The following is a 111803-nucleotide window of genomic DNA, read 5'->3' as shown; positions in this document are numbered from 1 at the left end:
CCACTGCCACTGCCACTGTCCCATCCACATCCACATCCACTATTTCGGGCCCCGCCAGACAGTGGGACACACAAATACAGAGCCCCAGAAAGGGATACACATTCAATATCGTTTTACTTATCGTTTGGCCATAAAAATTGCCAGCCCAGAAAATTGTTTAGTCCTCTTGGCATGTCTGGCACTTTGAGAGATTGGCCAGCAGCACACCGGGAGGGGGCTCTATCTATACGTAGTAGAGGGGCTAGTGGATTGGTTTGCAGTTGAAGCTGCCAGCCTTATCGCTACCATGGCGGGGAGGGGGTTCCATTTTGGGGCTTGTCTAGTTTTATGGCGGCCAGGCGAAATGTTTCGATTTATTTGCGGCCAAATCTGCACATCGTCGTCGCTTTTCCATGATGATGATGATGATGATGATGATGTTGAATTAAAGTTGTGGCTAGAAGAGTTGCAACAAAAGGCAGAGGAGGGTGTTGGGAGTGAGGTGGTCTAAGCACCATCCGAAGACGAATACGACTGATGTTTTGGGGCCATTTTGTAATTTTAGTTTATTGCCGAACATTTGCAGCCATTGACAGCTCGACATTGAACTTGATCAACGCCAAATGGAGGATTGAAGAGTAAGACTGGAAGAAGGGGATGAATTGGTGTTAAAGGGGCACAGAGAACTAACCCTGACAACTGGCATTGACTTGACTGGCATTTCAAATGCAAAATGCTTCGCTCCACAGAACAATCGGCAAAATATAGCAAAATCGAATCGAATGGAAACTGAGGCTGAGATAGAACGTCCCTTCGATACTCTTTCTGTCCATGATCTGGTGGTAAATTTGTCTCTGAATAATTAAACTTCCCTGACGAAAAGTCGTTGAAAATGTGAACAAATCAAGTCAAAAATAAGCAACAATAAGGGCTAATCAATACCCTAAGCTTGCGATCTGGTTTGCGAAGCCGCAAATGTATCCTATTATTATTGAAATCAAAAGAATCTTAATCACAGAATAATATATACATATGTATGTACTTCAAATCTCGGTTAAGGTTTTTCAATCGGTTCCCATCTCATGTCGGGACTCGTTTTTAGTACAAATTCACATCGATTCGATTCTTGTTTTGAATAAAAATTTAATGAAACCATTCTTAAAGTTTGGTGATTGTGGACAGGCTCCAGTGAACCCCATTGATCTGTTATCCCTCCGAGAAAAGATAAATCGATATTCCCCGATATTCCCCATTTCTCACCTTGAGGGGTATGTATTCAACAAACTTCCTGTTTCCGGTTTCCGTTCCCATTCAAATTCCATTTCCACTTCCACTTCCGCTTCTGTTCCTGCTGCGGTTGTCACTGACAGCGGTTGGCTGGCAATTAAAAACTTTGCAAATTTTGTTGCCTTCAGCTGTTTGTTTTTGCTCTGTCGCTTTTTTTTCATTCGTATTTTCACATGAAATGGCTTCTACGGGCATTTTAATGGGGCCATGTTCGGGGGGCATTTTCGGGGGTCATTTCAATCAGACTCGCTGTAATTCGCATGCAAATTGCAAAACTTAAATTAAATGTCGCCAAATAAACAAAAACGGACCTACAGCAAGTAAGGAATGTCGAACGTAACTTTATATATCCTTCAAAATACATTGTTTATTGTCAAAAGAATGGTCTTAAGGTCGATTGTTCATATGATATTGTCTTGAAATTTCATTCCAGTATTCTATATTTTTTGTAGTTATCTTTAACTATATCTGATTTAACTATATCTATCTATATATAAACAGAAGCACAAGTCCCAAAATGGGTTCAGGTTGTGATACCAGAAGCTTCTCTCTACGTTCTCTACGCTGCAGGGTATGCTCTGGGTACGGTACAGTCATGAAAAGGCAACAAGAGAGGCGAGCGGAAGACAAATACAACTCTGCCGCGTGCCGTTTGGCAGCAGTCAGCTTTTGTCAGGCGGCATAATGAAATAATTAATTGCTCGCAGGCGACGGACATCTGTGCGGACAACGGACAGAGGACAACGGATAGCGGATAGTGGATAACGGACAGCGGACATCGCCCGGGGTCCAGCGGCAAGCCAATTAAATGGGCTGCACTTGATTATTAAGTGATTTATGCTGAGCACCTGGCTTAGCAAGGAACCACCCACATCCCCAGCCGGCCCCCGGTCCTGCACTTTGTCCTCTTCCCTGCAGCTCAATTTGTAATTTGTGCTAATGAGTGCCTTAATTTAACGCCTGATTAACGCTGCGGCCAGCATGGGGGGATGGATCAGGCTGAGACCCAGCCCCTGGTCCAAAGTCAAAAGGTCAGTTCTCTGGGTGTATATGGTTTGGGGTTTTCTGACTTACAAGGAGCTTTACATCCTCCTCCTGTCTGTCTGTTTGTCTGTTTGTCTGTGTCTCTACATGTCTCCTCTCATCCACCATCACATTTGTATCATTTTGTGGCTTAATTATGATTAATTGTTATTGTGTGGCCTGTGTTCCCTTTTCAATGGCTGTTCAATGCTTTCCGCGCAGGCAAATCGCTTTGGTGCAGTACAGTAATGAAATGAATCATGGCAGGAGAATAGACTTACGAAGTGGAGATTAATGTTAAACATTCAGGCCAAGATGAAGAGTTGGAGGCACTACGAAATCATTGGAAATCCTTACATACTTGTTAGTTTATATAAAGATATAGATAGATATGTATATACAAAATAGCTGGGTGTACACTTGGCTGATTCTTATGAGGTAGCTCAAATTGTTTTCTTTCATTGCCATACATCCTTAGTCTCAAGAGATCTGACTACGACAGTTTTGTGAAGGCTAAACAGCTTTTTTATTCAAACAATATAATCGAAATTCATACTACAACAATTCTCAATAAGAAGTCCTTGCCTTTCAACTCAGATCGATTCGAGATTCGGGCTGTCAAGTTCTGGGTTTGGGGCTCAGCCAGAAATGTTTCAGTTACGTCGAGTAGTTCTCCGAGAGAACACGTAGTATACAAATTTTGTGTGTGTAGAACAAAAAAGTAAGAAATTTAGTTTTTGAATAAAAAAAAATAAAATAAACTTCAAAATTAAAACGAAAAATAATTTGGAAATATTATTTTTCTCCGAATAGACCAAATGGATTAGACGCCACGCTGCAACGAGGTTGGATGTGCAATACGGTCAGGTGGAAGGTTGAACTAGACGTCCCGCAGAGCCCTTGCATGTAACCTCCACTTCACAACCACCATCGAAGATATCCCGGCCATCAATTTGCCAAAAGTGCTCAAAGCCAACTCTTCGGGAGTTCTTTAAAGTGAGATCTCTGCCCTTCTCAAGGATCTTGCCACACCAAGTGCAATGCGGGTCGCCTCAGATACTTTACGCCTGCGTTGTAGCATCCTAAAATTTTAGTGAAACTTTTACGTAGACTATATACGGTAAGTGAATCATTCTACACGTAACTTGAGGGATTCGGTCTCTCTTTCTGATTGTGAAAATGAACTTGACTGAGAACCATTACTGTCATTTGCAGGATAGAATCGATGCGGACTCGGAAATGTACTTGGACCATTCTTTGACGCTGATTTAGATTTGGTATGTGGAGTAGGCCTACTAGAACTCTACTTTTATGGTGGTGCGGAAAAGTGTTTATTACACTTCCAAGCATAACCATATAAATAAAGAGATTTTTGTCTACCAAAAAATCTATTAACATGTCTGAAATACACTAGAAGGCACAGGAAGGATGGTCTTATCTGCGCAAAAGAGGGAGACGACGACCCGTTGGAAGCACTACCAATATACAATAATTAACTACACTGTTACACTAAGTGCAGAATAGCTGCGATGCATCCATCCCCTCTCCTATTTTGACGAGTCATATAGGTGCTACGTTAAAATAGACAGCTCTCTGTCAGGTTTCACACCGATAATGTCTTAGCTGAGGGACATCTCGATTCGGCTTTTAATGGTGCCGAATGGCGTCTCTGCGTTAAAGGTAAAGAAACCTACCAAAGAAATCATTGATGACATCAAAAGTCTCTTGAAGAATGAAAGTGAATGAGAGAAAAATCGACAGAAGGAGAAAGTAAACGTAAATGAAAGCATAAAGAAAAGCAAAGTAGAAATGTTGAAAGGCCAAGAGGAAGGTAAAACGTCATATACCATGCTAAAAATAATCAACAACAACCTTGAAAGTGGTAAGGGAAACAAGTAGAAGGTGGGCCAGAAAATTAGTCAAAGGCGAAGCAAAAAGGAAAAAGAAAATCGAATGCAGGACAAAAGCCAATTAACTAATTCAGTTGGAAATAATCAAACATTCTCAACGCAAAGGTAGAGGTATAGGGGGAGAGAGATGCAGACGAGAATATACCCACTCAGATTCTCAGATGCTTAGATACTCAGATAGTCACATGAGAGCCATATCAAAGTGCACTCAAATAGATACATTAGTCGTCACTTCATAATGACATTGATGGCTCCGTTAACAGGCACAAAAGAGGGAAATTCAAGGGAAAGTTTGCCAGCCTCTCCTTCTGCCCTTGAAGCTTATTTTCTGGGTCTGGGTCTGGGTCCTTCTTCTTGCCTGTTGGTTAGCAAAGATTGGCAGGACTGACAGGGCAGGCCAGCGCCGGAAAGGACAGAGCAGAGTGGAGCGGAGCAGGGGAACAAAAACTTTGGCTAGTTACTTTTACAGTTATTATTGAAAGCTGCAAAAACTTTGGCTTATTTCATTACGCCAAAACTTTTCATTACGCAGAGGGAGGCTGAGAGGCTGCGAGAGTGGGCCAGGCGAAGGCACAGCATGTGCGTGGGAATGCTATAATGGTAACACAGATCCATTCCATGCCTCACCATATCTCTCGCCCTCTCTCTCGCTCTCTCTCCCGCTTATCAATGCGAAAGTTTTTGCAAAAGTAACCAAAAACAGTGAGAGGCAAACTTGATCCTAGCTAGACGACATATCATGTGACCCTTCAAACAAAAAGTGCCAAAGTCAAAGCCATTTGAAACGTCAAGCAAATTGAATTGAAAGAGAGAGTGTAGTGTAGAGGACTCCAGATACCAGAGCCCATATCCCAGATCCCTGCTCCGTAATAGCCCTGATAATTGTCCCTGGGTTATGGTTGGGATGGCGGCTGAAGGAGTGGTGGGCGAGCCAGAGCCCCGTCCAATTGAATTGCGTTTGACGTGTGAGGCTTTTAAGGTTTTTTATTACATTTATGAACACACAACGAATCGAACGGCAAAGCCAAGGAAAGGCAACATTATTCGGCCAGGTCTGAACGGCTCGCCGTTGAGTGCTTGAGTGCCTGGTTCTCCCGTCTATGCGATATCCGATATGAAAATTGATTTGTTTGATTAATGTCCCATTGTCCACTGTCCCCGGTCTCCTGACCACTGTCCATTGTCCATTGTCCATTGTCCATTGTGTATTGTCCTTATCCCTGACGAGGACATGTAACCGAGGCCTTATTAATTGCCATCTAATTGCTCACGGTCACGCAACTCTCCAACAAAACCAAAACCAACAAAAACAACAGCAAAAAAGACGAAAAATTCTAGAAAAAGGAAGCATTTTTGCTGCACTAATTGAAAAAGTCGTCGTACAAAAGTTATTTATATATGTATGTCCAACATATACATACATATAGATGTACCAGCGCTATATATATCCCCAGTAAAAATGCAAATTAATTTGCACCACAAACTTCATCAAACTAGGGTTTAAAAAAAGGAACAGGGGCGGAGAGAGAGCCAGAGAGAGAGTGAGAGTGAGAGAGTGTGAAAAAGATGGAGAAAACAAACATTTTCACACCATAACCAAATTAAAAGTTCTGCCAACTAAAAAACAATTTGTAAGCCAAAGTTGCAGTTGCAGTCAACTGCCAACAGCGAGAGAGAGAAAGAGAGATAGATATAGGGATAGGGATAGGGGCCGTTCAGGAGCAGGGGCAGCAGCAGGGGCAGGAGCAGCAAGAGATGGAGCTACTGCTGTTGCATTCCGCTTCTGGCCCCGCGGGGCACTTTGTGTTGTTGCTTATCTAATCAGCGCAGTTGGCGCCACATTTCAAAGCTCTGGGGGCCAAATGCAATTTCTCCCCCAACTCAAATACATTTTCCATTCGCGCATCCCTCTCCACTTTTGTGTTTCGCATTTTATGTTTCACCATTTTGCACACATTTTTTGCACACCCTCTGCCGTCGTTGCCCACTGTTGTTGCCGAGAAAATGAAATCAGTAGAAAAGCCAATTGCATTTTCATATGGCAATCTATAGGCAGCAGCCGTCAAAAGGCCAAAGAAAGGAATCAAATCTTATTGAAAGCAAAAGGCAGAAGCCAGAATGGAACATTAATGAATGAAAGTGCTTCTAAAAGAGGGAAAGTTAAACATTTTCTTGATAAAAAGAAAAGCGCGTTGAAGAGAGAGAGAGGGAGAGGCCGCGCGAGGCCAGGATTTCGTTCAACCGTGAGGTAATCTCATGTCTCTAATAAACGCGAATATGCTCTAGTTGAAGGTCCTCTAGAATGAATAATATGAAATAATTGGTAATGCATTGTTTCAACATGTTTTTATGAGAGCTTGGCTCGTGTGCATGTATTGAATATGCATTTTAATTCATTGAAGTTGCCGACAGCTCTACTTTCTGGACAATTCTTCTAGTGTGTTGGTGCTGTTCATGGTGTTGGTGTTTTCTCTGCTGCTGGCGATTGAGTGTAGTAGTAGTGTAGAGTGTAGTAGTGTGAGAAATGCTCGATCCGAGGTCCAGTCCATAGAGTCCTTAGAATTAATCCTCGGAATATGCACCAGAGGCCCAGGAAGATGGATAAGAACGCTGCGTAGGGGAGTTGCTTAGAAGGAACAAACTCTGAACGGAAAGAGCATCGGCTTCTGCGCTGTTGAACGTGGATCCACCGAAGCACCCCTCCGATCGTTGATCGTATTCACTGTTGTATTCTGAATATGACCGAAAGTCCTGCTGCTCCACGATGGGGCAGTAGCGAGACATCAGGATCGGACCAGTGTCCACATTGCGTGCAGCGTGGCGCCGGCTGCGACCCTTCTTCTTGCGCTTCAACCTCTTGCTTCGGATCAAAAGAGGACGGTTCCTTGCAAGGAGCCTGCCTTTGGGCATGCGGTTCTGCCCAGAATCGTTTTCGGTGACTTCGAGAGCCAAATCAAACGGATGAAAGTCGATTGGGGGTCTGGGGCTCGACATGCGGTCCATTTTGTACACCTTGATCATCTTGCTGGCCTCGTAGTACTCCTCGCTGTAGCCTACGGCTCCCTCGCAGGGTGGCTCGATGCCGGCTGCTTGGTCCCGCGCCGCATTCGTAATATCTTCGATCTCCTCCTTGACGTCGTCGAAGATTCGTCTCTCGCTGGTGAACGCAACGGGCATCAAATTTTTGAAAGGGCTGCAGTGCACCTTCGAGCGTGGCGGCTGAATGTACTCCGGGTAGGGACAGTTCTTAAGCTCCCGCATGATTTCATAGGCCGTCTCCATCGAGGACTTTGCCCCCTCGGGCAGCTTCCATTCGCCATACCTATGGTCGTCGTTGTTCACCTCCACATAGGGTTGGCGATTCTCCGGCAACCCCTTTTCGAGATTTATTCGGGAAAAGGTGTGAATAAGCTCGGTCATCTCCTCGACAGTTATTAGCTCCATTTCGCGTGGCGGTGGGATATGCGGAAAGCGGCTTTTTATTGGCTTAGCACGTCCCATTATGTTTTGACTCACTAAATTTAGTTTTAGAAATGATTGAGTATGACTTTGGTTTTGGGCTGTGTCACAGCTAGCTATATCAAAAACCGAATGACTATGACTTTCTATAGTTCCAATCACAGCTCATCACAATGAAGTATTTGCTGACGTGTGCTAGAACTAGTTCTGGAGCCATAATTGAGATCTTGCTGCAAAGACAGGCACCTGTCTCCAAAGTATTTTGGTAATTTGATAGGACCATATTCAATGTACAGCGCATGTGCAACCCTGTGTGGAGCAGCTGAGCCACGAAAACCAAAGAAATTATATCTAAATTGCATCAAAAGTGTATATATTTTCATCATATTTAATTTTATATTAAATCTCGGGGTCCTTTGCTCTACTGCAGAAGACTCTAAAAGTTTTTTCGTCCTAGCACAGACTCTACAGCCCTTCCATTTGCCATTTGCTTTCCAACCATGCCACGCTATCATTTTGGTGGGGCATTATTACACAACCCATTCAAATCCATAAAACCCTAATAATTGTCTGTGCCATAATGTTTATGTGTATTGTTGTTGGCGTCTCTGTTGTTTCCCCTACTAATTGTTCAATGATAAGAAAGCAAAGGATGGAGGATAGGGAGAAGAGTTGGGGTCGGGTTAAACCCTTTTTTGCGGGCTTTAACCGTTTTCTCCACCCCGTTGAACGTCGTTTACATGACACTTGAGGCTTAACCCTAGGGAGAGCTGGCAAAATGTGTTAAACCATTAAATGAAATTGAAATTCTTGCCGAGTTTACTTGATTATACTGTCACCAATAATTAAATGTCGCAACAAGTTGCCACCCCACCCGGCAGCCGGTACTCGGTACTCGGCACTCGGCACCCAGCAGCCACCAGCGACAACCCACCCACCACACAGGCAACTAGCACCTACAGCCAAGGACGCGGCATGAAGAATGAAGGATGCAGAACGAAGGACAATGCCACTGGGTAATGGGGTCTCTCGCAAACGGTTTAAACCGGTCTGCCAGCCCGCTGGCGCGTGATAAATTGTACTCATTAAAATATTTTAATTTACTTGCCAAAGCGCGACCCACAAATGCCGCGACAGCCCCAAAAATGGGGGGCAGGGACGTGGCAGGGCGGCAGCCACGGTTAAATGTAACATTAAATTAATGCTCGACACATTTTGGGGCAGACGATGGCGGATGGCGGTGTAAAAAGTTATTTTCGCTGGATGTTTTGTTATGTTTTATTTTCGACATAATTGGTTATATTAAGGCGAGTTTGTCAGCCGACACCGCCGGCTCTACCAACTTGAGCACCGCAGAATCTACTCCTCCGTGCATCGTGCATCGTGTGGTGGGAACATGTGCTATGTTAGCGACCCGGAGATGTCATCCAGCCAATTATACACATGTGTCAATAAGCATCGATACGGGACGGTATCGATTCATATCTGCTATTTTTACGAGTAGATATAGTATTCGTACATAGATTGACAGACACATATGTACTTTTAGCTGGCTATATAAACCTATATGACCTTTGGATGGGCTAATGGTAATCGATCTGATGGCTGGTATCGATAATGGTGTACTTTATTATTTATTTTATATAACCATATGTACCGTATCTCTGATAATATGCATGTCTGACAGTTGATCACTTAATGTTATTGATTATACGAGTGCCGGGCATAATATTTATACACTGTTAATATTCCATAAAAAATAACCACACATGTAGATACATTTTATCCATTTTATATGCGTAATTCAACCTCGTTTACTGAAAACTTGATGTGGCATCAATTACGATCCGATTGCCGCTCGGGGATTCCCCGTGCCGGAGGAGGGAAGCTGCTGTTGCAGTTCTGGAATGAACGGATAATCAGAATTGTGTAAATTACCCGAAAATGTCATCAAGTCAATTTGCAAAATGAGAAAAGTAATCAGTAAGAGAAACACTGAGAAGTGGCACAGGGAGTGGTTTGGGTAGGGGAGGAAGAGGGCGTGGGCGAGGGCGACGGCGAAAATACCGAACAAACACACAAATGCAAAAAGTACTTAAAATTTAAATCACTTCACAGCAAATCCTCTTCCACACGGGTCTCTCTATCTGGCCTTCTTCTCTTTTACGATATCCTCTTGCCACTCTGTCACTCAGCATATCTCTTTCTCTGTCTCTCTCTCTCTCTGTCTCTGTCTCTTTCCAGCACACACACACACACACATATCCAGCAACAATATAAATTATATTTTGAGGGTAAATAAAACACTTAACGCCCTTTTAGCGGTTGACACCCTACCTCCCCCTCTGAATCCACCATGATTCCTCCCAAAATCACCCACGGTACCACCCCCCTACCCCTCACCTAATCCCAGCGGAAAGCAGAGCCACGATATGCTCTGTTAACGGCGCGTTCTCGGGAAGGACCGACCCGACTCCCCTATCCCAGTCGAGTAAACACATTGTCGCAGCGGGCGTCCTTTGAGCCATCATTACCAAAATGGCAGGCGGGCAGACGGCAGAAGAACAGCGGGAGGCAGGGCGGAGCTAAGGGCGAGGGCGAGGGCGAGGGCGAGGAAAACGAAGACTGAGACAGAGACTAAGACTAAACAAATTTGCCCCGCTGATGTCTTCGTCAGCTTTACTTTTTCTCATAACTGTCAGTTGACAGCTTCAGAGTTGCTTTTTCCATCCAGCCAGAGCTGTCCTCCGTTTCCGCCTCGTCCTGGCGTTGACGAAAAAACTTTGCCGCTTTGTCGACGTTAGCTGTTGTCGTATCCAGTACCAAGTCGCTTAATGGAAGGGTATACTGTGCTCGAGTAAGTTTTCTGACCGCCCCGATCTGTAAGAGGAACTATATACATATAAAAAAGCCTTCTTATATTTCTACAAAGAAAATATTTATCATACCTTTTGAAATCCTCTCTTGATATTGAGAATTTTGAATTCAGAAATGTATCCGCTTCGGCTTTTAGAAATCTTCCTCTTTCCAAAACTATGATAAGCTGGAACGGCAGGGGTATGCCAGGGGTATTCTATATTCGAAAAAACGACTGTGTATTTTTTGCCATACTCTTCACTCTTCACTCATCATCCAGCCCACCAGCCACCCTTTTGTTTGGGTTTGTTGCTTTGGCTTTTTGGTTTTGGGCTGCGCGATTTGACATTAACCTGTCAGCGCTGTGCCTCCAACTGCCGCTTGGTGGCGTCTTGCATTTTATTTATGGGCGTGTGTCGCAGCCGCCTACATTTCTGATGCCACGGCGTCTGACTCAAGCACATAGACACAGACAAATCGACAGACTGATGTACTGACAAACAGAGTAAATGAAAGTTTTTTCCCAACTCGTTTTATGGTGTGACGATGGAGTGCGATAAGACTGTAAAGGTTTCAACACGAAAGTGTTGCTATCGGTGGCTGCTATCGGACATTGGTGCATACGGAATATCCCTTGGGCTTTCAATGGATACACGTATTCGAATGGATCATCTGTTCATCAAATTACTGCAATACATCACGAATTGGAGTAGCTCTAAATAGTATGATAGGAAATGGTGGTTTGGCCTGATCCAAGACTATTGTGCTTTGACAACTCATTCCTAGCCGCTGGCTTTCGCTAATAGAAGAGGCAATCACTGGCACCTGCAAATAGATATTAATTATAGATTTTTGATGTGATAGATAAGGCCTTGTCGCGCTCAAGAGCATGCTTAAAATTTCGGCATTTAATTCGTGAACCCATGTACCAAGTGCTCCCGCAAACGCACGAACACCATAGGACAATCGGGTACATTTTAAGAGCAAGAGACAGAGAGAGATAGAGAGAGAGAGAGAGAAAGGGGGAGGGGAAATTCTGGCTGCCACAGAAGACCGCAAACACACATGCACACATGGGCACAGGGGCACGCTTATTTGCTGGCTTTGTTCCTCAGCAGCTGCATACCAAGGCGAGTGTCCTGGCAATGTAATTAGTTGCTCGAGGTGCTTTAATTAAAATGTATATCCTTATTGTCCTCCAAGCAGCCCAGCACCCAGTACTCTGCCCAGCCCCATCGTAATTGTTCGTGTCACAATTAATTTTGTCAAATGGACCGACGCACCAACCGCAGCCCCGGCCACGCCTCAACAATTCAGCCTGGAAGCTACATAGATTTTGGTCAATAGCTAAGGACTCGCAGGACTCGCTCCTTCAGTAGCCAGATGCAGCATCAAATTCAATGCCCAACGAGGCAGGCACTCGTGAAAATACAACTCCCTTAGATCGGATGGAGTGCTGGGTGGCCAGTGTTTTGTCAATCAATTTGCATATCGATGTCCTAAACATGAAACCCTACACTCAATCGAACACCGGAGGGCCAATGCTGCGTTTTCAATAAATAAATTTAATAACTGTAAAACTGCTAGCGGCCATCAACTCGATGCAACTGTTGCAAGTTGTGTTGCACAATTGAAATCTATAACAAATGGAATTGAAATCTAAAACCAGAAACCACAATTCTCCACTTGCCCAACGCGACCCAGCCCAAGCCCCACATTGCACCCCCCACCTGAAGTTCGGTAAATAAATAATCAAGTTATGTATTGAATAGTCGTATGAGTACTCCCATTAGCTCCCAGCAGCTCGGTTATTGGTTAAAAACAATTATACTCGTAGTGGTAAATGTCAAAAACTATTTGATAAGTTTTATGATGAATATTAAAGCGGCGTGCTGTCTGCACATGTATCCTGCTGTACCTCTTTTCCGTTACAGTGGGTGTCTGTCTCAGAGATATTGGTTCTTTTTCAACGAAAGCATATGAATCCACATATTTCCTTTCCCAAAATGCTTTCCCTCCGATGTCGGAGTATTATTTGAGGATTCTCCCCGGGCCAGCAGAAGCAGCCGGCAGAGTTGAGGGCCAGCCAGCGAATGCGGGCATTCATTCGAGGGCCGTCACCTTTTATACGACCAAGTACGTATAAGACCGCCTCTTATACTAGCCCGAAAATACTGGGAATGCCTTGTAGCAATGCCTCTCTTTCGCGTATAGTCTGGAAAGCGATCCGGAGGATTTATTCCTAAGACCATCTTTTCCAGTGCCTACTACTATTTCAGATATTTTAACAACACGAAAATGACTATATGTTTTGTCAGACAAATAGTTCTTTAATTATATGGTTATGCTTGGAAGTGTTATAAAGTCTTTTCCACACCACCATAGAGGAAAAGTTCTAAGCGCGTTTTTTTTATTGTGGTATCCCCAGTAGTCCTCCACATCCCAAATCTAAATCAGCGTCAATGAATGGTCCAAGTACATTTTCGAGTCCGCATCGATTCTATCCTGCAAATGACAGTAATGGTTCTCAGTCAAGTTCATCTTCACAATCAGAAAGAGAGACCGAATCCCTCAAGTTACGTGTAGAATGATTCACTTACCGTATATAGTCTACGTAAAAGTTTCACTAAAATTTTAGGATGCTACAACGCAGGCGTAAAGTATCTGAGGCGACCCGCATTGCACTTGGTGTGGCAAGATCCTTGAGAAGGGCAGAGATCTCACTTTAAAGAACTCCCGAAGAGGCTTTGAGCACTTTTGGCAAATTGATGGCCGGGATATCTTCGATGGTGGTTGTGAAGTGGAGGTTACATGCAAGGGCTCTGCGGGACGTCTAGTTCAACCTTCCACCTGACCGTATTGCACATCCAACCTCGTTGCAGCGCGGCGTCTAATCCAATCGGTATATTCGGAGAAGAATAATATTTCCATTATTATATTATATAATATTTTTCGTTTTAATTTTGAAGTTTATTTTATTTTTTTTGATTCAAAAACTAAATTTCTTACTTTTTTGTTCTACACACACAAAATTTGTATACTACGTGTTCTCTCGGAGAACTACTCGACGTAACTGAAACATTTCTGGCTGAGCCCCAAACCCAGAACTTGACAGCCCGAATCTCGAATCGATCTGAGTTGAAAGGCAAGGACTTCTTATTGAGAATTGTTGTAGTATGAATTTCGATTATTTCGTTTGAATAAAATAACCTTTACGAAACTGTCATAGTCAGATCTCTTGAAGCTGGGAAAATACGCCCATGAAGGAAAAGTATTCGAATCAGCCCCGTGTAGACCCTTCTTTGAGATTTCATGATCAGAATAATTTATATCGCTCTATAGGCAATTAAATTCAGCTAATTTAAATCAGGGGAGGGGCCTGTTTCTTTTCTATTAAGGTCTATAAAGTCTAAAATGTAAAAGTGTAGCCGTAGGTCAAGAATAAGTGAAGAGTGGCAGAGCTTTCGGAAAATTAAGTTGGCATTGCCATCAATCTATCAAATCCCAACTTCATATGTTTGAAAAGAATATTCTGAAGTATGCTGCGGCTAATTTCAGAGTACACCTCAATAATTGATGCAATCGATACGAAATACAATAATCATATCCGTTTAAGCTCTTGCCTTGCGAGCCCGTCCGCAGCGTTCCGCTCTCTGTGTTCCGGCCTCGTTCTCCCAATATTTGTGAAACATTTTTAATTTTCCTCGGCTTTGGCGAGGGCCAAAATGCATAATGTGCATGGGACAGGGCGTAAAGGTGGCCTGTGCCGCTCAATCCCTTGGCGGCGTGCACTGTCCTGCCCTGTCTTCGCTTCATTTTGTTGTTTTCCTTTGGTTCTTTTGTGATTTTTTTTGCGGCTGGTGGCTTTGGCGCTTTATTTGAGTTACGTGACCCTGCGCCATTGAGAGCTGGAAAATTTCTTGCGACATGAACATGGTACACACGATGGGCGTATGCCCCCAAAGCAACATACATACGTACTTACCGTCCTCTTCCATTCTTCCACTCTTTCCCTGTCTCTGCCTTTCCCTCTATGTTTGACTTGCTCGTCTGTCTGTCTGTCTGTCTGACTGGCTGCTTGTGTGGAGGTGGGCTTGGTGGTCTATAGGTGGGGGCGGGATTCCTGTGTCCGACTGCTGCCGGCCTGGCAGCATGTCGTCTTCGTCCTCGTAGCCGTCGTCGTCGTCGTCGTCGTTGTGCGAGCTTGTTAAGTTCATTAAGGTTGAATAATAACAACAGTAACTACATTTTAAAGGAGTTGTCAGTTGTCAGGAGCGCTCCCTCGGTCCCTGCCGCTGCTTTCCATGCTCTGTGGCACAGGGCAGAGCCCCTGTAGCGGTTTTGGCATAGGTACAGTGAGTGTGGGCTATTACAAGTTGGCTCTTTTCTATGCTTTCCCTTAAGATGCATGCACACCTTTTTAATCCTCTCAAATTTTCAATACACTTTTCAACATGGGACTTTTTCGTTCCATTAAACTTTCCATTTCGTTCTTAAGATTTACTACGTTCTTAGGGTACTTCTATGCGATGTGTCAACGCAGCTCCTTCTGTCCATTAGAAGGCATCTCCACTGTACACACGTTTGTGCCGTGACGTTCAGGTGTCTTGGCCTCGTCGTGTTCCGCTCGCCTTGGCCTCGCTCATGTTGTTAACTGCTCTTATTACAACCTATTTTACTTACGAGGAACGAGTGTGCTCTCCTTGTTTGTCAAAAACAACAGGAAACAGTCAAAACCAGAGCAACCTGTAACCCCGAACTCTTGTTGCGGGAATGAGAAGTTAAAGTTGCATTTACATTGCTGCGAAACTCCTTATTTTCAACTTCTATCCACAGAATATCGTGCAAGTTTTTTTTTTCGTTTTTTTTTTGTTTGGCTGTCGTGTTTTTCCCTGCCATTTTGTGGGTTTCTGTGGGAGGGCTAATCCCAGACTGCTTCTTTGCTCTCAGCCGCCGCCAGCATCCAAACATCTTCAGCCACATGGAGACCCATTCGCTGGCTCTGAAAAAAACGATGAAAATAATCAAGTTTCCGACAAACATCAACATGACGCCAAGATAAAAAGCTTCCAGGATGCGCTGGCATCGCTCAGCCACTGCAGGACAAGATAAGACACATCATCGGGAGAGAGAACGAAAGCAGCACCAGCAGCAGCAGGACCTACAGCACTTGGAGTTGGTCCATTTCCAGGACTTGCTCTGAAATTGGCTGGCTTGTGCTGCTTTCTCTTTTTATACGCTTCCAGAGGGTATTATGATTTTGCATAGAATTTGCATTTACAAGAACATCAAGTATATATATTCTATATCGGCATCAAGTTTTTCCAGGTAATCTACACCTTCCGATCTGTTATTTATAAATAGTGGTTATCCGCCTGACTCTCCTTTCTGCTGCATATGAATATCATCCAGAAAAGATCGGCATATAAGAAAATCGTTGTGGTCTTTAAACGTGCATAGAAATCGGCTCCCTATTTCATATGGCATATCATCAATCGATCGATCTGCAAGGGTATGTGCATATTCGGGCTTTTGGGGTTCCCTATTTTTCTTGTTTCGCTGCTGTTTGGTGGGAAGGACTGCGAGTGCCCGGACTCAAGTGTCAGCCGCTGCCATCTACAGGCCTGCTGGCGGCCTCAAGTTGTGCTCGTGTTTGCTCTGAAAAGTATATTGGATTGGCCCCGCCACATTCATATGGGTGTGCTCATCAAGCCATCTCTATACGTACGAGTATGTGTACATTTATATAATATATTTTTCTATATCAGTCTGCTGCTGACGTTGAATCTTTACTCCCTTTACTCCTTTATTTGGGCCAATTTTGCTTTAGTTTTAATCTTCCTCTCCCGCCAAAGAGGCAGCGAATCAAATCAATAGTAGCAGCTACACCCGAATCATCCCATAGTTCGAGATCCGACCCAATGACAGGGGGGTAGGGGAGATGGTGAGGTTGGTTTGGGGCTACCCAAATATTTTCCATCGTTTGCGGTGAAATTTTTTGTTGTTAAGTGCACAAACAAAGCCACTTCAAATGTTAAACAAAATTATAACCGAATGCACACATACATCTACTCGTAGAAAAAGGAAAGGTTAAAGGCCCACACGCCCACACATGTCGGGAATAGAGCGGTGCTGGGGGTGGACTGGGGGGGGGGGGGGGTGCTGTTTGAATTTCTGCTGAAGTTAACATTTTTATAATTCCATTAAGCGTACGGCCCCGTCTGTCCCCCCATCCGCCAGTCATGTGTGTCTGTGTGTGTGCGTAACATGAGGATGCCATATCCCCATGTCCCCCGAGCCAACAACAACAGGAGTGCGGCCGTACAAAGTTGGTCCGAAAACTTTTTACATTCATAAATCATTTCTCTCTTTTTTCCAGCCTCACCTTCGGCTCCGGCTCCTGCTCCGGCTCCGACTCCCTGCCTGCCTGCGACCCTCTGGCTCTTCCGTTTTAAAGGTGGAAAAATACTTTTCGCTGAATTTGTAGAATTTTCTCAGCTCACATACTCACAATGAGCAGAGAGCAGAGAGGGGGGGCAGCTGGGTGCTCATGTTTCGAATGCCAAATTGGGGGGGCAGTGGCAAGGTGGTCCGAGGCAAGATGCGGGCAACGTTAAGTTGCAACTTGTTGCCTGCTTGGGTTACACGATTTGCGTCTGTTCATCCGTACATCTGCTGGTCCCCGTCCTGGTCCGGTCATATCCCTGTCATTGTTATACCCCGCACACGTGGCGTACAGGGTGTGTGCAGCAAGAAAAAGCAATCGCTCTCGATTCCATAAGCTATACTCTAGATCGGAACGTAAACCCATGGCCAGGTCCAATATAATTGGAAAAAAACCTTGTATTGGTCGCTAAACTTCACAGACCCGCTTTCCCTTTTGATCTTTAAGCAAACCGACTCAAGACTCTGCAATGGGAATCTGCTCGTCGGAGCACTGGCCCATTGCGCACCCACTTGTTAATTTATGCGCAGACAAAGCTTGAACTTTAGCATAACTTAAGAATCGGATGGGGCGAAATCGAGTGGCTAGGGGCACAGGCAGAGGCAGAGGCAGAGGCAGAGGCAGAGGAAGTGCGCCGTACCATTGGTGCTGCTTGCCGCCAGTGGCAATATAATTGGATCTACCGTGTGGATTGCCGTTTGGTAACAAATTCTGTTGAATCCGACCAAGCCACGGTCAAAGCTGGAAAGTGAATTTCCGGCCAGGCCCTTTAGTTCTGAAAGCGAATTCTCTTCAATTCATTCAGGGAATATCATTGACCTTTATGGAAAATTAACAAGAAATTTTCTAACGAAATTTTATCCCAGTGTTGGAATATGGCAGATATATGAAGAAGAGCATGAATCGGCGGTCAATATAGGGGAATTCCCGATCCCTTTTTTGATCCTGTCGGAATGACAACGCCACTCACTCTCATTATGAGAGTATGGATGAAAGGGAGCTGATTAATGAAGCGGCGGACAATGTGAGGGGAACTCCTGAGTCCTTTTCGATCCTGTCGGTAAGACAACGCCGTACACTCTCAATCCCTCGCTGCCGCTTACCCAGTCCAATGTTTCCCATATCCAAGGGGTAGCTCCTAACAAGCGTCATAATTACGGTTTTCCATACACGAATACGCCTGCACATTTGCAGTTCGTTTGCCGCAGTCGCTTCTCTGTATCCGTATCCATATCCCGCTTCTCCTCCGGTTCTCCATCTGAGTCTGCGACTTTTCCATACTTTCTGGCAGAGCCGCAGCGGAAACTTTTAATTTTCGAACTTTTGTCGCTCGCTCGGCATATGTTTTCGGCTGCACCCCAGTCCCCGCATCGAGTGGATTGTCCCAATACGATGACGTCTTAGTAAGCAAGTGGTAGAAACTTTACCGACTCACGGAATACCAGCGTCTTGGGCAATTGGACTCGAGGACAATGGCGGTACGATTACATGTACATAAATATTCTTCCATTAATATTCTTCGAAGGAGCTTCGAATTCAAAGCATATATTCACCTGATTTAGGGGCAACCTTGTGGATTACGTGAAGAAAAACTCCTTTTGCTGTTTTGAAATCTACCACTCGGATTTGACTATCGTGGCCAGCAATCACAGGAACGATCCGAACCAGTTGCCACTGTAGCGGAGGCAAGTTATACTCATGAACCAGGACGAGCCGATTGGCTTGTACATCTGTTTCTGGCTTAAGTCATTTGGAACGAGGCTGTAGTTCGAGGAAATAGTCGCACCGCCAGAGGTGCGTTGAAATTCAGTTTGTATCGACATCTTTTCCATTGCTACTGTAGAGAATAAAGCTGCTTTCTCACAATCGTTGATCCTTCATTACTGTAAAGGAACAAAATGAAAGAATAGGTACAATAGCTTTTAGACAGATAAAAAAGAAAATCTGCATAGCTGAAGACTACGAACTAACTCATAAGAATCTCTGGAGTTTTCTCTAGTCAACAATGTGGTCCTCTTTTATCGTTTAGGGCTGCGGCTGCCCACTCTGCACTATGCGAGTGCTAGTCACTCGCTAATTGCAAACAAGGTTGGCAGGGCCGCAGCACGGAGCAGGGCCAGTGGGAGGGAGACCGAGATAAGCCAGCGGAATACGAACATATATATATGTATGTACATAAGTACATGTAGTGTCTCTCGCTCTCGCTCTCGCTTACGAGCACAATGTGCATTCATGCATGCTGTTGGAGGAGGACTGGGTGTGGGGTGTGGCAGAACTGGGGCTCGGACATATCGCTTCGTTTTTAACAGCACCGCATTTGCATTTATATGCACATCCTTTGTGCCCAAAGGATATTACATTTTTCCACTTCAAGCATTTTTGTGAATTTAATGAAATTTTTAATTTTTATGCGCGGCAGATGGGGGGCACTCTGGATGCACGTCGCCGCTCCGACTCCCGCACCTACGCCCACTCCTGCTGACATTCCCTATCCCCATCCGTCTGTCTCTCGCTTGGACTAACAGCCACAGATACACATATATGCCGCATTTGCTTTGCATTTTCAGTCCGCCAGTCACTGCCCAGACCCTCGGCTCCCATCTCCAGTGGGCGACTCTCCGCAAAGATAAACAAATACTGGCCACACACTGGGCCATGGTACATATCTCCCATTACACTACTTTCCCCATGGGGGAACGGGAAGGGATTGTGGCAAAAAAGTTGGATTGGCTTTTGGTTTGCACTTGTATTGCAGTTTACAATCTCTTGGATTGCGGCCACTTTCCTGATGAATACCACTAGAAGAATGCTCAGCTTGATTGCTGTTGAGCCTGTTCGGTGAGGGATACGCAGTGTGCGAGCATATACGGATACTGATCCATGCGGGGAAAGCTCCTTCTCATAGCGCAATATTTCTTAAGTTGAGAAAATAGACGGACTGGATAATCGGATGAGGGCTTATTGAAAGCAAAGTCTCGTGGAATTTGACTCCCATACGAAGGATTTGAACTGTGTTGAAGATAGTTTTTTAAAATCAATCAATTCATATACGAATTTTTATCACTTACGACTCTGACGTATCGAAGAACGATCATCTCTTGTTAGTACATAAAATGGTGTAGTGGCCAGTTGTGACTCTAAAACTCCAGAGAACAGCTTGGGAAGTACGGCCCTCGCGTTTAACATTAACTCTGCTCTTTACAAAAACAAGATAAGAGATCAATTACAAAGCTTCCATTGAAGAGCTTAATGTCTAATTTAGAGAAGCAGCGTGGATCTGTGGGAGTTATGTTTTAAAGCTTTACTAGAAATCATACGATTACTCCGTTAGTCGTGGAAGCTATGTGTAAGCTTTGCTTAGCATCGTACGATTACTCCGTTATCTAGGGAAGCAAGGTGTAAGCTTTGTCTAAAATCGTACGATTAGCCCGTTGGTTGTGGAAGGTAAAGTTCCGATCGTAAGGGCTAATGCAAGTAATAGAACTTCTGGCTAGATCATTGCTATAGTGAAGCTGTGCGAATTCCGATGTGTCTTTTTATACAAATATATAGATCCAAGTGAATTTGAAAACGTTGTGCAATCAAACACGTGCCAAGTAAATTGAAGTTCTGGTGGACTACATTATTCCTTTTGGATTAAGAAAAAATAAAAGGTATTTGGACCTTACAATAGTGACACAGCTTTAACAGTCTCGTATCATAGGGCTGGAAATCTTACTACGTTCGACACTGGGAAAGAAAAACCAATTGACCCCCCTCCAAGAACGAGGTCGTCAAAGTCCATCGATTTCTTAGTAGATCTGGGAAAGACCTCGGATTTCCCAGGAACCAGCATCTACATAAACCAACGATAACTACAACCAAATAAACCAGAAAGAGCCGTCCGAAGATATACTAGAGTGAAACCCGAAGTTATGTGGAGGCATACTTGAGCTGAAGTACATTTTGGAGTAAGACGAGAAGAATGGTTTTCTTGCGAATTCGGAGAAACTAATATGCCGCACTCGTCACCCTTCTCGCTTATGAATTAAGCGCGCGGCTAAGGCTTTCGCATGTAGTTCTTCGCAGTGTGTGGAGTGGTTCTCAAACTGTGAAAATAAAACATTATTCTGCGGCGATCCACACTGCCGTTTAATAGTCGTCGTGTGAAAATGTACCAAAGTATTAGTTTTGAGTATCGTCGTGAGATTTTCCATTCCACTAACTATTTTTGTATTGTATAGATTTAAAAAAGAAAAAACCAATAATGTATAAATTCACCCATAATTAGAAATTAGCGCAAATGAAAACCACATATTTTTTTAAGATCAGCCGTTGAGTGGCAAATCGTCGTCGTACGGGTATGGAAATGGAAAGAAAATCGGTGTTTCATCCGAATTAGAAGTGAAGACCTGTATATTCATAATTTTTCTCCCTTCCTCAGAATATGTTCCTACGTCGCCCCTTGAGCTCAACGGACACGAACTTACGAACTTCCTCAAACGGAATTCTCGAGTATTTTCGAAATATATATCTGTCTTATAAAACTTCTATTCCGGTATATAAAACAACTATATCCGTGCCATAATTTAAAGCGGATCGGCTACTAATTTTTCTTTCACGTTTGCCTTCTAGTTATTTAATTATCATATTTTTCTCTTCTTTCCAATTTAATTTCTTTTACGCCATATTCTCTACACATAAGTCCTATATACATATACACATATAACTAGGTATAACTTGCTACTATTTCCTCCTTCTTTATTTAATTACTTTATGCTAAGTTTATACTTATCTGGAAAACCATGAAGTCCAAACCCTTAAATTTTGAATTATTAAATAATAATTAGTAGATAATAATGGAACATTAAACCTTTCGTGTTTGTCCTGAGTAGAGCCTGAGGAAGTCCGATGATCAAATAGAGATGCGCTCGATTAGGGTTATGCTGTCGATTAAACGGCATACAAAGGTAGGGTGGGTAGAGAAGGGGTCAAAGTCATCTGAGTTCCCCAAGAGCGACGGAATATAGCCTGACTATTTGTCGGTAGTCGATTAACCAGTTAGTTAAAATTCACATTCTTTTCTTTTTGATTTCTTTTGTAGAGTTCCTTTTGAACATTAAATCAAGTGTACCTAAAACATCTTTGCGAATGTGTTCGTATAGCAGATAGGAGAGTAGGAAAGATCCCACGACATTCCGGCGAGCTAGTTAGAGTATAGCTAGAGGTACACGTTCCGAACTCCTGCTATACTATTGGTGTCTGACCGTCAAAAAAAGTATGTACAACCTCCATCCGTACATACAATCTCACACTTCTACGAACATGAATTTCTGGCACATTACAATGGGCACAAAAGTCTATACCTCGATTAGTCCAGGAAGCCTCAGCACCATTTTCATAGAGAAAACGCAAATAATAAAGAATACAACTTTTTGAACTCCTTTGGGGGAAAACGTGAAGGATTTCTTTTCTTCTTTATCATTTCCATTCGCAACGAGCGTATGCTTGATACAGGCCTTTAAATACCTACTGTATACATTTTGCATGGATGTTTACTGGATCAGATCCCTTAACAATAGGCCTCAACAGCAGTCATTGGAGATGTTTTTCTAGTTTTCTGTGTGCTTCCTTTAAGAACCTGCAGTGGAAATTAGAAAAAAGGAGTACGGATTCGCCAACGACAAGTGCTACTTACTCCAAATCATAGAATTGTAATTTTTTCCGGTTGAAACATAACACTTACGCCACGAGCTTATGCTTAATGCAGTCCTTTAATTACAAACTGTTTACATTTTGCATGGATGTTTACTGGATCAGATACCTTTACAATAGGCCGTAACAGTAGTAATTGGAGATGTTTTTCTAGTTTTCTGTGTGCTTCCTTTAAGAACCTGCAGTGGAAATTAGAAAATAAGAGTACGGATGTTTACTGGATCAGATACCTTTACAATAGGCCGTAACAGTAGTAATTGGAGATGTTTTTCTAGTTTTCTGTGTGCTTCCTTTAAGAACCTGCAGTGGAAATTAGAAAATAAGAGTACGGATGTTTACTGGATCAGATACCTTTACAATAGGCCGTAACAGTAGTAATTGGAGATGTTTTTCTAGTTTTCTGTGTGCTTCCTTTAAGAACCTGCAGTGGAAATTAGAAAAAAGGAGTACGGATTCGCCAACGACAAGTGCTACTTACTCTAAATCATAGAATTGTAATTTTCTTCCGGTTGAAACATAACACTTACGCCACGAGCGTATGCTTAATGCAGTCCTTTAATCACAAACTGTTTACATTTTGCATGGATGTTTACTGGATCAGATACCTTTACAATAGGCCGTAACAGTAGTAATTGGAGATGTTTTTCTAGTTTTCTGTGTGCTTCCTTTAAGAACCTGCAGTGGAAAATAGAAAATAAGAGTACGGATGTTTACTGGATCAGATACCTTTACAATAGGCCGTAACAGTAGTAATTGGAGCTGTTTTTCTAGTTTTCTGTGTGCTTCCTTTAAGAACCTGCAGTGGAAATTAAAAAATAAGAGTACGGATGTTTACTGGATCAGATACCTTTACAATAGGCCGTAACAGTAGTAATTGGAGATGTTTTTCTAGTTTTCTGTGTGCTTCCTTAAGAACCTGCAGTGGAAATTAGAAAATAAGAGTACGGATGTTTACTGGATCAGATACCTTTACAATAGGCCGTAACAGTAGTAATTGGAGATATTTTTCTAGTTTTCTGTGTGCTTCCTTTAAGAACCTGCAGTGGAAATTAGAAAATAAGAGTACGGATGTTTACTGGATCAGATACCTTTACAATAGGCCGTAACAGTAGTAATTGGAGATGTTTTTCTAGTTTTCTGTGTGCTTCCTTTAAGAACCTGCAGTGGAAATTAGAAAATAAGAGTACGGATGTTTACTGGATCAGATACCTTTACAATAGGCCGTAACAGTAGTAATTGGAGATGTTTTTCTAGTTTTCTGTGTGCTTCCTTTAAGAACCTGCAGTGGAAATTAAAAAATAAGAGTACGGATGTTTACTGGATCAGATACCTTTACAATAGGCCGTAACAGTAGTAATTGGAGATGTTTTTCTAGTTTTCTGTGTGCTTCCTTAAGAACCTGCAGTGGAAATTAGAAAATAAGAGTACGGATGTTTACTGGATCAGATACCTTTACAATAGGCCGTAACAGTAGTAATTGGAGATGTTTTTCTAGTTTTCTGTGTGCTTCCTTTAAGAACCTGCAGTGGAAATTAGAAAATAAGAGTACGGATGTTTACTGGATCAGATACCTTTACAATAGGCCGTAAAAGTAGTAATTGGAGATGTTTTTCTAGTTTTCTGTGTGCTTCCTTTAAGAACCTGCAGTGGAAATTAGAAAATAAGAGTACGGATGTTTACTGGATCAGATACCTTTACAATAGGCCGTAACAGTAGCAATTGGAGATGTTTTTCTAGTTTTCTGTGTGCTTCCTTTAAGAACCTGCAGTGGAAATTAGAAAAAAGGAGTACGGATTCGCCAACGACAAGTGCTACTTACTATAAATCATAGAATTGTAATTTTCTTCCGGTTGAAACATAACACTTACGCCACGAGCGTATGCTTAATGCAGTCCTTTAATCACAAACTGTTTACATTTTGCATGGATGTTTACTGGATCAGATACCTTTACAATAGGCCGTAACAGTAGTAATTGGAGATGTTTTTCTAGTTTTCTGTGTGCTTCCTTAAGAACCTGCAGTGGAAATTAGAAAATAAGAGTACGGATGTTTACTGGATCAGATACCTTTACAATAGGCCGTAACAGTAGTAATTGGAGATGTTTTTCTAGTTTTCTGTGTGCTTCCTTTAAGAACCTGCAGTGGAAATTAGAAAATAAGAGTACGGATGTTTACTGGATCAGATACCTTTACAATAGGCCGTAACAGTAGTAATTGGAGCTGTTTTTCTAGTTTTCTGTGTGCTTCCTTTAAGAACCTGCAGTGGAAATTAGAAAAAAGGAGTACGGATTCGCCAACGACAAGTGCTACTTACTCCAAATCATAGAATTGTAATTTTCTTCCGGTTGAAACATAACACTTACGCCACGAGCGTATGCTTAATGCAGTCCTTTAATCACAAACTGTTTACATTTTGCATGGATGTTTACTGGAACGCTTCGTTTACTGGATCAGATACCTTTACAATAGGCCGTAACAGTAGTAATTGGAGATGTTTTTCTAGTTTTCTGTGTGCTTCCTTTAAGAACCTGCAGTGGAAATTAGAAAATAAGAGTACGGATGTTTACTGGATCAGATACCTTTACAATAGGCCGTAACAGTAGTAATTGGAGATGTTTTTCTAGTTTTCTGTGTGCTTCCTTTAAGAACCTGCAGTGGAAATTAGAAAATAAGAGTACGGATGTTTACTGGATCAAAAACCTTTACAATAGGCCGTAACAGTAGTAATTGGAGATGTTTTTCTAGTTTTCTGTGTGCTTCCTTTAAGAACCTGCAGTGGAAATTAGAAAATAAGAGTACGGATGTTTACTGGATCAGATACCTTTACAATAGGCCGTAACAGTAGTAATTGGAGATGTTTTTCTAGTTTTCTGTGTGCTTCCTTAAGAACCTGCAGTGGAAATTAGAAAATAAGAGTACGGATGTTTACTGGATCAGATACCTTTACAATAGGCCGTAACAGTAGTAATTGGAGATGTTTTTCTAGTTTTCTGTGTGCTTCCTTTAAGAACCTGCAGTGGAAATTAGAAAATAAGAGTACGGATGTTTACTGGATCAGATACCTTTACAATAGGCCGTAACAGTAGTAATTGGAGCTGTTTTTCTAGTTTTCTGTGTGCTTCCTTTAAGAACCTGCAGTGGAAATTAGAAAAAAGGAGTACGGATTCGCCAACGACAAGTGCTACTTACTCCAAATCATAGAATTGTAATTTTCTTCCGGTTGAAACATAACACTTACGCCACGAGCGTATGCTTAATGCAGTCCTTTAATCACAAACTGTTTACATTTTGCATGGATGTTTACTGGAACGCTTCGTTTACTGGATCAGATACCTTTACAATAGGCCGTAACAGTAGTAATTGGAGATGTTTTTCTAGTTTTCTGTGTGCTTCCTTTAAGAACCTGCAGTGGAAATTAGAAAATAAGAGTACGGATGTTTACTGGATCAGATACCTTTACAATAGGCCGTAACAGTAGTAATTGGAGATGTTTTTCTAGTTTTCTGTGTGCTTCCTTTAAGAACCTGCAGTGGAAATTAGAAAATAAGAGTACGGATGTTTACTGGATCAAAAACCTTTACAATAGGCCGTAACAGTAGTAATTGGAGATGTTTTTCTAGTTTTCTGTGTGCTTCCTTTAAGAACCTGCAGTGGAAATTAGAAAATAAGAGTACGGATGTTTACTGGATCAGATACCTTTACAATAGGCCGTAACAGTAGTAATTGGAGATGTTTTTCTAGTTTTCTGTGTGCTTCCTTTAAGAACCTGCAGTGGAAATTAGAAAATAAGAGTACGGATGTTTACTGGATCAGATACCTTTACAATAGGCCGTAACAGTAGTAATTGGAGATGTTTTTCTAGTTTTCTGTGTGCTTCCTTTAAGAACCTGCAGTGGAAATTAGAAAATAAGAGTACGGATGTTTACTGGATCAGATACCTTTACAATAGGCCGTAACAGTAGTAATTGGAGATGTTTTTCTAGTTTTCTGTGTGCTTCCTTTAAGAACCTGCAGTGGAAATTAGAAAATAAGAGTACGGATGTTTACTGGATCAGATACCTTTACAATAGGCCGTAACAGTAGTAATTGGAGATGTTTTTCTAGTTTTCTGTGTGCTTCCTTAAGAACCTGCAGTGGAAATTAGAAAATAAGAGTACGGATGTTTACTGGATCAGATACCTTTACAATAGACCGTAACAGTAGTAATTGGAGATGTTTTTCTAGTTTTCTGTGTGCTTCCTTTAAGAACCTGCAGTGGAAATTAGAAAATAAGAGTACGGATGTTTACTGGATCAGATACCTTTACAATAGGCCGTAACAGTAGTAATTGGAGATGTTTTTCTAGTTTTCTGTGTGCTTCCTTTAAGAACCTGCAGTGGAAATTAGAAAATAAGAGTACGGATGTTTACTGGATCAGATACCTTTACAATAGGCCGTAACAGTAGTAATTGGAGATGTTTTTCTAGTTTTCTGTGTGCTTCCTTTAAGAACCTGCAGTGGAAATTAGAAAAAAGGAGTACGGATTCGCCAACGACAAGTGCTACTTACTCTAAATCATAGAATTGTAATTTTCTTCCGGTTGAAACATAACACTTACGCCACGAGCGTATGCTTAATGCAGTCCTTTAATCACAAACTGTTTACATTTTGCATGGATGTTTACTGGATCAGATACCTTTACAATAGGCCGTAACAGTAGTAATTGGAGATGTTTTTCTAGTTTTCTGTGTGCTTCCTTAAGAACATGCAGTGGAAATTAGAAAATAAGAGTACGGATGTTTACTGGATCAGATACCTTTACAATAGGCCGTAACAGTAGTAATTGGAGATGTTTTTCTAGTTTTCTGTGTGCTTCCTTAAGAACCTGCAGTGGAAATTAGAAAATAAGAGTACGGATGTTTACTGGATCAGATACCTTTACAATAGGCCGTAACAGTAGTAATTGGAGATGTTTTTCTAGTTTTCTGTGTGCTTCCTTTAAGAACCTGCAGTGGAAATTAGAAAATAAGAGTACGGATGTTTACTGGATCAGATACCTTTACAATAGGCCGTAACAGTAGTAATTGGAGATGTTTTTCTAGTTTTCTGTGTGCTTCCTTTAAGAACCTGCAGTGGAAATTAGAAAATAAGAGTACGGATGTTTACTGGATCAGATACCTTTACAATAGGCCGTAACAGTAGTAATTGGAGATGTTTTTCTAGTTTTCTGTGTGCTTCCTTTAAGAACCTGCAGTGGAAATTAGAAAATAAGAGTACGGATGTTTACTGGATCAGATACCTTTACAATAGGCCGTAACAGTAGTAATTGGAGATGTTTTTCTAGTTTTCTGTGTGCTTCCTTTAAGAACCTGCAGTGGAAATTAGAAAATAAGAGTACGGATGTTTACTGGATCAGATACCTTTACAATAGGCCGTAACAGTAGTAATTGGAGATGTTTTTCTAGTTTTCTGTGTGCTTCCTTTAAGAACCTGCAGTGGAAATTAGAAAATAAGAGTACGGATGTTTACTGGATCAGATACCTTTACAATAGGCCGTAACAGTAGTAATTGGAGATGTTTTTCTAGTTTTCTGTGTGCTTCCTTTAAGAACCTGCAGTGGAAATTAGAAAATAAGAGTACGGATGTTTACTGGATCAGATACCTTTACAATAGGCCGTAACAGTAGTAATTGGAGATGTTTTTCTAGTTTTCTGTGTGCTTCCTTTAAGAACCTGCAGTGGAAATTAGAAAATAAGAGTACGGATGTTTACTGGATCAGATACCTTTACAATAGGCCGTAACAGTAGTAATTGGAGATGTTTTTCTAGTTTTCTGTGTGCTTCCTTTAAGAACCTGCAGTGGAAATTAGAAAATAAGAGTACGGATGTTTACTGGATCAGATACCTTTACAATAGACCGTAACAGTAGTAATTGGAGATGTTTTTCTAGTTTTCTGTGTGCTTCCTTTAAGAACCTGCAGTGGAAATTAGAAAATAAGAGTACGGATGTTTACTGGATCAGATACCTTTACAATAGGCCGAAACAGTAGTAATTGGAGATGTTTTCTAGTTTTCTGTGTGCTTCCTTTAAGAACCTGCAGTGGAAATTAGAAAATAAGAGTACGGATGTTTACTGGATCAGATACCTTTACAATAGGCCGTAACAGTAGTAATTGGAGATGTTTTTCTAGTTTTCTGTGTGCTTTCTTTAAAAACCTGCAGTGGAAATTAGAAAATAAGAGTACGGATGTTTACTGGATCAGATACCTTTACAATAGGCCGTAACAGTAGTAATTGGAGATGTTTTTCTAGTTTTCTGTGTGCTTCCTTTAAGAACCTGCAGTGGAAATTAGAAAACAAGAGTACGGATGTTTACTGGATCAGATACCTTTACAATAGGCCGTAACAGTAGTAATTGGAGATGTTTTTCTAGTTTTCTGTGTGCTTCCTTTAAGAACCTGCAGTGGAAATTAGAAAATAAGAGTACGGATGTTTACTGGATCAGATACCTTTACAATAGGCCGTAACAGTAGTAATTGGAGATGTTTTTCTAGTTTTCTGTGTGCTTCCTTTAAGAACCTGCAGTGGAAATTAGAAAATAAGAGTACGGATGTTTACTGGATCAGATACCTTTACAATAGGCCGTAACAGTAGTAATTGGAGATGTTTTTCTAGTTTTCTGTGTGCTTCCTTTAAGAACCTGCAGTGGAAATTAGAAAATAAGAGTACGGATGTTTACTGGATCAGATACCTTTACAATAGACCGTAACAGTAGTAATTGGAGATGTTTTTCTAGTTTTCTGTGTGCTTCCTTTAAGAACCTGCAGTGGAAATTAGAAAATAAGAGTACGGATGTTTACTGGATCAGATACCTTTACAATAGGCCGAAACAGTAGTAATTGGAGATGTTTTCTAGTTTTCTGTGTGCTTCCTTTAAGAACCTGCAGTGGAAATTAGAAAATAAGAGTACGGATGTTTACTGGATCAGATACCTTTACAATAGGCCGTAACAGTAGTAATTGGAGATGTTTTTCTAGTTTTCTGTGTGCTTTCTTTAAAAACCTGCAGTGGAAATTAGAAAATAAGAGTACGGATGTTTACTGGATCAGATACCTTTACAATAGGCCGTAACAGTAGTAATTGGAGATGTTTTTCTAGTTTTCTGTGTGCTTCCTTTAAGAACCTGCAGTGGAAATTAGAAAATAAGAGTACGGATGTTTACTGGATCAGATACCTTTACAATAGGCCGTAACAGTAGTAATTGGAGATGTTTTTCTAGTTTTCTGTGTGCTTTCTTTAAAAACCTGCAGTGGAAATTAGAAAATAAGAGTACGGATGTTTACTGGATCAGATACCTTTACAATAGGCCGTAACAGTAGTAATTGGAGATGTTTTTCTAGTTTTCTGTGTGCTTCCTTTAAGAACATGCAGTGGAAATTAGAAAATAAGAGTACGGATGTTTACTGGATCAGATACCTTTACAATAGACCGTAACAGTAGTAATTGGAGATGTTTTTCTAGTTTTCTGTGTGCTTCCTTTAAGAACCTGCAGTGGAAATTAGAAAATAAGAGTACGGATGTTTACTGGATCAGATACCTTTACAATAGGCCGAAACAGTAGTAATTGGAGATGTTTTCTAGTTTTCTGTGTGCTTCCTTTAAGAACCTACAATGGAAATTAGAAAATAAGAGTACGGATGTTTACTGGATCAGATACCTTTACAATAGGCCGTAACAGTAGTAATTGGAGATGTTTTTCTAGTTTTCTGTGTGCTTTCTTTAAAAACCTGCAGTGGAAATTAGAAAATAAGAGTACGGATGTTTACTGGATCAGATACCTTTACAATAGGCCGTAACAGTAGTAATTGGAGATGTTTTTCTAGTTTTCTGTGTGCTTCCTTTAAGAACCTGCAGTGGAAATTAGAAAATAAGAGTACGGATGTTTACTGGATCAGATACCTTTACAATAGGCCGTAACAGTAGTAATTGGAGATGTTTTTCTAGTTTTCTGTGTGCTTCCTTTAAGAACCTGCAGTGGAAATTAGAAAATAAGAGTACGGATGTTTACTGGATCAGATACCTTTACAATAGGCCGTAACAGTAGTAATTGGAGATGTTTTTCTAGTTTTCTGTGTGCTTCCTTTAAGAACCTGCAGTGGAAATTAGAAAATAAGAGTACGGATGTTTACTGGATCAGATACCTTTACAATAGGCCGTAACAGTAGTAATTGGAGATGTTTTTCTAGCTTTCTGTGTGCTTCCTTTAAGAACCTGCAGTGGAAATTAGAAAATAAGAGTACGGATGTTTACTGGATCAGATACCTTTACAATAGGCCGTAACAGTAGTAATTGGAGATGTTTTTCTAGTTTTCTGTGTGCTTCCTTTAAGAACCTGCAGTGGAAATTAGAAAATAAGAGTACGGATGTTTACTGGATCAGATACCTTTACAATAGGCCGTAACAGTAGTAATTGGAGATGTTTTTCTAGTTTTCTGTGTGCTTCCTTTAAGAACCTGCAGTGGAAATTAGAAAATAAGAGTACGGATGTTTACTGGATCAGATACCTTTACAATAGGCCGTAACAGTAGTAATTGGAGATGTTTTTCTAGTTTTCTGTGTGCTTCCTTTAAGAACCTGCAGTGGAAATTAGAAAATAAGAGTACGGATTCGCCAACGACAAGTGCTACTTACTCCAAATCATTGAATTGTAATTTTCTTTCGGTTGAAACATAGCACATACGCCACGAGCGTATGCTTAATGCAGTCCTTTAATTACAAACTGTTTACATTTTGCATGGATGTTTACTGGATCAGATACATTTACAATAGGCCGTAACAGTAGTAATTGGAGATGTTTTTCTAGTTTTCTGTGTGCTTCCTTTAAGAACCTGCAGTGGAAATTAGAAAATAAGAGTACGGATGTTTACTGGATCAGATACCTTTACAATAGGCCGTAACAGTAGTAATTGGAGATGTTTTTCTAGTTTTCTGTGTGCTTCCTTTAAGAACCTGCAGTGGAAATTAGAAAATAAGAGTACGGATTCGCCAACGACAAGTGCTACTTACTTACTATAAGTCATAGAACTGTAATTTTCTTCCGGTTGAAACATAACACATACGCCACGAGCGTATGCTTAATGCAGTCCTTTAATTACAAACTGTTTACATTTTGCATGGATGTTTACTGGATCAGATACATTTACAATAGGCCGTAACAGTAGTAATTGGAGATGTTTTTCTAGTTTTCTGTGTGCTTCCTTTAAGAACCTGCAGTGGAAATTAGAAAATAAGAGTACGGATGTTTACTGGATCAGATACCTTTACAATAGGCCGTAACAGTAGTAATTGGAGATGTTTTTCTAGTTTTCTGTGTGCTTCCTTTAAGAACCTGCAGTGGAAATTAGAAAATAAGAGTACGGATTCGCCAACGACAAGTGCTACTTACTTACTATAAGTCATAGAACTGTAATTTTCTTCCGGTTGAAACATAACACATACGCCACGAGCGTATGCTTAATGCAGTCCTTTAATTACAAACTGTTTACATTTTGCATGGATGTTTACTAGATCAGATACATTTACAATAGGCCGTAACAGTAGTAATTGGAGATGTTTTTCTAGTTTTCTGTGTGCTTCCTTTAAGAACCTGCAGTGGAAATTAGAAAATAAGAGTACGGATTCGCCAACGACAAGTGCTACTTACTTACTATAAGTCATAGAACTGTAATTTTCTTCCGGTTGAAACATAACACATACGCCACGAGCGTATGCTTAATGCAGTCCTTTAATTACAAACTGTTTACATTTTGCATGGATGTTTACTGGATCAGATACATTTACAATAGGCCGTAACAGTAGTAATTGGAGATGTTTTTCTAGTTTTCTGTGTGCTTCCTTTAAGAACCTGCAGTGGAAATTAGAAAATAAGAGTACGGATGTTTACTGGATCAGATACCTTTACAATAGGCCGTAACAGAAGTAATTGGAGATGTTTTTCTAGTTTTCTGTGTGCTTCCTTTAAGAACCTGCAGTGGAAATTAGAAAATAAGAGTACGGATTCGCCAACGACAAGTGCTACTTACTTACTATAAGTCATAGAACTGTAATTTTCTTCCGGTTGAAACATAACACATACGCCACGAGCGTATGCTTAATGCAGTCCTTTAATTACAAACTGTTTACATTTTGCATGGATGTTTACTGGATCAGATACCTTTACAATAGGCCGTAACAGTTGTAATTGGAGATGTTTTTCTAGTTTTCTGTGTGCTTCCTTTAAGAACCTGCAGTGGAAATTAGAAAATAAGAGTACGGATGTTTACTGGATCAGATACCTTTACAATAGGCCGTAACAGAAGTAATTGGAGATGTTTTTCTAGTTTTCTGTGTGCTTCCTTTAAGAACCTGCAGTGGAAATTAGAAAATAAGAGTACGGATTCGCCAACGACAAGTGCTACTTACTTACTATAAGTCATAGAACTGTAATTTTCTTCCGGTTGAAACATAACACATACGCCACGAGCGTATGCTTAATGCAGTCCTTTAATTACAAACTGTTTACATTTTGCATGGATGTTTACTGGATCAGATACCTTTACAATAGGCCGTAACAGTTGTAATTGGAGATGTTTTTCTAGTTTTCTGTGTGCTTCCTTTAAGAACCTGCAGTGGAAATTAGAAAATAAGAGTACGGATGTTTACTGGATCAGATACCTTTACAATAGGCCGTAACAGTAGTAATTGGAGATGTTTTTCTAGTTTTCTGTGTGCTTCCTTTAAGAACCTGCAGTGGAAATTAGAAAATAAGAGTACGGATTCGCCAACGACAAGTGCTACTTACTCCAAATCATTGAATTGTAATTTTCTTCCGGTTGAAACATAACACATACGCCACGAGCGTATGCTTAATGCAGTCCTTTAATTACAAACTGTTTATATTTTGCATGGATGTTTACTGGATCAGATACCTTTACAATAGGCCGTAACAGTAGTAATTTGAGATGTTTTTCTAGTTTTCTGTGTGCTTCCTTTAAGAACCTGCAGTGGAAATTAGAAAATAAGAGTACGGATTCGCCAACGACAAGTGATACTTACTCCAAGTCATAGAATTGTAATTTTCTTCCGCCCGAATTAGCGCGACCTTCTAGGTTAGCGAGGTTAGGTAAGCATTGCACAATGCGAGATGCGTAAAGGAGATTTCTCTAACTTAATTTTTCAATTTTACGCCAATAATTCGGTTGTCCGGCCCAATGTGCAGTGGGAAGACTCGTATGTATGACACATTTCGTCCAAGATGTTGCCATTCGACCGCAGAAATAAAAGTAAGGAAAGTAAGTAAAAACTTGTGCACTTTGTTTTAGCCGTGGTACTCTGTACCTTGTGTGCAAATTTTGTGGACTGATAAGAACACAATATCTGTGATAAACCTTGTAAAGTCCCCGCATGTTTGGGATTCTTCTATACTTGCCTTCTAGCATGAGTTTCACTAGCCATTTAAATAGCCTCTTCGCTTTATTTTGTACATGTGACACGCATTCACGCATTAATTTGTTCGACTATTAAAAATGGTGCACATTGAGCTGGGAAAAAATCGATAGCACTATCGATATTTTGTAGAAACAAAAGCCACAAAACATTTAAAAATATATGACAATGAAGAAGGGGAAAAAGAAAAATAAGTATTACACGTTTTTTATATATTCTTACGACTTTGAATTCTCTTTAATTTAATCAATTTCCGTTGCTATTTAAACGATATATATGTATGTTGCTATCGATATATATGTATGTATATACTTCTCGAATATACATATGTACATATGTATGTACATACAGTACAACATTAACCTAATAGGATGTCCAGCTAGGATAAGCATGTATGCATCTCAAACGAGCGGCATTGGCCCGCTCGATATGGATCTTCCAATTCATCATTTTGCAATAATAAAGTACAGCTTATCCAGATCTAAAGACAAGCGACTGCCATTAGGAAAATTGGACTGCACCAGAGCTCTGGAGCTGGAGGAGCGTCAGTTGTTGCGCAACGAGCAACAAGGTACGAATGTAGTCGCATCTGTGGCTCCTAGTGGGCCTTCCTGTGGTGGCTTTGGCCGCTCTGCGTCCGGTGCAACTATACCAGATGACACCATTATCGGCGGCTGCTATGGACATACTGGAGAAGCATGTGAGTTCCACCCAAAGCACATTGGGGTGATTGAGCTGATTGCAAAGGAGCATGGCCATGGCCACGTCCATCGAGACCACCGGCAGCAGGAGCTGCTCACCTCGATCCTGCTGCGGACGGGCACCTCGATGGCGCTACGGCTGTACCAGGAGACCCCCAGCCAGCTACCAGCGTCCTATGTCCTCATCCTGGTGAACTCGGCGGAGGCCTTTCGATCGCTCAGAGTTCATTCTACAAAAGCGCCACAGAGGCAGGAGTTCAACTTCCTAATTGTGCTGACGCGGTGCCTTGGCAGGAAGGCGGCGAGACTGGAGGCGATGCGGGACATATTTTTAACCTGTGTGAAGCGGTTTCACACGATGAATGCCATCATTCTGACCCAGCGGAACGACGGAGTGGTGGTCACATATGGCTTTCGACTCTACAGCAGGGACTGCAAGCTCACCCTGAGCTTGGACCTACTCAACCGATTCGAAAACGGATCGTTTCGGCACACGACGAGCCGAATCTTCGACCGGGTCCTAGGCAGCCTCGGCGGATGCCCCGTCAGCGTCAGTTGGTATCCGGTTCCGCCTTTCGTCCACTTCTTGGGTGACATGGATGACCCCGAGGAGCGGAAAGAGGTGTGGCGGTTAACCGGTATCGATGGTGAGATTATCAAGGTCCTGTCCAAGGTCTTCAATTTCAGCATCAAGCTCATGCCGCCGTGTCAGGCAACGCACCTGCAACGGGAGCTGCAGCAGCTGCTTCGACCAGCTAAATAACGGCACCTCCTCGGTGCTGATCGGAGCGATGAGTGGCTCACACGCGAACAGAAGTCAGTTCACTACGACCGTATCCTACCACCAGAGCTCTCTCGTGTTTGTGGTGAACATAAAATCCCAGATAGGGGCCGTAGCACAGCTGCTGGTGCCATTCTCCTCGACTGTCTGGCTGGCTCTGGTCGTAAGCTGCAGCCTCGTTGTGTTTGTTTTTTGGCTGAAGCGTAGGCGCCGAAATGGCGCCGATATTGCTGTCCAGTCACTGCTCGTGCTCACCACCCTGCTGGGAAATCCACTGGAGACGTTCCAGCTGCCTTCGACCAGTAGGCAGCGGATGTTGTACTCCCTCTGGCTGTTCCTGGTGCTGGTGCTAAGAGTACGGATGTTTACTGGATCAGATACCTTTACAATAGGCCGTAACAGTAGTAATTGGAGATGTTTTTCTAGTTTTCTGTGTGCTTCCTTTAAGAACCTGCAGTGGAAATTAGAAAATAAGAGTACGGATGTTTACTGGATCAGATACCTTTACAATAGGCCGTAACAGTAGTAATTGGAGATGTTTTTCTAGTTTTCTGTGTGCTTCCTTTAAGAACCTGCAGTGGAAATTAGAAAATAAGAGTACGGATTCGCCAACGACAAGTGCTACTTACTCCAAATCATTGAATTGTAATTTTCTTTCGGTTGAAACATAGCACATACGCCACGAGCGTATGCTTAATGCAGTCCTTTAATTACAAACTGTTTACATTTTGCATGGATGTTTACTGGATCAGATACCTTTACAATAGGCCGTAACAGTAGTAATTGGAGATGTTTTTCTAGTTTTCTGTGTGCTTCCTTTAAGAACCTGCAGTGGAAATTAGAAAATAAGAGTACGGATGTTTACTGGATCAGATACCTTTACAATAGGCCGTAACAGTAGTAATTGGAGATGTTTTTCTAGTTTTCTGTGTGCTTCCTTTAAGAACCTGCAGTGGAAATTAGAAAATAAGAGTACGGATGTTTACTGGATCAGATACCTTTACAATAGGCCGTAACAGTAGTAATTGGAGATGTTTTTCTAGTTTTCTGTGTGCTTCCTTTAAGAACCTGCAGTGGAAATTAGAAAATAAGAGTACGGATGTTTACTGGATCAGATACCTTTACAATAGGCCGTAACAGTAGTAATTGGAGATGTTTTTCTAGTTTTCTGTGTGCTTCCTTTAAGAACCTGCAGTGGAAATTAGAAAATAAGAGTACGGATTCGCCAACGACAAGTGATACTTACTCCAAGTCATAGAATTGTAATTTTCTTCCGCCCGAATTAGCGCGACCTTCTAGGTTAGCGAGGTTAGGTAAGCATTGCACAATGCGAGATGCGTAAAGGAGATTTCTCTAACTTAATTTTTCAATTTTACGCCAATAATTCGGTTGTCCGGCCCAATGTGCAGTGGGAAGACTCGTATGTATGACACATTTCGTCCAAGATGTTGCCATTCGACCGCAGAAATAAAAGTAAGGAAAGTAAGTAAAAACTTGTGCACTTTGTTTTAGCCGTGGTACTCTGTACCTTGTGTGCAAATTTTGTGGACTGATAAGAACACAATATCTGTGATAAACCTTGTAAAGTCCCCGCATGTTTGGGATTCTTCTATACTTGCCTTCTAGCATGAGTTTCACTAGCCATTTAAATAGCCTCTTCGCTTTATTTTGTACATGTGACACGCATTCACGCATTAATTTGTTCGACTATTAAAAATGGTGCACATTGAGCTGGGAAAAAATCGATAGCACTATCGATATTTTGTAGAAACAAAAGCCACAAAACATTTAAAAATATATGACAATGAAGAAGGGGAAAAAGAAAAATAAGTATTACACGTTTTTTATATATTCTTACGACTTTGAATTCTCTTTAATTTAATCAATTTCCGTTGCTATTTAAACGATATATATGTATGTTGCTATCGATATATATGTATGTATATACTTCTCGAATATACATATGTACATATGTATGTACATACAGTACAACATTAACCTAATAGGATGTCCAGCTAGGATAAGCATGTATGCATCTCAAACGAGCGGCATTGGCCCGCTCGATATGGATCTTCCAATTCATCATTTTGCAATAATAAAGTACAGCTTATCCAGATCTAAAGACAAGCGACTGCCATTAGGAAAATTGGACTGCACCAGAGCTCTGGAGCTGGAGGAGCGTCAGTTGTTGCGCAACGAGCAACAAGGTACGAATGTCGTCGCATCTGTGGCTCCTAGTGGGCCTGCCTGTGGTGGCTTTGGCCGCTCTGCGTCCGGTGCAACTATACCAGATGACACCATTATCGGCGGCTGCTATGGACATACTGGAGAAGCATGTGAGTTCCACCCAAAGCACATTGGGGGTGATTGAGCTGATTGCAAAGGAGCATGGCCATGGCCACGTCCATCGAGACCACCGGCAGCAGGAGCTGCTCACCTCGATCCTGCTGCGGACGGGCACCTCGATGGCGCTACGGCTGTACCAGGAGACCCCCAGCCAGCTACCAGCGTCCTATGTCCTCATCCTGGTGAACTCGGCGGAGGCCTTTCGATCGCTCAGAGTTCATTCTACAAAAGCGCCACAGAGGCAGGAGTTCAACTTCCTAATTGTGCTGACGCGGCGCCTTGGCAGGAAGGCGGCGAGACTGGAGGCGATGCGGGACATATTTTTAACCTGTGTGAAGCGGTTTCACACGATGAATGCCATCATTCTGACCCAGCGGAACGACGGAGTGGTGGTCACATATGGCTTTCGACTCTACAGCAGGGACTGCAAGCTCACCCTGAGCTTGGACCTACTCAACCGATTCGAAAACGGATCGTTTCGGCACACGACGAGCCGAATCTTCGACCGGGTCCTAGGCAGCCTCGGCGGATGCCCCGTCAGCGTCAGTTGGTATCCGGTTCCGCCTTTCGTCCACTTCTTGGGTGACATGGATGACCCCGAGGAGCGGAAAGAGGTGTGGCGGTTAACCGGTATCGATGGTGAGATTATCAAGGTCCTGTCCAAGGTCTTCAATTTCAGCATCAAGCTCATGCCGCCATGTAAAAAGCAACGCACCTGCAACGGGAGCTGCAGCAGCTGCTTCGACCAGCTAAATAACGGCACCTCCTCGGTGCTGATCGGAGCGATGAGTGGCTCACACGCGAACAGAAGTCAGTTCACTACGACCGTATCCTACCACCAGAGCTCTCTCGTGTTTGTGGTGAACATAAAATCCCAGATAGGGGCCGTAGCACAGCTGCTGGTGCCATTCTCCTCGACTGTCTGGCTGGCTCTGGTCGTAAGCTGCAGCCTCGTTGTGTTTGTTTTTTGGCTGAAGCGTAGGCGCCGAAATGGCGCCGATATTGCTGTCCAGTCACTGCTCGTGCTCACCACCCTGCTGGGAAATCCACTGGAGACGTTCCAGCTGCCTACGACCAGTAGGCAGCGGATGTTGTACTCCCTCTGGCTGTTCCTGGTGCTGGTGCTAAGGGTCGTCTACCAGGGCAAGTTGTATGACTCCTTCCGCTCGCCGTACAACCCGCCCTTGCCCTACAAAATATCCCAGCTGATTGCCGAGAACTACACGCTGATTAGCCAGGAGTACTACGACTACTATCCGCACAACCTGACCGTTCTCTTCACGGAAAGCACTCAGGACCGCTTCGACCGCATTCAGAGGGATGGCGAGGACAAACGCCTGACCACCACCGCCCTGATCGCGAACATTGGCTATAACAATAGGATAAACTGGCAAACCAGTCATCTCACCCATGTCCGGGAGCACATCTTCCTCTACCAGCTCGTCATGTATCTGCACGTTCACTCCCTCCTAAAGTTTGGCTTCGATCGGAAGCTCAAGCAGCTGCAGTCCTCTGGAATTATCAGCTACATCGTCCACGACTTTGATCGGCCGCAGTACCGGGTGCCACCAACGGAACCCCACGAGATCTCTCCGCTCCCGCTGGAGGTCTTCTGCGGCCTTTACTTCATCGCCACGATTCTCCTGACTGCCGCTGTCCTGGCCTTTCTCGTGGAGCTGCTCAGTGTGCGCGTGGCCTGGCTGAGGCGATACCTGGTCTAGAGCCAGGCTCATACTTTGTGTCCTTTTCTCATTGTTTCATGTTTAATACATGTTTGCTTGGATATGCTTTGAGGGTGGGTGAATTTGGGAACGGTTTCCATCGGGTCGATGGTCGATGTATTGAATCTTTAAACTTTTGGATAGGATGTTTAACATGCTAAACTCCTTTTGAATGTTCAATAAAGTTGAGGACTTCAACTAGAATAGGCTTGGATCGGATTGGATTGGTCTAGGAAGCGCTTTTGTCCGTCCGGCCTTACATTTTTTAATGATCAATAGAACTTGGGTCTGGAGCTTGAGTTGGTTGGACAAGTACTCCCATATGTAGCGGAATGTTTAAAGTTGGGAAGTTGGATTGCTTTGGTCTCACTTACCTTGCCCCCATCCCGTCAGCCCATTGACTTTGGACCAAGTCACCGACATTGCTCATTATCATCATGATGATGGGAAACCAAGCAGAGCCCGAACCCATCACCGAATTCCATTTAGCTTTCGCCATCTGCCATCAGGTTGGGACACCGCCGCAGGCATTTTGTCTGTATGGGCCGTGTGCTGGTTGTGCCACCAGAAGACAATGGAAGGCCCTCGTTAGCCGTCAGAAAGAGCAACAAAACCGGGACAACATCAGGAGAAAGAGAAGGGTTACTGGGTGGCAGGGTTACAGGGAAATAAAAAGATGGAGAAAACAAGACACGTCCGACATATTCGTAGAACGAACTCATTAGCCTACATGGCCGCATTTTCCGCCTACACATGTGGCAGGTCCCCACAAATGGGACACAAATGCGCTCCAGCTTGTTGCAGCTATGCCCCTTATTGCTACATATTTTGTTTGCCTAAATGCCGGAAGTGTTGCGGGCCACAGCAGAAGAGTGGTTAAAGGAGTGGAGCCATGGCCGAGGAGCATTCTCGGTGTGCCCCACCCAAAACTGCTGCAAGCAACAAATGTTGCCAGCATGTAGCATTCAATGTATGATGTGTGTCGTTAGGTAGACCCGTGCCAGTGCCCCCACCGGTGCATAGCCGGTCGGAGAACACTCTTCCTCTTACTCGTGGAAAGGAAGACAGTCGAAGAACCTAGTTTTAGAATTGTCCAACGTGGAGCTTTAGGTAATATCTCCACATTGGCTTTCTGAAGTTACGCTGCAAATTGGACAGATTGTCGTGCATTTGATGATTGATCCAATGGAGAGACCCGGGATTCATCAGCTCCCTGCTGCTGCCCCGTCTGGTATAGGAGAGGGTATCACGCCTTCGTTGAACGAACCCACGTTGAGTTCTCTCCTTCTGTTTGGTTGTTCAACATTTACTGGTTACCAGTTAGCCTCATCAACAGCATCGTCATCGTCATCGTCGTCTACAGCTACATTGTCGTTGTTCTAACTCTTAATTATGCCTTTTAAGCCATACCAGACTTGTACTCGTAGTTGTCATCCAGTTGTGTTTCTGGCTGCTGTCTGTCGTCTACTAAGCAAAAGTTTTTGTGCTAATGAAGAGATTTGCATTCGGCCATATTAATTACATTGAATTGCCTTCTGAAGAGCGTTCGATTCTCCCTGCCCCCGTCAGTGGCGATGTACCTGTCCCTGCCCCAATCTGACATCCAGCCAATGGGCGGACACTTGACGCCGCCAGAACGCCCCCAGGCCCTGCGGGACATGCCGACCAGGCCTACATCCCGTGCGGCTGATAAGAGCTGATAACAAAGGTAAACAAAGGCCGTGCGCCAGATGCACGGATGGCCTGATGCCCGCGTTGCCTGGTCTTTGGCGGGAAACGCTGTAATTCGTCAGACAGCCCGCTGCCCGGAGCGCATGCGCTGGCACTCGGCAGCCGTCTGGTTGGGCGCCTCGTCCTCGTCGTCGTCGTCTTCATCGTCATCGTCGTTGTTTTAGTCGCCGTGGCAGTCGTTGCGGTATAAGAGCAGACTGAAACCAGTATTACTGCGACACTCGCAATAGTGGGAAATTTATGCAAAGGCTATACATCAGCCATTAGGTTCGGTTTGTCTCCTCTGAAGATCAGACACAGAATTAATTACGTGATGGTCTTAAGACCAAGGTTCTGTAGGGTATGCGATTTGTGTTCCCTGGAGGCTAAATATTGAATTAATTGGCTTTACGCATTTGATGCTTAATGAAGAGATACGGTACTGGATCTAGTATTGCATACTTCAAATATAAATGATGAACAGCAATGGCATAAATTAAGAATTTCGAATAAAGAACAAGCTACGGCTTATGAATCTCAGATCAAGGTTGTGCAGAGCCGAATTGGCTATTGAAATTAATGCCAGATACATCAGGAGTCTAGCGCATTGGTTTTCTTGTCTCAAGATCAGGATCAGCATAAATTGACGCTCAGTCAATGGTAAATAGTAAGTCATGAAGAGCCGCATGAATTTTATTTCACAAAATATGGATATGAAGCCAAGGTTCTGCAGAGCGAAGTCAAAGCGAGTTGGGAACTTTAATTATAAGAATATACATACATGCAAGATTCATCATACATATACGTCAATTTTCGAGCAGAGCCTAATAGAATCTCAATAAGTGCTAAGCTTGGCCTTGCAATCTTGCCAATAAAAGCTGCTTTTGCGAGAGCTGGCAGCACAGTTAATCCCTTGCAACATAACAATGATGATGTTGCAGCAATTGTTTGCTCCAATCCTGATGGTTGCTTCATGTCTGGCCACTCAGGTACCATTTAATGCCTACCTGCCGCCACCTAGGGATTACGAACTAGATGATGGAGGACTCGCCTTCCTATCCGAGGCCCAACACCCAGTCGGAAGGTATGCCCCCGACTTCGTGGACTATCCTGGGATCCATCAGGCTCTGCTGCTGAGGCAGCAACAGGAGTACGCCCTGGACTTGCCATTCGAGGGAGAGCTGCAACAGCAGCAGCAGCAGCATCAGCAGCAGCAACTGAATGGAGCTGAGACTTGGTGAATAAACATTCCTTTGCAAAATGATGTATGATAAATAAATGATTCTGCGGCCAGTGGAAGGGAAGCCGAAAAAAGAAACATGAACTCAAACTCAAGTCTTTTGGTCGATGGCTGCTGCATAACCGCAACTTAATCCCTGTCCTGTGTCCTTGGCAGCATCAAAAACTTTTGCCCCCGATCAGGGCATGGCTTGGACGTCTGTGCACCTCCCATCTTCCTGCCCATGGTCATCTCTGCTGAAGCGTTACCCCTCGCCGCCTGCGTGTGCGGTTTTAATCAAGTTTGACCACTTAAGTTTGTGCTCAGGTGGAAAACACTCGAAAGCCGCCTGACCGAACGAAACCTGACCCTGAACAGGGGCCCCTCAGGCTCCTCCTGCGCCAAAGTTTCAAGAGCTTTACGACGCGTTGTCTTGTTTTATTTTTTGGTTTCTGGTAGGTTTCGCTTGTATACTCTTACCGATGATGGTATGATTATTTTGAACAGAATTCTCCAAGTGAAACCAAGTACAGTACATTGTTTATCACAATCTGTAATTAAGTTTTCCTGCTTTCTGTGCTTCCTGTTCAGGCAGTATGCAAGTCGGAAGGATCAAAAATTATATAGGTAATATATAGAAAGAAGGGTTTTAAAAGGGTATTGAAAGCTTCGCCTTTCAAAGTTGTTCTTTTCTTTTTTATTTCTGTTCCGTGGGATGGATGCGTTGATGATGGTGGATTGGTTGCCCGGCTGGGTCAACCTGTTACACATCTGTTCGCTGCATACGCGTGAGTATATACGTATGTACGTATGTATGAATGTACGAATGTCGGGGGCATTGTTTGTCCTTGCTATCCATTTCGTACGCCCTCACCCTCACGGGAACTAGCAGAACTTTTGCTGAAACTTTAAAATCAATTAAACTGAGTGCCCGCATGATTGGGCAAAATGATTGTGCATATGTCTCGTGTAGCTATTACTAGTAAGTTTACTCATTCAACCTCATTCATCAAAGTGGTTGAAGCAGGAAGAGGCTAAGCCCTTCCAGGGCGACCCCTTGGGGTGGTTGTAGTGTTGTCAGCGAAGATCTTTAGTTGGAATGGCGGTAATAGATTCCTTGGCGTGGTCTGTTTCCTCATAGATATAAGGTGGCCAGGGACTGTGGCTATCTAAGGTTTGTTAGAGATACACTGAAAAAAATGGCATAATAAAGAGCAAGCAAATTTTAAATGAATATTCGTCTTATAAACTCAAACATGGTGTAATTAAACTGAATTTACTTTGATTTACATATAAATATATTAAAAAGTTTGTTAAATAAATATATATTATATATTATTTTATTATATATATCTATTATAATATAAAATATTTAATTTCAATTTGAAATATATTCAATTTATATATGAAATATATATAACAGAAATATTTTTAGATTACTTTCAAATTGTAAGTGCAAACTCTTAAATTTTCTCTCTCGGCTGCAAATGAATGTTAGAAATATTTAAATTAGTGAAAATATTGAAATTTCTGAGTTTTTTCTATGGGTGTAGTTACTATAGAATTAAAGCTTGAGAATAGAATTTCGAGTGATTTATTTACAGTGATACAATTCTTGGGCCCAATAAATTCAATCGTATTCCTTCTTGCTCTTAAAGAATATTCACCGCAGTAAAATGATTAAAGCAGTAAATACTCGTATATGGAATCGGAGCACTGGAAAACTAGCTATCTTTCCTTAAGCAAGAGGATTATGTTCAAAAAGTAATAATTTCTCTAATTATAATTATTGATGGTGCTGAATAATCGGCTGTAGCTAATGGATACACAAAGAAATCCCTCGAAAAATATTGAAAGCTGGGCAAATATGTTTTAATATCTTCATTGGGATTTGGTTAATCCATTTCTATAGTGGGAATATCGAAATATAAGCGAACTCGCGAGAGAGGGCTGTTTCCTTTGATTCTTCTTGACGCAAAGTTAAACTGTATGCTTTTAGTGGACATCATACATACATATGTACGAGTATGTGTGCATATGTGGCTGTGTGGGTGGCACGAGTGACGATTTGCCAACTGGCTGCAAAAAGCCAAAGTCAATTGTCAAATTGACACACAGATACGCACTCGCATATATATACGAGCATGTATGCATGTGTGGGTGTCGCGTGTGCATGTTTGTGTGTGTGTGTGTGTGTGCCTTGTTGTTAGCTTCATTATTTGCCAAGTAAAAGTAATGAGACTTTTGTTGCCTTGTTGGGTTGCACATGAGTGCCTTCTATGAATTCTTTGTATTTGCACTCTCACACATACGTGTACATACATCCATACATACATTCTCCTGAGCAGCGGCAGGGACAATGCATTGGCAGAAAATAGGGTTCCACATTCACCCGTGGAGCATTTGAGTGTTGGTGTCTCCACCCAAGGAGCATCTGTGTGTGTGTTGGTGTCTCCGTCTCCGTCTCTGTCTCTGCCTCTGTTTCTGTGCTAGCGCTGTCCTTTTGTATATTGGACAAACAAAAGCGCAAAAAGCGTTGACAGACAATAGGGCCGCACAGTGGGGCCAACAGCAGCCACAACAATCGCTGCGCAATACACAAAGTAAAAGCATTTGGAAATGCACGACAGAACCGGGACCAGACTGCAATTCCTGTGGATAACTTGGTCAAGGGAGAGGAATGGGAATGTGGGGAATGGGTATCCTGGCTGCTGGCCAGGCTGCGATAAGAACGTTGCTGAAGTCACTGAAGCCGTAGCTGCTGAAGCCATGGCCTCCATCTGGGTCCTGGACTCGCATTACCGATAGAAAATAAATTAATTTTCATAATAATTGGCTCATACTCGGCCAGTTTCCGACTAGCATAGCCCGCTATCCGATACCCACCACCCTTTATCCCTTATCCGGTATACCCTGCCCTCTACGCTTTATGCGCCACCAGATTCACTGCATTGCCGGGGGCCATACCCATGCCGCTCGGAACCCTTTTTCGGAACCGGGCGCCAATAATAATAACATTGTTAACACAACGTGCGCATGTAATAAAATCGTTTATTGAATTGGCCATAAATTTTCGTAGCTACAACAGCCGCAAAGGCGCACAAAGTCAAAAAGTTGCATTCCACAGGGGCATGGCAGCGCAAGGAGAGGGGGCCCCATTGAGGGCTGGCCTTTTGTGCGAAAGTTTAGAGAGAGTTTAGGAAGCTCGTCGTGCCAGCGGCGAGAAACAGGAGCAACTCAACGCACAGGAGGAATAGTGAAGGAGTGGCAGGAGGAGAGCTGGCAGTAGCAGTGGCAGTGCGATAGGGATACTGGTAAGGATAATGTGGCTGCTCGAAGCTCTGCCTTGTGGGCCACCAGGTGGCATACATATGTATCTCTTTCTTTGTGTGCGTAAGTGTGTGGCTTGAGCCACTCGGCCACCTATCCACATACTATACATACATCGATACGACTATACCCACATGGTCCAGCTAATTCAGCTATTGAAACGCTTAGAGCAGAGCTTACGTGTATCTGAAATGGCTTAAGCAATTAAACGCCACAATCGAGAGAGCTGTAAGATATGGCTGGGAATCATGGGGAACATAAGTACAGCTTAGTGATCGATGACTCAAGGATTCGCTTATTCCTTATACTGTTTAAGCATTCTAACTTAAGATTCTAGCTTTAAGACAAAGCTGATATTTGAATCATGGAACATACTTTGGAAACCAACTATTCTTCGGACCCGATGCTCATTACTTTATCCGCTTAATCTCAAAACATTCGTTTCATTTGCAATTAGGCAGAGCCGTGTCCTTTCAAAGGAATTGGAGGGGCGGATGCGGCTCGGGGACATTGCACACTACGTCCATTAATTTGCGCCAGTATTTTAACTACCAAACATAAATTGCATGTGGCGCCATTAATAAGCATAAAAGCATCTTCACAGCAGCGCAGGGAGATGCCAGCCCCTTGGCAGCCATCTTCAGAGCCAGCACCAGAGCCAGAGCCACTCGGGTTGCTATGGGAGTGCGACAAAAGTACATAGTGCGGCGGGGTGTTTCGAGCTTCGAGGTTCGAGTACTTGTGGAATCGCTTAAAATGTTTTCAATGCTGTTCAATAATTCCGGCAAGGGACAACAGCCACAGAGACAGCGACATTGAGAGCGAGGACGCCGACGACGACGACGACGACGACGAGGACGCGACAACGACTAATGAGCATGATAAACGAGCTGAGACGAGCGCTCACTGGAAGATAAGATTCTCCTTTTCTGCTGCATTTTCTCCTGCCATCTCCTATCCTCTCGCTTGTTTGCTTAAAAAATGGCGCGCTCAATGAAGTGATGTGTAAATAACGGTATTATATTTCAAAAGGAGCTTAAACGAGGCCAAAACCCGTTCATCTCATCTCGTTTTCTAGCCCATCTTTGGCTCGGCTCTGGTCGGCTATGTAGCCCCTCTTCGCTGCCTCCTCGCTAATTATTGGATGGATGTGCAACAGGAAGTGCAGAATGTGGGAATGCTCGGGACTTCGAAGCTCCGGAACTGGGTGCCATCACAGCACAAAGGACATTCCACACGAGAACTTGCCAATGATGAATAATGAATGGGATCAGGCAAACGACAATAGAATAGCTCACTCTTTCGTCCCTTGCTCAACGTGATGCCTGCTCAGGGGCTAAGCGGATGTGGAATGCACTGAAAGTATAGCACTGTACAAGAATAAGAAAAGAATTAATGAAAATTCCTTGGCATCTCTAGATGCACTCCTTTTTTTTTCCTCTTCAATTATAGTACAATATTTTTAAGGACAAATCATAAATATAGCTGCAAAATTGCATCTTTAGAAGCACACTTTGATTCAGGAAATATTTCGTTTTTAGATTTGATTACCTACATTTTTATAATTTTCTGCACCACACCGATTTTAATTTGATCTTTTCTACTACTATTCTTTTGATTCGTTCCCAATGAGATTCTCTAGAAACCAATTCCTATATTTTAAATCATTATTATATTCGACTTACTGCCTAGATACTATTGGAAAAAATAGGAAATAGGCTATGTAATAGTGCAGGTATTGAGAGAAATCGTTTACCCACGAACAGATGAGAGCTACGGTCACTTACAGCTCCAATTCTTGTTATTTTTATCCCGCAAACGTGTACGACTGTACTTTTCTTTATCAATTCCGATTTATAGAAAGATTAAGATCAATATGTATTTTGAAATCATGCCTAACTTAAAGCGTATTGTTTTTTGCAGGACTTTTCTTACCGATCATCTTCTCCTTTCATTTTTCCTCATCTTCGTTGGTTTTTTGTCTAAATATTCATTTTGTTCAAATTTTTCTGGCAGTGTGACCACTTCACTTTACTTTTAATATGTTAAACTGCGAGTTGACGACGCACAAAAGTGCGGCATGCCAGGCATGTGGACCATTACGACCCACCCCTGCAGCTGCTTGTTCGTGGAGTTCATAAAAAATATAAAGAAAAGAAGCCATGAGGGGAGGGGCAGAATATGTGGCTGGAGCAGGGGCAGGGGCCCGAGGCACGGGGCACGGGACAGTGTATGGCAGATAGGACACAAAGCAACTGCACAAAACTGTAAAACTGTAGCCAAGCACTTTTTGATTTATGGAGACCTAAGCGGCACTACTCGTAGGTTAGACAGAGTAGGAGCCATACGGAGGAAGAGGAATGGTATGGAATGGAGTGGTGAGGGATGGGCTGGATGGTGGGGGCTCCGGCCAAGTTTGTGGGGGATATGTGGCGGGACAGGGGAGCGCAGTTTGGTCGGAAGTGTAGACAATTTGTTAGAATTTATACAAAAAATGCAGGCCGCTTTGCCAGAGAAAGAAGTGGCGGCTACAGGGGGCTACAAAAGTGGTTATATATAGACTTACATCTATACATATATATTTATGCACATACTCATATATATTGCATAAAGGCAGAGCTGGCCCGTATAAAACATGAGAGGCATTTCATTTTAAAGCAGCTCAAACAAAACAAATGCCTTGGCTTTTGTGTGGACTTGAAACTAATGATTTTCACTTACCACAGCGGCAGTCCAGAGAGTGCTGAGAGTGGGGGAATGGAGAGTCATGGGGCATGCCGACATGCAATCTCTGCACAGATTTACATGACATTATGTCATTGTCGTTGCTGCTGCTACTGCTGCTGCTGCTGTCTGTTTTTATGACGTCAATTATGTTTATGAGTGTCTAAACAAAAAGTCTTATAAAGACCTCCACAGCATTCCCCCTTTCCCCTCGTTCTCTGGGTGTGTGGGTGAATGTGGTGATGCTAGGGGGGATGAAGACTGCTGCTGTACTAGTACTAAGACATCCATGCAGTTTGAGTTTAAGTGAATTTATTACCATGAGCCAAATTTATTTAAGCAGTCAAATGCACGTGAAGTGCATCTCAAGAAAGCTGTCACACAGTCGTCTGCTCTCTCTCCACTCCACTCCACTCCAGCCGCCATGCCCCATGCTGACATCAAAGGCAGAAGCTGGAAGGAGGAATGGGCTGTGCCTCAGACAAATGCATGTGTAGCAAGATGCTGCTTTTTTTCGGGTGGGCTTGTTACGTGTGTACATTAGGGTGAATCACTTGAAAGGATTTATGAAATTTTAAATATAATTTACTAAGCTCACGGTGTAGTTTTGCACAGACACAACACAACCTTCAATAGATTTAGATAAATGTGCTCTCTTAATGGAGTGAATCACCCTGATATGTGCACTTGTGCCAATGACTGACAGCTCTCACACACAGAGATGCAGACACTCACACATGTGTAGATACGCACGCAGACACAGACACAGACACAGAGAGACAGACACTTACACAGAGACAGGCTGCTTGCTCGGGGCCATGCAAATCCAACTTTGCTGCTGCTTGAAGCAGTTGTCAGTAATTTCAAGCGAATGGCAGGGCCAGGATATTTCACAGAGGAGTGGCAGTAGAAGCAGCAGGAGGAGTATAAGGGGGAGGAGAAGGATGAGGGGCGGCAGGATCTAAGGGATAGATGAAAATGGAGGTTGCAGTGCCAACATTGACGAGGACAACTTCGTTGCCACCGTACGCCTTTCGCCATGCCCCATTCTCCGTGCCCCATTCTGTTGCAGTTGCTGGTGGAAATCAAATCAAATTCCCGACAAACATCAGCAACAACAGGACATGTTGTCATTGCTGAGAGTGTGTACATCTCCGTCTCTTTTCCTCTTTGGGACTGCGAGTGTGTGTGTGTGTGTGCGCGTGGCAGGGATTCGATAGCTGTCACGGATAATCAGCGTGATGGGGGGAAATTGAACAACAAGCTCCCGATTGCATGTCTTGGCCAGAAATTTCAATTTTTAATCCAAAATAATTCGGAAAGGCTGTCCCCTGCTGAGAGACTATTTCCTTTCAGCTTTTCGGTGGTCTAACTTTTGGGGCCAACATTTTGTGGCCAATTTTTAATTCAGTTAAAGCTAAGTTTCATTCGGTACATCCGACATATGCCGTCCTTGAAGTGGGGTGAGCTACTGTGGTGGGCGTGACCGGGAGCCGCGCACCTACAATTTCCGCATGTCAACTGCACTTTGCATGAGTGCCCCGCACGCAGACACACCCACACACTTGTGCCGCATCAGCACTCCAGCTCTTGACTCTGACTTGGTTGTGCTTTTGCCCAACTCCAGCCCCAACTCTAACCAACCAACGAACCAACCAACCAACCATCATCGTGTAGATCATCATCATCATTCTGCTCCGCTTCCTGCCTGTTCCTGTTCCTATCCCTGTTCCCATTCCCATTCCCGTTCCCGATTCTCCTATCTTTTTTTTTGTGTGGCATTTCCACTTGATTTACAAAACTCAACGCAACAACGAGGCAAGTGTACTGAGGGGCACAGCAACAAAACCACATTTGACTGACTGACGACTGACTGCCAGTCCAACGCTCTACCCTACACCCCAACCCGCCACCTCCTGGCATCTGACAGTGTATGTGTGTTTGGCCTGTTACAGAGTTGATTTATATGCACGTCGATTCGACGTAATTGAAGACGTGATCGAAATTCAAATTTTTGATTTTTAGACCCCGTGACTGGATTGGCATTTGTGTGACTGCCACTGCGACTGGATCTGCTCTTGGAACCGGGACTGGGCAGACATTCAGACCCCCCCGTCATCCTGTCTATCGCTATCCGCCAGCGCTTACCCTAACCCCTTCCATCTCCTGCCCTTTCCCATTGCACTTCTCTCCCTCGGTTCCCTTCTACCTCTCTCCCTGCAATTCTCAATTCTTTGGGTGGCTTAATGTGATTTTGGTTTCGATTCTCTTTGCTCACTCACAGACCCTGCTCGTGTACGTATATATATTTGCAATGAAATAATTTCCATTCTTCTTTTGGCAACAAGTGAGCAGGAGATGCAGCTTCCTTGCCGCGTTTCCTTTACGGAGTTACGTTTTCCATATGCTGGCCGGCTGGCCGTAGAGAAAGCTGAATTCTTTATCAATGAACTCGATTCCATACAGACTCTAGTCAATTTCGCATTTTATCAATGTCACGCTGGCTTGTGTGGATGCCCTCTTCTCGAGATTGGCGGAGTCCATTGACTCAATGACTCATGATATCAGCTTATGTTATGTAACGAATGTAATGTTATTATATCTGCATAATCATCGGGTATTACTGTTTGCTGTTCCTTGGCAAGTCTCTGATATTCATTGATATAACATTAAATTAGGATATCCGCCATTCCTGTATTAATTCTTTGGTTAGCTCAAGATAATTATTCTTTGGGACATCCCTTGGTTAGGGTATTAAAAGGTCTGCCTTGTGGTCCTTAAATCCATTTTCTTGTTTGTCGCCCACCTCCTCCACCGCATACACCAGTCTGGGTCTCATCTTCATCCTCTCTGTCGTGGCATTTCCAGCATCCCAAACTTTGTTAAATCAGCCATGAAAACGGATTGTCGTCTGTGCATTTTTGCATTTCTTTTGCTCGTTTCATTGACTCTCTGGTTGAATGAATGAATGAATGACCGACTGAGTGACTGACTGACTGACTGTCAGAATGACTGGCTGGTTGGCTGACTGACTGACTGACTGGGCTTGACAAAACGTGACCTTCTGTCAAGTCTAACAGTTTTCAATAATAATGCTCTCGTAGCTACCCCGCACCAGTGTTTGCCGGTCCAGCATTTGACCCGACCCGCTTTGCTTATTACCATTGCCGGAGTCTGCCTCCGTCTTGGGGATTGCACCTCTCTTTCTCTCTCTCACACTCTTCCTTTATGCACACTGAGCCCACACAAAGATACATTCACTCACACTCACATACGCCCACACTTCGACATTAAACTGAACACCTGACTGGGCGGGTGGAGGCCTGGGGTAGGGGCAGGGGTAGGCCAGCTTGTGGGGGCGGGAGTGCGGATTTGCACTCATCCAGATGCTAATGGTTCTGTTGTCGACACTCTAGACATTTGCTGGCTTCATGGGTTGCCTGGCCATCCTTCACCGCACTTGGAGCTGCCTGTTGTTCTGCCTATGACAGTCTATGGCTTTAGTGATGAGGCGCACAGCGTGACTTCATTCACTGTTTGTCATTTAACTTCTCAGTACCTTTTTCAGCTTTCCAGGAATTTAGCTTTTGAGCACTGTAAAATCTGATTATCTTTGGGATAAATAACGAAAACCTTTGGATAATTTCGAATACTTTAATCCTTATCCTTATTATAGATGCTATGTCCAACGATCTCCACTTGATGGTGTGGCTGTCACAGTAAATGTCAGCCGAATCACAGTTTGGCATTCACACACAGATGTTGAGGATGAGGATGCCTGTCGCTGTCACTGAATGTGGGTGCGTGTGTATCTGTATCTTTGTCGGTGTCTCCTCTGGGTGTCTGAGTGAGTATCAGTGTGAGGTTCCTTATGGGCTGTTGTGCTTTTGTCTTATGTTTTGTTTGTGTTAATATTTACATAATTGTGGTTAAAAGTAGCTTTTAAGATGTTTTTAACTGGCAGACAAAGAGGAGTGCTCCCAATACGAATCCGTATTCAGTTGCCATTTTGTTAGCCCAGCTTTTTGTTTTGCTTTCACCTCCTCATCTCTTCTTCTGAGGACTGCGTTTAATGGCTACAACAACGGCAACAATCAGCCTGGGCTGACAAATGCTAGAATCCGTTTTATTGCCGAGACCTTCGGCTTCTCCGGGGCTCTTAGCCCCAGCCCCCTTAACTTGACATTTTAATAAAGAGTAGCGCCCCCCTTTCAAGGGGAATGGCACAAGAGCTGAATAGGCAGTGGCAACAACTTTAGACATTTGGGCTGGTTTTGGGCACACTCTCCCACATATTCGTACATACATATATGGATGAACGTCCCAGTGTGTGTGCACCAACAACAACTGCAACAATATTCCACTATTTACACACTGAAATGCTGGAAATATTTTTGGCAAACCTCAAACATTTCATTTTGAATTTTTCAATTTTGTTCCGTCCATTTTTTTGTTGTTCTATTTTGTATTTTGAGATGAATTTGCCGTAAAAATTGTTTGGGTTTTAAAATATTGAAGAGAGAAATGGGCGAGGGGTTGTTGGATTTTCGGGGATATCTGCACATCCGTTTGTGTTTAGTTAGCCCTCCCCTTGGAGAGAAACATTTTTGTTGGTTTCTCCTCTGTCTGTTCCCTTTTCTCTTCTTGGTAAACGTTTACGCAAGTGGGACTCCCACTCAGGGCACTTGTGTGCGGGCGTGGCACTTGATGGGGCATCCACTCTTGTTGTTGTAAGCCACAAAAACTTTAACTTTTGGCAACTTGTTCCAACGCCAGAGCGGGCGCGTGGGCGGGGGCGGGGGCGAAGGTGGTCAGCCGCATAAAGCAAAATTGTGGCCGAGAAAGCTCAAAAGCGCTACAAAGCGTTGAGGAAACGATAGAGGGCTAGGGCTAAGCGGAAACGGATTAGCAAGGAAAAACGAGTACTTCAGAAAAACGAGCACTTTTCTCTAGGCTTTTCTTTAAAACTCAACTCAGTCCCCGAACCAGTTTTATTTAGTTCAGAATCAACAGTAGAAAAATCCAGAAAAATAAGAATTATAATATATTGATATATTTTAAGTCTGGCTTTCCGAAAATCATCCGAGAATGAATCCTAATTCGCGTATGTTTGTCCCCCTCTTCATTCTGTTCGCGTTGATCCTGGCCACTGTTTGGGGTAAGGCAATCCCTAAGCAGGAAGCTCTGAATTTTTGCTTACATAAAATCATTTTCCAGGTTTGTTCAATCGCGAGGGCCTGATTGAAGCGTATCATAAGCAGTTGCATGGGGATGCGAGTGCAGTTGGCATTGAGTGGATGGATAAGCTTGCACAGCTTACGGATCGTAGGTTCAGATAGGGCGATAGTTAGATCAAAAGGTGTGCTAATGCTACAAAATCTTTCGTAGCTATCAGTGCGGTTGTTGCCATGGCCGACAAAGATAATGCAGGGATGAAATCAGAGGATACCCCAGCAATCAAAAATCTACTAGGGTACAACGCAACCAATCCGCCTGTGGATCAGAACTCAGACGAAAAGAAGGAGAAGCAAGAACAACTGCTGGAAGAGCATAAGCAGGGAAAAGTCGATGAACCACAAGGTAGCTTTATTCAATCATTAAAGAGCAAATATACTAACTTGATTTTCCCACATCCTTGAGTCAAAAAACTGCGCAAGTTACTAATATCCCCCGAATTGGACTTGAAGCGTGAGTTTGCCAGCGATAGAGCCAATCCCTATATAGAGAATATCAATGAGAACTACGACTTGACTTTCAAGTAATTGAGTCTCCCTCAATAAGAAACTAAATATATTTTGCATACAGTTCGAGTGCGTTGACCTTCGCAGAGAAATTTTTGAAATAAAGAAAGAGCAATCTATTAGTTGTTGAGTTGTTGATGTCTCCAAGTCTGCTCCCTCGGATGGCAAGAATCATTACTTTGGCTTGGCTTGGCCTAGAGCTGTTCACAGTTGAAACTTAATTTCATTTTGTTTGACAAAACATTTATCTCGAAATGCTTAATTATCCTGTGAATGTGCCTGTCCCAGACCAAGTGCAAGAACCAGCCCAAGTCAAAGACCAAGTCCAAGACCAAGTCCAAGACCAAGTCCAAGACCAAGACCAAGTCCAAGACCAAGTCCAAGACCAAGTCCAAGACCAACTGTCAGACAGTTACAGGAAAGAGAGATAGGAATAAAGAAAGTCTGAGAGGAGCTTTTCATTTCGATCGGGGCTTGGCAACCGACCTCTGTTGGTCGGAAAATTTGAGGCAATTACCGAGCGATTAAAGAGTTGTTGGGGCTCGGGGTCGGCCGAAACGGACGAAAGTTTTGGACAGAATTGCTGGCAGCTGGCGCACCATAAACGTAATCAAATTTAATTTCAACAAATTGCTTTCGAATTACGCGACCTTCGATGGCGCCGCTCAAGCGCGAAAGAGTTGGAAAATTGTTAAAATAATAATAACTTTTGTTGCCCCTTTCCTCTCTCCTACCACTCTCTTTTTCTCCCTCTCTCTCTCGCTCTCTTTTGTGTGTAAATGTGTGTGTGTGTGCTGGTGCCGCAGAACAATCGCCACAATAACAACAGCAATTTGCGCTGCAAATGATGGAAAAGTGGCAGGGAGCTGAGCCAGAAACCATGCCATTGCCTCTGCCACCGGGGCGTATACGTAATAATAAAAATGATGATTCATTCGACTAGACAGACACTACTGTACGGGGGAAGTGCGAGTGCAAGTGGGAGTGTGATTGGTAGGCAGGACGGGCAGGACAGGCAGGACGAGTGAGTGAGTATTTGCTCTGTTCCTAATAAACAAATTAATTTGATTGAAGCCAAAATGAAAACTTTTCCCTGTGCGGTCTGAAAGGAATTTTTGCTAAGGGGGAAAAAGGAGCTAAGGGTAATGCAAGGAAAATAGTATGAGGGTTTGGCCGGAAAAATCACAGATTATATTTGATTTGAAAGTTCTGCAAGATTTTCGAAATGATCTCTAATTGGATAATAGATATAAAACTTGTGATTATATCATTAATTAGATATTGAACCTCCCGCATGATCTCATTTAAATGTTGGCTACTAATGGCATTTACATGTACGCGATGAATAGTTGAGGAATCATTTTGCTAAACTGTACGTATACGGTATAATCATTCAATTGATGCTGAGAGCATACTCGAAGTACAAATTCGTTGTAAACAAATTTAATAATCTCAGATTGTTAGCTGTTACAACTGACTTTTACAAACCCTGGATAGCATTTTATATTCAAGCGCAACTATCGCATATCATCTGCTTCCACTGTCTGTCATAGAAACAATTCAATTTAAACAAAAAATGTTGTACAATGTGGTGAACATCTTCGAAGATGGTGCAGATTGGAGAGTGCGGGAGCATAACTTTTCGGGACAATCGCACTGTCAGTTTCTGAATCAGGATATTCCTCATCGGAATCGGAATTGGAATTGAAATAATTTGTGTCGCTTTCCAGGCGCACGGCTGGCGAAAATCTTCTAGCTGAACCCTCCACGAGGGTGTCGGCTGGGCAATCCCGGACAAGGGTAATGCACTGTCGCTTGCTCTGTCCGAGGTAATGGTCAATGGTCCAGTGTCTCTCCGATCAAAAGTCAGGGGAACTGAACCAGGGCCATGGCTAGAGGTGACTGGCAGGCAGCCGCACGAACGCTGCTGTCGAAACAGACTCGGACCTGGAGAGCGTGCTATCTATAAGCAGGACGGAAGATGAAAGCCTTCTCCGCTAGCCGGAACCAGGTACCAGCTCTCTGCGTAGGGAAGGGCCAAAGCGTTCCAGGGAAGTGATGAAAGCGTCCCTCAAGTTACTAAGCCGGCTCTTAGACAAGGCGGATGTCTCCCAACAGGAGAAATCCACGCAAGTCTGGGCTCGGCAACGGGTAAAGGAGGGCCGTATACCCTACGCGCAGCTGCCCCAGATGCAGGCGGCGAATGGTGGATTCGCCAGCAAGGTAGAGGAGATGTTGGCAACCACAAGGTAACGCTCGATCGAGATGGAGGACGACTTAACGCTCCCACGCCCACGTTCGATGGCGCAGGATGGCTGAACGGGGTCAAGATTCTCAAGTGCAGCGACGACCCAACGCGGAAGAGGCTCTTGTAGAAGGTGCCCCAATTGGAAGCCCTGTGGGAGGGGGCAAGCCGGAGATGGTAGTCAGGGAACTGATCCCGTCTATACCTTAGGCGAAGGTGCTCTTCCCCATTGCTGTCCAAGGAGAGCGAGCACTGAAGTTGCTGCAGAGCCAGAGCCCAGACGTGCCAACGGTACGCCAACTGGAGGGTTCTGCATGCTGGTAACCCAGATCAGCTAGGAGGCAGAGGACATGCTGAATCCCAAGCTCGGGAAGATGGTGTGCGGCGTAGGCAGTGTCTACCTACATCTTAAAAAGCGCCAGCTCGAAAACAAAGATGCGCACACCCTGCAGGCAGGCGTGGTGGAGAAGGACCTAGGTCTCGAGTCCATGGTGGAGGCCGCCACCCATGATGCTGAGTGTGCTGCAGCTAAACTTGCATAAAAGCAAGGTAGCGTGGGCAGAGCTCCTCATTGCCATGGAGCAAGGGCTCGCCAACAGGGAATACATGCTTACCTTATGTCTCATTACCGCAAGGTGACCTGCCGGTAGTGATGCTGGAAAGTGAGGCTGCACCTCCCGACAAGGCTGTTGACACAAGCCGGCACCAAAAGCCACCAACTCAACTTGGTACGGACGCCAACGCCCACCACAACGTGGGGGGAAGCCCCGACACCCCAACTAATTTAGACGTAGCAAACGTGGGGGAAGAACACACCTTCGTAAGTCCCACCTCGTCAAACGTGCTAGACCTATTACTCTTTGCGGGAAAAAGTTCTTTGGTATCTGGCTGGAGAGTCCTCGAAAGACTATCCTTCTCAGATCAGTGCAAGTGCGAATTCAAACACTCTTCAAAGATAGCAGTCTATAGAAACCCCTGGAATACAAACTGGGATAGTTTAACAGACAGTTACTTCGAAGCTCGCGAGTCCGGGTTCAGTGAAATCCGCGGAGGATATAAAGAAGCCCCTAGAGACCCTATCCAACCAGTTACTGGACACTTACCACGCATCGTGCAAACCCTCGAGAACAAAGGAGAGGTCCAAGCCACTCTGGTGGAACCGGGATCTGTCTCTCCAAGGGAACAACTTCAAGGAGTTCTTCAAGATCGCCAAACAAATCCTATCTAGGAGCTACAAGGCACAATGGAACTCGTGGAGAACCTGCTCTCTAAGCACAAAAGGGGTATTCCCAGCCATGATGCAGGTGCCCAAAGAGGCCATGGCTTTCCGCAATATACTCAGCATACTCCCTATCCTCCCAAAGGCAGTAAAGTGCAACCATTGAGAACGCCCTGCACTGGGAGTGACATCTCCGGAGCATTTAATAACGTGAATACGAACGCAATAACAAATCGCCTGGAAGCGACTGGGTCGACTTCCTCATCCAGCAGCGCCTGATCCTGGCGGTCATCGAGTTGCCCACCCACCACCAGCTGGTGGAGTATCCTGGCTGGGGGGGGCACCGCTTAGGGCACACCTGAGTGCCTGTCGCCCCTCCTGTGGAATCTGGTCGCCGGAAGAAGATGGTCACGGTGCGAGACAGCACATCAGGAAACATGTCGCCTCGACATCAGACCCGAAGACTGGAAAAATGGCCTGAGGGGAAAGCCGTGATCACGGTAGACACCACTAGATTTTCGAAGCCCAGACGCAGCCGTCTCACCGGTGGAAGACGAGAAAGGGCGGAAGCGGGAGAACCAGACCACCACAATGGGAGAGCCAGCAGAATGCGCAGGAAAAAATCGAGATCGAGCGAGCCGCGCCTATGTGAAGGAGGAAGGAGTGTGGCAACGATCCTCGGGAAAACGCCGACCCGGCGAATAACCCAGGTAAGAGGGTCTGCTGACGCTCCCGACGCTACCGACGCAGTCGTCTACGCCGGTGGAAGCCGAGAAAGGGCGAGAGCGGGACAGCCAGACCACCCCAATGGGAGAGCCAGCAGAATGCCGGCTGGGAGCTGGGGACAAGCGAGAGAGCGAGGTGCTAGGGGATATTGTTGGAGTGCCGTACGAGACTGTCGTGCCCGCGCAGGAAAAAATCGAGATCGAGCGAACCGCGGGAAAACGCCGACCCGTGGCCGAGAGGAAAGAGTTGACAGCGAATAGCGCAGGTAAATCTGCAGGGGGTGGTACTCCTCCACCTGCTTTTGGTCTGTAGTCTGGCCAGCCCGACGCCTTCCTTAGCCAGGACGACCGCCTAGTAGATCCGCACTGAGTATCTAGTGCATGGATCTTATCGCCGCCTGGCTTTAAACGAATAGGTTCAACGCATCTACAAGCTTTCCTCATGGCAAAAAATTCCCTGAGATAACTCAGGGCCCGCTCCTAGTCCTCTGCGGCGCATGCTGCACCAACCGAGACGGATGTAGGAAATGTGATGAACTTGGGGTAATCGAAACCCTGGAACAAGGAGAAAATACCTGGCCGCACCGGTGCTGGCATCACTGGAAGAGGACGCCATAGCCTATGCGAAAAACATCTCGATTCTCGAGGACTTTAAAATTGCATAAACACTATGGGGCCCCGCTGAGGGCCGTCCGCGTCAACCTAACCTAACCTATCAGGCGCACTTTATTATGCCCGTCGACTCGTCCCAGATCGAGTGCAAATGCACGGCTCCGGAAGCTTGTAGAAATGCGGCAGTGATGAAGCCCTTGGCCTTTGCGACGCACATAGATATCGTAGTTCTTGACGATACGGACTACAATGTCCGAGGTGGAGAAACACTCAGTGCGCTCGGTTGCCACAAACATGCCGCGTGCTTTAAGCTTAGCATATACATCATTTGAGTCCTTAGAGCCATACGAAATGTCATCCTGTGCAACAAAATGTGCACCACGAAGCACTCTGAACAATCTGTGGATAGGTGAGATGATCAGGGATCTCCCTTGCTCCTTTTGCATCTTTGACACTCACCTCATCCACGTAGCGGTAATGGCGCACTGCCTCGTAGCGCTCAAGGACGGTCATCACTGCGCGACTTCACTTAATATTCGATTCAGCTCATCATTGCACATTACAACAATTAAATAGATATTTAGAAACATGTTCTTTGCTTGCATGAGCTGCCCGGCTTGTCAGTGATGGAAGAGATCATATATACCATCGACATAAACGCGTACCAGCCGCTTCGACTGCCCCGAACGAGCAATATCGTAAGTGAGTGTAAACGCAGCCAGCTAGTTCCTCCAAGGCCTTCAATATGATTGGTAATTATTTGCGACGGCCTATAGCATCATAGGTAAAGGCTGCTCACAATCTGAGTATGTATCTTGATTCTCCTGGCAATGAAAGTTAGTCGTTGACCTCAATGATGCTGGCGGAGAGGGTGATAGTGAGCCATGATCTGAAGAAGACGGCGGGGCTTGATTCTCGGCCAAAAGGTTCGTATTGAATAGATTTTCGTCGATATAAAAAGAGAATGTTTGAATAATATATAAATGTTGAATTATTTCCGTGGAAGTGTTTGGGCTGCTTTCTCATGTGATGCTAACATGAGGCCAACTGTTTGGGGGGTATTTGTTAGTTTAATTCTAGAAAAATAGCTTTTTTTCTTGTCAATGTTTCCTAAAAACTTAATTTTTGTTGCTTTCACAATCTTTCGTGATTGCAATCTTGGCTCCCCTTTCAATGGGGATTAAAGCCTTCATAGGGAGTAACGTTTTATCAACCGCAAGAAGGAAGCTCAAGGCAGCTAATTAAGGCATTGACCAGCTCAAGCTTTGGTTTAATTTCCCGCTTCTCCTGCCTTGGGCTCTGTTTATTTTGATGATTGTTATTCCTAGGTAATTTACATGTAAACAATTGTCGGATCCTATTTTTTTGCCGGTGCTCTCTTTTTTTTCTGGCTACCATTCCCGTTTTAGCCATCATCAACTGACCATTTTGCGACTCTCCGTTGTGCTTCTCACTGCCTCGTCCGGTTCGCTGCACATTTACATTTTGTCCAGCAGGATGGGTTGTGGCAGGGGAGTGCATTGGAGGGAATCAAAAAAGTCAAACTAATCTAGCAACTGCTAACAATAAGAACCGCTCCCCATCTATCCCTCCAGCAGTCTCACTCTTTAGCGGTACATCTAACGCTCAGGACAGTTGTACCCGTCGTACACAAAAAAAAAACAGCTGCACAAAATCTAGAAAATCGACGTAAAAATTATATAAAGAGATTACCGTCTAAATTCATTCAAATACTCTTTTAGAGAAATTTTCATAACACTCGTATTTAGCAGAGACAATAAATGTTTTGAGTGTATTTTTCCTACCCATCCTGGCTCTGTACAAGTTGTTTTAACAAAGCATTTTGTAGTTAGCAAATATATTTGTATCTGTGCATCTGCATCTGTACCTGTGTATTTGTGTGTACCCGGTACGGGTATGTGGGTATATTAGATCTGTGGTGAAAATGGATGTGTGTAACAAGTGTTTCCGACCCCATTCTTTATCATGAATAACCGAGTCGATATAGCCATGTCTGGCAATATCAGCAAAATCATAGAAAATGAGCATATCTAGCGGATTGCTGAATATGAATCAGATCTGATCGTTATAGTAGCCAAAACAAACAAATGAACTGCTTACCTATTCTTTCGTTCGTGTGCGTGATCTGGCGAAACAAATTTTGCGAAAATGGAAATCGATTAAATCAAATAAATACAAATCTCCCAAACGATTCGACCGTTTGTTATGAAGTTTTTTCTTGAAAAAAATCAATTTGTCCCTTTTGCGAACAGCGATACCAAACGATATATAAAATATATTGTCTAAATTACCAAAATCATAAGCTGAGTACCGGGAACAAAGTGGAGCCGCGGCCCTTGCTGCGGATCACAGCATTCCCGCTCGTTAATCTGTGTATGTGCGTTTGTATTACACAAATACGTTGACAATTTTACGTTGTCAGTTGTTGTTTTAATTAGAAAACTTTTTTACCACACAGCAGCAACAAAAAATACAGCAAAAGCAAAACTCAAAAAACGATTTTGAACACCACAGAATTTCACCTCCCACCCTGATAGTCCACCATCCTGGCCGTCCTTCCGACAATTGTATTTGTTGTATTTGCATTTTCTATTTTATTTTGCTGCCTGCCAAATAAATAATGAATTTCTCTTCATTTTCACATTTCACATTTCGGATTTTCTATTTCTGTTTTCCTCTCAACACTTATTTCAGCCCCATCTCCAGCTGTACTCGTACATATGTACATATATGTTTTTGTCTATCTGTGCATTTGTATCGGTGTGTGCTATTGTTTCTGTATGTGTGCATTACTTATCGAAAAATTCATGGGCATACATAAAAGCTTCCCACTTCAATCAGCCAAAGCGGCGCAGATATATGAAGAAGATATCCCACAATCCATCTGCTCCAAGGAGCGACACATTTCCCTATTTCTCCTTATTACTCAGCCCCATCTTGCCCTTCTTCAGCAATACTCTCACAACACCCCACTCTATGGGTAAATTCTAGTTTTTTGTGTTTATTTTGCAAAATTAAATCCAACGTTTTAGTTTTATGAGGCAAAACTTGCTTTGTTTGCGGAACAAGACGAGAGATCCAGCCAGAATTGAGTTAGGGAAATGGCGAGAGGGTGCACGCTGGCGCTGGGACTGGCTGCCACCACAAAAGGCAACGGCCTAAGCCAAAGTCAAGACGAAGCTCGAATCCACTTGCCACAAGCACACCCCTATTGGGGATTAAATGGGATCCAGGACGAGAAATTACCATCACCACTATTATGCCTACATCTGTGGAAGTATCCAATCGTTCAGAAGAAAAAAGTACATACATTTTAAAAACCTAACTAACTATTAGTATTCCAAATAGATTCACCAAAGGAAGTATTGCCCAACTATCAGGAAAAGTTTCTGCTAAAGCTTATAGAACCCACAAAAAATGTGCATTTCTAGAAGTGATTTCTGAAAAGTTTGTCCTCCAAATATTCTGTATCTTTGCTAGAATCTTATGAATCTTGCTTACTTATGAAGAAAATTCATCAGGCATATGTTTGGACGAGCACTGCTATAGAGCCCTTTTAAGAAATACCTATCTTCTAAAGCATCCTAGCAACTGTGCCCAATCTGTGCCCATCTGGACATGCTTAATAGTATAGTCGAACTAGTCCTATTATCCTCTGTAGGGTATTCTCGGGATAGTTTCAAAAGCGTTGATATAAAAATGCTGCACCCACACAAAACAAAAACATACACCCACTTTCATGTGGGGGCATTCGGGGGATGCCAATGCGGTTTGTTGTCAATCTCGTTAGAAACGAATCCTTTCGTAATCCTTGTGCTTCAGCTGCAGCTTTGTGTCTTCCGTCGCTTTGGTTTATTTTCGTTACTTGCCCCGCGCTGACGTCATGGCCTGCCACTGCCAAGCGAATGACAGTGCCACAACACCACCCACAGGCGGCTCATGCGTTTTTGCTGCTTAATCCGCTGCCACTATCAAGATGAGCTCCATGTGAGTGCTTAGGGGGGTACGGATATGTGGAGCTCAGGAATCTTTTCGCGTGCCGCGTGCCGGCCAATCAGCAGCTCAGCATCTAGTCGTTTTCCTCCCTCCCCGTAAGCCCTAAACCCTAAACCGCTAGACCACTGTGAAGAGCTTGCAACGTTTCCAATTTCAGGACGAGGGCCGGGCCCTGCAAATCCCACATAAGAAATTGTTTTCAAGTTATCTTTCATTTTCCGCTCAACCCATTTCCCATTATTCTTTTGTCTTTTCCTGCCTTGGCGGCACATAGCAAAGGGATTTCCGCAGAGGGGTATGGGTGTTCCTGAAATGTAATTACTATTTTCGGTGGCTGGATTTAGGCCAGTTAAAAATGTTAAATTCTGCCCCAAGGACCAGCAAGAACAACAAATGGCAATCAATTATCGTGGCCTGGAGAATCCCGACCGAATCCTGGTTGGGTCCTGACTGCTCCTAAATATGATTGATGGCACTTGTCGCGTTACGTAATCGCTGTCATGTGTGGGTTTCTATTAGAACAGAGAGCGCTGAATGCTGAACGCTGAACGCTGAACCCACCCAGGACATAAAAACCCATCATTTTTGTAGGTGTGTCTTCTGCACTGAGGACAAAAGTGTTGGAAATTATGGAAAATTCTCCAGAAATGTGAAAAATTGATGTCCACAAAAAAAATGTAAGCAAATATCTTTGTTAATATTAAAGTACCTTTTTCTATATATCTTCTTAAGAGCGGAAAACCATTTTGCTTCCTGAAGCAATCCTTCTTTCGAAATTCTTCACATCTCATAATTTTGCTCAGTGTACATGTTAACACTTTGTTGCCACTAACATGCAGCAATTCCCGTAGTGTTCACGTGATTTCAAGATAATTATCAACATATTTGGTATGACAGCAGAGGAGATTGACCGTGCACTCTCCTTAAAGCCACCTTCCTTTAAAGCTCCGAGAAGTGTTCGATTCAGTTCAAAGCAGATAAAGACCAGGGCTCAAAGCCATGGAACGTATATTTACGCATTAATCAATGAGGCAAACATAGAAGAAGGAGAGGTGGAATAGGAATGGCCAGGAAGGAAAACAGGTAGACCGATATCTCTCCTAGGACACGCTCTCTCTCTTCCCAACTTTCTGTCCCAATGTCTGTCTTTCTCATTTCCATTTTGATCCTAAGCCGGCCCCGTCTTGGCCTTGCCTATTCATGTGGAAATCGAGTGCGGTTTGCGGGCAAACAGACATAAAAAATGAAGACGAAGGTCCCAAGGAATGGAGTGGAGAAATACAGCAGTGGAGTGGGTGATACAAGGCGCGTGGCGCCTCGGGACATGAGCGCCATAATGATATGAGTCACTGACTTAACAACGACAACCACAACGGGAACGAGTACGGCAACGACAACGACTTCGATTTTTTTCAGGGGTGCATAATAATCGCGCCGTCGTCGTCGTCGTCGTCGTCGTCTTCTCCCTGCAAATGAAGGGGAGCCGGAACAGCAGAGCAGCCATAGTAGAGATGAGTCTCTAGCGTTGACGTCCGTAGAGCAAATCAATTCGTTGTTGCCGTAACAATTTTGTCTTCTTTCTGCCTGTATCAGCAAATTGTGTGCGTGCCCCGAGGGGAGTAGACTGTGGCGGGGCCAAGTACTTATAGCATGTATATATTGACAGGGCATATAAATAAATTATTAGCAAAATAAATGTTTAGCTAAGGGCGTGAGAATGGGCCCCCACCTTCGCCAACGCATGGCGCCATTTAGTCGAGGTGGGGACGAGAAGTGTTTAAGAGATTAGATGGGAAAACAGATTAGATGCAAATACTCGTTATCCACAGAAATGGGGGGATTCTCTTTGATCAGTGCTGATTTAATGCTTGCGAATAAATTCTTCATAAGACAGATCCCAAAACCTCATGGCTAGTGGTACTACGGTGCTCCCCGTCGATCCAATCCTATTTAACGTGAATTCCAAAGAGTCGGCAGCTAATATGTACCTTCATCAATTGCAATAGATAGATATTTCCTACAGTGAAAATACCTTTTCGATCCATTACCTTTCAAGGATGGCTTCCTTGAAGGCATGTTAACGGATAACTGATAAAATATACCATCGAAAATGGAAAGTTTTCCATCAGGTACTGCTCTTAACAATCTGTCTCTCCCAAAACGAATTCCATATAGAATTACGCTTCGTTCGAGTACACTTTAAAGAATGCATTGAAAATTGCGAATAAAATGTCCTTTAAGTGAGGGCCTTGGGTTCGGGCCAGTGCGTCCAGTGGGCGTGGCGTGCCTCGCGCATATTTAAGTGGCAAACAATTTTTGCCCAAACAGATGCATATCACATGAAGATGATGATAGAGCTGCCTATGCGACAGTGGCGTGGGCAATGGCATGGGCTGTGGCTGTGGCTGTGTCGGTGCGTGCCTCTGGATCAATTTGTATGCACTGCAGAACAATGCGAGGACGAGTTCTCAACGAAGTTTCTGGCCGGATAGCTGACAGAGACAGGGGAGCGCAGCGAATAACAAGGGGATGTGGAGCATGGAGCATGGAGCACGGGATGGTGCAGAGTCAGTTTTGCTGCAAACTTGACGACAAAAGTTTTTAACCGAATTAGCATCTTGCCAGACAGTTTCCGGCCATCACACAGAGGAATGGCTAGTGGCAGAGATTTGCAGCTTCATACCCCCCTCTGTTTGATTTCCATATGTATTGTTATCCCTGCTGCCCATTTGTTTGTTGTTTTAATTAGAAAACTTGCCAAACAGTCGTCGACGGACGGAATTAATGAATTTCCCACTTCCCATACTCTTATACTCCCTTACTCCCATCGAACCCATCTTCATCGAATGTGCACCCTTCGTTTGGCCATAAAAATTCGTCCAACCAGCAAATTGGCAACGCCCGAGGATTACACAACAGCCACAGTTGCAGATGAAGATTCAAATATACTTTTTAGGGATTTATATTGCTTATTGGGTGCGGCGCGTGCCAAACGCCACGCCATCCATTCTGTCAGCTCCCTTTTCCAATCCTTGCTTGCCTAAGTTTTATGGCCTCCATATGGACCTAACAATGCCTGCAATTTATGTTGATTTGCGTGTCGGGGCACTCGTAGCCTTTAATTGCAGTCTTCAAGTGGCCCGAGCACAGTCGCGCCTTGGCCCGGGTCATAATTAATGAGGCCATCAGAAATCTAAGGCGGGAAGAGTCCCAAAGAAGTGTCTGGGCACACTGGCAACGAGTCATTCTGTCTGTCCTTCCATGTCGCTTTGGACAGGTCATAAGATTTCATTCTCTTGTCGCTTTCTTTGTCAGTGTATTTTCTAGTCTGATTTATCTATGGGCCAGTTCCCTTCTAATGAGCATTGTTCGGCCCTTGGCTTTGTCTCTTTTTCTCTTTCATCATCGCTTCCCTCTGGGGACTTTTTTTCGAGGGCGTCAAACACTTTCGCTTTTAATTACCGCATGGCGCTCGCAAAATTAATGTTTGCTGTCATGTTTGCCCAGCAAATAAAAAATGATCGTCCAGAGTACTTAGCACGGATGACAAATGCTCGAGGGCATGGATACTCAAACACATACTCGCACTCGTACTCGAAGGACGAGAAGGAGAGTCTCTCGTTGCCACAGAGCGGACAGTTTATTAAGTTTAGGCACCGGAAGGTTCCCTCCACAAACCACGAAACCAGCAGAAATAAAAAGGGCACCCCATCCGAATCCTTTGTGCCCGGTGGGCCACTTTATTAAAATCCAACCTAATGCTCGAGCAAATTAATTTTCTTTGCCAAGTAAACATATAATCTCTTCTCGTCTACCAAATAGTTCCGAGATGGGGGTCCAGATGACTGGACAGCTGTCAGTGAACAGGGGAAACCAGATGGAATTACTCGTAAAATAAAAGAATGGAATCAAAAGGAGGCATTTCCTTTTGCTTTTGCTGTGGTCTCTGCCTTTTCCCTTTTGTATTATGGCAGAGTATTATTTTAATAAAGAAAAAATGTGAGTGTGACATTTCACCTTTTTGTTTGTCTCCTCCTGGAATGCCTCTCTCGATTTGACCTGAAACACTTGATAAGGGTCATTCCATCTTAAAGCTGGCTCCCAACCAAACCAAACCAAGCCAAAGCAAACCAGAAAAATTGAAAGAAAACTGAAACCAAAACCGAAGAGCAACGGCTGAATGGCTCCGACTGGGGCTCTGGCTCTGGTTCTGGCTATGACTGTGACTGTGACTGTGGCTGAGGCAAAAGCATTTCATTAAAAACTTCCAGGCTATTAAGCAAAACTTTGCGCAGCATTTTGCCAAAACTGTGTGATAAGTATCTGAACAAAATGCAAAGCTGCCAAAGGACGCAGAACGATGACGAAAACCAAGACGGCGACGGCGATGACGACGACAGCTGATGAAAATCGCGCGCGGGCGCGCTTTCTACAACAAATCACAATTTTCGCCGCAAATTGCTGTCGGGGAAAAGAAGTTCAAACATTTGTCCAAAGAGCCCGGCAAAGGACGGACCTGGTGCGGGTCCGGGTCCGGGTCCGGGTGAGGCGTTGTTCAACAACAATTGAATTGCAGTTGCTGGCCGTGCCTGGCGTGACAAGAGTGCAAGAAGTGCCGGAGGGAAGCCGAGGGCAGACCAGCGGGGATTACGGAATTGTTGGGTTGTGGAATTGTGGGATTGGAAGTGGTGCTAACCGAAACCGCGTCAAATGCGTGATTCAAAGCGGCGACAGCTACATCCACAGAGTCATGGAGGAAAATAAAGCAAGCCAAGAAGGCTAAGACGAATTAGGGATACATTTCTGTCATCCATGGAGAATCATGGCTACATTTATACCAGTAATAAGCCTTTATTAATTCATTGGAACTTACAAATGATTGTCATCAACTGTTATTGGGGTTAAAACAATCCCTGACAGCTCGTTTTTCGTATTAAGCAATTTTTAATTCGCTTAAGAAACAATTATCAGAAGGTCTAACATACTATTATAAGCATTTGGATGGATCTTAGATAAATCTGTTGGATGGTAGCATATTTGAAAACCGAAACCTTTAAATATTATGTAATATTCAGAGACTACCGAAGCTGCGAAAAACCACGAAGTACAACACCTCCACCACTTTATGTCCCCGACCAACTCAATGAAAACTCTGATATACCCTTCTCGGGATATGCCAAATAGCACAAAACAATGACTCCACTCCACTTTCTTTGGCTTGGAGTTTGCTGCGTCAATGAACTTCCGTTCCGCTGGGTGTTTCTGGTGCTGCTGCCGGCAGAAAGGAGTTCTCCTTTTGGGCTGTTTGTGTTTGTTCTATAAATTTTCAGGCAATTTGCAGAAGCCACGAGAGCCGATGCTTGGCTAATGTAGCACATGATTTATAATATTTCGAATGACAGCAGCTCCTGGCCAAAAAGATCTCTTCTCTCACGGAAAGCGTAAAAAGGATTTCTGGGCATGTTCTTGGCCAAAAACTTTCTGCGAGGGGTTTCGTCCTCGTCTTCGTCCTCGACCGGGTTCTTGGTTTTCATTTGCCGTCTGACTGCCAGTAAATATATGCTAAATAGGCTTTTTGACATTCTACCTGTTTCCCTGTTTGTCTGCTTGTCTGTCTGTCTCTCCGTCTGGGTTCCGGCTGAGGTGGGTCTGAGGATAGGTCTCAGGATGGGGCCCAGAGGCTGGGGTCGCGTCTGATGCCGGCCAGCTGGAGGGAAGTGCCAGGCGTGTGGTATATCCAGTTACATTTCATTAAATTTTATTTTTACGTGCCGTCTGCTCTGTCCTCCTGCCTCCTGCCACGTGCCTTGTGGCATTTTCGGGCCATTGTGTGCGTCGTGTGCGTGTCCTTAAGCGGAAACTTCGACAGGAAACACCTGATTCGTAAAATATTGAAAAAGTTTTCTTATTTTTACCCTCTTTGATTCCTCGAGCTCAGCTCTTTTGGGAGGCTGTTGTCTGTTGCCCTTCTGCTGCTTTGGGTACAGTCGTACTTTCATTGAATTTGTGCGAAAGTTCAGCTGGATCTGGATAGAATCGAGCAACTGGCTTACTACACTCACCATCGTGGGTCTACAGCCTGATCTATGATCGGTCCACGAGCTCAGGGAAAGCTCTCTAAGGTTCCAATTCCAATCTATCTCCATCGTTTAGTAATCCAAGCGTTTGTCAGAGCATCTGGATTTCCTCGAGACTCGATTACCGCCCTCTTTTATAAACCAAAAGTTGCTGTTTGTGCTGTTGTTGATGTGAAATTATTGCAAAATAAATGCAAATTGAATTTCTCATGCATAATTTGCTTAGAACTTGGGCAAGAGAAACATGAACCCCAAAGTTACAGCCTGACGCGATTCGATGCCAACTTTGATGTATCTTGTGGGTGTTTGCTGCCTCTTGTTCCTTCCATCGGGGAGGATGGAAATGTGTTTTGAATTTTAATGCGACATGTGTGCAATGATGCGTTTCTAATCGAATGGGAAATGGTCCGAATAGTCCGTTAGGACTGTGACAATGGTCTCACCCTGGCCTCAACCGATGGTGTCATCGAGGGTCTAATTGGAGGAGACCCAAAGCGGACTTCATTAGCTCCTCCCAGTGATCATCCACTCGAAGATGGCTCCTCACGTGTGTGTACTTGTATTTCAGCACGTTTCTCATATTTATTTTGATTAATGTCCACTTATCCACTTGCCACCAGCAATTTCAATCGTCCTCAACTTGGACTATTCCACGGAGCTGCACGTGCTGCCCAAAAAACCAAGCAGAGAATTCCAAGGAAGAAGTTGAACAGAGGAGAGCGCAGGAATTGTCTATTGGCCAGTTGGCAGAGACAGCAATTGATGTGCCGCACACTTTTCACGACCTTTGCACCTGGCCCAACGCCCAACGCTTAAGGCCCAAGACCCAAGCCCCACGGCCCATAGTCCTCGGACCACGTAGACATCTCAACCTTGCCATCTGACCCAGTCTTCTCCTAACTTCAGTGCTAGTCCCAGTTTCAGTTCCTGCCCTGCCCTGGCATCAGTTGCACTGAGCTGTGTACGTGTTCGCACTTGGTGCGCACGTGACTACTAAAGCCAAATTTATTGAATATTTGCCATTGGCCATTTGATTTCTTATTAACATGAGGGCCCTGAGGCCAGACAGGGACAGATACACAGAGACTGAGATAGAGATGGAGCCAGAGCTACAGCCACAGCCATGGCCAGAGCTTTAATCCCTGCTGCGTATGCTAATTTAAAGTCAAGTCAAGTCACCAGCCATGCGGGAAAACAAGCTGCGAAAGCTACTTACATAATTAAATAGCGCTACTATGCGGCACCCACACACTCGCCCGCTCACACACGGCAGCCCAGAGCCGCCTCTGTGCGGGATTTGCGCGCTGGGGCGCGCCAGAGCATTTGGCATTTATCTCTCATCATATGTGGCTCCTCCTGGTTATGCTCGTTGGCGACCTTTAACAGTCAAGCCGTAGCGCCAGCGCCAGATACACTAGTCCCCAAGCCCCAGTCCGTCAGTCATCCCACAGTGACTCCGTCACCCAAAAGGCAAAGTGAAACATGTAAGGCCATTCCAACCTACCTATACTCTTTTTGTGAAAATCGAACTAAACCTGAAGGTTTAGTTCGGTTTCACTTCACAAGAAAGTGGTCAAAAAGTCTGCAGCTGAAACCTGAAGGTTTGGTTGGTTTTTCGCTAAACTATCCTGTAAGCAGTGCGGCGTTTATTTGCCTAGGAATTTTCCCGAAAGTTCGTTCTTTCTACGCCCATTTTACGTTTTGTGCCTGTATGTCCGCCCAACTACACAAAAAAGTGTAGATTATCTCCAATAAATATCTTTTATTAGTGCGGACCCATTTTTTGAAGGGAATCAGGCGCCAGATCAAAGGCTATAGTGCACGAATAACTCGAAGAATTCCAAAGAGGAGATTACGGCGGATTCCAGTGAAATCAAAGTTTTCTTCATAACTGACATGCCACACTTTTTCGCACTTTATGACATACAGGGCATGGAAAACACTCGCTCGCAAACTGGCAACTGCAACTACAACTCTTTAGTTGCTGGAATATACATACGTACATGCATAAACCCGTCTCGTATATAAATATAAAGTTTGAAATAGTTTATACATGCATATGTATGTATATTTATGTGATTTTTCATGTTTTTATATGGCGAACGAAAAATGTTTCTGCAGCGTTGCACACGCAGACGACATTTGAGGATGACACTTCCGTGTTATCTGCACCTATGGAACTGGGTTAATGTGGCAACTGACGGCGAGAACAGCAAAGTTTGTTGAATGCTCGTACTCATGGTGTGGCCCCAAAATTTCGCCACTAATGTCCTCGAACTCTGTGGTGCCCGCTCCTCTAGTTCTAGGCCCCGGTTCGTCTGAGAGTGCGGCCACTCTGGCATTTGATGTGTTAATCATGCGTGAAATTAATTCGTTCCACAATGTCTCATTAGTCTGCATTAACTGGAGCGGCCAAGCGGTCAGGCCAACAAGGACACAGCTCAGCCGAGGACACAGAACATGGCCAGGGCCACACACACACTCATACTACTATTCGTACTCGTAGTCCTGGCTCATATATTATTAAGTTAATCCCAAGCCATCGTCTCTCCATCGTCGCTCTCGGTGCGCTCAAGTGCTTAAAATTAAATAATTAATTAAACTTCAGTCTCAGAGCGGCACGACGACTACTGAATGGGTAGGAAGTCGGCAGTCGGCAGTCGGCTCCCCTCCTGTGAAGCTATCTCTCCCCACATACACGGACAGCTATAACTGTATTTGTATCTGTAACTGAAACCGTATTTGTATTTGTATCTGTAACTGCTACCGAATCTCCTTGCTGGCTTGTATCACAATGCCAGTCACATCTGCGCTTAGCAGCTCATGAATATCGTATTAACTTTTACTTTTCGTGCTGCCACTGTGTCTACATGTTTGGTTTTTGGCTTTTCGCTTTTGCCACAGGTTACCAGTTGCGGGATGGGCGTGTCGGGCTCGTTCAGAGGGTGAGGGGTGAGAGGTTAGGGGGCAGCCGGTTTCAGGCATCAAGGATGCCACGGCGACAGTTAAGCGACAGCTCTAACTCCTGCTCCATCGCCAGACAAAGTCTAAGTTGTCGCTGATGGTTCAATCACAGTCGTCGGGCTTCCTGCATAATGAACAAGTGCAGGTCGCGGTCGCTGACATTCCTGTCGTGGCAATCAGCTTTTGGCTTTCCAATAGCTCTGAACTATTTTTAGAGTACCACTAACAAAACATTGCAATTATATGGTATTAATGGTAGCAGCTGCCAGTTTTGCTCTGCTAACCGAAACCCCTGATAGAACCCTGATAGAACCCCAGCTCTCGTCAACCCAATATCATTGGATCGCAACAGAATGTGTTAGTTGTCTTTTAATTGGAAATTCAATATACATTTTAGATTAAATTTTAATTTTTCACAATTTGCCATATTTTCGTTGATCCCCTCCATTAGTTTATCTAGCTTATTTCCTAAGGAGTTTAGTTTGTCTTCCAGCTCGTCTTGGGTGCGAAAAATGTTTTCCAATAGTTTCTTTGCATCGTCAATCGACGTCTCAACGGTGACAATGGATTCCTGATCTGCCTCAATATTGGTAATGTCTTCAAATACTCCGTTATTTGAATAATAACATGTTTCAGGTGATGATGATGATGACACTAACGTTGGGTCAGATATGTCTGCCAGATTTACCCGACCTTCAGCGACAGCTTCGGAGCTTTCGGAGCTGACCTCAAAATCTGATATCTCGAATGAACTTGTGTTCGGCGATTCGTAGATGTCCTGGTCGCTCTCCAGTGACGATATTTCACCGTCGTATTGGTCTTCGACTTCGAACCCTTCGTTGGGGATCTCGTCAAATGCTGCCTGTAGAGCATCCTGGAATTCGAGTTCAGCATCGTCCACATTGGGCACTGGGAAGTGGAATTCCGGATCTTCGTCGTAGACCAGGTCGCCCTCGAACCATTCAGCAGGGGCATCAAACGACGGCATCTTCAGTCAACACAAGTTCGTCACAATTTGTAGATTATCAATCTAACTTAAATCGGTTGGATTATCGAAAAATATTTTTAAAATATTACTTACTTTGACACTGGCGAATGTGTCGCCTCTCAGCAGGATTAAATATTGTTCTAGATTTCTATTGACATCTAGATCGTACAAATTCAGCTAAAGCACGGCACACCTAGATCCACCTAAGTAAAAAATTTGTTTAGTTTTAGGCAGAACTGGCACACTAGATCGCATGGCATTCGTAATTTCGTATCTTGAAATTCGAACATCTACCTATCTTGAAATTCTTCTTAATAAAATCAAGCAATAGAATTGACCTGGGGGAGCACAGTAGGATGCATACATAATTACATATTTATGTTGGGAAAATCAGCTTTGCAACCAAAGTAAGATTATTATAGTTTGGTTATTCTAAGTAAAAAGCTTTTGACTAAACCGATTGTACAGTCTTTGTACAGCTAGAGACAACGACGAAGGAAATACAGTGGGTGGACAGGGGACAGGGGACAGGGGACACACCTGCTGTCGTCTCAATTTTATGACCAGCCTCCTTCTCTCTGCCCAATTTCCGAAGTGTAAAACAAAGAAAGAAGATGATTTATGCGCTCGCTAAAAACTTTGCGGTTTGCTCTTACTTTTCCCGCTCTCTTTTTTCCAGCCGCCGTTGTCTTTAGGGACTGGGCGTGACCAAGTGCAGCTGGAGTAGGACCAAGGATCAACGCTGAGCGGTGTGGGAGCAATCTCTATAAAAGCGCAGCCAGTACGAGTACTTCACACGCCACACGCCGCATTCCATACGCCACACTCTATACTCTAAATTCCATAAGAGGGAACTCCGCTGCGTACTCATGGCCATGCCACATACAACATCCCAATTATGAAGTTGGACCGCCTTCCTGTTGGATTGTGTGTTGAGTGTGGGGTCTCGGGGCAATGTGAGTATGGAGTCTGGCTTCTGGGATCTGTGGGGTAGGGAGTTTTGGCAAATGCTGCCTGCAGGTCACGTAGCGCAAATAATGAACTTGGGTCTGGTGACTGCAACCGAACGCCAACGCTGGAGACCGTCCACCATCCCAGCATCCAAGTATCGGAGCATCGGGAAGCCAGCATCTGGCGCAGTTTGTTTTGGCCAGCAATGGGCTGAAGGCCCAAAGGAGGAGGATACAGGGATACTCGTACTCTCAGCGATGGTTAAACGCCCGCTTTAATGCCAACAACGATGGACCATTGGAAATGATTACGGGTTACTGATTACTGCTCGGGGGTGGGGTAGAGTCGTTGAGGTTGGGACTAGGATTCCGATTGCGATGCGGATGCGGATGGGGGAAAGGGATGGCGATGGGTATTGATGGAGGCACACAATAATCGGAGAATCGACTGGATTGAGGATAAATCTACTGAGAATTTTTGTGGATTAGGGATAAGTATCATGGGTAAGTGGGAGAGGATGTGCCAGAAGAAAATGGAAAGCTAAGCAAGACATAACAATTAGCTTTGGTCAGTGCTGATTGTTTCAAATCTGTAAGCTCTAGTAGTGTAAGCTCTAGTGTAAGCTCTCTCAATAAAGTTTTTTGTTTTTCCGTTTTATAGAAGGTGTATTTTTGGTATTTGGTATTAGATCTGCTATTCCATGTAAGTATGTTGAGCTGTTCTTTCATTGTATTCATACTTCGTTACTTTTACGACCTCAATACCATATCACAGCCCTGAAGCACACCCAAAAGCCACCATAGAAGTAGAAGGGAAGTAAGTCTGATGCCCATTCCTGACATCAAGTATCATATCATTCGCGCCACAGCAATCAGCTACAGCAGGCACTTTATGGCCCGCTTCTGAACTCCCCGATCAGGGGCATTATTGGCCATCAAAATCACCAAACTGTCATTAGTGCGGACATCAGTGAATGCCACATATTCAATTTGCTCCCATATTGATTGACTAATTGAGCAATCTTGATAATTTGACTGACTGACTGACTAACCCGACCCCGCTCGCTCACCCGCAGACCCCGTTGTACCATTCATAATTCAGCAAAATTATACACACGCCACGAGTATATGCAGGTTTCAATCAACAAATTAACCCCAAGAATTGACCGCAATATTTGTTTAGACTGTTTGTGCGTGTGTACGATGTTCGATGTTCATTATGGCGAGGTCGAGGGGACTGGGTGGGCAATGAGCGTGCGTGCCCAGTGGCAGGCCAATAGTCGGCCCACCAATTGACGAAATCAAAATGCTTAATTAATAGATTAAAACTGAATTATGTTGGCCAACTTCACTGCTCTACAGCTCCATCGCTCCACCTCTTCGGCACTCTCTTGGCCCTGTCAATCTATCAGTCATTCAATTGAAACATAAATAATAATTTGGATATTGGAACAAAGTTACCAGCTACAGCTACGAACACTACTGGAACTATTCAAATCAAATGAAGTCGGACCCACACACACGTATAGATAGCGGGAGGAGCGGATGGAGCGGAGGGGGAGTGACTATGAATATAATTACAGGCAATTGTTGCCACTGAATTGAAGTTGGTGCAGTGGGCTCTGCACATAGGCAGCCCTCTCCGCCACTACTCCGCTCCCTAATAACATGCCGACCAAAATGTAATGGCAGGCAGCAAAGTGCTCTTCAAGTGCTGGCATTGCTGCCTGGGAAATGCTAAATGGAAATTGAGTGTTCCATTGCTGTATTTCTCTCCACCTCAACCTCCAGCTCCATCTCTGTCTTCTTCTATAAGTTCAACGAATCTTAATTAAAATACACATATTCATCATTTGACTCAACTTTGGAATCGATAAAGCAGTGCCTGTAGCATTGGTTCAACGAATACGAAGATGAAGTCTCTGTTCAGATACTATCCTTCTTCTCTAAAGGAATCATACAATTTTATTTAGAGTTTTTTTTAATGGTAAATCACGATTTATAAAGACACAATTCTAGGGTATTAAAATGTTTCCTTCTTCCTTTGATTTTCTTTTACTCAGCTAAATTCGATAAGTACATTATTAAATGTGATTTTAATGGCTGAACGGATATATATATATGTATGCGACAGAAATCCCCTCCCCATCTATCAATAGATACCCACGTGCTCCGTTCATATTTGGGTAATTAGCAAATGTTTGTAGTGGAAATCAAACGAATGGGCGAGTAGCTTGGATTGGGGATAATTTCCACAGATATGTACATATATCCAACCAAATAAATGTCAGAGCAATCAGCTTGTGTGTGTGTGTGTACAAACATTGGACTGGTTCTGGTGGAGTGAGCTCTTTTTTGGCAGATGGATAGTTGATGGCCTCCGGCTATGCGAACTACAATCACGCCAATAAATATGCAACATGAAATTGCACACACACAAACACACACATAAACAAACACATAGAGGGCAGAGAGGAATGTGTGTCTGTATGTGAGGCAATTTTGCATTCCTAATGCGACAAGCCAAAAAAGAATTCATAACAAATTTACAAAAATACATAACGAAACATAAATAAAATCCCCAAGCAGCTATGAGTACCTACCTCCATTCCTTCCGTCCTTTGCCACCGCAAACATGTCAAAAATATTCTATATATGTACATATAGAAATATATACACAGTGGAAAAAGAGTATCGTTTGTGGACGTTTTTTCAGTTGAACCGAAATCGTATCTTTATAAATCCATTTAAATAGTCGAAATTAACACTTCTACGTCGAAAATAATAGATATATTGTTTCAAAAATATCCATTGATGAATTCGATATATAAATCAAATTATTTTATAATCAATTATGTTACATTGTTATTCAACGGAATTGAATTTTCGGAATTAAACTATTTCAATATTCGTATTGAATATCCATTGGGTGTACAATTTATTTAAATGGCTTTGTTTTCTCTGAGTGTAATATACAAATTCGTATGTACATATTTAGGAAGAAAAACAACGCGTGTTACGGCTGTCCAAGTTATGGACGGATGACTACGAGGGGGCAAGGGCCAGGATGAGGAGCTGGGCTTGGATGTGGCCCCTCCCGGCACAAATCAATTGGATTAGAAAATTGTCAACGACAATTTCATCGGGAAAGAGGAAGAGGTAGGGGTGGTGCGGTGAGGAGTGGCAGAGTGGCGGCGTGGAGTGGTGCTTGTGTGGCGCTGGAGGCAAGGACGCCGGCAAGACGACGCTGAAAATGTTGCAGCTTACATTGATAAATTATGGATAAAAGCGACAAGCAGCCAGCTACAACGATAACAAATCGAATAAATATTTATGAAACTAATGAAATGACATCAGCGGGATTTGCTACCCACATATCGGAGTATCTGTGTATCTGTGTATTTTTGTATCTTTGTGTTCTTGTATCGGAGTAACTTGGTATCGCTGGCGGTGCTCGCTTATGTTAATCTGTGTGCGTTTTGAGGGCGGAATGTGTGAATAGGACGCACCTTAAGCACGAAACAGGATCATAATCACAATGATAGGCACTGAGACGATGATATTTTGATGATGGAGATGATGAAGTTCCCTTATATACGACTACGTACGACTAGAAAAACCTTTTAGAATGTTAATGACTTCTGAGAGTTTTCCCCACCCCGCATTCCGAGGAAAAGGCAACGGAAACTGAAAAAGCCAACCATGATGTAATATCTTCGCTGGCTGAAGGAATATTTTTATTGCTCTTGTTTCTCCGGCTCGAGGAGTCGTTAAAAACACAAGCCATGACAAGGCACGAAAAATGTTTTCTTTCCTGGTGCCCAAAAGTTTCAGCCACAGAAAAAGGATTAAATTTTTGGGGGAAGCTCGGTTTATTGGGATAATTAAAATATGAATAGGCACGCACTAGTGCGACAAAGACAGGGACTTTGACAGACAGACAGACAAAGAGAGAGAGAGAGAGACAGAAGAGAAAGAGAGGGAAATGGCTGGCGTGACATTTCTATTATTTACTTATCATAATTGAATATTTTTGTTGTGCATTGCAAATTGCATTCTTTGCCCTTTGTTTCGTAATTGAAATTTATTGAATTTTTTCCACTCATCGTTTATTTGTGTCTGTGTGTTTCAGACTGTCAGAGTGTGTGCAGCTAAAAGCGCTTTAATTAATTAATTTGGCTGCGTTTTAATATTAACTAAACACGCAAAATCGTTTCGCAACCTCAAAAGGCCATCAAGTCGGCAGCAGAAAGCAGCGGAGCAGAAACGGGGAAAATCAAAGCACAAATGAAATAGAATGTTGGCAGTCGAAACCCTTTATCCACTCAGGTTCTGGAGTGGGTGCTCGATTTTTTTTGGGGTATGGCTCGGATACCCAATCGAAGGATTGGTAATCTATCCTCTATTTCATACATGAAAGGGATTGCCCTTGAAGGCATAGTATGGAATCTCCCTGTGCTATGAATCAAAATCAACGGTAAATTTTTCCTCTTTATAAACCAGAAATCGAGGATTGTTATAAACTCCACCAATTGACACAGTTCATCTGCTTTATAGATATTCTTTCACGTTTTTCTTTTCTTCAGATCCCCTGCTTTTCAATGGGGAGACCCGGTTCTGAGTTTCCTTTCTTATTCCCCATAAACTATCGTATTCAATGGATTGATCCTTTTCTTGATGCCTCATAGCCCATCACTCCTCCATCGCAGTGAGTTTCTGCCATGTTTCGGAAAAAAATTGATGAGGCAGGCGTTAGCGTTGGCTGCCCTTTTTTGTACCCCTGCCCTGGTGCCAGTGCAATAAACATTTACCAGCGTCAACATGACAAAGGATGTCGTGGCTGGGCAATGCAGGACTCTGACTCTGGGCCACTTTCTGACCGCAAAAAAACGGAACGGCACAGGCCTCGAGCGGTGCGATTTGGGGGTCGAGTCGAGTCGAGTCGAGTCAATGAGCCATGAGCAGCAAATCGATTGCTCGAGTGCAAGCCGCAAACGAATTTAAGACGAGACCAAATACCCTAAGCAGCCTAAGGTGGTTGAGGTTGAGAGGTTCTCCCAAACCTGTGCAAAACTGGGGGAGGCTTAGGGTACGAGCACCATGTTGCAAATCAATTTTGTAGGACGCTTGACAGTTGCCGGGGCTGGGAGAGATAGGTGAGCCGGCAGCCTAAATAGGGATTATGGGCTGCTGAGGATGGGAGCGGAACCCTGCGTAAAGTCAAGTCAGCCATCCATCAAAAGCATTTGGCGCCCGAAGCGTTAATCGTTGTCAAAACCTGATAAAGACTGATTGAGTGCTTAATGGCGTCGCTGAGCACAGCATCGAGTGCTGAAGATATTGATGAAGACGTTAAACGGCAATGGGGACGTTGTATGATAATCAAGTCGATGTCCCCGCAAATAGAAAAGTAAATCTGGGGAAAATGAAGTGCGCGGCCGAGGGCCAGTCACATTGACATCGGCATTGGCATGGCTCTAGATATACGAGAAGATGCGGAAATGGGCACAGACAGGAGAAGGAGGAGGCCTACACGGCCGAGGTAGGTCGACGACGCTGATGAAGATTGAGCAGTTTTCTTAGAGGATGTCCTTTCGAGTTCCTTCCAGATTTATTTTGAGCACGAAAATCTTTGCTTTTTAAAGCCAAATATTTGCTATTTATGTGCAGCGGAGGGGAGGGGGTCCTCCTGAGGACCAGTAGCACACCCAGCAGCAAAGGAATATCGGACTCTTCCCCTGAGCATCACTCTCTCTGATACGCTGTATTTCTCCCAACCCATGGGTAGTCCCCTTGGTGGAGTATTCGCCCCACGAGCCTGCCAACTTGTTTTTGGCTTTTCCCGTGTTTTCCATTTGTGGAAAGGGAGAGGGGTGGTTTGGGGGGGATGGTTTTCAATTGCAGCAATGGGAGATGCATTTGCATATGGCTCTGTGGACTGCATTAGAGAATGGCTGCCATGTGTACTTGGTGTTGGTGTTGGCGTTAGCGCGTATGTTTGATCGTATGAGTGAGTGTTTGAGAGTGTGTTTGTATTGGGTGTGTGTGTGTGTGTGAGTTGGCTGCCTTAAGCGGCTGCTGGTGAAGCGCTCCAGCACTTGGCACTCGGCACATGGAAGATGCGGAATTTGCCCTGCTGTTTACGGAGCAGCAAAAGATGGAAAAATGTGCGAGCGCAAATAAAAACGTGCTCCTCACACACACTCATAAGCACACAGAAACATGAACAAACATTCGCACACTGGCATGGAGTATTTTTTAAACAACAAACAGAAATTGTTTAAAAAGAAAACCATGTTTTGGAGAGAGTTTTGGACCAATATAGCTTTAAAAATAAAAGTGGTTTGCTTTAATTACGAAAGCAGTTGTAATGCAAAATATAAGAATTTTATTGAAACGCACGGCTAAAACACTGTATTTCCAATAATTTATTTTGGCCACGAGTGGGAATCGATTGTGGATTGCGTACTTTTAAAGCTGGACGGTCTGCTTGTCGATAGGAAATTGAATTGCTATAAATCCATTTCCAATATGTAATTTTATCTGTTACATATGACACATACATATGTATGTAAATAGATCGTACGAGTATTATGATTGGTTTTAAAACCAATTCGATTAGGACAATTAACGGTCCTGTAACGGTTTCACTTAATTATTATTTGAGCTTTTAGAAATTCGGGTCTCCTCCTGATCTCCTTGGTGCCTCTGTTTTATAGATTTTTGTGGGTGTAAAGGGACGTCTGAATTCACACGCACTTAGCTTAGTCCAGGGGTGGGGATTGGAGTAGTAGTGAAGTTAATGACAGGAGGGATGTTGAACATGGGCGGAATGACAATTAAATATCGAAGAATGCTTTTATTGAGTGGAGCTCTGTGGAGTGGAGCTTTAATGGGTGTAAGATGGGAAGATTTTTAGTCGCAGCAACAACAAATTATGGATTTATGAAGAAGGAAGACGCTTAAATGTTAAAAGACCAACAATCTTTGGACCTACAATTATGCCCAAAGTATTGAGGTATAATACCGGTTTTAGTTTGGAATAAGTTCAGGCTTTTAAAAGGAAACGGAAACATCTTTGAAAGGATGTTCTGTGCTAATCATACGAGCAAATCAAGCAACATCGTTTCGTTACCAAATAGATTTGATTGATAGGACTACTTTCGAAGAAGCTGCTAAGACTTCTGTAAATAGTGGCACTTAGTAGGCCATGCTTTCACGAAGACAGCTCTGAGTGGAAGTACCAACAGAGTTTTTATCACACACAATTTGTTTTCTAAGGTGAGTACACGTCTCGTTTTTCAATATTTATACCCGATACTCAAAATGAGTATTGGAGTATATTAGATTTGTGGTAAAAGTGGATGTGTGTAACGTCCAGAAGGAATCGTTTCCGACCCCATAAAGTATATATATTCATGATCAGCATCAATAGCCGAGTCGATTGAGCCCTGTCTGTCTGTCCGTCCGTCCGTCTGTCCGTCTGTCCATCCCCTTCAGCGCCTAGTGCTCAAAGACTATAAGAGCTAGAGCAACAATGTTTTGGATCCAGACTTCTGTGATATGTCACTGCTACAAAAATATTTAAAAACTTCGCCCCGCCCACTTCCGCCCCCACAAAGGACGAAAATCTGTGAAATCCACATTTTTAAAGATACGATAAAACCAAAAACGCAGAATCGTAGAAGATGACTATATCTTCTAGAGTGCGAAATCTCAACCAGATCGTATAATTATTATAGGCTGAATCAAGAAAACAATTTCATTCTTTCTCGCTCTGTCTCTCTCTAACACACAGGTTTCATGGTCGGTTTTGCCAATTGCAAAATATGAGTTCAAGTATCTCAGAACCTATAAGAGCTAGAGTATCCACACTCCTGTGATATCGGATCTTGACCGTTTTGTGTCAAAATTTCGCCACACCCCCTTACGCCCCCGCAAAGGACGAAAATCTGGGGCATCCACAAATCTCAGAGACTATTAAGGCTAGAGTAACCACATTTGGTATCCGCACTTCTGTTAGATCTCACTATAAAACGTCTATCTCAGAACTTCGCCCCACCCCCTTCTGAACCCACAAAGGACGAAAATCTGTTCGTCTAGCCATCTAGCTTTTCTTCTTTTTAATCTAAATCTACATTTTTTTTTGCACTTACCCTTGCACAATCACTTTTCTCGTACTCCAATTGCCGGCTAACTCGCTTCGCTCACTTACGCAGATTTGAGTAAAATATTGGACGAAGACGAAGTAAAACTTTTTTTTTTCTTAGACCCGTACTGTATGCTCATTTACACAAAAGTCTGACGATAAAAATGACGAAAGTCCGATCACAAAATATTGTTAACTTTGACATTTAATCCCCAGGCACTCTAGATCAAGAAAAAAAACTAGGGGGAACGTTCTGAGTTGCTGCTGCGACCGAAAATCTACATTTATCCCCAAAACATAGTCAGTATTGCTCTCTTCCATCCAGTGCTTCCGATTGCGCATTTTTTGCTTTTTTAAGACCAAATGCAGGAAAAATTTGTGAATTGTGGAAAGCGAGAATTCTGGATTTTTATACCCGATACTCAAAATGAGTATTGGGGTATATTAGATTTGTGGTAAAAGTGGATGTGTGTAACGTCCAGAAGGAATCGTTTCCGACCCCATAAAGTATATATATTCTTGATCAGCATCAATAGCCGAGTCGATTGGGCCCTGTCTGTCTGTCTGTCTGTCCGTCTGTCCGTCTGTCCGTCTGTCCGTCTGTCCGTGCGTCCGTCTGTCCGTCCCCTTCAGCGCCTAGTGCTCAAAGACTATAGGAGCTAGAGCAACGATGTTTTGGATCCAGACTTCTGTGATATGTCACTGCTACAAAAATATTTCAAAACTTCGCCCCGCCCACTTCCGCCCCCACAAACGACGAAAATCTGTGGCATCCACAATTTTAAAGATATGAGAAAACCAAAAACGTAGAATTGTAGAGAATGACCATATCTTTAAGACTGCGGAAGCTGAATTGGATCGTACTATTATTATAGCCAGCATCAAGAAAACAATTTCATTTTTTCTCGCCCTGTCTCTCTCTAACACACACGTAGCATAGGCGGCTTTGCTTAGAGTAAAACATTAGCGCCTAGATCTCAGAGACTATAAAAGCTAGAGCAACCAAATTTGGTATCCACACTCCTAATATATCGGACCGAGACGAGTTTGTTTCAAAATTTCGCCACACCCCCTTCCGCCCCCGCAAAGGACGAAAATCTGGGGATATTCAAAAATCTCAGAGACTATTAAGGCTAGAGTAACCAAATTTGGTATCCGCACTTCTGTTAGATCTTACTATAAAACGTGTATCTCAAAATTTCGCCCCACCCCTTTTCGCACACACAAAGAACGAAAATCTGTTGCATCCACAATATTGTACATTCGAGAAAACTAAAAACGCAGAATCATAGAATCATATCTATCAGATTGCTGAATCTGGATCAGATCAGGTCATTTTTATAGCCAATAGGAACAAATCAATTTGCAGTGGCTACGCAGCGCCCGACGTCACGCTCAGACTGATTTTCTGTCTCTCTCGCACGCACTCTTTGTCGTGTCGTTCAATATTAGCGGCGTCTGCCGGAGGAGAGCCATACTGACTAAGTATCGGGTATAACTGTAGAGTTGCGGTGTCCGCAGCAACTCACAACGTTCCCCCTCGTTTTTTTTATACCCGATACTCAAAATGAGTATTGGGGTATATTAGATTTGTGGTAAAAGTGGATGTGTGTAACGTCCAGAGGGAATCGTTTCCGACCCCATAAAGTATATATATTCTTGATCAGCATCAATAGCCGAGTCGATTGAGCCCTGTCTGTCTGTCTGTCTGTCCGTCTGTCCGTCCGTCCGTCCGTCCGGCCGTCCGTCTGTCCGTCCCCTTCAGCGCCTAGTGCTCAAAGACTATAAGAGCTAGAGCAACGATGTTTTGGATCCAGACTTCTGTGATATGTCACTGCTACAAAAATATTTAAAAACTTCGCCCCGCCCACTTCCGCCCCCACAAAGGATCAACCAGATCGTATAATTATTATAGGCTGAATCAAGAAAACAATTTCATTCTTTCTCGCTCTGTCTCTCTCTAACACACAGGTTTCATGGTCGGTTTTGCCAATTGCAAAATATGAGTTCAAGTATCTCAGAACCTATAAGAGCTAGAGTATCCACACTCCTGTGATATCGGATCTTGACCGTTTTGTGTCAAAATTTCGCCACACCCCCTTACGCCCCCGCAAAGAACGAAAATCTGGGGCATCCACAAATCTCAGAGACTATTAAGGCTAGAGTAACCACATTTGGTATCCGCACTTCTGTTAGATCTCACTATAAAACGTCTCTCAGAATTTCGCCCCACCCCCTTCTGAACCCACAAAGGACGAAAATCTGTTCGTCTAGCCATCTAGCTTTTCTTCTTTTTAATCTAAATCTACATTTTTTTTTGCACTTACCCTTGCACAATCACTTTTCTCGTACTCCAATTGCCGGCTAACTCGCTTCGCTCACTTACGCAGATTTGAGTAAAATATTGGACGAAGACGAAGTAAAACTTTTTTTTTTCTTAGACCCGTACTGTATGCTCATTTACACAAAAGTCTGACGATAAAAATGACGAAAGTCCGATCACAAAATATTGTTAACTTTGACATTTAATCCCCAGGCACTCTAGATCAAGAAAAAAAACTAGGGGGAACGTTCTGAGTTGCTGCTGCGACCGAAAATCTACATTTATCCCCAAAACATAGTCAGTATTGCTCTCTTCCATCCAGTGCTGCCGATTGCGCATTTTTTGCCTTTTTTTTAAGACCAAATGCAGGAAAAATTTGTGAATTGTGGAAAGCGAGAATTCTGGATTTTTATACCCGATACTCAAAATGAGTATTGGGGTATATTAGATTTGTGGTAAAAGTGGATGTGTGTAACGTCCAGAAGGAATCGTTTCCGACCCCATAAAGTATATATATTCATGATCAGCATCAATAGCCGAGTCGATTGAGCCCTGTCTGTCTGTCCGTCCGTCCGTCTGTCCGTCTGTCCATCCCCTTCAGCGCCTAGTGCTCAAAGACTATAAGAGCTAGAGCAACGATGTTTTGGATCCAGACTTCTGTGATATGTCACTGCTACAAAAATATTTCAAAACTTCGCCCCGCCCACTTCCGCCCCCACAAAGAACGAAAATCTGTGAAATCCACATTTTTAAAGATACGATAAAACCAAAAACGCAGAATCGTAGAAGATGACTATATCTTCTAGAGTGCGAAATCTCAACCAGATCGTATAATTATTATAGGCTGAATCAAGAAAACAATTTCATTCTTTCTCGCTCTAACACACAGGTTTCATGGTCGGTTTTGCCAATTGCAAAATATGAGTTCAAGTATCTCAGAACCTATAAGAGCTAGAGTATCCACACTCCTGTGATATCGGATCTTGACCGTTTTGTGTCAAAATTTCGCCACACCCCCTTACGCCCCCGCAAAGGACGAAAATCTGGGGCATCCACAAATCTCAGAGACTATTAAGGCTAGAGTAACCACATTTGGTATCCGCACTTCTGTTAGATCTCACTATAAAACGTCTATCTCAGAATTTCGCCCCACCCCCTTCTGAACCCACAAAGGACGAAAATCTGTTCGTCTAGCCATCTAGCTTTTCTTCTTTTTAATCTAAATCTACATTTTTTTTTGCACTTACCCTTGCACAATCACTTTTCTCGTACTCCAATTGCCGGCTAACTCGCTTCGCTCACTTATGCAGATTTGAGTAAAATATTGGACGAAGACGAAGTAAAACTTTTTTTTTTCTTAGACCCGTACTGTATGCTCATTTACACAAAAGTCTGACGATAAAAATGACGAAAGTCCGATCACAAAATATTGTTAACTTTGACATTTAATCCCCAGGCACTCTAGATCAAGAAAAAAACTAGGGGGAACGTTCTGAGTTGCTGCTGCGACCGAAAATCTACATTTATCCCCAAAACATAGTCAGTATTGCTCTCTTCCATCCAGTGCTGCCGATTGCGCATTTTTTGCCTTTTTTTTAAGACCAAATGCAGGAAAAATTTGTGAATTGTGGAAAGCGAGAATTCCGGATTTTTATACCAGGTACTCTGTTCGTCTGCCCGTCAGTTCGTCCCTATGAGCGCCTAGTGCTCAGAGACTATAAGAGCTAGAGCAACCAAATTTGGTATCCACACTCCTGTTAGATCTTACTATAAAACGTATATCTCAAAATATCGCCCTACCCCCTTCCGCCCACAGAAAGGACGAAAATCTGTTGCATCCACAATATTGTACATTCGAGAAAACTAAAAACGCAGAATCATAGATAATGACCATATCTATCAGATTGCTGAATCTGGATCAGATCAAGTCATTTTTATAGCCAATAGGAACAAATCAATTTGCAGTGGCTACGCAGCGCCCGACGTCACGCTCAGACTGATTTTCTGTCTCTCTCGCACGCACTCTTTGTCGTGTCGTTCAATATTAGCGGCGTCTGCCGGAGGAGAGCCATACTGACTAAGTATCGGGTATAACTGTAGAGTTGCGGTGTCCGCAGCAACTCACAACGTTCCCCCTCGTTTTTATTTTTTTTTGTTTAACATTTTTTCATACGGCTCTACCGATATTAATTTTAGTATCAAGACTACTAGAGAACACAAACGCCCTGAGAGAAATGCCACCATTTATACGCGACGACAAGCCATTGGCCCGGGACCAGGAGGACCAGGAGGACCAGGACCAAAACCAGGACAAGATCCAGAACCAGGACCAGAACCACGACCAGGACCTCCACCAGAACGAAGAACCAATCCTAGAGGACGATGTGTTGAATGATGGTGAACTATATATGGCCCTGTTACAAGTCAGAACCACTGTGGAGCAAAATCGTGCAGATGCGGAGCGTGCCGGACTAAATATGGCGAACTTCCATCAACGCCTTGCCGCTTATTCGGACCTCCTTATCGAGTTTACAAATGCCGTCAACAGGAAGCTAGCCCTCAACCGGCAGGGCCACACCGCGGAGACTGCCATGGATCACAGTGCCGTTAGCCAGCAGATCCATCGACTGTTCCGTGAGATCAGCGAATATTTTGACAGATACATGAGAGAATGAATAAACTCGATGGTCTCGTTAAAAATGTTTGTTTTAATGTTGTACTTTCGGCTTCCTTAATTAATTACGGACTAAATTACGGAAGAAAGGACATTCTATAGAGAAGTTCGGATAGATAGGTTTTATGCGCTACTGACTATTCATCGATGTACCAATGCATTTAGGATTATTACTTATACTCCTGTAAATTATCATAGAATGCGGGGCTCTGTTGTAAGTATAGTTCATGCTTCAAGGCACTTTTTAATGTTCTTGAGGCGTCTTCCTTCCGTATGGCCCTGCCACTCTTTGATATTCGCAAGGTGTCTTCTTTCTGGGGTTCTCTCTGTTCTCCACGCTCCCCACCTGTCTGTCCATTAGCATTAGAGATCCGGAAAGGTTCTAGTTGCAGATTGCAGATTGTGCTCGACTCGAAACAAAAAAATCAACGTGCGTTTTTCACACTCGGAAAGGATTCGGAACCAATTCGATTAGTAAAACGAGGGGGAACGTTGTGAGTTGCTGCGGAGACCGCAACTCTACAGTTATACCCGATACTAAGTCAGTATGGCTCTCCTCCGGCAGACGCCGCTAATATTGAACGACACGACAAAGAGTGCGTGCGAGAGAGACAGAAAATCAGTCTGAGCGTGACGTCGGGGGCTGCGTAGCCAGTGCAAATTGATTTGTTCCTTTTGGCTATAAAAATGATCTGATCCAGATTCAGCAATCTGATAGATATGGTCATTATCTATCAATCTGCGTTTTTAGTTTTCTCGAATGTGCAATATTGTGGATGCAACAGATTTTCGTCCTTTGTGGGGGCGGAAAAGGGTGGGGCGAAATTCTGAGATATACGTTTTTTAGTAAGATCTAACAGAAGTGCGGATACCAAATTTGGTTACTCTAGCCTTAATAGTCTCTGAGATTTGTGGATGCCCCAGATTTTCGTCCTTTGCGGGGGCGGAAGGGGGTGTGGCGAAATTTGGACACGAAACGGTCAAGGTCCGATATCACAGGAGTGTGGATACCAAATTTGGTTGCTCTGGCTCCTATAGGTTCTGAGATCCTTGAACTCATATTTTGCAATTGACAAAACCGACCATGAAACCTGTGTGTTAGAGAGAGACAGAGCGAGAAAGAATGAAATTGTTTTCTTGAGTCTGGCTATAATCATTATTCGATCTGGTTCAGATTTTGCACTGTAGAAGATATGGTCATCCTCACCGATTCTGCGTTTTTGGTTTTATCGTATCTTTAAAAATGTGGATGCCACAGATTTTCGTCCTTTGTGGGGGCGGAAGTGGGCGGGGCGAAGTTTTGAAATATTTTTGTAGCAGTGACATATCACAGAAGTCTGGATCCAAAACATCGTTGCTCTAGCTCTTATAGTCTTTGAGCACTAGGCGCTGAAGGGGACGGACGGACGGACGGACGGACGGACGGACGGACGGACGGACGGACGGACGGACGGACGGACGGACGGACGGACGGATGGACAGACGGACAGACAGACAGGGCTCAATCGACTCGGCTATTGATGCTGATCAAGAATATATATACTTTATGGGGTCGGAAACGATTCCTTCTGGACGTTACACACATCCACTTTTACCACAAATCTAATATACCCCAATACTCATTTTGAGTATCGGGTATAATAACGGATCTGTGATGGTTTTACTTAATTATTATTTGAGCTTTTAGGAACTCGGCTCTCCTCCTGCTCTCCTTGGAGCGATTGTCTTCGTATGAGTCTCTGTTTTATAGATTTGTGTGGTGGTAAGGGGAAGTCTGAGTGCACACGCACTTAGCTTTCAGAAAAACATCCACACAATCAATTTATGGTAATCAATTTCAATAAGCAATAAACAATCAATATGCCATGTGCATCATGCGTTTGATCCCCGCAGTTCGTTCATTCACTGCGCCCACCTGGACATGGGACCTGCCGCATGGTTTTGCAAAGATGCCTTGACTCCGGGCCCCTTTTGTCTTTAGTTGATGCAGCTCCTGCTGCTTTGGAACTCCTGGCTGCTACTGCTATTTCTCCTGTTGCTACTGCTGCAGGCTTCAAAATGTTCCGTTTTCCACTTAAATGGCTGGCAGCAAGTCAGAAATTTATGCATGTCCAGTTGCTCCTAGCGCTCTGCCACGCCCCCAACTCTCTACCGCCTTTGCATGTGTGCCATCTCCGTCTAATTCTTCCTCTTTCTCGTTCTGACTCTCTATCTATCTATCTCTGTCTCTGTAAGCAGCTATAGCTGCAATCATAGATTTCAAACTGAACAATTCACGTCAACTGCAGTTGAATTTTGAAGAGGAATGGAATGTGTTCGGGGTGGGGGTGGGTGTGGGGGTTCTGGGCCTTCTGTAGGGGTTGGACTGGAGGTGGGCCGTGGCAGTGGCTGTTGCTATCGCTTTTACAGTGGAACTGGGTGCAGAGAGTGAGGTCAGTTAAGGGACTGTTCAGTAAGGTGTTGGCACTTTGCACGGTTGCAATCAGAGCGAACACAGCCCTGTCCCAGCTCAACCCCATTCCCACTTCAATTGTGCTGGAAATCAGAATCGAACGCTGCACTCGAAGTCCGAGATGGGTTTGGTCGGAATCTGGTTGTGGGTCTCGGTCTGGGTGTGGGTTTGCGTTTGGTTTTGGTTGTGGGTGTGGGTGTGGGTGTGGGTGTCGTATGAGTACGGTCTTGGGGGCATGGCATTGTTCGGGGCGGTTCAGTTTAGTTGGCCAAGGTAAATACATCATTAAACATGTAAGGCAAATGCATTGTCAACAGCAACTGCAGCACTAATCGAGTTCTGTTGTTGTTGTTGGCGTTGGTGTTGGTGTTGTTCGTGTTGATGCTGTTGTTGGTAGACGGGGATCGGGCCAGAATTGGGGACTGCCATTTGGATTGCCATCCCGCGTCTCCTACCCCAAAAATCTGTTCGCTTTAGCATGCTCTACGTGCTCAAGTGTGTTCCAACTGTGTACCTCAGTGGGTGTGTGCTGGTGTGCCACTGTTGGTGTACCTGCACTGGTATATGTGACTCCTGGAATTGAAATACCAACTGTGAGAGCAAGTCCCAAGACAAATGCACATTTTGGTACCTTGCATTTGCATCACGGCTCCTCCGCTCCGACCCCATCTTAGGTTCAGCGATTTCTTTCCATTGCTCTCCGTGCTCTCCTGAGTGGCCATTGTATCCACCGAAGGAAGCTGTCCGTCGAATACTCGTGCAATTGTTGCATCACAGGCCCTTGATGGCAATTTTGGTTTTTGTGCCCCCCTGCTCTCTCGTGTTTGTTCTGGTATTTTCTCTGGTGTTGGTATTTGTGTTGTCCTCTGCCGTTTGCCAGGAAAGTGGTTATCATTTAAAGCGGAAATTAAAAAATGTCCCGCCATGCAAAATGCGCTGAGCGTATGTGTACATATGTACAAATATGTGTCTGTCCGTAGAGAAGAAGTGAACAAAATATTGAAAGAAAATAATGAAGCACCAGGGATTAACAATCGTCACTTTGGACTCTCTCATTCTGTCTAGCGCTGTATCTCACTGTGTCTGTCTGTCTTTCATCTCGCTCACTCAGCTGCTCCCTATCTCTCTCGCTCGCTCCATGGTGTTTGCTGAGCTCCAGCGAAAGTGTTATCAACACAAAACCACACTCCGCGCCTGAGCCAGAAAGAGAACCCACACTGAAAGAATTTTTGTGTATGTTACGATCTGCGTAGTCTTGCATTTTCTTCTTCTTCAAAAATTCTTCTAATATTATAACACTATTAACAATTGAGAAATATTATTTTGATATTCCGAATCATATCCATTTCAATACTATTGATGCTCTTCGGACATACAAAAAAATTAAAAATTCAACAAAGGCTTCGATGAATATTTATTCCATCAGAAAACTATGATAAATTTACATTTTCGTCTGCACGGATTTGATATACATATATATGTTCGCAAATGACAAAACTTTTTTTTCGAACATCTCTATTTGACAAGCGTCGCAATTTTAAATTAAAATATCAAAACGATATTTGATATCAATAAACGATTTGATATTTAAATATAAAATTAATGCTGTGTTTGTACAACAGTTTTATTTACACAATTTAATGTATTTTATATACAGGAATTTCCCTTTTTATTTACAGTTTAGACATATGTAAATGTACATGGCATACATACATACATACATATGTATATATGTAGGAAGGATTTAACATTTTACATCTTATAAATTATAATACAAAACTTTTTTTTTAGTTCTGGAATAGTTAAATGCTTTTTATACCCGATACCCAAAATGAGTATTGGGGTATATTCGATTTTTGGTGAAAATGGATGTGTGTAACGTCCAGAAGGAATCGTTTCCGACCCCATAAAGTATATATATTCTTGATCAGCATAAAATAGCCGAGTCCCTTGAGCCCTGTCTGTCTGTCCGTCTGTCCGTCCCTATCAGCGCCTAGTGCTGAAAGACTATAAGAGCTAGAGCCACGACATTTTCGATCCAAACTTCTGTAAAATGTCACTATTACACGTATATTTCCGCCCCCGAAAAGGACGAAAATCTGTGGCAACAATATTGAAGATACGAGAAAATTAAAAACGCACAATCATAGAAAATTACCATATCTATCAGATTGCCGAATCTGGATCAGATCGGATTATTATTATAGCCAAAAGTAAGAAATAAATTTTCAGTCGCTACGCAGCGCCCGACGACACGCTCAAACTGATTTTCTGTCTCTCTCGCACGCACTCTTTGTCGTATCGTTTAATATTAGCGGCGTCTGCCGGAGGAGAGCCATACTGACTAAGTATCGGGTATAAATGTAGACTTGCGGTCTCCGCAGCAACTTACAACGTTTCCCCTCTTTTATGGTATGTTAATAGATTTTTTCACATTTGTTTACGAATATCGCACGATTTTTTGAAGATTATAATATATTTGTTTAGTTCGGTCTTTGAAAGGGCTATAGATCATTTCAAAGATTAAGCGTCGCGTTAAAACATGACATCCTTTTGTTGCAAGAGTATTCACTGTAGTTGCATTCGTATGCAGAGGGCAGATGGGTCCCGAAAATTGTCCAGGGGTGGGGATTGGAGTAGTAGTGTAAGTTAATCCATGACAGGAGGGATGTGGAAGATAGACGGAATGATAATGAAATATCGAAAAATGTTTTTATTGAGTGGATCTTTGGACCTATAGTTATGCACTAAGTGTTGAGGTGTAATACCGGTTTTAGTTTAGAATAAGTTAAGGTAATTCTGTGCTTATCATACGAGCAAATCAAGAAACATAGTTTCGATACCAAATAGTTTTGATGGATAGGATTACTTTCGAAGAAACTACTAAGACTTCTGTAAATAGTGGCACTTGGTAGGCCATGCTTTCACGAAGACAGCTCTGAGTGAAAGTACTAACAGAGTTTTTATCACACAAAATTTGTTTTCTAAGGTGAGTACACGTCGCGTTTTTCAATATTTTATTTTATTTTATTTTTTTTTTTTTAAACATGTTTTCATACGGCTCTACCGATATTAATTTTAGAATTAAAACTGCTAGGGAACACAAGCGCCCTGAGAGAAATGCCACCATTTATACGCGACGACAAGCCATTGGCCCGGGACCAGGAGGACCAGGAGGACCAGGAGGACCAGGACCAAAACCAGGACCAGATCCAGAACCAGGACCAGAACCACGACCAGGACCTCCACCAGAACGAAGAACCAATCCTAGAGGACGATGTGTTGAATGATGGAGAACTATATATGGCCCTGTTACAAGTCAGAACCACTGTGGAGCAAAATCGTGCAGATGCGGAGCGTGCCGGACTAAATATGGCGAACTTCCATCAACGCCTTGCCGCTTATTCGGACCTCCTTATCGAGTTTACAAATGCCGTCAACAGGAAGCTAGCCCTCAACCGGCAGGGCCACACCGCGGAGACTGCCATGGATCACAGTGCCGTTAGCCAGCAGATCCATCGACTGTTCCGTGAGATCAGCGAATATTTTGACAGATACATGAGAGAATGAATAAACTCGATGGTCTCGTTAAAAATGTTTGTTTTAATGTTGTACTTTCGGCTTCCTTAATTAATTACGGACTAAATTACGGAAGAAAGGACATTCTATAGAGAAGTTCGGATAGATAGGTTTTATGCGCTACTGACTATTCATCGATGTACCAATGCATTTAGGATTATTACTTATACTCCTGTAAATTATCATAGAATGCGGGGCTCTGTTGTAAGTATAGTTCATGCTTCAAGGCACTTTTTTAATGTTCTTGAGGCGTCTTCCTTCCGTATGGCCCTGCCACTCTTTGATATTCGCAAGGTGTCTTCTTTCTGGGGTTCTCTCTGTTCTCCACGCTCCCCACCTGTCTGTCCATTAGCATTAGAGATCCGGAAAGGTTCTAGTTGCAGATTGCAGATTGTGCTCGACTCGAAACAAAAAAATCAACGTGCGTTTTTCACACTCGGAAAGGTTTCGGAACCAATTCGATTAGTAAAATTAACGGATCTGTGATGGTTTCACTTAATTATTATTTGAGCTTTTAGGAACTCGGCTCTCCTCCTGATCTCCTTGGTGCCTCTGTTTTATAGATTTTTGTGGGTGTAAAGGGACGTCTGAATTCACATGCTTTTAGCTTAGTCCAGGGGTGGGGATTGGAGTAGTAGCGAAGTTAATGACAGAAGGGATGTTGAACATGGGCGGAATGACAATTAAATATCGAAGAATGCTTTTATTGAGTGGAGCTCTGTGGAGTGGAGCTTTAATGGGTGTAAGATGGGAAGATTTTTAGTCGCAGCAACAACAAATTATGGATTGATGTAGAAGGAAGACGCTTAAATGTTAAAAGACCAACAATCTTTGGACCTACAATTATGCACACAGTATTGAGGTATAATACCGGTTTTAGTTTGGAATAAGTTCAGGCTTTTAAAAGGAAACGGAAACATCTTTGAAAGGTAGTTCTGTGCTAATCATACGAGCAAATCAAGCAACATCGTTTCGTTACCAAATAGATTTGATTGATAGGACTACTTTCGAAGAAGCTACTAAGACTTCTGTAAATAGTGGCACTTAGTAGGCCATGCTTTCACGAAGACAGCTCTGAGTGGAAGTACCAACAGAGTTTTTATCACACACAATTTGTTTTCTAAGGTGAGTACACGTCGCGTTTTTCAATATTTTATTTTATTTTATTTTTTTTTTTTTAAACATGTTTTCATACGGCTCTACCGATATTAATTTTAGAATTAAAACTGCTAGGGAACACAAGCGCCCTGAGAGAAATGCCACCATTTATACGCGACGACAAGCCATTGGCCCGGGACCAGGAGGACCAGGAGGACCAGGAGGACCAGGACCAAAACCAGGACCAGATCCAGAACCAGGACCAGAACCACGACCAGGACCTCCACCAGAACGAAGAACCAATCCTAGAGGACGATGTGTTGAATGATGGAGAACTATATATGGCCCTGTTACAAGTCAGAACCACTGTGGAGCAAAATCGTGCAGATGCGGAGCGTGCCGGACTAAATATGGCGAACTTCCATCAACGCCTTGCCGCTTATTCGGACCTCCTTATCGAGTTTACAAATGCCGTCAACAGGAAGCTAGCCCTCAACCGGCAGGGCCACACCGCGGAGACTGCCATGGATCACAGTGCCCTTAGCCAGCAGATCCATCGACTGTTCCGTGAGATCAGCGAATATTTTGACAGATACATGAGAGAATGAATAAACTCGATGGTCTCGTTAAAAATGTTTGTTTTAATGTTGTACTTTCGGCTTCCTTAATTAATTACGGACTAAATTACGGAAGAAAGGACATTCTATAGAGAAGTTCGGATAGATAGGTTTTATGCGCTACTGACTATTCATCGATGTACCAATGCATTTAGGATTATTACTTATACTCCTGTAAATTATCATAGAATGCGGGGCTCTGTTGTAAGTATAGTTCATGCTTCAAGGCACTTTTTTAATGTTCTTGAGGCGTCTTCCTTCCGTATGGCCCTGCCACTCTTTGATATTCGCAAGGTGTCTTCTTTCTGGGGTTCTCTCTGTTCTCCACGCTCCCCACCTGTCTGTCCATTAGCATTAGAGATCCGGAAAGGTTCTAGTTGCAGATTGCAGATTGTGCTCGACTCGAAACAAAAAAATCAACGTGCGTTTTTCACACTCGGAAAGGTTTCGGAACCAATTCGATTAGTAAAATTAACGGATCTGTGATGGTTTCACTTAATTATTATTTGAGCTTTTAGGAACTCGGCTCTCCTCCTGATCTCCTTGGTGCCTCTGTTTTATAGATTTTTGTGGGTGTAAGGGGACGTCTGAATTCACACGCACTTAGCTTAGTCCAGGGGTGGGGATTGGAGTAGTAGCGAAGTTAATGACAGAAGGGATGTTGAACATGGGCGGAATGACAATTAAATATCGAAGAATGCTTTTATTGAGTGGAGCTCTGTGGAGTGGAGCTTTAATGGGTGTAAGATGGGAAGATTTTTAGTCGCAGCAACAACAAATTATGGATTGATGTAGAAGGAAGACGCTTAAATGTTAAAAGACCAACAATCTTTGAACCTACAATTATGCAAAAAGTATTGAGGTATAATACCGGTTTTAGTTTGGAATAAGTTCAGGCTTTTAAAAGGAAACGGAAACATCTTTGAAAGGTAGTTCTGTGCTAATCATACGAGCAAATCAAGCAACATCGTTTCGTTACCAAATAGATTTGATTGATAGGACTACTTTCGAAGAAGCTACTAAGACTTCTGTAAATAGTGGCACTTAGTAGGCCATGCTTTCACGAAGACAGCTCTGAGTGGAAGTACCAACAGAGTTTTTATCACACACAATTTGTTTTCTAAGGTGAGTACACGTCTCGTTTTTCAATATTTTTTTTTTTTTTTTTTTTTAAACATGTTTTCATACGGCTCTACCGATATTAATTTTAGAATTAAAACTACTAGGGAACACAAGCGCCCTGAGAGAAATGCCACCATTTATACGCGACGACAAGCCATTGGCCCGGGACCAGGAGGACCAGGAGGACCAGGACCAAAACCAGGACCAGATCCAGAACCAGGACCAGAACCACGACCAGGACCTCCACCAGAACGAAGAACCAATCCTAGAGGACGATGTGTTGAATGATGGTGAACTATATATGGCCCTGTTACAAGTCAGAACCACTGTGGAGCAAAATCGTGCAGATGCGGAGCGTGCCGGACTAAATATGGCGAACTTCCATCAACGCCTTGCCGCTTATTCGGACCTCCTTATCGAGTTTACAAATGCCGTCAACAGGAAGCTAGCCCTCAACCGGCAGGGCCACACCGCGGAGACTGCCATGGATCACAGTGCCGTTAGCCAGCAGATCCATCGACTGTTCCGTGAGATCAGCGAATATTTTGACAGATACATGAGAGAATGAATAAACTCGATGGTCTCGTTAAAAATGTTTGTTTTAATGTTGTACTTTCGGCTTCCTTAATTAATTACGGACTAAATTACGGAAGAAAGGACATTCTATAGAGAAGTTCGGATAGATAGGTTTTATGCGCTACTGACTATTCATCGATGTACCAATGCATTTAGGATTATTACTTATACTCCTGTAAATTATCATAGAATGCGGGGCTCTGTTGTAAGTATAGTTCATGCTTCAAGGCACTTTTTAATGTTCTTGAGGCGTCTTCCTTCCGTATGGCCCCGCCACTCTTTGATATTCGCAAGGTGTCTTCTTTCTGGGGTTCTCTCTGTTCTCCACGCTCCCCACCTGTCTGTCCATTAGATTGCAGATTGTGCTCGACTCGAAACAAAAAAATCAACGTGCGTTTTTCACACTCGGAAAGGTTTCGGAACCAATTCGATTAGTAAAATTAACGGATCTGTGATGGTTTCACTTAATTATTATTTGAGCTTTTAGGAACTCGGCTCTCCTCCTGATCTCCTTGGTTCCTCTGTTTTATAGATTTTTGTGGGTGTAAGGGGACGTCTGAATTCACACGCACTTAGCTTAGTCCAGGGGTGGGGATTGGAGTAGTAGCGAAGTTAATGACAGAAGGGATGTTGAACATGGGCGGAATGACAATTAAATATCGAAGAATGCTTTTATTGAGTGGAGCTCTGTGGTGTGGAGCTTTAATGGGTGTAAGATGGGAAGATTTTTAGTCGCAGCAACAACAAATTATGGATTGATGTAGAAGGAAGACGCTTAAATGTTAAAAGACCAACAATCTTTGAACCTACAATTATGCAAAAAGTATTGAGGTATAATACCGGTTTTAGTTTGGAATAAGTTCAGGCTTTTAAAAGGAAACGGAAACATCTTTGAAAGGTAGTTCTGTGCTAATCATACGAGCAAATCAAGCAACATCGTTTCGTTACCAAATAGATTTGATTGATAGGACTACTTTCGAAGAAGCTACTAAGACTTCTGTAAATAGTGGCACTTAGTAGGCCATGCTTTCACGAAGACAGCTCTGAGTGGAAGTACCAACAGAGTTTTTATCACACACAATTTGTTTTCTAAGGTGAGTACACGTCTCGTTTTTCAATATTTTTTTTTTTTTTTTTTTTAAACATGTTTTCATACGGCTCTACCGATATTAATTTTAGAATTAAAACTGCTAGGGAACACAAGCGCCCTGAGAGAAATGCCACCATTTATACGCGACGACAAGCCATTGGCCCGGGACCAGGAGGACCAGGAGGACCAGGACCAAAACCAGGACCAGATCCAGAACCAGGACCAGAACCACGACCAGGACCTCCACCAGAACGAAGAACCAATCCTAGAGGACGATGTGTTGAATGATGGAGAACTATATATGGCCCTGTTACAAGTCAGAACCACTGTGGAGCAAAATCGTGCAGATGCGGAGCGTGCCGGACTAAATATGGCGAACTTCCATCAACGCCTTGCCGCTTATTCGGACCTCCTTATCGAGTTTACAAATGCCGTCAACAGGAAGCTAGCCCTCAACCGGCAGGGCCACACCGCGGAGACTGCCATGGATCACAGTGCCGTTAGCCAGCAGATCCATCGACTGTTCCGTGAGATCAGCGAATATTTTGACAGATACATGAGAGAATGAATAAACTCGATGGTCTCGTTAAAAATGTTTGTTTTAATGTTGCACACATGTATGTACTTTGGGCTTCCTTAATTAATTACGGACTAAATTACGGAAGAAAGGACATTCTATAGAGAAGTTCGGATAGATAGGTTTTATCCGATCGGAAGACAGGGCATGATACACAAGCCACCCGAAGGTTGGGCCTGCCATAGAAGAGCACTTTGTGGTGTTGCCCAGAAAAGGCATAAGTACAAAAATGTTCTAAGGGTGCACTGGTACACCTATGGAACGTATGTCCATAGGTAAAACGGTAATGACTATTCTTCGATGTACCAATGAATATAGGATTATTATTCATAGCTCTGTAAAATATCATAGAATGCAGGGCTCTGATGTAAGTAGTAGTTCATGCTCCGAGGCACTTTTCACTGTTCTTGGGGCGTCTTCCTTCCTTATGGCCACGCCACTCTTGGGAGCTACATACGAGTATTATGCCACTTGAGTCAGGGTGATTGCTGCTGGCAACTCGAGCTGAAAACCAGCGATGGTCCGATAGACAGAGAGCGATAGGACAGCTTAAATGCTGTAGCCGCAAAAACGAAGAGCGCAGGATAAAGAGAGGTAAGAAAGGAACAGATCGGACAGAACACCACTATGATTTGGCTATGATGTTCACGTAACTTGTTGGGGTGTATCGGGCTGGAAGACCCTACACTAGCCTTATTCGATTTCCGAATCTTTTCCATGAGAGAATACAAAAAAAAAATTGTATATGCATCCCGATTTGATATTGGAAGTGAATCTACAAACTTTTGTTTCGTTTTCAGTGTACAATAAACCGCGAGTCGGCCAGATGGAGATGCAAGAATTTCGTTTGTTTATTTATTTGGCAGGTTTATTGTTTTGCTCACTGTTTTGATTGCCATTTCTCCTCTGGGTTCCTCTGACCATTACCCTTGACCGCGTCTTGCCGACCACCCATAAACTGATGCCACACTTAATATTTATTTTCAATTTCGTCTATTTTCCTCTATTTATACTTATATTTATATTTCTATCGCGCGTAAGGTGTCTTCTTTCTGGGGTTCTTCCTTTTCTCCACGCTCTCCACCTGTCTGTCCATTAGCATTAGAGATCCGGAAAGTTGCCAGTTGCAGGTTGCAGATTGTGCTGGACCCCACACAAAAAAAATGAACGTGCGTTTTGCACACCTGGAACGGATTTGAGCGGGATACCGATACCCCGAAGCAGTGCGAGTATTCGTATTCGAGCGATATTAAGTCCGTTTGAGTATGGAATGGGACAGGCAAAATGGTGACAAAGCAAGCTGACAATTTAGCAAGACTTAGAAAAACGTACACTCAAAAAAGCATAGGGGGAGGCCTAACTCTAGCGGCCTATAGTAGAACATGAAAGCTCATGATTCAGACATCTTATTATTGTTAGAAAAACGAATTAGATTCCCAAAACGAGGACGTGAATCCAGACACTGCCTCGATACGCGACATGCTAGGTATAACCCCTATCCGAAAACCCCTCTAAGCCAATCTGTAAGCCTTTCCGAACATGCTAGAGTGCCATTATATATGGCAATATGACTATGAAATATGAAAATGAATAAAATGATGTATTTGCACATGTGGGACTCGACTTCAATATCAGGCAAACAGAAACCGTTGATACTCCGACTTCGACTCCATCTATGATTCTGATGTCATGGATGGGTGTATGCCCCACCACCATGGCTGAAAAGGTGACTGCCTCTTAACCCCACCATTGACGACACATTTGACTCCGCAGATATATTTATGGCGGCACACTTTATCATCATCATCATCGTCGTTAGCCTCTTCGTCGTCATCATCGTTGTCGCCGCTGTTGGCTTTGGTTGTCATTATTGTCCTCATCGTCCTGGTCCTCAGCTTCTTCGTCGTTCTCGTCGTCGACGTTGTCGGCAATGACACCTCATTGATGGCAGGCTGAGTCCTTATGGCAGGCTCTCCGACTGGCTACACGTTATTGCATTTGTCCCTATCCCTCCACGTCCGCCAATACCACTACCACTACCTTCCCTTCTCTTTCTATTTCTCTATGTGCATCTCTTTCTTTCTCTATATACCGCTCACCCACACACACACACACACACAGAGACAGTTGCAGTGCCTGTCTGAGCTTTACAACTTCAATCAAATTCAATTGAGTTCAATTCAATTGTAACGTATTGTGTTTTTATTGAGGCATAAAAAAAGGGAAGCTGCCGCGACATGTGTGTCTCTCTCTATGTGTGCTTGTATGTGTGTATCACTCATGTACGTGTGTTGTTGTGTGATGCTTGTGTGAGTGAGGCACACTCTCGGATTTAACAAGTGCGACATAATGGCGCTGACAAGCAGCAAACTGGAAAGGGACTCACACAAACATATACACACGCACACACTAACACACTAACACACTCACACACTCACGTGGAACATCGCAATCACTGACACTCAGCATAAGGCTTTTCCACTGCTACACAGAGGAGCTCCTTACTCCTTACCCATCCCCATCCCCATCTCCCTGGTAGCTTCTTTCGGCGACGACTTTTATGACTTCAATTCAATTTGTTTACGAGCCAAGGGCTCCCAAAGTGTGAACCGGCACCAGCATCAGCAGCGAGCGGCAAGCAGCAAGCAGCCTTGTGCCATATTCAAAAAGCCCCCACACACAAAGTATGCTATGCTAAATAAGTAACTCGGCAGCGGCAGCAACAACAAGGTCACAGTCAGCAGCGAGGGAGGGGCTGTGGCCGGGACTGTGGCAGCGACAGGTGATGAGCGTAAAATTTATGCAGCCACATGTAAGGCAGACACCGTGAAAGTTGCCCAAAGGGGAAAGCATCTACGCGCAGCAGTAGGAGGGAGGGGGAAGGTGGCAAATAGTAGCGTGGCTGGTGGCAAAGGGGCCAGTGCCGGGGGAGTTCCCATTAGGTTGACAGATTTTTCGGTATTATTGTCACGTCACGTCTGGCGGCGGATTTGCAGCCGGTCCCCAACCCCAACCCCGGCTATTCGGCACATTAAAGCAGCTGTCTTTGTTCTTGGGTATTTTGGGGTGTGTTTTTGTAGGTGGCAAGTGGCAGGCAGACTGGCTTTAAGACTCGCTTCCGAGTCCACTAATTAAACAAACTCAAGTGGCCGAGCTACCGGCAGGTGGTCGCCACACATCCTCGGTTGGTTGGTCGTGTCGATCGGGTCTTCGGGTCGGTCGGTTTCCTCTTTGTTTTCCCCTCGAAGTGAGGCCAATTAAATTTCATGGATAAACACAAGACGTCCGAGAGGCGTTGGTACGGGCAGTGACTGCTGATGTGACTTTGGATTTGTGGCAAAGCACGGCCAGGGGAAAAGTGGGGGGCATTGAGGTTTGGTGATTCGCGTTGCCTCCGGCATTTTCAAGTTTCGCACAAATTGAATTTCCAACAATTTTTGCAGCGTTGCCGTTATGAAGGTGTTCCCAGGTTCTTGGGAACCCGCCCCCGTCGCCGTCCTCCATTCTCTTCACGAAAAGAAAAGGGGGGAAAACCCCAAAATAAAGGAGAAGCGGAAAGAAAGTAAGCAACAACAAAGGAAACGGGAGATGAAGTGCCAGTACAATGGGCAACAAGGGTTTAATGTTGGTTGAAATTTCCTGCCACTCCTTCCCACCTTCAGACCAACCGATTTCCGTTCAATTGAAAGGAGATCCTAGTCCCGCAGCACTGGGCTTTTGAAATGGGTAATGATACATGAAAAAGCTGCTCAAGCTGGCCTTGTCCCGACTCCGGCGTTGGGAAGATCCAAAGCAGTCAGTATTGGGAAGTGAAGTGCCCAAGCAACCAGCTTCGTCGCTGGAATAATCAGCTATCTGTCTAGAAATTTGGACTTCTGTAACATTGATCTTTCTGTAGGCCTTGCATAGAGGCATAGTGCACTTTCTCAAGAAGTAACAACAAAAACTAGACATTTTGCCGAATGTATGCCAATTTCAGCTATTTAGTGCTACAGCAAACAGTACCTGTCAACAGTACCTGCCCCCCATTGCCCACCTTTTTTTGTCGCCCATTGTGCTTAATTCGAGAGTGGCGCGGCGTTGGAAAAGGGGAAGAAAAGAGGCTTGGGGGTGAATCCAAGTAACCAGAAACAAAAAACCAGTTAACAGAATTTTAAAATTACAAACAAACAAAAAAAACCTAAATCAACTCGAGGATGATGTCGCCTGCCCCTCCTTACTCCGCTCAGGCCACAGTTCCCACTCATCCTCTGCCCCATCCCCATCCGCATCCGCAACCTCCCACCCCTGATACTCTTAAGCGGCGGCAATCGCGTTTTTGCACAACTTTTTCAGACGTAATAAAAACGTTCAACTTTTGCCTAGTGCCTTGCATTTTTCTTTTTTCTTCGTTTGCCCAGTCTTTGGTTTTTCCTTTTTTACATTTCTTTTGTATTTTTTGTTGCTTTTGCTTTTGCCATTTTCATTTGCCGGCGCTGCAGTTTTCCTAGTTGGCGCAATTTTCCGCGTTTTCATCGTTTTAATCGATGTTGGTCAAAGTTGATGGCGCACAGGGATGGGGCGCCGGCTGGATTGGAATGCCGGGAGATGGGGCTTTGGTCTGGCAGACAGACAGTCCTCGCAGCACCAGCAGCAGCAGCAGCAGCAGCAGCAGCAGCAGCAGCAACAGCAGCCATCGACAAGGACTAAAAATCTTTGTAACCATAATTAAAAGTTGTGCTGCCTGCAGATCCTTCTCTGCCGCCCCATCGGCCACCAACCACGCCTCTGCTCCATGGCACTTGTGGTGCAAACAATAATTAATTTAAATTGAAACATTTTAGCGCGCTTACTGCCCCGGGAAAGGGAAGGAATGCTAAAGCAGCAGGATGCGGATAAGAATAAGGATGAGGCACAGTGTCATAGGAAGAGCAGCAAAAGATGGCGTTGAAGAAGCCATTAATAGGCGTGCTAAACGGGATTCGGGTGCTCTCTCTTGCATTGTGCGGGACTCTTTGTTTGTCATTGCAGGAAAACCCCCTATAATCAAGTTTCTGAGATCTACATTCAAGAAAAACAACTCTGAAAATGAATAGAACTGAAGTGCGTCTTGTACAAATTAAACATCGCATTGGAGCTCCTTGGATTTCTGTATGTGAATCTGTTGCAAGAGAAAACCAGATAGTCATACGAGTATTGCACAGTTTTATTGGCTACTGACGGGAGAGGAATAGAAGAAGGGTCTTTCCCGACTGTTCAAAGGATTTAACTGCACTGTCAGGCAGATGTTGCATTAAATTCCAATGCACATATTTTTCATTGAGCCCGGACTCGAATATTTATTGAATATTTGTCTAAAATGTTATCAGCAACTTTGCCAAAATGTATTTTATTGTATTTAACTTTATTTTCGTTTGGTTTCCTTTCGTATGCGAATATTTATTGTTGGCCCAATGTTGAAAATGTCGACGCATTCGAGTGGCAAGTAAGCCGAAAAATTCAATGTTGTGGCATCTCGGGCTGCCTGTTGTTGTTGTTGTTGTTGTTATGATATTGCTGTTCGAATGGTTATTGCTGTGGCTGTACGATATACGAGTAGGTAGGTTGCCTCACGAGTATCTGGCTAATTGTGATTGCATGTAGCCAGAGCATTTTTAGGGGAATTATCTTTGCTTAATTGAACAGTAAAACAATTAATTTACGCACTTGGTGTGAGTCGCCTAGTGATTGTTTTATTTATCGATTTGTCCGTTCACTTAAGTCGAACTATTAGCCAGGTAAAGCTTGTGGCTACGAAGCAGTGCCACAGCAAAAGGATTAAACAGAAAGCGAAAGCTTGCTGCTGCTGCACGACGCCGCATCAAAAATGGTTATAGATTTAAGCCATATTTGTTGGTGAATTTTTTGGTGCGCTTGTGTTTAATTCTTTGGTGGACTTGATGTTTCTTTATTGGTGTTATATTTCTGAATAGCAAGGCAATAATCCAACAAGGCAATCCTTTGCTGTGCTGATTTATTGGAAAGCTCTTTGGTAATTTTATAAATACAGACACTTCTGAACCCATTGGCGAGTTCAATGAATTGTATATTTATTGGTCAATTAATTGGATGAAGGTACAGGTTTATTCATGGGTAAAATATTTGATACTTGATGACTTTCTGTATGAAATAATCACTTGGTGATTGGACATTACATAGTTGATTGCAAATATGAATTGATTTAGTGACATAAATAAGTAAATAAATACTTGCATAGCTTTAAAGCGCATTTTAATTGCCATAAAAGTGGGTTGATGTGCAAATAAAACCACAATTTTGCCCCTTGATGTAGTGAATGTATCAAAGCACATGGTGGCCATCGGATACTGCCTAGATAGGAGTTTGTGCGACTAACTGCACCTTTAGAAGATTGGCAGGCACCACGACGCAGCAGCTAGCCTTGCCACACCCCTTGGGCATACTCCATGCTGCAAATCTGCCAAAAGAGAGCAATAACAACTAAAGCGAGAATAAAGAAAAATGAGACGGAAATGCCGCTGAATGGATGCGGCTGTCAAATGCCGTGCAATTTGCCATGCAACGTGCAACGTCCCCGCTGCCACTACCCGGCCAACTGCCAAACTCGACTCAATCTCAGCTGCGGCAAGTGCGCAACACAACAGAAACAGCAACAGCAAAACTGGTGAAGGGAGTTGAACAATAATGTGCGTGGGTTGCATGCCACACACACACACACACACCCACACACCCACACACCCACAGACTCGCTGGGCAAGGAAGGGCATGAGCAGCGAACCCCTCTGAAAAACGGGGCCATCTGGCAATCTATCTCCGAGAGGAGCCATGAATTTGCTGGTGAATGGAGTGGCGGTGTCCTTGGAAGTGGTAGGGGTAGTGGAAGTGGCAGTGTGCTGAAGGAGCATGTGTGATGTATTGCTTTGTGTGATTCTGACAGAATTAGCAGCTGCCGCTGCCGCTGCCGAAAATTGCACAACAATTGCCGACTTGTCAGGCAGTTCCTGCCACACGGAAACAAGGTCCCGCTGCCCCGCTGCCCACGACCCGAGAAAGGCACAGGCGGGATAAATAAAGTTCCACATCTTCGATAAGCGAATGGCCCAACAGAAGGCCAAGCTCTTGTCCAGCAATTCAAAGTAGAGTGCACCGACCCACCTCCACCTCCGCCCCCCCCCCCCCCCCCCCCATGGCCGCCACAGAAAGTTGGCCAAGAGCGCGGCGGAGAGTCAGTTTTAATGTACTTTCGGTCTCCAAGGATATATTAATTTGGTTTTTATGTAGCGCGCTTTTAGGCCGACGGCATATTTTTATGTTTATTGGCCATTAGCCAGGGTGACCACAAAGTAAGAGCAACATTACTGTCCGAGCTGCCGAAATTGGGAATAGACAGAGGTCCGAATGCCAAGGAACTTTCCCAATTAAAAGTTGATGCGACTTAGATTAAAGGTTACCAAATCAAACGAAACTTCCTTGGGCTCGCAGGAGGGATGAGAATCGGTGGAAGGGTGAGTTCTATTTTTGGAAATTGATGGAAATCTGATCAGACACTCTAATGGAATCTATTGCATTGTTTAGGCCCGAAGGTGTTTTTTGACCAAGTTTCGGCAGTTCTTTTTTCGACTCTTATATTTGAGATATATGTACGTCCCTGACATGGATTTCCCTCCATCATGGCTCTCAATGGTAGCCCCGAATAAATTTTTTTTACCCAGATAATGTTCCAAATTCACAAATTTGTTGTTTAAACTCGCTTAAACTCTATCACTTTAAAAGCTGTTTTTGACTCTTCTAACCCTCCACATAGCTTTTATAGATCCAAAAGTATGCTTTGAAGCCGACCTAACTAATTGTACATATTTAGTATGCATATAAGAGGTAGGTGATTGAGGATACTGTTGTTTGCGAGACATCCAAAGCTGCTTGTTTAGCTGCTTGCCTTTTCGTGATTGTTCCCCCCTGACATTGGCCGAATGCCCACTCGAAAGTCAACAAACACATACTTGCCCTTGCACCGGCAATACAGTGCACACACAATAAAATAACTTTTAATTACGAACAACTAAGGGCTGATTTGCATACATATGTGTCTCTGTCTCTGTCTCTTCCCCTGTTGCTCTGTTACTCTGCTTCTCTGTCTCGTGACGTTCTGTAAAGTCTCGTAAAATGTAATTAGAGTTTTGTGTAGTGAAGTTGTCAGCTTTTGGATAACCGAAAACGAGCGTTTTAACAAGTTTAATTGGTGCAAAGTTGCACACAAGTTTATCGAGCGAGTCCCCAAACCATTTCCAACTTTGCCCAACTTTCTCAGATACTCGTATATGTGTGTACATATTTATGCGTGTGGGGATGCATGGATTCCACACCAAGCTGCAAGGTTGAGTGGCCGCCAACCAAAAGTTGGCTACAAATTGATCAACATTTCCATCTATAATTGGATCATTTTGATGGTGCTTGAATGGGACAGCATTAAAGTCACCTTTATGCGGGGCGGTGTAGGCCGGGAGTGGGGAGGGACTACCACATTGCGGTCTGCGGCTGACACAGACTCCGTCCCACATACAGTGGGAAGGACAGGCCAAGACCGACAAACTTTCACCAGACAACTTTTGTCATCTCATTCTCAGTTCTCAGTTCTGAGATCCCCTTTTTCCTCCCTATTTTTTTGTTGCTTAGCAAAAATTTTAATATTTACTAACTTATGCAGAAAGTGGCAGCCGCTGCTGCTGTTGTTGGCTAATGAAATGCAGTCTCCGCTGCAAAAGTCTCCTGTGGAGAAAAAAAACGCGAACGAAGAGAGGGAAGGAAAAGGTAAAGTGTCGGCGGCAACTTTTGCCAGCTGCCAAAAGTGGAGACAGTTGATAGCCATTGCACTGGAAGGGGGGGGGGGGGGGGGGGGGGAGGAGAGACTCATGGAGAGCGGGGGACTGGATTCTATGCAAACTTGGCCTTAAGTAAATGCTCCTCTCACCTGGAGAAAGGTTTTGCTGTGCTTTCTGTTCGCTGATTCTGGCAAATTGCCCAACAACAAAGACAGCAGACAGCAGCCAGCAGTGTAAATGCTAGCAATTTTCCACTGGTTAGCAATTGAATTGCCAGCCAGTCTACTGGCATCTATCTTCTCGCAATCTCTTCAATTCTCATTAAAAATACACACACTTTCTTGGGTTTTTCATTTGGGTAATTCATAAACTTGTTGCGTTTCCAGCAGTAAATTAGTTAGCTGTTAATGCAATTAAATGTTCCTTAAATCGAATGAATTATCTAGCCATGGCAGCCCGTTACACGTACCACCCAGAGGCTTTTCGTATATAACACATTGACAATCGGATTCCAATGCCTGTCCAAAGCAGACGCTGAAGAGTGAACAATTGACATGACCCAGGTCCCCAATGAGGCCCCATCGACGACCCCCCTGGAGCTGAAAACAAAAGTTTGACTGAGTGAGTCCTGTGACGTTTGAAAGGCCAAGAGCAACAGCGCTCGCTCTTTCTCTCTCTCTCTCTCCATGCTGGGCAGCCTCTCCCCTAACCTTTCTCTCCCTTCGAGCCATTCAGTCAGTGTGTCTGTCAGTCTGGGTCCTGCTCCACATTGATTTACGTGGGAGAAGGAGCAGCAGCAGCAGCAAGAGCAGGAACTATAGATGGGGCCTTGGGGTTGCTGGTCACTTAACGCTGCAAACACGCTTGCTCGATTTCTGGATTACACTCGTCGCCCCCCAATTCTCCCCCTTTGGCTTCCTGTGTTTTTCCTTTTTTTCATAACTGTCTGCCTCACATTTTATGGAGTTTATTAATTTGAGTGCTTTTACCCCCTGGTGACATGGTTGTTCATGAGGCGGCAGCAGTAGCAGCAGCGGAGGTTCAAACAACAAATGGCGATACTTGTTTTATTGAATGACCCCATCGAGTCCGATGGTGGAATCGTTGGGAAAAAGGGAACCGAGGGTCCTCCAACGCATGTGTCGCATCTGTCAATGAGAGTAAACGGATTGGCTTTCAAATATGTGAGCCACTCCTCAGGCACCAAACGGCTCTTGACCCTCCCGCCAGCTGTCACTTGGCATTGGCATCCTTGTCGTCGTCGTGGCAGTCGTCTGGCAATTGATTCTCAACTTTGTCTGCCACGTAGTTTAAAAATATTTCATAAATATTGGCACTACCGATTAAGCAACTGATGGCAGGGGGGGCCAATGTCAACGGAACTGGCAAGGGCTGGAGCGAGAGTAAGATTGAGAGCAAATAAATCACGTATACGCCATGTGGCAAGTGCTGGTTCCAGAGTGTGTTTGTGCGTGAGTGTAGCAATTAGCATGCAATTAGTGGAAGAGAGAGAGAGCAGAAAGAGAACAGTGAATGGCAGAGAAGGCGTGTGAATGTGGAAAACTTTTTGATTTGTGTCATTGTCTTTTCCCAGAGCTACTGTTGCCGTGCGTCTCCCCCCGTTCCCCGTTCCCCTCACCATCTCTATCTCCATCTCTCTTTCTCTTTCCAACTGCTTCTGTGTACGTGCCACAAGCTGTGTTTTCTTCAGTCATCAAAATTTCCATCTTCAGCCAGCCGCCAAATTTTGGGCACTTTTGGGCGCCAACTTTTTAATTGTTTTGTATAGCAACGATGTTTCTCGGAGGATGACAAAAGAAGGTTGGGTGGAGTACTTAGTGGGGTAGGGCAGGGGAATGAAAAATGAGAGCGGAAGGGGTGCAGTATATGTGAGACACTCAAAAGGGGCATCGAATCTTAAAGAACTTTAACAACATTGTCAGATGCGATGCCCCCATTTCAGAGCACTTTGCAGCTGGACTTAAAGTTGGCCACTCTTAGCTTATCTCTCTCTCTCTCTCTCTCTCTTTCTCTGCGCTGCTGCTATCCCGTTCAGTCTCTCTTGGCTAGTAGAAAGCCACAAATTGCCAGACAAGACAAAACATAAAACAATTTGCCAGCTAAATAACAAAACGCCAGCAAGATGACAATGAAGTTGGGGGAATGGGGTTGCCCATAATGATGCTGAAGCTGATGATGAAGATGTTGATGATGGGAATGACGATGATTGGAATGGGGATGATGACAGCATTGCCAGACGCCAAACCACAACAAAGTGCAAATTTATGCCACAATAAATGTCGCCAGCAATGCCCTTTCCCTCCTCTCCGCCTATTCATCTCTCTCGGAAAAAGAAAACTCTTGCCATTGCATTTGATAAGAGTTTGAGGTGTGGGGGTTAAGATGGTAAGAGGGATGGAGGGAAATAGGTAGTTGGGGTCAGTTGGAGCTTCTCCTCTTCTACTCATTCTCCGCCTACCCTCTCCCTTTCTATTAACCACCTCTAAAACGTTTGACGAGCCGAAACGGACGAAACGAACGAAACGAGACGAGACGACACCTTGAAAGGCTGCTCAACCTTAACCCACAACAGACCATAAATAAAATGTCTTCTTGTCTGGCCACACTTCAAGTGGCTGGAACTGCGGACTAGGAGAGGGGCTGGACAATGGAGTGAGAAGAGTAAGGAGCAAGGAGGATCCAGTGGCATAGGCAGTCGCCACAATTTTAGTCTCCATAAACTGTCAGGCATCAGTAACTTATCGACCCTTAGCTTTTAAGTGGATGATTTCAGGTTTCAGATTTCCGCACACACCCACGTAAACACACACACACACACACACACACACACTCTTGGGACACCTGGCCAGGTGCTGAGCGGACTGGAGTGGCTAAGGGTAGCGGACTGAAGTGGAGCTCGTCCTGAAGTGGAGCTCTTGTGTGGATATTTTTGTTTTATTTCACTTTCTATGCGGGTCGTCCGTCCTCGTCTGACGTTTTCCGCTCCTGTTGTTCTTTCTATCTATTTTCTTTATGCTTCCAGTTTCGCAACGTTTCGTCCTAGTCTACCATCCTCCTCATCCTCATCATCTTCTGCACCCTCTCTCTTTCTGTATCATCATCATCATCTGCTGCTTTCTCCCCTTCCGCGTCATCATCATCTATTGTATATCATCGTTGTCGTCATTTTGTTTTATAAACTCCTACACTTCTGGTCAACTTGACTGACTTTTAGTTGGTGGTAGACGACGGGTCGAGGATCTAGCGGATGGCGGAGGTGCGGTAGTGCGGTGGTGCGGTGGTGTGGTGGAGGTTTCCTTGAAGTGACAGTCAAGGAGCAGAAACAGGAGGGGAGCTGTAGCGCACGGCCAGCAGTAAGGGGCAGATCCAATTCTGACTTTGTCCAAGGTGTGCCAGTGTGCGGTTTGTCCTGTTGTTGGTGTAGTTGTTGTTGAATCTTGGTTGGTGTTGTTGGTGTTGGTCGTGCACACGTCAAGTGTCCTTAAAGGGATTAAGGGTGAATGATAGCGGCTTATGTCTTAGGTGTGTCTGGTGTCCTTTTGTAAAATAACTAATGCCTTTGCTTTGCTTGTGGCTGTATTGTTGTTGCATTATTTTTGTTGCTGTTGCTGTTGTTGTACCGTTGCTGGTGTATTTGTTGGAGCTGTTGTATTTCAGTTGGTGTGGCTTTTTCCAGCTTTTGTTGCTCTTTAATTTTTTCACATTTTATTGCAGATTTGCTGCTCATTTTGATTTTCGGCTTCCGGACTCCTTGCAGTCTGTGGGAAAATAATTTTCACAACAACAAAGGAGTGGGATACAGCCACATATTCAGCGGGAAAGGGCGACAAAAATGGTAAATGAATGAGAATACGTGTTGAAGGATCAAAGGCTTTAGATCATTTACTTTTCCATTAAATCTCCCTCCTAGAGCTAAGGGTAGGCAACACATTAGCTCCCTTCACCCACCTGCTGTCCAGCGCCGATCGTAACTTTTCGACACATAAAATACTCGAACAAAGTTATACCATTTGCTCCCCAAGCCAAGTTCATCATCCTCTCTGGTGCTCTTTGGGAGCACTTAATTAACACCAAACAATATAATGTTCCCGGATTCCAATGTCGGGGTAAAACTTTTGTCATTTGCACATCGCACCCTCCGGCTTTTCCTTTTTCTTTCCCTTTTGCCATTTTTCCATTTTCCCCCCACTCCCGTGCAGCACTACACTCATTAGGAAAGCTCATTATTGTCAATAGTTCGGAGATAATTTCAGAACTCACCATCTCTCTCTCTCTCTCTTTGCATCTGTATCTGTGTCTGTTGCCCTTCTCGTCCGCTTTCTTTTCATTTGTTCTGCTATTTTTATTTTCAAAGTCATTACGAAAGTTTGCCGCATCGATAAATGGATAACCAAAACAGCAGCAGCAACGGGGATCAGCAAGGGCAGGAGGATACAGAGGAGTATCCTTCCTGACCAACTTTCTGTTGTCATCCTGCCTTGGCCTGCCCTCCCCTATCCCCTAGCGTCGACTGGTCAACAGTTT

At 43.7% G+C, this 111803-nt stretch overlaps 10 protein-coding genes and 2 long non-coding RNA genes across 23 annotated transcripts; 9 read left to right on the top strand and 3 right to left on the bottom strand.

Annotated features, from left to right (window-relative positions):
- Nucleotides 1–2898: 2898 nt before the first annotated feature.
- Nucleotides 2899–3676, top strand: LOC108164575. Its single transcript, XR_001775867.2, has 3 exons — nt 2899–3010; nt 3103–3409; nt 3505–3676. It is a non-coding gene; the product is annotated as an uncharacterized LOC108164575 (long non-coding RNA).
- A 9145-nt stretch (nt 3677–12821) lies between these two features.
- LOC108164805 lies at nt 12822–33945 on the bottom strand. 6 transcript variants are annotated; one of them, XR_004472454.1, is made up of 36 exons: nt 33726–33945; nt 33599–33668; nt 33472–33546; nt 33345–33414; nt 33097–33223; nt 32718–33035; nt 32339–32656; nt 32214–32277; nt 31950–32019; nt 31835–31898; nt 31571–31640; nt 31456–31519; nt 30349–31265; nt 29745–30297; nt 29020–29693; nt 27449–28968; nt 27329–27388; nt 26229–27144; nt 25987–26177; nt 25354–25785; nt 25112–25302; nt 24968–25042; nt 24473–24910; nt 23984–24415; nt 23621–23932; nt 23501–23569; nt 23380–23449; nt 23259–23328; nt 22763–23074; nt 22472–22579; nt 18513–18842; nt 18063–18462; nt 14500–15516; nt 13524–14422; nt 13115–13404; nt 12822–13019 (listed from the first exon to the last, which is right to left on the bottom strand). It is a non-coding gene; the product is annotated as an uncharacterized LOC108164805 (long non-coding RNA). The 6 variants fall into 6 exon arrangements; XR_004472455.1 differs by lacking the exons at nt 33472–33546; nt 33599–33668 and having other exon boundaries at nt 33726–33740; XR_004472456.1 differs by lacking the exons at nt 32214–32277; nt 32339–32656; nt 32718–33035; ... (3 more) ...; nt 33599–33668; nt 33726–33945 and adding an exon at nt 32081–32183.
- Nucleotides 33946–35634: 1689 nt separating this feature from the next.
- Nucleotides 35635–36827, bottom strand: LOC117188069. 3 transcript variants are annotated; one of them, XM_033391355.1, is made up of 4 exons: nt 36475–36827; nt 36227–36423; nt 36100–36169; nt 35635–36038 (listed from the first exon to the last, which is right to left on the bottom strand). In XM_033391355.1, the coding sequence occupies exons 2-4, from the start codon at nt 36271–36273 to the stop codon at nt 35655–35657; spliced, it is 501 nt and encodes a 166-aa protein (XP_033247246.1). In that variant the 5' UTR covers nt 36274–36423; nt 36475–36827; the 3' UTR covers nt 35635–35654. The 3 variants fall into 3 exon arrangements, with proteins under 3 accessions (XP_033247246.1, XP_033247250.1, XP_033247241.1); XM_033391359.1 differs by having other exon boundaries at nt 36227–36413; XM_033391350.1 differs by having other exon boundaries at nt 36227–36827.
- A 670-nt stretch (nt 36828–37497) lies between these two features.
- Nucleotides 37498–39772, top strand: LOC108165195. The gene has a single exon (XM_033386134.1). It carries the CDS (start codon nt 37811–37813, stop codon nt 39662–39664), a length of 1854 nt encoding a protein of 617 aa, XP_033242025.1. The 5' UTR covers nt 37498–37810; the 3' UTR covers nt 39665–39772.
- A 2519-nt stretch (nt 39773–42291) lies between these two features.
- Nucleotides 42292–42683, top strand: LOC108156047. The gene has a single exon (XM_017287358.2). The coding sequence runs from the start codon at nt 42301–42303 to the stop codon at nt 42613–42615; it is 315 nt and encodes a 104-aa protein (XP_017142847.1). The 5' UTR covers nt 42292–42300; the 3' UTR covers nt 42616–42683.
- Nucleotides 42684–53628: 10945 nt separating this feature from the next.
- Nucleotides 53629–54510, top strand: LOC108151998. The gene is made up of 4 exons (XM_017280970.2): nt 53629–53805; nt 53865–53972; nt 54036–54227; nt 54288–54510. The coding sequence occupies exons 1-4, from the start codon at nt 53736–53738 to the stop codon at nt 54407–54409; spliced, it is 492 nt and encodes a 163-aa protein (XP_017136459.1). The 5' UTR covers nt 53629–53735; the 3' UTR covers nt 54410–54510.
- Nucleotides 54511–72595: 18085 nt separating this feature from the next.
- LOC108156128 lies at nt 72596–82543 on the bottom strand. Its single transcript, XM_033394938.1, has 3 exons — nt 82342–82543; nt 73329–73438; nt 72596–73277 (listed from the first exon to the last, which is right to left on the bottom strand). The coding sequence occupies exon 3, from the start codon at nt 73233–73235 to the stop codon at nt 72606–72608; it is 630 nt and encodes a 209-aa protein (XP_033250829.1). The 5' UTR covers nt 73236–73277; nt 73329–73438; nt 82342–82543; the 3' UTR covers nt 72596–72605.
- LOC117189882 lies at nt 81379–93390 on the top strand. Of its 3 annotated transcripts, XM_033394974.1 has the most exons (3): nt 81379–81466; nt 92866–93123; nt 93154–93390. In XM_033394974.1, the coding sequence occupies exons 2-3, from the start codon at nt 92904–92906 to the stop codon at nt 93351–93353; spliced, it is 420 nt and encodes a 139-aa protein (XP_033250865.1). In that variant the 5' UTR covers nt 81379–81466; nt 92866–92903; the 3' UTR covers nt 93354–93390. The 3 variants fall into 3 exon arrangements, with proteins under 3 accessions (XP_033250865.1, XP_033250856.1, XP_033250861.1); XM_033394965.1 differs by having other exon boundaries at nt 81382–81466; nt 92866–93389; XM_033394970.1 differs by lacking the exon at nt 81379–81466 and adding an exon at nt 92707–92772 and having other exon boundaries at nt 92866–93389.
- Nucleotides 86885–87375, top strand: LOC117189928. Its single transcript, XM_033395009.1, has 2 exons — nt 86885–87102; nt 87133–87375. Exons 1-2 carry the CDS (start codon nt 86892–86894, stop codon nt 87330–87332), a joined length of 411 nt encoding a protein of 136 aa, XP_033250900.1. The 5' UTR covers nt 86885–86891; the 3' UTR covers nt 87333–87375.
- A 993-nt stretch (nt 93391–94383) lies between the features above and the next one.
- LOC117189872 lies at nt 94384–95090 on the top strand. Of its 2 annotated transcripts, XM_033394957.1 has the most exons (3): nt 94384–94487; nt 94581–94838; nt 94869–95090. In XM_033394957.1, the coding sequence occupies exons 2-3, from the start codon at nt 94619–94621 to the stop codon at nt 95066–95068; spliced, it is 420 nt and encodes a 139-aa protein (XP_033250848.1). In that variant the 5' UTR covers nt 94384–94487; nt 94581–94618; the 3' UTR covers nt 95069–95090. The 2 variants fall into 2 exon arrangements, with proteins under 2 accessions (XP_033250848.1, XP_033250840.1); XM_033394949.1 differs by having other exon boundaries at nt 94386–94487; nt 94581–95086.
- Nucleotides 95091–96289: 1199 nt separating this feature from the next.
- LOC117189922 lies at nt 96290–96808 on the top strand. Its single transcript, XM_033394997.1, has 2 exons — nt 96290–96537; nt 96568–96808. Exons 1-2 carry the CDS (start codon nt 96327–96329, stop codon nt 96765–96767), a joined length of 411 nt encoding a protein of 136 aa, XP_033250888.1. The 5' UTR covers nt 96290–96326; the 3' UTR covers nt 96768–96808.
- A 959-nt stretch (nt 96809–97767) lies between these two features.
- Nucleotides 97768–98469, top strand: LOC117189906. 2 transcript variants are annotated; one of them, XM_033394990.1, is made up of 3 exons: nt 97768–97869; nt 97955–98203; nt 98234–98469. In XM_033394990.1, the coding sequence occupies exons 2-3, from the start codon at nt 97993–97995 to the stop codon at nt 98431–98433; spliced, it is 411 nt and encodes a 136-aa protein (XP_033250881.1). In that variant the 5' UTR covers nt 97768–97869; nt 97955–97992; the 3' UTR covers nt 98434–98469. The 2 variants fall into 2 exon arrangements, with proteins under 2 accessions (XP_033250881.1, XP_033250873.1); XM_033394982.1 differs by having other exon boundaries at nt 97770–97869; nt 97955–98468.
- The last annotated feature ends 13334 nt before the right edge of the window (nt 98470–111803 follow it).

This window comes from Drosophila miranda, chromosome XL (genome assembly GCF_003369915.1).
Source record: "Drosophila miranda strain MSH22 chromosome XL, D.miranda_PacBio2.1, whole genome shotgun sequence".
NCBI classification, from domain to species: Eukaryota; Metazoa; Arthropoda; class Insecta; order Diptera; family Drosophilidae; genus Drosophila; species Drosophila miranda.
The sequence above is the reverse complement of the archived record's forward strand: the minus strand, read 5'-3'. Positions and strand labels throughout refer to the sequence as shown.

What these genes read in the sequence shown, in the direction of transcription:
- LOC117188069 (XM_033391350.1), bottom strand. Translation starts at nt 36,273, where the DNA reads ATGTGCTATGTTTCAACCGAAAGAAAATTACAATTCAATGATTTGGA. An exon ending in TTACAATTCAATGATTTGGA is followed by an intron (nt 36,170 to 36,226) that starts GTAAGTAGCACT and finishes TTTCCACTGCAG; the next exon opens with GTTCTTAAAGGAAGCACACA. An exon ending in TGTTACGGCCTATTGTAAAG is followed by an intron (nt 36,039 to 36,099) that starts GTATCTGATCCA and finishes AGGTTCTTAAAG; the next exon opens with GAAGCACACAGAAAACTAGA.
- LOC108165195 (XM_033386134.1), top strand. Translation starts at nt 37,811, where the DNA reads ATGTCGTCGCATCTGTGGCTCCTAGTGGGCCTGCCTGTGGTGGCTTTG.
- LOC108156047 (XM_017287358.2), top strand. Translation starts at nt 42,301, where the DNA reads ATGATGATGTTGCAGCAATTGTTTGCTCCAATCCTGATGGTTGCTTCA.
- LOC108151998 (XM_017280970.2), top strand. Translation starts at nt 53,736, where the DNA reads ATGAATCCTAATTCGCGTATGTTTGTCCCCCTCTTCATTCTGTTCGCG. An exon ending in GATCCTGGCCACTGTTTGGG is followed by an intron (nt 53,806 to 53,864) that starts GTAAGGCAATCC and finishes ATCATTTTCCAG; the next exon opens with GTTTGTTCAATCGCGAGGGC. An exon ending in GCTTGCACAGCTTACGGATC is followed by an intron (nt 53,973 to 54,035) that starts GTAGGTTCAGAT and finishes AATCTTTCGTAG; the next exon opens with CTATCAGTGCGGTTGTTGCC.
- LOC108156128 (XM_033394938.1), bottom strand. Translation starts at nt 73,235, where the DNA reads ATGCCGTCGTTTGATGCCCCTGCTGAATGGTTCGAGGGCGACCTGGTC.
- LOC117189928 (XM_033395009.1), top strand. Translation starts at nt 86,892, where the DNA reads ATGCCACCATTTATACGCGACGACAAGCCATTGGCCCGGGACCAGGAG. An exon ending in CAGAACCACTGTGGAGCAAA is followed by an intron (nt 87,103 to 87,132) that starts ATCGTGCAGATG and finishes GTGCCGGACTAA; the next exon opens with ATATGGCGAACTTCCATCAA.
- LOC117189882 (XM_033394965.1), top strand. Translation starts at nt 92,904, where the DNA reads ATGCCACCATTTATACGCGACGACAAGCCATTGGCCCGGGACCAGGAG.
- LOC117189872 (XM_033394949.1), top strand. Translation starts at nt 94,619, where the DNA reads ATGCCACCATTTATACGCGACGACAAGCCATTGGCCCGGGACCAGGAG.
- LOC117189922 (XM_033394997.1), top strand. Translation starts at nt 96,327, where the DNA reads ATGCCACCATTTATACGCGACGACAAGCCATTGGCCCGGGACCAGGAG. An exon ending in CAGAACCACTGTGGAGCAAA is followed by an intron (nt 96,538 to 96,567) that starts ATCGTGCAGATG and finishes GTGCCGGACTAA; the next exon opens with ATATGGCGAACTTCCATCAA.
- LOC117189906 (XM_033394982.1), top strand. Translation starts at nt 97,993, where the DNA reads ATGCCACCATTTATACGCGACGACAAGCCATTGGCCCGGGACCAGGAG.